Source organism: Muscardinus avellanarius, assembly GCF_963383645.1.
Source record: "Muscardinus avellanarius genome assembly, chromosome: 18".
Taxonomy (NCBI): domain Eukaryota; kingdom Metazoa; phylum Chordata; class Mammalia; order Rodentia; family Gliridae; genus Muscardinus; species Muscardinus avellanarius.
Window position 1 is genome coordinate 4,005,570 of NC_137804.1, and position 144,179 is coordinate 4,149,748.

The window sequence follows — 144,179 nt, forward strand, 5'->3', positions numbered from 1 at the left end:
AAAAAAAAAAAAAAAGGCGAGTAGACCAAGTTTTGTTCAAGTTTTGTATACCGGCCTCTATATATTCTTACCCTATACTGCCATAGTCACTCCCATCTCCAGACAGGGGATTCCCTTTGCTGGGCAAATCTCCCTAGAGGGCCAGCCCATCACAGGGAGTAGCAGAAACTTTTCCTTTCAAACTTTGTTGCTAAAATGGGTGATGTAGAACCTTCTTAAGAACCCCATTTCTATCAGAAGAAATATTTTCAAGCATTGCACTTTAAACTATTAATTTATAAGAAAAACCATCTGGAAGTCTGACGAGGGCTCATGAATAGAGTATGAGCTACCAGTGTGACTTGGCTCCATAAATGAATTTAAAATGTAGGAAGAGTTCCGGGAAGATGGCGACGGAGGATAGCGGCACTTACAAGTCCCGCTAACAATCCAACTCTACTACCTCAAAACCAGCGCCTTTCAGAGCCAGAAAACACCACAGCAAAGAAATAAAAACGGTAAATACAAGGGACAGAGAAAAAGGGCTGGAAAAACAAGACACCGGAAAAAAACCAGCCCGAAGTGCCGCGCCCGCGCGGCGCGGAGCGGCCGGAGCAGCCGGAGCGGCCAGAGCCGCAGCGCGGATTGGGGGGAGCCGCGGAGCGGAGTGGCCTGAGCAGCCGGAGCAGCCAGAGCCGCGGCGCGGAACAGCCGGAGCGGCCAGAGTGGCCAGACCCGCGGTACAGAGCAGCTGGAGTCGCGGTTCCGAGCAGCTGAGCAGAGCGGCCAGAACAGCCGAGCGGAGCGGCCAGAACAGCCGGAGCAGTCAGAGCTGCAGTGCGGATTGGCTGGAGCGGCGGCGCGGAGTGGCCGGAGCCGCGGAGTGGAGCGGCCGGAGCAGCCGGAGCAGAGTGGCCAGAACAGCTGAGCGGAGCGGCCAGAGCAGCCGGAGCGGAGCGGCCAGAACAGCCGGAGCAGCCAGAGCCGCGTCGCGGAACGGCCGGAGCGGCCGGAGTGGCCAGACCCACGGTGCAGAGCAGCCAGAGCCGCGGTGCAGAGCGGCTGGAGCAGCCGGAGCGGCCAGAACCGTGGTGCGGAGCAGCCAGAGCCGCGGCGCAGAGCGGCCGGAGCGGCGCGGCCTACATCTCCCCTAGCAACACCAGGCTCCAGAGAGGAGGGAGACTCAAAACAGAGCTCAAATCCAGAGAGGAGGTACTCTGGCCTCGCGGCCTAGGATGCAGAAGCAGCGTCTCACTGCTGGCGGCAGCGGCGAGTTCACCGGACGGCCCTAGACCAACCCACTCAACCAGCCACCAGGCGCCTGAGAGGAGGGGTGGACAGCGAACCGAGGTGAGCAGGTGCTGATCAGCTGAGCGGCAGTCAGCAGTTTTGTTGGTGCAGGGAACATCTAAAGCTCCCAAGGGCTGGTTGCAGCACAACTGGCAAGGACTCAGAGCAGAGTTCAAAACCAGAGAAGAAATACGCCGCATCACAGCCGAGGGCGTGGCAGTGGTGCCATATTGCCAGTGGCGGCAGCAGCGAATCCACCGAGTTCACTACAGCTCCATCAGCGCACTCAACAACCGTGAGTCAAATTGCGCCCCCTAGGGGAGAAATCCCAGTACTGCACTCCCAGGGACTTCCGCAGATAGTCTCCCTGGGTCGGAGATTTTAGCAGTGCAGCCCAGTGGGGGAGTGGCAGTGGCAGAGATATCATACCATAGTCACAACTCCCCACTGGAGAACGCCCAACTTGGCACCCCCCACAGTCTAAGCAGCCTTGATTGACTCCCTGGGTCTGAGACTTTGTGATACAACACAGTAAAGGAGTAGTGGTGACTGAGATACCATAGACTAGAGATCCAGAGCATCTTAAGTGAACTCGTAGTGACTCAGGGAAGAACCCAGAGAAGGCACAAACTTCCAAAATCATGGGAAAGAGAAATAACAATGGAGCAGTGAATGCCAACAACACCACAACATCAGAATCTGATAACACAGAAACCCAAAGATCTCTAGAAGATCAAATTAGGAAAATAACTTTAGAAATAATAGAGGACTTTCGAAAAGAATTTAGAGAGAGTCAAAAAGAGATAAAGGATGCAATTAATGAAGTAAAGGCCTCAATTCAAAGTATAAACAACAGATTAGACCACATGGAGAATAGAATCTCGCTTCTTGAAGATGATCATTCTAAAAATGAACGCATAGTTTCTAATTTAGAAAAAAAAACCCGACAGCAGGAATCTGACATTGAAGAAATATGGGCCCATTTCAAGAGAGCTAACCTAAGAATAATTGGAATAGAGGAGGGAAAAGAAGGTGAAACCAAAGGGATCAACAATCTCTTCAAGGAAGTAATAGCAGAAAATTTTCCAAACATAGAGCAAGAGGTCGATACACAGGTCCAGGAAACTTATAGAACTCCCTTTAGACAGGATCAGAGAAGAGGATCCCCACGCCACATAATTGTCAAAATGACTAATGTGGAAGCCAAGGAGAGAATCTTAAAGGCAACAAAAACAAAAGGCCATGTGACATACAGAGGCAAACCAATTAGAATCACTCCAGACTTCCCAAACCAAGTTATGAAAGCCAGAAGGGCTTGGAGTAACATATTCCAAACTCTGAAAGAAAACAACTTCCAGCCAAAAATTTCCTACCCAGCAAAACTATCGATCAAATTAGATGGGGAAATAAGAAGCTTCCATGACAAACAGCAACTGAAGGAATTTATGTCTTCAAAACCAGCGCTAGAGAAAATACTCAAGGAGATTAACTGCAAAGAGGAAATGGGTAATTCACGCCAGAACCAAAGAAACAAGAATTCCCATCCAGCAGACAACTAAGCAAAGAAGAATAAACAGTATCTCAAACAGAAATAGGATCTTAACATGTTGGGAATTAAAAATTATCTCTCTATAATCACACTGAATGTAAACGGCCTCAACTCCCCAATAAAAAGACATAAAGTGGCAAAATGGATTAAAAGCCAGAATCCATCCATCTGCTGCTTACAAGAAACACACCTCACAAGTAAAGATAGGAACAAACTCAAGGTAAAGGGCTGGAGCAAGGTAATCCATGCTAATGGTACTCGAAGACAAGCAGGAGTAGCAACTATGATATCAGACAAGTTAGACTTCAAACCCAAACTTATTAGAAGAGACAAAGAAGGTCACATTTTACTGGTAAAAGGAATAGTCCAGCAAGAGGAAATAACAATAATCAACATATATGCCCCAAACATAGGGGCAGCTACTTTCATAAATCAAACTCTTTGTGACATGAAGCCACACATAAATCCCAACACAATAATACTGGGAGACTTCAACACACCTCTCACAATACTAGACCGATCTTCCAGACAAAGGGTCAGTAAAGATGTCTCAGAACTAAAGAACACCATTAACCAAATGGACCTTTTGGACACATATAGAATATTTCACCCAACTACAGCAGAGTTTACATTTTTCTCAGCTGCTCATGGAACCTTCTCCAAAATAGATCACATCCTGGGACACAAAATGAGCACTAGCAAATTTAAAAAATGTTACATACTTCCCTGTGTCATTTCAGACCATAATGGAATGAAACTAGAAATCAACTATAAGAAGACCCAGAGAAACAACATAAACATGTGGAGAATGAACACCACACTTCTGAATGAAGAATGGGTCATAGAAGATGTAAGAGGTGAAATCAAGAAATTTCTAGAAACAAATGAAAATAAAGAAACAACATATCAAAACCTCTGGGACACTTTGAAGGCAGTATTAAGAGGAAAATTTATAGCACTGAGTGCTCACATAAGAAAAACAGAAAATCTTCAAATAAATAGCCTTATGACACACCTCAAAGCCCTTGAAAAGCAGGAACAATTGAACCCCAAAGCCAGCAGAAGACGGGAAATTATTAAAATTAGAGCAGAAATTAACGAAATAGAGAATAAAAAAACAATACAGAAAATCAACAAAACCAAAAGCTGGTTTCTTGAAAAAATTAACAAGATTGATAAACCACTAGCCAACCTAACTAAAAAAAAGAGAGAATCAACCCAAATTATGAAGATAAGGGATGAAAAAGGAGACATTACTACTGACAGCGTAGAAATCCAGAGGATTATCAGAAACTACTTTGAAAAACTATACTCCAACAAAATGGAAAATCTGGAGGAAATCGACAACTTCCTAGATAAATACAACCTTCCTAAACTGAGTCAAGAAGATATAGAACACTTAAACCAACCAATAACAATCAAAGAGATTGAAATAGCAATAAAGAGCTTACCATCAAAGAAAAGCCCAGGACCAGATGGTTTCCCAAGTGAATTCTATAAAACCTTTATAGGAGAACTAATCCCAATACTACTCAAACTATTTCGGGAAATAGAAAAAACCGGGACTCTCCCAAATACATTCTATGAAGCCAACATCACACTAATACCCAAACCGAATAAAGACAGTTCAAGGAAGGAAAACTACAGGCCTATATCTCTGATGAACTTGGATGCAAAACTATTAAACAAAATACTAGCAACACGCATTCAAAACCACATCAAGAAAATCATTCACCATGACCAGGTAGGGTTCATCCCAGGGATGCAAGGCTGGTTCAATATACGAAAATCAATCCATGTAATTCATCATATAAACAGAATCAAAGACAAAAACCACATGATCATCTCAATAGATGCTGAAAAAGCATTTGATAAAATTCAACATCCATTTATGATAAAAACACTGCAGAGAATTGGAATAGAAGGAACATATCTCAACATTATTAAGGCAATCTACAATAAGCCCACTGCCAACATCATATTAAATGGGGAAAAACTTCAAGAATTTCCCCTAAAAACTGGAACGAGACAAGGATGTCCACTATCACCACTTCTCTTCAATATAGTACTAGAGACTCTAGCCAGAGCAATAAGGCAAGAAAAGGAAATCAAAGGAGTACAAATAGGAAAAGAAGAACTTAAGCTTTCACTATTTGCAGATGACATGATACTATATTTAGAAAACCCAACAAACTCAACCAAAAGGCTTATAGAACTGATCAACAAATTCAGCAAGGTATCTGGATACAAAATCAATCTTAAAAAATCAGAAGCTTTCCTGTACACCAACCATAAATCCACTGAAAAAGAAATTCAGAAAACACTTCCACTCAGGATCTCCCACAAAAAAATAAAATACCTAGGAATAAACTTGACCAAGGAAGTAAAAGATCTCTACAAAGAAAATTATAAAACACTGAAAAAAGAAATCGAAGAAGATCTTAGAAGATGGAAAGACCTTCCATGTTCATGGATTGGCAGAATTAATATCATTAAAATGGCCATCCTCCCAAAAGTGATCTACAGATTTAATGCAATGCCCATTAAACTACCAAGATCATTCCTCATAGACATAGAAAAATCAGTCCTTAAATTTATCTGGAATAACAAAAAGCCCAGAATAGCCAAGGTAGTTCTCAGCAACAAAAACCACGCAGGAGGAATCACAATACCTGACTTTAAACTATACTACAAAGCCATTGTAATAAAAACAGCATGGTACTGGCAAAAGAACAGATATATAGACCAATGGAGCAGAATAGAAGACCCAGAAACAAGTCCACACACTTTCAGCCAATTGATTTTTGACAAAGGGGCCAAAAACATACACTGGAAAAAAGATAGCCTCTTCAACAAATGGTGTTGGCAAAACTGGTTAACCATATGCAGAAAATTGGATGTTAATCCCACTTTTTCACCCTGTACAAAAGTCAACTCACGATGGATCAAAGACTTGGAAATTAAACCAGAGACCTTGAAGCTCCTTGAAGAGGGCATAGGTCCAACACTACAACACATAGGCACAGACAAACATTTCCTCAACAAGACCCCAAAGGCACAACAAATTAAAAGGAGAATCAATACATGGGATTGCATGAAACTGAAGAGCTTCTGTTCAGCAAAGGAAACTATCAAGAACCTCAATCGAGAGCCAACAGAATGGGAGAAGATTTTTGCCACCTACACCACTGATAGAGGACTAATATCTAGAATATACAGAGAACTCAAGAAACTCAACACTAAGAAAACAAAGCATCCAATAACAAAATGGGCAAATGAACTAAATAGACACTTCACAAAAGAAGAAATTCAAATGGCCAATAAATGCATGAAAAAATGCTCAACATCACTGGCAATCAGAGAGATGCAAATCAAAACTACCCTGAGATTTCACCTAACTCCAACTAGAATGGCCATCATTCAAAACACAAACAACAACAGATGCTGGCGAGGATGTGGAGAAGTGGGAACTCTAAGACATTGTTGGTGGGATTGCAAATTAGTGCAACCACTTTGGAAAACAGTATGGAGAATCCTCAGAAGAATGGGAACAAATCTTCCATTTGATCCAGCAATACCACTGTTGGGTATCTACCCAAAAGAAAAGAAACCAAACTACCAAACTAATGCATGTGTATCTATGTTCATAGCTGCACAATTCACCATAGCCAAACTATGGAACCAGCCAAGATGTCCATCAACAGATGAATGGATTACAAAACTGTGGGATATGTACACAATGGAATTTTACTCAGCCATCAAAAAAAACTCAATTACATCATTTTCAGGGAAATGGATGGAACTGGAGGACATTATGCTAAGTGAGATTAGTCAGGCACAAAAAATAAGAAATCAGATGCTTTCCCTAATATGTGAGAGTTAGGGAGAAATGGGTCATAGGAGGAACTCTTGGAAGAGGATCAGTAACTTTTAACTCTGTTTACATTGTCTTTGGATATACAATATTTTTTTTATTTTTTAGGGAGTTTATTTACTCTTTTGTTGCCTGTGCCATTGAAATCATATCCAAGAAATCACTTCCAATTTCAATGTTGTAAGGTTTTATGACCCAGATTTTCTTCTAAAAGCTTATAGTATTAAGATTTATATTTAGGTCTTTTATCTATTTTGAGTTAATATTTGTATATGTGTTAGGTAAGGGTCCAATTTTATTCTTTTTCATTTATTATTATTTTTCAACAATATTTAGTTAAAAGACTAGTATTTCCTCCACCAAAAGTTCATGGAAACCTTGTCAAAAATAACTTGACAATGTATGGAAGAATTTATCTCTAGGCTTTTATTTAGCTCCAATGGTTTATATATCTGCCTTTAGAACAGTACTACACTGTTTCAATTATTGTAGCTTTATATGGTTTGAAATCAGAAAATATACATCTTCTAGCTTTGTTCTCCTTTGAGACTGTTTTGGGTATCTAGAGTCCATATTCCATATCAGGATAGATTTTTTCTGAAAAATAAATAAATAAATGTATGATAGTTTCACCTAAAAAAAAAAAAAAAGAAAAAAATATTCTCTGGTAAGAAAGAAAGCAAAAAGAAATATTGAAATGTTATCTTTAAGTCATCAAAAGTTTGGTACCAGACAAATGAAACTGTTATGTGAGATTATCAATGTTAATATTGTATAAATTGCTATAATACTAGATGTCAACCAGTAAGCCAAGCGCGGGAAGGAGGGATGGGGAGGGAATGGGGTGGGGATCGTGGTAGGGGCTAACTGGGCGAGATGTGCATGTATGTCTACAAAAGTATTTTCTTTATACCACTATGATGTATGAATACATTGCACCAATAAAAATAAATTTAAAAAAAAAAAATAAAATGTAGGAAGAGCTTCGAGTGTGGGGAGGGAGTAAAAGGATGTGTGCTTACACTGGCACAGCAGACACCATTTTTAGATTTATCCTGTATGCTCATTCAAGTGTCCTGAGTTGGGGGATTGGTGGAGATTAAGGAGCCTAAATTAGTACCCCCAGGATATGTCTCAGTACCATTGCTGTCTGACCCGCACACTTGAGTCTATATTTATAGAAACATATTACCCAAGGAAGGGGAAAATAGAATAGTCCTCCCGTGCCCCAGGTACCTGGTTTTAGAGGAGGCAGATTACCAGAGTTCACTGGAAGAAGGGAGAGAACATGATATAAAAGGCTGGAAACTCTGTCAAAAAGTTAGAGAGCCTCGTGCATTGACACAGCTGGACATGTTAAGTTTGGGGGGGGGAGAGAGAGAGGAGAGGAGAGGAGAGGAGAGGAGAGGAGAGGAGAGGAGAGGAGAGGGGAGGGGAGGGGAGGGGAGGGGAGGGGAGGGGAGGAGAGGAGAGGAGAGGAGAGGAGAGGAGAGGAGAGGAGAGGAGAGGAGAGGAGAGGGGAGGAGAGGAGAGGAGAGGAGAGGAGAGGAGAGGAGAGAACATAGTATCTCTTCAACGCAGGCTTCTCCATTGTGCAGAGAACTTTGAAAACATTTGTGATGTCTAGATAGAAAAACTGAAAGTGAGGGAGTCACGGATACTGCCAGGAAGACCCTGCACTCCACCTTCAGTCTCAAATGCACTGCCGTTTTTGTCTGCGGGGCAGTGCAAGGTGAATCGCTGAGACCCGGAGCTATATGCTTGGGTTAAACTCTGAAGGGGTGGATAGACCTGGAGAGCATTATGTTAGGTGAGATTCGCCGGTTACAGAAAGCGAAGGGTCATCTGTTTGCTCTCATATGCAGAAGCTAGGGGGAGTAATCAAGATACCACAGGGACTTCAGATAATGAAGGAGAAACCCCCGTGGAGTAATGCAGGAGGTCCAAGGAAGGGTGGTGATAGAGGGATTCATTAAGAAAATAATTCCATTGATATTATGCGCATATGTGAAGTTATTGATACCAATCTCAATATGTCTGGGGAACGGGAGGGAGCCAGGGGGAAGTTCATCAAACACCGTGTGCACGTATGTCCCTGTCACTCTGAATTGCACTATGATGTGAGGTTACAATGCACCAATAAAAGTACATATATAGCCGGGCGTGGTGGCGCATGCTTATAATCCCGCGCTTGGGAGGCGGAGACAGGAGGATCGCGCAGGTTCGAAGCCAGCCGCGCTGGCTTAAGAGACCTTGTTTCCAAATAAAAAGTATAAAATAGGTCTGGGAGTATAGCCCAGAGGTAGAAGGGTTTCCAGGAACCCCAATACCACACACACACACACACACACACACACACACACACAAGATTTTAAAAAGTATATATATAGGTCCCTCTGGGAAGATGGTGATGGAGGAAAGCGGCACATACCAGTCCTGCTGACACTTAATCTCCATTTCCTTGAAAATGGCGTTCTTACAAAAGCCAGAAAACACCACAACTTAAAAAAAAAACAAAGGTGACAGGAAAAAAAATGGCTAGAAGACCGATCAGAGAGCAGGAAAGAAACCCGCCTTGTGGCCACGGGCACCACAGCGGTGCCATCTTACCTCACTGCACCCGACTCCAGAGATGAACAGGAAAAACAACCAAGGACCTGAAGTGAGCGGCTGCAGATCATCGGAGTTGTCGGCCATCAGTTCCTCCTGTGGAAACACCGGCTACAACTTCCAGCAGTAGCGGCCAAGTTCACCATGCCCTCCAGAGATCCAGAGCGGGACTCAACAATACCAGAAAAGAAACCCGCCTGCCTCGCAGCCGTGGGCACCACGTCAGCGCCATCTTTGTTAACTGCACCTGATTCCAGAGACAAACGGGAAAACAACCAAGGACTTGTAGTAAGCAGCTGAAGATTATTGGAATTGTAAGTCATCAGTTCCTCCTGCGCAAATACCAGCTACAACTTTGCAGCCATGGCGGCCGACCTCACCACGCCCTCCAGAGATCCAGAGCCTAAAAATAGGAACAAGACAAGGATGTCCATTATTACCATTTCTTTTCAATATAGTACTTCAGACTCTAGCCAGAGTAAGAAGGCAAGAAAGAAAATTAAAAGAGTACAAATAGAAAAAGAAGAACTCAAACTTTCACTATTGGCAGATGATATGATACTTAGAGAACTCACCAAAAAGCTTGTAGAACTGGTCAACAAATTCAGCAAAGTGTCTGGATACAAAATCAATCTTAAAAAATTGGAAGCTGTTCTGTATACTAACCATAAATCCACTGAAAAAGAAATCCAGAAAACACCTCCACTCAGGATATCCCACAAAAAATAAAATACTTAGGAATAAATTTAACCAAGGAGATAAAAGACCTCTACAGAGAAAATTATAAAACATTGAAAAAAGAAATTGAAGAAAACCTTAGAAGATGGAAAGATCTTTCATGTTTATGGATAGGCAGAATAAATATAATCAGAATGGCCATAGTTCCAAAAGTGATCTACAGATTAAACACAATACCCATTACATTACCAAAGTCATTCCTCACAGACATAGAAAAACCAGTCCTTAAATTCATCAGTAACAATAAAAGAACCCATAATAGCCAAGAGCTGGCAACAAAAACCATGCAGGAGGAATCACAAGACCTGATTTTAAAGTATACTACAAAACCATACCAATAAAAAATAATATGGTACTGGCACAAAACAGATACATAGACCAATGGAGCAGAATAGAAGACTCAGAAACAAATCTGTACACTTACAGCCAACTGATTTTTGACAAAGGGGCTAAAAACATACACTGGAAAAAAGATAGTCTGTTCAACAAATGGTGTTGGCAAAACTGGTTAACCATATGCAGAAAAATGGAAATAAACCCCACTTTCTCACCCTGCACAAGAGTCAATTCAAGATGGATCAAAGACTTGGAAGTTAGACCAAAGACCTTGAGGGTCCTTGAAGAGGGTACAGGTCCAACACTGCAACACATAGGCACAGGTAAAAACTTTCTCAACAAGACCCCAAAGGCACAAGAAACTAAAAGGCAGATCAATACATGGGATTGCATTAAACTGAAGAGCTTCTGTTCAGCAAAGGAAACTATCAAGAACCTCAACCAAGAGCCAACAGAATGGGAGAAGATTTTTGCCACCGACTCCTCCCATAGAGGACTAATATCTAGAATATACAGAGAACTCAAGAAACTCAGTACAAAGAAAACAAATAACCCAATCAAAAAATGGGAAAGGGAACCGAATAGACACTTCATGAAAGAAGAAATTCAAATGGGTAATAAATGCATGAAAAATGCTCAACACCATTAGCAATCAGAGAGATGCAAATCAAAACTACCCTGAGATGTCACTTAACTCCAACTAGAATGGCAACCAGTCAAAACACAACAACAAATGCTGGTGAGGATGTGGAAGAGTGGGGACTCTACTACATTGTTGATGGGATTACAAATTAGTGCAACCACTTTGGAAAAGTGCGTGGAGGATCCTCAGAAGAATGGGAATGAACTTACCATATGATCCAGCAATACCACTTCTGGGTATCTCCCCAAAAGAATTGAAACCAAACTGTCAAACTAATGCTTATGTATCTATGTTCATAGCTGCACAATTCACCGTAGCCAAACTATGGGACCAGCCAAGATATCCATCAATGGATGAATGGATTACAAAACTATGGGATATGTACACAATGGAATTTTACTCAGTCATAAAGAAAAACACAATTATGTCATTTGCAGGGAAATGGATGGAACGGGAGGACATTATGCTAAGTGAAGATTCCATTAGGTACAGCTGGTAAACCTGGCCCATACTAAATGCTCAAATAAACGTTAGCTCATATTTTCTTGCTTTGATTACTCTCCCTTGCTTTGTTTTCTTTTCTTCCACTCCATGTATATTAGGGAAGAAGTTTGCCCACTGGGTGACCCTGGAGGCTGTTGGGTCTTGCCACGCAACAAGCTCTCTGAGCCCAAGAAGATCTGTACAGGATTTTGACTTGCCAAGAGCACTGTGTGCTAGTAGCAGAGATTCAAGACTGTTCCAAAGCACAGCGGATTCCTGGGCCTAGTTGTTTCTAAGGCAAGCTCTCGTCCTTATAAAAGGGAGAGTAGCAGGGTGGTGGGATTCTTCCTAGATGGCAGCCACAGCAGGCCCTGGCCCCTGTGTGCATCTTGGTGGGGAGAGGGTGAACATGTGGGGTTGTGTATTTCATCTTGTTGACAGTGAATCTCTCCAGTGAAAGCTGGTCCATGCTTGGTGCCATGGGGTCGACTCTCCCCTCCCTCCCCGCATCCTTCTCTGAACCGTCTCATTCCACCCGGTGAGTCCGGAGCCTCTTAGAGCCGAGCATGCATCCCGTGATTTCACCTGCCCCCTGGGGTTCAGGTGTCGCCCACCTGCCGAGGATTCCTGTCTACACCTTATCCTCATTTCCCGGTGATCGTCACCGAGACCTGTCCTCTTAAACTATCAAAAGTTCTTAAAGTTGAACTAACTCAGGGGGAGGGGGGTTCTGTCTCCTTGGCCAGAAAAACAAACAAGAAGAAAACAAAACCTCACTCATCCATTTGGTGCCCTGACAAAAGTCCCAGGGTTCTCTCTAGACCCCCCATGGCCCGCCAGTTGGTTCAAGCAGCTCAGAGGTGCACTGCACTGCCCTGGCTCCTTCCTGGCCCGGTGGCCCTTCCCCACCAGGACCCACATGTGTGATGGTCTCTTCCTTTTTACCCTGCACATCCTGCCCAGTTATTTTTCCTCTCCTACCCAAATACCTTCAATATCTCCCCAATGCCTTCATAGAACTCTTCACTCCGGCCTTCAAGGATCTCCACAAATGGTCCATTTCTTTCTTGTTTCTTTTCTTTCTTTTTGTGGTACTGGGGGTAGAACCCAGGGGCTTCCTACTTCCGGGCTATACTCCCAGACCTATTTTATATTTTATTTGGAACAGGGTCTCACTAAGTTGCTGAGAGCCTCACTAAGTAGCTGAGGTTGGCTTCGAACCTGTGTGATCCTCTTGTCTCAGCCTCCCAAGCGCGGGGATTACAAGCGTGCACCACCACGCCTAGCCAAATGGTTCATTTCTAAGAACTGGCTAGTGTAGCTGTTGCGCTCTCTGTATTCTTTGGCCGGGCAGTTGAGTAACTCAAAGTGCCTTACTCTTTCTCAGTTCCGTGGCACGGCCCAGCTCTTGTCTCCATTTCCAACACCCTCCTAAACCTCCTCCACCTGTCAGGTCCTGCACATTTACCAAGCTCATCCAGGATGTCTGGACATCTAGCTCATGAGGGCTTCCTCCACTCACACCCCCAGAGCAGAGGGTCCCTGCTTCATGGCTGGTTCCTGGCACTTGATTGTATTGTATTCTTATCCTTTTTCTGACTCTTCCTAATAAGCACATCTATTTTGAGGTTCAAGGCCATAGGTTAGCAGCCATCACACAGGTGTGTTACCTTGGTCCTTGGGAACGTGTCTGCTGATTGAATTGAGCAGGGGATTGACCCACAGCAGAAGACTTAGAAGACCAGGGGGCTGGCCTATGTGCTCACAGAGCTGTGTACCATGGACATTCAGCACAGAAACAGGAACGGAGCTCAGACCAGTAATATCTCTGCCTCTTGGTGATGTTCTGGAGGCTCTTCTCGCGAGCAGCGTCTCTGGGGAAGATGAGCCTCTGGCACCCACGCAAGGTCTGGACACAGCATCTTCCTGCCTTGACTCTCCTCCCTCCGCCCTGGGCTCTGAGCGCTGGCCAGGCTCATACACAGGGCTTTGGTCATTTGCTGCCATCTAGTGAAGGAAGGGGAGTTCAACCTCTTGCTAAAGCTGAGCAGATCTGTGCTGTCCCTGGGTGGTGGCTCCGGGCACCCAGTCCTCCAGGCCCGGTGGATCCTTGTGGGGCTGGACTGGTGTATGTGAGGATGGATGAAGCTTTGGCAGACAGAAGATCACATCTGAACCCCTAAAGGGTAGTCCGAAATAGGCAAGATCACAGTCTTCCTCCTCTTCCTCCTCCTCCTCCTCCTCCTCTTCCTCCTCCTCCTCTCCCTCCTCCTCCTCCTCCTCCTCCTCTCTCTTCTCTCTTCTCTACCTCCTCCTATTGCTTCTCGTCCTCCTCCTCCTGTTTCTCCATGTCACCTCTGATCTTGCTTCTCCTCCTTCCCCTTTCCTCTGCCTCCTCCTCCTCCTCCCCCTGTTTCTCCTCTGCCTCCTCCCCCTCCTTCTCCTCCAGCAAAGAGGCACCCTACTGGGATGATTACTGGCCTTCTCTTTCAGAACACTTGGTAGGGATCTAAGAAATGCCCAGAGCTCGCAATCCCAGGCATCCTGTAGGACAGCTGTGGGTTATTCCCAGTGCCTCAAGGGGAATATGGCCATGAATTTACACTGGTGATTCCCACAAGGCCTTCCCAGTCCTGCTTGGGAGCCCGTGGTCCTGGAGCCACTTGCTCCTCCCTCCTCAGCAGGGCACAGAGGTCCCACCCTACCAGGTGGGTGGCTGTGTGCAAGCCCCTCAACCCCTGAGCCATGGCTGCCTTTAATTTCAATGGGGTCTACCTTAGTCATTTGGCTGTTATAAGGCACAAGTGAAATTACTCACAGGTAGTGCCCGCTGCATAGCAACTACTGGATAAACATTAGTAGTAATACTATTTTTTTTTCAATGCTCCAAGGCACTTGGCTCCCTACAAAGAGCTCAGGCCCTGGATATAAACACGTTGAGTCATGGTTAGATCATATAGGCATTGAAAACAATCATCTCTCAGCCCGCCACCAGATCCAGGGCCACCCTTCTGTCTGTTGGACAGTGGGGGCCAGGTCAGAAGCTCAGACCTCAGACTGCAGGCTGCTGACAGACACATTAGCTCACCCGCCTGCCTGAGTACAGGATTCCATGGCTATTTCTGTGTGTTTTCCCTCTACACCTAGAATGTTTCAACTTAGGTTGAGGGATGTGACCTCTGTGCATCTCCAGCATGTATAGGGAAGTCCTGGGTTAGTCCTGGGGCTGAGCCCTTCTGTTAGTCCTGGGTTTTTATCTGAGCTTTTATGCAGACATTCTGCCAGAACTGACTGGAGGCCTCACTGAATGGCTAAGATGGCTGGATAGCCAATATGGCTCCCTCGTCCTACGGCCCAGGGGTGGCTAAGAGGTACTCTCTCTTTCCCCATCCAAGAGGCCCACTGTAGATATTCTAACCAGAGTCAAGTGAGACTTCCTTACTGGTTCCAGCAAATGGTGTGCTGGAGTCAGCTCAGGCCCTCTCTCAAGAACACATTACATCTGTCCCCACTCCTTACCCTGTAACTTCATGTGGGTGGCTTAAAATCAGCCATGACGAGAGTATTCACATCACTGAAATCAGTGAATGCTGAAATCCATGGTTCCCCCTGTCCCCAATGAGCCGACTGCCAAACACTTATCAGGAAGATTGCTGGCATCAGCCTTTAATTCCAAGCAAAGAACTACATAAGCCACTACTCATGCAACCGCCAAACATAAAGGAAACATTAGTGTACCATCTCCATGAAATGCGAATGGCAAAGTCTCATTTGTTTATTTATATGTTAAATATATATAACAGAGATTGTAGCTTACGAAAGACAGAGTGGCAACTAACAAATCAAGATCATGCCTTTAGTTTGAGATATACCCCAAATATTTAATGTTGGCAAAAATATCTGCAATGAGCTACTTGTTTATTGGCAGATTTTGAATTTCCACTTAGCACACAAAAGATATTTATGTGATAAACTACATCCCTGAAATGGGAAAAACACTAAACAGAAGTCTTAGGTAATGTACCTAGAAACATATGGGAATGCAATTACAAATTTTTAACAAGATTTTTGTCTCTTCTTTTGATTTGACAGGATTTGAACTGTATTTCAGTTCCAACATTAGTGAGAATATCCTCTGCCACCCTTTCTAGTGTCTCCTTCTTCATTGAAGTAGTACCAGTAGTTCATAGTCAGACACCCTTATCTTACACCTCTACAAGAATCATTTAAAATGAGTACTGCTAGGCATGGTGGTACACGCCAGTAATCCCAGTACTTGGGAGGCTGAGACATGAGGATTGCAGGTTTGAAGCCAGCCTCAGCAACTTAGCAAGGCTCTCAGCAACTTAGCAAGACCCTGTTTTCAAATAAAAAATAAACCAAAGATGGGGTTGGGGTAGAGCTCAGAGGTAGAATGCCTGAGTTCAATCCCCAGCACCACAAAAATAAATTAATTAATTAACTAAAATGAACACTAAATTCTCATTTCTTTTAACCAGGAAAAAAAACAGAATGGCTAGTCCAGTGAATCCACTCGTAGAACACTGAGCTAACGACCTCTGCAGCTGAGGCTGGAGGCAAGGCTGTGCGGCTGTGAGGTAGGGGTGCAGGTGAGAGGCTCAGTCATAGTGAGCCTTGCTTTTGAGCCCCTCGGGGCCAGACACATCTCCGTTGCAGAGCATCGGGAGTGGAGAGGGAGGCCTGTCTTCCAAGGCGTGCTTGGTCATTTTCGTCATGTACCTTCGGAAGGCTTTTTGAATGACAGCGGCTCCTCGCTCCTCTTCCTTTCTCTTGGTGGTGGTGACTATGGGCTCGTACAGCTTCCGGAGGGGATTGGCTTCCATGAACCTCTCCTCCATCATGGTTTTCATGGTGTCCAGGCCACTGGAGTCTCCGAGTACCCTTGTGGTGAAGGCGAAGAGAATGTCCATGCAGTGTAGACGGTCTCCGCTCACCATGGGTAAGTCCATGACTAGGAACTGGAATTTATTTGGTTTGGCCACACGCAAAGGCTCGGGCAGGGCATCGGCAAAGTCAGACAGGACAGAATATTCAATAAACTGTGTGGCTTCGGGGTCAAACTTCTCCCAGACTTCGTAGAATATTTCAAAGTCATCTTCTCCCAGGGGGTCCTCGCTTTCCTCAGTGGCTGTATTAAAGTTCTCCAGAATCACCGCGATGTACATGTTGACCACGATGAGGAAGGAGATGATGATGTAACTGACGAAGTAGGCCACGGCTATGGCGGGGAGGTGACGGTTCTCCGAGGAGCCGGGGGAGTCTCGCGTCTGCAGCATGGGGCTGAGGAGGCCGTCCCAGCCCGCCGACGTGGTGATCTGGAAGAGACAGAGCATGCTGCCGGGGAAAGTCTCGAAGTTGAAGATGTCATCGATGCCGGCGGTTTTCTCCACTTTGGAAAAATAGTTCATGCCTAAAATGGCATAAATAAACATGACGAGAAAGAGCAGGAGACCGATGTTGAACAGAGAGGGGAGAGACATCATCAGAGCGAAGAGAAGGGTCCGGATGCCGCGTGCTGCCCGGACCAGTCTCAGGATTCGGCCGATCCGAGCCAAGCGGACGATTCTGAAGAGTGTTGGAGGAAAAGGTATGTGACTCTGTTTTTCCAAAGCAGAAACCATCGTACCTGAAAGGAGAAGAAGGGCCGGCTAATTTCCAGCAGGCACGCTGGTTGTAAACTCTGTCTTCTGTCTCAGAATCCTAGTGGTGCCGACTTTTATGCTTGGTCATGTATACACAAAACTAAGAAATTTCTTTTCTCTCTGTGCCTTAACTTGGGGTATAATTTCCAAGGGTCGTATCATTCTAGGTGTGGCTTATGATGGGAAAGGTTTAAAAAATTTGTGAGTGTGTGGCACTAGGGTTTGAACCCAGAGGCATTCTACCGCCTAGCTACACTCCCAGCCCCCTTTAATTTTTATTATTTTGAAACTGGGTCAAAGTTGTTGAGGCTGGCCTCGAACCTGCACTTCTCCTGTCTCAGCCTCCCATGTACTGGGATTACAGATGTGTGCCGCCACACGTGGCTTATACAAAATATTGAAGACAACTAAGCAAAGAAATGCAGTTTATAAAAGCAGGTTCTATAAATTATCTGATTATTTGAAGGGATATCATCTATATGGGATCTCTATAACCCCTCATAGAGCAAAAACTACAATGGCTTTCCTTATGAATATATAAAATGCAAACCAGATAAACTACACTTTGAGTCTTTATTAGAGTATAGGGAGAAATTGCTGCTACTATAAGTCAACGTGAGCCTCAGCTGCCGGTAGATATTGTGGAATCCCTGAGAGGCTCGAAGTGGGATAAAAGGGATGGGTTGTTATCCGTCCTCACCTTGCTACACCTTCTGCTGAAGGGCTGCAGGTGAGCGAGGCCAGAGGGGTGGGGACACTGGAATGCCTCACCTTAGGCCCTCTCACAAGGAGCTCTCCCCAAGCCCCCCGGAGGTCTAGCCTCAAAAAGCCTAAGGCTTTTAAAGTCAGGGGATGCTGTCTGCATCGTCATGGATACCCCACAAGTGGTATTTCAAGCTTTATGCAACATCTGAATATTTGGCCTAAAATGTCACCCTGTCCTCTCGCAGCCTGCTCTCCAGGCAAGCGATACAGGATTCAAAACGCTCACATTTTGGCCCAAATATCAGAGAATGGCTGGAACATGCTTGCCTTGTGTAGACATGGCCTCGGTCCTGTTCTGAGGGTCCTCTAAGGTCATTAGGGGTCACGGGCAGCAGGAACGCTCTGCCATCACCTAATGACTAGAGGACCAGTGGATGACACGCCGTGCTGACCGTCCCCATCGTGCCAGGGAAGTCTGATTCCTGTGTCAATTGGAAGTCGACCTTGGCAAGATGTGGAATTCACCCAGCGCAAGTCAGCGCCGCCGCCATCCTCGAAGGCCTATCTCCTCCATAGGGGCCTTTGCTGATCCAGCCCAGGGTAACCTGTCCTTCCTCTGAGCGCAGCTCTTCTGTGGAGCACGTGGTGCAGTGCTCCATTAACGACCCTATCTTTTCCTGATGCCTCAAGGTAAGTAGGTTTCAGCACCTCGACCGGATCGTGAACACCTACAGATGGACTCCAACTTGGGTGTCAGGTGCACCGGCAAAGGCCCAAAAAATTCTTCCCGCACAGGTGAGGAGTATTGGCTCAAGTGTGCATCCGCCCATCCACTCGCACAAAATGCTGGACAGCAAGTGGAACTGCCACTGTCGAGCAGCTGACCAAAGCTGTGACAGATGTCAGAGATATTTCCAGAAATTGTGCAATGCCCAGAACTGCCTAGAACAGCTGTGGAGCCTCTTTGTCTACCGCAGGAAAGATCCCTGAGCTTCCAGAGGGGCCGCCCGCACTCAGCCGACCACCGTTTGCTTTTTGTACTGCCGTCTTCACTGTAACTAGGACTTGTGGTTGCAACTGATGAATAAGATTGAAGTTCTGTCTAACTATAAACAGGGGAAAGCATCTCTTGCTAAGCTTTCTCTGTGTAAACCTCACAGCTTAGAAACCGGAACCGAGCGTGAGCCACGGCACTGTTCGTGTCTCTGACACATCTGCATCGCTGCGGTAGCAAGAGGAACTAAAATATTTTGATCCCACATATCCACCGAATGCTTCATTTCTGAGACTGCACAAAAATATCCACTTGTAAAATCACTTGTCCTTGTCTTCATTGCTTTGTGAACTAGGAGAAGGGCTCCCGGACAGTTTTGCATAATTATCAGAAGTCAGATGAATGGTTTCATTAAAAAATCAGGCTTCAAAACACCCAGAGTCAACTAATGGTTTCGCTGTGAAGAATGTAATTTCAGTGTTGTCTGTGTATGTTTTGTTTTTTATTTTATTTTTTAAATAAATTAATTCTTTTGTGTGTGGTACTAGGGATTGAACCAAGGGGCTTTCTACCTGAGTTACACTCCAGCCCTATTTTTTTTATTCTTTATTTTGAAACAGGGTCTCACTGAGTTGCAAAGGGCCTCACTAAGTAGCTGAGGCTGTCCACAAACTGCGATCCTCCTGTCTCAGCCTCCCGAATGCTGGGATTACAAGCGTGCGCCACCACACCCGGCTTCTGTGTGTTTTATAAAAAGATATCATGGCAGGTGCTGGGGATATAGCTCGGCAATATAGAGCATGCTTAGCATGCATGAGGCCCTGGGTTTGGTCACCAGCACCACACACACACAGACACAGACACACACACAGAGGCATATATGATAATAACCTTTTTTCTTCCTTATTTTTCTTCCATATACTTTATAGTCTCTGCCTATGGCTAAGAAAAATACACTTTAGTGAGGCTGGTTGAATGGGGTCAGAGGTGGGTGAGACAAGTACAGTTCATAGAGTGCTTGAAGCAAACATGAGATTCCCAATAAAAAGAAAGCACCATTTGTCTGTCCTGGGCACTCCTGGAAGCCCAGCCCAGAGAGGCCACGGTCCACACAGGACGCGAGGGAAGGCCCAGCAGTGGGCCTGACAGTGGTGACTGGCATCGATGTGGATTTTGCACAGAGGCAAAATACGGGAATCAAACGCCAAATCCCGAAAACTACGAAGCGCTCACTTGGGCTTCCCGGTGCACAGGGAACATCGTGTGTTGACTCATGATCCAGATGAATCAAGTACAAAAACCTTCCAGTCATCTTAAATTTGCTTACAGCCACTGAATAGGTCTATTTCTGTTGCGTAGACAATCAAAGGAATGAGAATTACTGTGTCTCCTAGCAGCTTCCCAGGACAAAACGGCATTAGCACACCTGTCTCTTTTTTAATTTTTCCCCCCAGATACTATATGATGCCCTCGTTTGCTGCTCTGTGGATAACTCGGAGGTACCTCCAGATGATAATATTTACAGGCCTACTCCTGGCTCTGGGTTGAAAGCCCTTTGGACGGCTGGTTTTACTTACTAACGACAGAAAGTACCACGACCACACAATCAAATAAATTCCAGCCATTGGTGAAGTAGTATTGCCTCAAAGCAAAGATTTTGATGAGACACTCTACTGTAAAGATGACCACAAAGGCTATGTTGAGGCTGTCCAGGATAAAGGTCACGTCCTCGTGCTGTCCGTAGGACTCGGCCATCATGCTGACCATGTTTAGGATGATGAGACCCATGATGAGGATGTCAAAGGCCTGGTGTGTGACCAGGTCAAACACGAGGCCTTGACATTTGTTCTGGGGAGAGAAAAAAAATGAGAGGAAGAAGAGATTATTAATGATTTTGAGCTGTAAGAACGAAATCACACCCATTAGAAAGGCACATTAACACAACAGATTTTTTTTTCTCTTGCATTTAAGGGAGCTCCTTGGTGGGGTGGGGGGGGAACAGACCTTTTACAAAGAAGGGCAAGAGATTTCTTAGAGATCCCCACTGTTGACATATTTTCATTTAAATTTAATTAGATAATGGGCTTTATTTATTTATTTGGTGGCACTGGGGGTATAACCCAGGGGCTTTTCTACCTCCGGGCTATACTCCCAGACCTATTTTATACTTTATTTGGAAACAGGGTCTCACTGAGTTGCTGAGAGCCTCACTAAGTAGCTGAGGCTGGCTTCGAACCTGTGCGATCCTCCTGTCTCCGCCTCCCAAGCGTGGGGATTACAAGCGTGCGCCACCACACCCGGCTGACTTTATATATTTAGGCACATAGTTTTAATTCCACTTTAAAACAAAAACTATGAACAAGAAATTCTTAGGGGTACCATAACTTTGATATGATGGATGGTGTTGTCTTGCTGAAATAAAACAGCTCTTGTTGTATTTAAAGATACAAAAATGAACCTCGACCTCTCTTTCACTTGCGCTCAATCATAGTAGCGTACGAGAATACTTGCTTACATAAGTATCCTGGACAGACCGTAACGAACATCTCCAAGGCTCAGTTTAGCCCTTAACTCAGATAACCAAAACTCTGTGTTCTAGTGATTCTTGAAGGCCAGTTTTTTAACTCTTGTTAAAGCAGGCGAGACACATGGGCTTCGAATGCAGTGGTTACTAAGAGTGGAAACGATGGGGCTGGTGGTCTCATATGGTCGCGGGTGGTACCTGTGCACACTGCCTTCTGTAGAGATGGCGGGGCTGTCCACATGCGCGTACAAGCCGACTGCCCGGCCCAGCTTCTGACTCAACTTTGTCCACTCAACTCCCGTTTCATCGCACACAAAGCAAAACGACTCGAGTATTTTACTCTTTTCTTTACTATAACTGTGGTGGAGCACAACTTTGTTCTCTACAGACAGAGTAGAAAACTGTTCTTAAACGCAAACCCCGACCTGAATTGGACGGCGTCCTTGACTCTGCGTTGGCTGTCTTACCATATGTGCATACATCAGATTACTTTATATCGCCCTCTAATTAAAGAACACATACACTATTTTATTTAAAGAACTCATAGACGCTTACAAATACATCTTTAGTCCTCCCAGGTGTGTTATGGTAACCCAGGAAAAAGGTGATGTTGATTTGTGGTGGAAACACTAGGTATCGCACATGGGTGTTTTGTTTTGTGGTACTGGGGATTGAACCCAGGGGCATTCTATCTATGGGATCCACCCCCACCCCTATATTTATTTATTTATTTATTTATTTATTTATTTATTTATTTATTTATTTATTTTGGTGGTACTGGGGTTCCTGGAAACCCTTCTACCTCTGGGCTATGCTCCCAGGCCTATTTTTATACTTTTTTATTTGGAAACAGGGTCTTTTTTTTTTGGGGGGGGGAGGTCTGGGGATGGAACCCAGAGGCATTTGACCTCCGAGCTACACCCCCCTGCCCAATTTTTTATTCTTTATTTTGAAACCGGGTCTCACTGAGTTGCGAAGGGCCTCACTAAGTAGCTGAGGCTGTCCGCGAACCACGATCCTCCGGTCTCAGCCTCCCAAATGCTGGGATTACAAGCGTGCGCCACCATGCCAAGCTTTGGAAACAGGGTCTCTTAAGCCAGTGTGTCTGGCTTTGAACCTGCACAATCCTCCTGTCTTTGCCTCCCAAGCGCAGGGATTACAAGTGTGGGCCACCACAGCCGGCTTATTTTTTTACTTTGAAACAGTGTCTCACTAAGTTGTTGAGGCTGGCCTTGAACCTGTGATCCTCCTGTGGCCTCCCCTGCACTGGGATTAAAGGCATGCGCCACTGCACCCAGCCTGTCTTTTCTGTTGGCCCAGGTTCAAATAAAACATTCAAACTGAAATTAGCACCAGAAAGTGAGATTGACGTTCCAAAAGCTAGATTCAATTTGGAGAAATTGAAATCTCACATACGTGGCAGATTCAACCTCTCCAAATCATAATTTTATCATTAACCTGGTGGCCAAAAAATTCCCTCACCATATACAGGATAAATTCTAAATACTTGGCCCTAGCATTCAGACAGCTTTTGTGTAACACAAATATTTAATTCTAGTGGGGTGGACTCCGCATGGGCCCCCAAACATATTCTTTCATTCAACAAACAATTAATGAGAACACACTTTATGCCAGGCTCTATAGAGAGTGCTGGGAATCACAGTGAATTAAACATACCTTTCATCATTTGAGGTTTTGTGTTGTAATAAAAATCCTCAAATCTTCTCTGAGCTTCAGATTGCAAGCCTGTCTTCCAGCCTGCTTTCTTTATTTTCCAGCCCCCACTGGCCCTCCCTACCAGGAAAGCTTTCAGACTCTCTGGCCAGAAGTACCAACCATGCCTGCTATGCTACAGGTGGCGGATCCCATCTGCAATGCTGGACCAGGAATGTGTTGGACTGGGGGTGCTTTCGGATTTCGGAGTACTTGCATATACTTAATGAGGTGTTTTGGGGGTGAGACTCCAGCCTGAACACGAAATCCATTTATGTTTCATATTTGCCTTCTATAGAGCCCGAAGGTCAATTTACATGCCAATTTTTAGTGCACCCACATCTCAACAGAGACCTTTCACATGAGCTCAGAGGTAGAATTTTCTACTTGTGGTAATTCAGAAAGTTTTGGATTTGGGAGCATTTTAGATTTAGGGTCTTTGGATTAGGGATGCTCAACTCCTATTTACAGTCCAATGCTTTTTTCTTTTCTTTCTTTCTTTCTTTCTTTCTTTTTTTTTTTTTTTTTTTTTTTTGGCAGTACCAGGGATTGAATCCTGTCCTTTCCTTAACTTTTTTTTTTTTTAATTTTGAAACAGGGTCACACTAAATTGCTTGATAATCTGGCTAAGTTGCTGAGGCTGGCCTTGAAACTGCAATCCTCATATCTCAGCCTCCCAAGTACTAGAAATACAAGCAGGCACTACCACGCCTGACTTCCAGTGCTCTTAAATGTGCATAGAGCATCCCAGCTCCTCAGTTAGACTGCAAGCACAGACAGCACTTGGGTGCTGTTCCCTATAGGCCCACAGGAGAAACCCAGCCAGCTGCCTGTTTTGGTGATATTTTGGTCATGAGCTCAGAAATTTTTTTATATATTTAAATGTTTGTTTGGGGGTCAAAAAAAGAATAAAATTTTGTGACACATCACATTATTTCTAGTTTGTTGTTGTTGTTGTTGTTGTTGTTGTTGTTGTTGTTACTGTTGTTGTTCCAGGGACATTCTACCCCCATGCTACATCCCCAGTCCGATTTTACTTTTTATTTTGAAACAGAGTCTCATTGAGTTGCAAGGCTGGCCCTGAACCTGTGATCCTCCCGGCTCAGCCTCCCAAGTACTGGGGTTTCAGGCATGGGCCACCACGCCCAGCTTATTTGTTCTTTATTGTGTACAGCTGTTTCTCGCTATGATGGCAGAGTGTAGCAGTGGATGAGACTATGCGGCCATGAAGGTCTCAAATGTCTACTGTCTGGCCCTGTACAGAAAACAGTTGCCAATGCCACTGAGCAAAGCTTATTCTAAATACTCGTAGGGTGGAAGAGAGCATGTGTGACGTCAGCCTCACACCAGCAATCTCACACACACTGAGAAGGGGTATATAAAAACAGTTGAAACAAGTTAAGGTTCAGTTCCAACAAGTTGCTATGCTTGTGTCCATTCAACAATTATGTGTTCATTCAACAATTAAAGCTGTTGCCCCGGCTCTTTCTAATGAATACAAACGCGGATTTTCATTTTCGAATGTATCTGGGTTTTTGTGGAGTTCTTAAAGTGTGAACATTTCAAAAATGTACAAGCTGACTTTGCAGAAATCCAGGTTCCTCACAATCTGTTATCTAATCTAGCACTTGCATGGTGTTCAGAGCCATGCGAGGTCTTCTTACCAGTGGCCTTGGAATGGGCTTCTGAGGTTTTTTGGTTCCTAATTTTTTCATTGCATTATAGTATTTCTTCTGTTCTTCAGTCATAAAAATGTCTTGACCACCTAAGTATATGAAAAAAAAGGAGCGTTAATTACTCTTAGGTTTTTTAAATCAAGTTCTGAATCTTTAGAAACTTTAAAATTTTTACATTTCTCTCAATATTCCTAAAATTCCAATAAGCAGCAGCAGAAGTAGGATGCTAAAAAAAAAGCTAAAAGGAAACAAATTTTTTTGTGTGTGTGTGGTGTTGGGGTTCCTGGAAGCCCTTCTACCTCCAGGCTACATTCCCAGACCTATTTTATACTTTTTTATTTGGAAACAGGGTCTCTTAAGCCAGCGCAGCTGGCTTCAAACCTGCTCAATCTTCCTGTCTCATCCTCCCAAGCGCAGGGATTACAAGTGTGCGCCACCACGCCCGGCAGGAAACAGATTTTTTTAAAGAACAAGTAGCCAATGTAGGCATTGAAAATTTGTAAAAATCCCTCCACACTGTTTTTTAAATTCATAAATTCATAGTGTTCTTATCTTTTTTTTTTTTTTTTGCGGGTCTGGGGATGGAACCCAGGGACATTCTACCTCCGAGCTACACCCCCTGCCCTATTTTTTATTCTTTATTTTGAAACAGGGTCTCGCTGAGTTGGGAAGGGCCTCACTCCATAGTTGAGGATGACTGAAACACGAAGCGTGCGCCACTACGCTGGCTGTACATCAAATATTTTTTAAACATAAAATAACATTTTTCTAGAGTGGGTCACCTCTCCTAAACCACTGGTAGGCACATTAGTTTTTACACAAATGTTGTAGAAAGGTAGAAATTGTTGGAGATACTTAGTAAATATTTAAAAATTGTTATGCTTAAATATTTATATCTGTTATATTGGCTTCATTTCCAGAAATTTATCTTAAAACAGATTTTCAGACACACCAGTAAAGGAGAAATGAGGTTATTTTTTATCAATTATATATCATTTTTTATAATATAAGAATTAGAAATTGTCTATAAACACCTTGCAGAATCTTTATAAAAATGTGTTTCTACTCTTGCTCCAAAATACAACAATAATAGAAATTAGCAACAAAAAGATAAAAATTTCACAAAGTGGTGATTAAAATGCTCCTGAATAATGAATACATATAACATTACTAAATTTACTAATAAATTAAAGGAAATCTGCCCAGAACCATCTTTAGGAAAAAAAATCACAGAGCTTTAAAGCTATTTTCTCACAAACACATATACACACACGTGAGCTAGGATTTTCACTTCTGAGAATTTGGGGTTTAAAATATCTAGAAATAATGGATAATATAGAACAGAATTCTTACTAAATGTATAGTTGAATTAGTACAGAAGGAAGAAAATCTCCAGGTTCTGAAAACTGAGGGATGAAACACTGAGAGAGGTGAGTTAGCCCGAAGCCATGGCTGGCCTAAGGGCATTGGCTAACTAATCTCTAGACCCGAATCTTAAGTTTTAATAACTGCAAGGGAGTCCTGGACAAAAGGCAGTGTGCTCACGTGAGTGGACAGAGGCCCATGGGACCCCACAAGGACCCGGGACTCTCCAAGGGCTGCCAGTGAAGAAAACAGTGCCCATCTCGGCCATGAAAGACACCAGGAGCCTCCTTGTGGCTAGGAGCAGGAGCCCAGTCTGCCTGCGCCCTGGGGACCAGACCCGCCTTGCACCAGTGCGCACCAAAAATACACAGACCTGGGGAAGATGGCGACGGAGCAAAATGGGGTTTACGAGCCCCGCTAACAACCAATCTCTATTACCACAAAATCAGCGCCTTTCATAGCCAGAAAACACCATCAGCAGAGAAACAAAAAATGTAATTACAAGGGACAGAGAAAAAGAGGGCTGGAAAAACAAGGCACCAGAAAGAAACAAGACCACAGTGCTGCTGCCGGAGCCATGGCACGGAGCGGCAGGTGCCATCTTCCCTTGCAGCACCAGGCTCCAGAGAGGAGGGGGACACAGAACGGAGCTCAGAGCCACAGAGGAGATACACCGGCCTCACGCTGGAGGATGCGGCAGCAGTGCCTTACTGCCGGTGGCAGTGGCGAGTTCACCGGATGGCACTAGACCAACGCACTCAACAGCTCACCAGGCTCCAGAGAGGAGTGGTGGGCAGTGAGCCAAGGTGAGCCTCTGCGGAACAGCCGGGCAGAATTCAGCAGATTTTTTGGCGCAGGGATCATCTAAAGCTCCCAGTGGCTGGGCTCAGCACATTCTGCAGGGACTCAGAGCGGAGCTCAAAACCAGCGAAGAAATACACCAGCCTCACGGCTGAGGGCGTGGCAGCAGCACCATATCGCCACCGTCAGCAGCAGCAGCGAATTCACTGAGTCCACTATAGCTCCATCAGTGCACTCAACAACAGTGAGTCAAATTGCGGCCCCTAGAGGAGAAATCCCAGTACTGCATTCCCAGGGACTTGACCCAGTGGGGGAGTGGCAGTGGCAGAGATATCATACCATAGGAGAATGCCCAACCTGCCCTCCCCCCCATGATCTAAAGCAGCCTCGATTGACTCCCTGGGTCTGAGACTCTGCAATACAACCCAGTAAAGGAGTAGTGTGGACTGAGATACCATAGACTCGAGATCCAGAGCACCTTAAGTGAAGTCATAGTGACCCAGGGAAGAACCCAGAGAAGGCACAAACTTCCGAAATCATGGGAAAGAGGAATAACAATGGAGCAATGAATGCCCACAACCCCACAACATCAAAACCTGATAAAACAGAAATTCAGAGATTTCTAGAAGATCAAATCAGGAAAATAACTGTAGAAATAATAGAGCTGTTTCGAAAAGAATTCAGAGAGAGCCAAAAAGAGATAAAGGATGCAATTAATGAAGTAAAGTCCTCAATTCAAAGTACAAACAACCGATTAGACCACATGGAGAATAGAATCTCGCTCTTAGAAGATGATCACTCCAAAAATGAACGCATAGTTTCTAATTTAGAAAAAAAAAATCCGACAGCAGGAATCTGACATTGAAGAAATATGGGCCCATTTTAAGAGAGCTAACCTAAGAATAATTGGAATAGAGGAGGGAAAAGAAGGTGAAACCAAAGGGATCAACAATCTCTTCAAGGAAGTAATAGCAGAAAATTTTCCACAGGTCCAGGAAACTTATAGAACTCCTTTAGACAGGATTGGAGAAGAGGATCCCCACGCCACATAATTGTCAAAATGGCCAATGTGGAAGCCAAGCAGAGAATCTTAAAGGCAACAAAAACAAAGGGCCAAGTGACATTCAGAGGCAAACCAATTAGAATCACTCCAGACTTCCCAAACCAAGTCATGAGAGCCAGAAGGGCTTGGAGTAACATTCCAAACTCTGAAAGAAAACAACTTCCAGCCAAAAATTTCCTACCCAGAAAAACTTTCTATCAAATTAGATGGAGAAATAAGAAGCTTCCATGACAAACAGAAACTGAAGGAATTTATGTCTTCAAAACCAGCACTAGAGAAAATACTCAAAGAGATTAACTACAAAGAAGAAATAGGTAACACACACCATAACCAGAGAAACAAGATTTTCCATCCAACAGACAACTAAAATTGGTTATCTGTGGAGATTCATTATTTATGTTAGTCTTTTACCTATCTCTAAATGGTATTGTTTGCCTTTATTGTTGTTAATTTTTAGGATTTCTAGTTGGAATATTAATATACCTTCAGATATAGCATTTGGAAATATTTTATCCCATTCTATTAGTAACTTTTAACTCTGTTTACATTGTCTTATTAATATTACATTGTCTTATTAATTCTGTTTACATTGTCTTATTAATATACCTTCAGATATAGCATTTGGAAATATTTTATCCCATTCTATACTTTTAACTCTGTTTACATTGTCTTTGGATATACAATATATTTTTTATTTTTTTTTATTTTTTAGGGAATTTGTATACTCTTCTGTTGCCTGTGCCATTGAAATCATATCCAAGAAATCACTGCCAATTTCAATGTTGTGAGGTTTTATGACCCAGATTTTCTTCTAAAAGTTTATAGTATTAAGTTTTATATTTATACTTATTTTATCTCTTTTGAGTTAATATTTGTTAAGTAAGGGTCCAATTTTATTCTTTTTCATGTAATTATTATTTTTCAACAATATTTAGTTAAAAGATTATTATTTCCTCCACCAAATGTTTGTGGAAACCTTGTCAAAAATAACTTGACAATATAGGGAAGAATTTAGCTCTAGGCTTTTATTTAACTCCAATGGTTTATATATCTGCCTTTAGAACAGTACTACACTGTTTCAATTATTGTAGCTTTATATGGTTTGAAATCAGAAAATATACATCTTCTAGCTTTGTCCTTCTTCGAGATTGTTTTGGGTATCTAGAGTCCATATTCCATATCAGGATAGATTTTTTCTGAAAAATAAATAAATAAATGTATGATAGCTTCACCTAAAAAAAAAAGAAAAGAAAAAAATATTCTCTGGTAAGAAAGAAAGCAAAAAGAAATATTGAAATGTTATCTTTTAGTCATCAAAAGCTTGGTATCAGACAAATGAAACTGTTTTGTGAGATTATCATCGTTAATATTGGATAAATTGCTATAAAATTAGATGTCAACCACTAAGCCAAGCATGGGAAGGAGGGATGGGGAGGGAACAGGGTGGGGAACGGGTGGGGGCTGACTGGGCGATGTGTGCATGTATGTCTACAAAAGTATTTTCTTTATACCATTATGATGTATGAATACATTGCACCAATAAAAAAAAAATAAAAAAAAATACACAGACCTGCGACTTGGCCTAGAAGGTGACTGGGTTGTTTGGGGATACTGAACAGAAATCAGTCTCTGAGTAATAAACCATATTTGTCCTAACAGTATGATTGTTATTCTGAGACAGGAGCAAGTGTGTATTGTGGGATTTAAAAAAAAGTGAGTAATTGTGGGAAATTTTGATTTGTTAGCATCTCCTATGCTCTTGAGAACCAGGTTTCTCAGTGTAAAAAAGGAGAAACATATGCACCAGAGGAGGGGTTATGTGAATTATCAGTATGTGTATATTTCCTTGCAAAAGCTCTACCAGCTGTAGACTTAGAATCAACGGCAATGTGCACTCTGGATCGTGGTTGCCTTGGAACACCATTTCCCACACACTCACACAAAAGAAACAACCCGGCCCTCCTTAGAGAAACGGCTGATTCCAGGTTGGGGCACAAAGAATAATTCCTAGCCAGGGGTGTACACACTTATAATCCCGGTACTTGAGAGGCCGAGACAGGAGGTTCATAGGTTTGAGGACAGTCTCAGCAAGTAGTAAGACTCTCATCAATCTAGCAAGACCTGGTTTCAAAATAAAATTAAAATAGGGTACTAGGACTGGGGGTGTATCTCAGAGGTAGAATGCCCCTGGATTCAATCCCTGGTGCGTGTCTGTCTGACTCTCTGTCTCTCTGTTTCTGTCTGTCTGTCTGTCTGTCTGTCTCTCTCTCTCTCTCTCTCTCTCACACACACACACACACACACACACACAACCTAAGCAAGGGATATCTTGTCACTTCAGAGAACAAAAACACCATCAAATGGAAGGACCTTATTAGAATCCTAATTTGAAAACAAAGCAAAACTATAGAGATAAAGAAATGATTAATAAAGAAGTTTTTTTAAAAAAATTAAACACAAGCTGACTATCTGATGAATTTAGAGAATTTGTGTAATATTTATTAGGAACAATAATGGAATTGTGGTTTTGCTACTGCATGATGTATGCATGTGTAGAAATATCACAGTGAATTCTACTAATTTGTACAATTAATATGTGTGAATAATTTTGATAAAAAGACATGTTAAAAGAGAAAGATGTTCTAGGATATTTATAAATGAAATAATCTGATGTCTGTGACTTGCTCCATGAAACAAATCCAATCACAGGGTTGAGAAGGGCACAGAGGGCACAAGGAAATTCTTAACTCAGTAACTGTAGTACTGGGTGGTGAGTATTTTAGGGTTTCTTTCAGAACATTCTTGTGCATGTTTAAAATTTTCCATAATAAAGCAAAGCAAAACAAAGAATTCTTAGGACTGACCAAAACAATGATTTCTCACGTGAACTTAAATCTAAACTCTCAAGGACGGACATTCAAATTGCAGATGTTGATTGCAATCAAGACGCTTGTGACCGAGGCGGCTCCACTGCCCGCTCCCTCCAAGTAGCAGAAGCAATATCGCTGTGTCGTGAGAGCACGCGCCTTTCCCAGCAGATGCAGAGAAGCTGGTCGGTACCAGGGTATGTTTTGCATGAATTACAAGCATCCAACAGAAAAAGTAAAAAGAGCCTTAAAACAATTAGGAAAACCCAAAGTGAATATTTCGCTCCCTTGTTTGGGGATTGAGAAATGCCTTCAGTTCAAAACTCTTGAGAATAGAAGCCTGGTAAACAATGCCTGCTGAGTGAGACGGGGCAGGGAAACCATGACCTACCACAACTCAGGTGCCGCAAGTCCCTCTCGGCCTGACTCCCAAGGAACTTGTCCAGGCAGAGCCGGTAGGCTCCCTTTCTGGTTCCAAGCAGATTATAAAAGCTACTCTGCACAATGGTCTACATCCGAATTGCGTTCCATCAGAGCCCTTTGCACAACAGGTGAAAATTACCCAATTGGGGCAATCCGCATACTTATCTTTTTCTGCTGTTGGTTGAAGTTGTCGATGATGACGCCAATAAAGAGATTCAGCGTGAAGAAGGAGCCAAAGATGATAAAGACCACAAAGTAAAGATACATGTACGAATTTGCCTCAAAGTATGGCTGTTCGTCTTTCTGTGGGGATTTTTTTTAACGAGAAGAAAAAGAAATAATAATTACCAAATTGTGAACAATTCAAATGAAGCCATCTTAACTGCTTCACCCAGAAAACCGAAGCGTGTCTCGGTGGCCACTCGAGCACTGGCGTCCTCTGACGGCCACTGGCCCTGGGGCCTCCTTCCTTTCCCCCCGCTTCACTGGAGTGTTGCACGCGTGGGGAGCTGGCTTGGACTTCTCTTCTGAGCAATGGAGGCCATTAAGGGATTGTTAGAGAGACTGTGCTTGTCTTTCTAAAGCTCCTGAGTGTCTCTATGGATATGGAATCGGAGGGGACAAGGCAGGAGGTGAGGTCATCGGGGAGAGCACATCCACCTCGGGCGGAGACGACCAAGCTTCCAACCATTGCTGGACGTCTCGTTCTGCTCGCTCACCAAGCCATGGTTATGTTCATTCATTCTTGAATTCCTAGTGCCCAGAGCGCCTCCTGATACATAAATCCCCAATACACATGGACCGAGTGTATGAATGAACCGTGGATGAATGAAGGAAGGTAGGAAGGAACGTGATCCGGTGCCAGAACAGACGTAAATTGACTATGACTAAGTTCTGCAGTTCACGGTCTGAACAAAAGCACCTGAGGCCCTTTTCACCTAAGTCTTCACATTGTCTTTTAAAAATATGTTTTTTATTTTTCACTGACACAGTAATTGTTCACATTTATGTATGTCCACATACAGTGGGACACACATACATATACACTATATACACACACATGTACACACACGTGTGTAATGTTATGAGAGCAGGGTAACTGGCATATCCATAACCTCAGACATTTATCATTTACTTGTGTTTCAAATATTAAAAATCCTCTTTTCTACCTGTTTTGAAATATTCAATTATTGTTGCCAACCACAGTTATCCTACCCCACTGTGGATTATTAGAAGTTATTCCTCCTACCCAACTGCACCCCTGGGCCCATAGCCATCCTCTCTCCACCACCTCTTATGCCCCTCTAAGGATCTTGGTGACCACTATTCTCTATTTCTAGGAGACCAGCTTTTTAGCTTTCACATAAAAAAGAGAATATGCCCGACTTGTCTTTCTGTGCCTGGCTCATTTCACTTATTGTCCTCCAGTTCCATCCACATTGCCATGGCAGGATTTCATTCATTTTTATGGCTGAGTAATACTCCATTGTTTAGACACGCCATTCTTTATCCATTGGTGGACACCTTGGTTGAATCTGTGTCTTGGCTATTGTGAATAGCACCATAGTAATGTGATCACGCAAGTGCAGGTGCCTCTTTGACAGACTGACTTTAATTCCTTTGAATAGAGGGATTTCTGAGCTGCGTGTAAGTGCTATTTCAACTTCCTTTTGAGAAAACGCCATCCCATTTCCATTAATGGCTTTACTAGCTCACATCCCACTATCTGTGTGTGAGAGTTCCCCTTTCTTCATGTCCCTACCAGCTTTTGTTATTTTTTGTCTTGACAACTGCTATTCCAGCTGGAGAAAGATGATATCTCAAAGTAATTTTGATGTGTATTTCTCTGCTGATTAGTGATGTTGAATATTTCCTCATATACTTGTTGGCCATCTATCCTCTTTCAAGAAATGTCTGAGTAATTTGCCCATTTTTTTTTTTTGGTGGTACTGGGGTTCCTGGAAGCCCTTTTACCTCCGGGCTACACTCCCAGACCTATTTTATACTTTTTTATTTTTGGAAACAGGGTCTCTTATACGCCAGCGCAGCTGGCTTCGAACCTGCGCGATCCTCCTGTCTCCACCTCCCAAGCGCGGGGATGACAAGCGTGGCCACCACGCCCGGCTGCCCATTTTCAATTTGGATTCTTTCTTCATTTGTTGTGGAGATCAGTCTTTTCTCAGATGAGCAGTTTGTACACACTGTCATGGGCTTCACGCACTTCAGGGTGGATGGTGAAAGTATTTCCACTTTTCCTCCTGATCGCATTGAAAGACAAAGCTGTGAGGATTGATGGCCTTGTCATCGATGGGATGAACTTGTGATATTTGTTATTGAACAACCACCAGGTAGACTATATAATGGAGATAATTACTTTTTTGGGGGGTCTGGGGATGGAACCTGGGGACATTCGACCTCCGATCTATACCTCCCAGCCCTATTTTTTATTCTTTATTTTGAAACAGGGTCTCACAAAGTTGCAGAGGGCCTCACTAAGTAGCTGAGGCTGTCCGCGAACCGCGATCCTCCGGTCTCAGCCTCCCAAATGCTGGGATTACAATGGTGCGCCACCACGTCTGGCTGGAGATAATTATTTTTAAAAAATTGTACAGAACTTGCCTAGTGGGTGCAAGTTCCTAGGCTTGAACTTCAGCACTGAAAAAATACATAAATAACAAAAAGAATACTTTTCTCTCTTGCCTCAAAGACCTGACCTTAGTCCCAACTGGTCTGAGGCTTCCATTTATTTTAACAAAGAACAGGCGTTGGTACATAAGTAACATACTGGGATAAAAGAACTCGGGTGCAGCCCTGACATTTACAGTAAGACTGTGCAGGGGTAGTAGGCTTGCAAGCTGGGCCAATATTGCTTAGAGATGTAATGTCTTTCCTCCTTCATGCTCCTTTCTGGTGTATTGAAGTCTTGGAGGAGAAGAATTTTATGCCAGGGTGGTTAAGATAAGAAGAGGAAAGGACAAAATCTTGCCTCATTTGTCTGCAGGGGATTATGAGGAAGAGAAAAAGACAGAGATGACCAGAACCTCAAGAAGAATGTCCTCACCTTCTCTCCTTGAACCACAGAGTGAATTTGGGATTTCATAAATTGAAGAACCGATTGATGAATGGCAAAGAGGACAGTCTTACTTTACATTCTGCATTTTTCTGGGAGGAAAGTACTTCTTGGAAGGCCTGGGGCACGCTGGGCAGGCAGGCTGGCCCGAGGGGTGGGGGGTGCATGGCCAGACAGAGATCTCTTGAATCTTCCAGCTCCCATGTGTTGGACAGGAGTCGATGGCCATGGGCCTACCACAGTGGACGAGTAGCAAGGGATGTGAGTTTCGTCCTGGACCAGGGACCATGCATGGGGTATGGCCAGGAGTCTGTGCTTGAGGCCAGGAGGGCTTGAAAGAGAATGGCCCATGGTTTTCCCAGTAGGGGAGATCAGGAGGATGCCCTGTGACCACCTAGACAAGGGCCATGCAACTAGAGGCCACCACACGACAGCTAGCGCACCCAAGAGCAGCAGCAGGAAGGGCGCCCTTCCACACGCCTCACCCACCTATCACTGGAGCTCACGGAAGCCACACCCCTCTTCTGCCATCCATCTGAAAAAGCGTCCCTCCCCTCCCTCCCCAGCTCCACCTGGAGGCGGGTGAAGGCCCAAGGCTGAAGCCCATGCACTTGAAAAGAGAAAAGGAGCGAGTACATTACGTACATTACTACGGCTTTTTTTTTTTTTTTAATATTTGGAAACAGGGTCTCCTAAGCCAGCGTGCGCGGCTGGCTTCGAACCTGCGCGATCCTCCTGTCTCTGCCTCCCAAGCGCGGGGATCACAAGCGTGCGCCACCACGCCGGCATTACTACGGCTTTTTAAAATTCCTTTGTTACATACTATAATCACAAAAGTATACAGTGTATATAATTATACAATCAAACTATATATTAATGTTACAATATAAACTATAATGATTACAAATAGTTATGCACCTGCTATTAGCTTTGCCTTTCCAGAAACAGGATTTTATTAACATACTCAGAATAAGCAAGTTCAGATCCATTGCTATGCATTATCCACGTATAAACTCAAAATGCCTGTCTACAAATTTATGCTGAGTACGAAAATGACCACAAAGACTAATTCTCATTCCCTGGTGCTGTTGTGACACTGTGGATACCACCTCTACTGCTATGACCAGCTCACACATATTAACTTACCAGGTGTCAGGTATCTGCAGACTCCCAAACAGAAGGAGACACGCACATGTGTCATGACAAGAATTAAATATCTTTCCATTGATTTTATTCTTATTTTAACCATCTGTTCACTCTATAGCTTTGAGAAACTCTCTTTCTTTCTACCCCTCAACTTTCCCAACTGGCAGATAGGAAATAGATTAGAGGAGTCCACAATTACTTTTCCTTTAACTAGAACCCAACAGTTGGCAATTGCCAGAATCCCCTCTAGTCTCTGGGGAGTCTGGGTGGAAGGGTCTCTCGTGCTCAGATTTAGTCCAGTCTTAAATTTTTCCCACAATCTATGTCTAGTCTTTGACATTTGACTTCTTCCTGACTATACATTTGGAGAGGAGAAGAAAGGAGGGGAGGGAGGAAAGAGGAGGGGAGAGGAGGGGAGGGAGGAAAGGGGAGGGGAGAGGAGGGGATGGGGGAGGGGAGGGGAGGGAAGGGGAGGAGAGGAGAAGGGAGGGGAGGGGAGGGGAGAAGAGGAGGGGAGATGAGTTTCAAGGCACCTTGCTTTCTGCTTCATCGCCTACATGGATGGTTTTTCCTCATTCACCCTGGAGAAAGAAGATGAACTTCAGAGAATACTGTGGTGTCAGATGCTCACTGAAGAAAGTGTTAGAGCCCTTTTATTATCAGGCGGTGGGATTTCATCCCAAAGAAAATAAGGCAGAGAACCCTGGTTACAGGACCTACAATGTCAGAAACTTTGGGCTATTCACCATATCTCTGATTTGACCTACCATTCTAGAACATAGTGGAACACAGACTCACCCCTCTGGAATCGACAGCTGCATTCATAATGTCCAGCCAGCCCTTATATGTGGCCTGAAAAAGAAGCAGAGAAACACAGACACCCATGAAGACTTGCCATCAACAGACACATGCCTCATGCAAAAGCCCAGCAGACTGAGTGTATATGAGCTGGTCCCCATCCTGTCCAGACTGAGTGTATATGAGATGGTCCCCATCCTGTCCAGACTGAGTGTATATGAGATGGTGCCCATCCTGTCCAGACTGAGTGTATATGAGATGGTGCCCATCCTGCCCAGACTGAGTGTATATGAGATGGTGCCCATCCTGTCCAGACTAAGTGTATATGAGATGGTGCCCATCCTGCCCAGACTGAGTGTATATGAGATGGTCCCCATCCTGCCCAGACTGAGTGTATATGAGATGGTCACCATCCTGCCCACCTGAGTGTATATGAGATGGTCCCCATCCTGCCCAGACTGAGTGTATATGAGCTGGTCCCCATCCTGCCCAAACTGAGTGTATATGAGATGGTCCCCATCCTGCCCAGCTGAGTGTATATGAGATGGTCCCCATCCTGCCCACCTGAGTGTATATGAGATGGTGCCCATCCTGTCCAGACTGAGTGTATATGAGCTGGTCCCCATCCTGCCCAGACTGAGTGTATATGAGATGGTGCCCATCCTGTCCAGACTGAGTGTATATGAGCTGGTCCCCATCCTGCCCACCTGAGTGTATATGAGATGGTCCCCATCCTGCCCAGACTGAGTGTATATGAGCTGGTCCCCATCCTGCCCAAACTGAGTGTATATGAGCTGGTCCCCATCCTGCCCAAACTGAGTGTATATGAGATGGTCCCCATCCTGCCCAGCTGAGTGTATATGAGATGGTCCCCATCCTGCCCAGCTGAGTGCATTTGAGTTGGTCCCCATCCTGCCCAGCTGAGTGTATATGAGATGGTCCCCATTCTGTCCAGACTGAGTGTATATGAGCTGGTCCCATCCTGTCCAGACTGAGTGTATATGAGATGGTGGCCAGCCTGTCCAGACTGAGTGTATATGAGCTGGTCCCCATCCTGCCCAGACTGAGTGTATATGAGATGGTGCCCATCCTGTCCAGACTGAGTGTATATGAGCTGGTCCCCATCCTGTCCAGACTGAGTGTATATGAGCTGGTCCCCATCCTGTCCAGACTGAGTGTATATGAGCTGGTCCCCATCCTGTCCAGACTGAGTGTATATGAGATGGTCCCCATCCTGCCCAGCTGAGTGTATATGAGATGGTCCCCATCCTGCCCAGCTGAGTGCATTTGAGTTGGTCCCCATCCTGCCCAGCTGAGTGTATATGAGATGGTGCCCATCCTGTCCAGACTGAGTGTATATGAGCTGGTCCCCATCCTGTCCAGACTGAGTGTATATGAGATGGTCCCCATCCTGCAAAGCTGAGTGTATATGAGATGGTCCCCATCCTGTCCAGACTGAGTGTATATGAGCTGGTCCCCATCCTGCCCAGACTGAGTGTATATGAGATGGTGCCCATCCTGTCCAGACTGAGTGTATTTGAGATGGTCCCCATCCTGCCCAGACTGAGTGTATATGAGATGGTGCCCATCCTGTCCAGACTGAGTGTATATGAGCTGGTCCCCATCCTGTCCAGACTGAGTGTATATGAGCTGGTCCCCATCCTGCCCAGACTGAGTGTATATGAGATGGTCCCCATCCTGTCCAGACTGAGTGTATATGAGATGGTGCCCATCCTGCCCAGACTGAGTGTATATGAGCTGGTCCCCATCCTGTCCAGACTGAGTGTATATGAGATGGTCCCCATCCTGCAAAGCTGAGTGTATATGAGATGGTCCCCATCCTGTCCAGACTGAGTGTATATGAGATGGTCCCCATCCTGCCCAGACTGAGTGTATATGAGATGGTCCCCATCCTGCCCAAACTGAGTGTATATGAGATGGTCCCCATCCTGACCAGCTGAGTGTATATGAGATGGTCCCCATCCTGCCCAGCTGAGTGCATTTGAGTTGGTCCCCATCCTGCCCAGATGAGTGTATATGAGATGGTCCCCATTCTGTCCAGACTGAGTGTATATGAGCTGGTCCCATCCTGTCCAGACTGAGTGTATATGAGATGGTGACCATCCTGTCCAGACTGAGTGTATATGAGCTGGTCCCCATCCTGCCCAGACTGAGTGTATATGAGATGGTGCCCATCTTGTCCAGACTGAGTGTATATGAGCTGGTCCCCATCCTGTCCAGACTGAGTGTATATGAGCTGGTCCCCATCCTGTCCAGACTGAGTGTATATGAGCTGATCCCCATCCTGTCCAGACTGAGTGTATATGAGATGGTCCCCATCCTGCCCAGCTGAGTGTATATGAGATGGTCCCCATCCTGCCCAGCTGAGTGCATTTGAGTTGGTCCCCATCCTGCCCAGCTGAGTGTATATGAGATGGTGCCCATCCTGCAAAGCTGAGTGTATATGAGATGGTCCCCATCCTGTCCAGACTGAGTGTATATGAGCTGGTCCCCATCCTGCCCAGACTGAGTGTATATGAGATGGTGCCCATCCTGTCCAGACTGAGTGTATTTGAGATGGTCCCCATCCTGCCCAGACTGAGTGTATATGAGATGGTGCCCATCCTGTCCAGACTGAGTGTATATGAGCTGGTCCCCATCCTGTCCAGACTGAGTGTATATGAGATGGTCCCCATCCTGCAAAGCTGAGTGTATATGAGATGGTCCCCATCCTGTCCAGACTGAGTGTATATGAGCTGGTCCCCATCCTGCCCAGACTGAGTGTATATGAGATGGTGCCCATCCTGTCCAGACTGAGTGTATTTGAGATGGTCCCCATCCTGCCCAGACTGAGTGTATATGAGATGGTACCCATCCTGTCCAGACTGAGTGTATATGAGCTGGTCCCCATCCTGTCCAGACTGAGTGTATATGAGCTGGTCCCCATCCTGCCCAGACTGAGTGTATATGAGATGGTCCCCATCCTGTCCAGACTGAGTGTATATGAGATGGTGCCCATCCTGCCCAGACTGAGTGTATATGAGCTGGTCCCCATCCTGTCCAGACTGAGTGTATATGAGATGGTCCCATCCTGCCCAGACAAGGTGTATACCCAGAAGAAGAGCCAAGGGAACTTAAGGATGGATGTTGGATTTTTTTTTCTTCTCTTTTTATCATTTGCACAAGTGAAATTAAAAAGGAATAGGAGGAGGAGGAGGAGGAGGAGGAGGAGGAAGATTCAATCTTAAAGGTTGCCAAAGTATCTCTGGCTCAACTCCTACTGTAAGGGACCTGCTTAAGGCTCTTTCTGACGTCCCCATTGTTCATACTACCTGTCTAAGACCTGGCTGCTGTGTTTTGAACAAAGAACTGTTAAAAATTTATAATAACAGACTTCCGGGAAGATGGCGACCGAGAAAAGCGGGGCTTAAGAGCCCCGCTAACAACCAATCTCCATTACCACAAAATCAGCACCTTTCATAGCCAGAAAACACCATCACCAGAGAAACAAAAAAATCACCAGGCTCCAGAGAGAAAGCGGACTGAGAACAGAGCTCAGAACCACAGAGGAGATACACCGGCCTCACGCCCGAGGACGCGGCAGCAGTGCCATACTGCTGGCGGCAGCAGCGAGTTCACCGGACGGCTATAGCAAGCCGAGGTGAGCCGCTGTGAAACAGCCAGGCGGGATTTTTCAGCGCAGGGAGCATCTAAAGCTCCCAGTGGCTGAGCTCAGCACACGCTGCAGGGATTCAGAGTGGAAGTCAAAACCAAGAAGAAATACGCCAGCCTCACGGCCGAGGGCGTAGCGGTGGCGCAATATTGCCACCGGCGGCAGCAGCAGTGAATTCACCGAGTCCAGTACAGCTACATCTGCGTACTCAAGAACAGTGAGTCAAACTGCGGGCCACAGAGGAGAAATCCCAGTACTGTACTCCCTGGGACTTGACCCAGTGGGGGAGTGGCGGTGGCAGATATATCACACCATAGGAGAACGTGCAACCTGGTACCCCCCCACAGTCTAAAGCAGCCTCTATCGACTGACTCTCTGGGTCGGAGACTTTGTGATACAACCCAGTAAAGGAGTAGTGGGGTCTGAGATACTACTGACTCGAGATCCAGAACACCTTAAGTGAAGTCATAGTGACCCAAGGGAAGAACCCAGAGAAGGCACAAACTTCCGAAATCATGGGAAAGAGGAATAATACTGGAGCAATGAATGCCCACAACCCCACAACATCAGAACCCAATAAAACAGAAAATCAGAGATTTCTAGAAGATCAAATCAGGAAAATAACTGTAGAAATAATAGAGGTGCTTTGAAAAGAACTCAGAGAGAGCCAAAAAGAGATAAAGGATGCAATTAATGAAGTAAAGGCCTCAATTCAAAGCACAAACCACCGATTAGACCACATGGAGAACAGAATCTTGCTCTTAGAAGATGATCATTCCAAAAATGAACGCATAGTTTCTAATCTAGAAAAAAATATCTGACAGCAGGGATCTGATATTGAAGAAATATGGGCCCATTTTAAGAGAGCTAACCTAAGAATAATTGGAATAGAGGAGAGAAAAGAAGGTGAAACCAAAGGGATCAACAATCTCTTCAAGGAAGTAATAGCAGAAAATTTTCCAAACATAGAGCAAGAGGTTGATACACAGGTCCAGGAAACATAGAACTCCCTTTAGACAGGATCAGAGAAAAGGTTCCCCACACCACATAATTGTCAAAATGACCAATGTGGAAGCCAAGCAGAGAATCTTAAAGGCAACAAAAACAAAGGGCCAAGTGACATTCAGAGGCAAATCAATTAGAATCACTCCAGACTTCCCAAACCAAGTCATGAGAGCCAGAAGGGCTTGGAGTAACATATTCCAAACTCTGAAAGAAAACAACTTCCAGCCAAAAATTTCCTACCCAGCAAAACTTTCTATCAAATTAGATGGAGAAATAAGAAGCTTCCATGACAAACAGGAACTGAAGGAATTTATGTCTTCAAAACCAGCACTAGAGAAAATACTCAAAGAGATTAACTACAAAGAAGAAATAGGTAACACACACCAGAAACAGAGAAACAAGATTTTCCATCCAACAGACAACTAAAATTGGTTATCTGTGGAGATTCATTATTTATGTTAGTCTTTTACCTATCTCTAAATGGTATTGTTTGCCTTTATTGTTGTTAATTTTTAGGATTTCTAGTTGGAATATTAATATACCTTCAGATATAGCATTTGGAAATATTTTATCCCATTCTATTAGTAACTTTTAACTCTGTTTACATTGTCTTTGGATATACGATTTTTTTTATTTTTTAGGGAGTTTGTATACTCTTCTGTTGCCTGTGCCATTGAAATCATATCCAAGAAATCACTGCCAATCTCAATGTTGTGAGGTTTTATGACCCAGATTTTCTCCTAAAAGTTTACAGTCTTAAGATTTATATTTAGGTCTTTTATCTATTTTGAGTTAATATTTGTATATGGGATTAGGTAAGGGTCCAATTTTATTCTTTTCCATGTAATTATTATTTTTCAACAATATTTAGTTAAAAGATTATTATTTCCACCACCAAATGTTTATGGAAACCTTGGCAAAAATAACTTGACAATATAGGGAAGAATTTAGCTCTAGGCTTTTATTTAACTCCAATGGTCTATATATCTGCCTTTAGAATAGTACTACACTGTTTCAATTATTGTCGCTTTATATGGTTTGAAATCAGAAAATATATATCTTCTAGCTTTGTTCTTTTTCAAGATCGTTTTGGGTATCTAGAGTCCATATTCCATATTAGGATAGATTTTTTCTGAAAAATAAATAAATAAATGTATGATAGTTTCACCTAAAAAAATAGAAAAGAAAATTCTCTGGTAAGAAAGAAAGCAAAAAGAAATATTGAAATGTTATCTTTAAGTCATCAAAAGCTTGGTATCAGACAAATGAAACTGGTATGTGAGATTATCGTTTTTAACTTTGGATAAATTGCTATAATACTAGATGTCAACCACTAAGCCAAGCATGGGAGGGAGGGATGGGGAGAGAATGGGGTGGGGGTTGGGGGGGGATGACTGGGTGATGTGTGCATGTATGTCTACAAAAGTTTGTATCCCACTATGATGTATAGATACAGTGCACCAATAAAAAAAATTTATAATAACAGAAAAGGCTATACTCCGAAGAGCAATTTTCCCTCTCCTCCCCTCCCCTCCCCCACCCCCTTTCCTTCTCCTCCTTCTTCTCTCCTCTCTCCTCTCTCTCTCTCTCTCTCTCTCTCTCTCTCTCTCTCTCTCTTCTCTTTTTCTTCTCTCTCTTGAGATAAAGTCCCATTAAGTCTCACAGGTTACCCTCAAACTTGAGGTCCTCCTGCCTCAGCCTCCCGAGTAGTTGGAATCACAGGCATGAGCCACTACACCCTATTGATTATGTTCATGGAGCCACTGCATCTTCACTGGCTGAGTTTTCTCAGAGAGCAGAACCCAGGATCACACTCACCACCTGCAGCAGAGCCAGGTAAGCCTTGCCCACGTCGTCGAAGTTGACGTTGGGGGTGACCCAGTAGAGACTGCTTCCTTCACACTGGTTTCGGTTTGCGATTTGGGTATAATTCATATAATCATTGATGTCATTCCCACTAATGCATCTTCCAAACTTTCCAGAAAAGAAGTTGACTCCCAGGATACAAAATATGAGCCAGAAAATGAGGCAGACGAGCAACACGTTCAGAATGGCTGGAATGGCGCCTATGAGTGCATTGACCACCACCTTAAGAAAATAAGAGAGAAATCACAAAGAACAGGCAGAACCTGCCTCTTCCCGGGAGGGGCCTGCCCTGCAGGGCTGGCTCCTCCGAGCTGTCTCCAGAGCCCGCGCCCCGCCCCATGAGAGCTCTGCTCACAGAGCTGTTAGCACCAAGGAGAGCTCAGGTGTCTTGCAAGGATGGTGCTGGACTTAGGGATCACTGTCCCAGGATTCTGAAGGGCACTGGAGCCCAGCTCAGCTCAGCCATGACGGAAGTGCCCCTGGGATGGAGACTCCCTTGGGCTTGCTCCACCCGTCAAGGTCTGAGCCCTGGGCTGGGTGGGGAGAGTCTCGGGACAGGCTTGGCGCGTAAGGAAAGCCCAGAGTGGCAGGGGCCTCTTCCCTCGTAGCTGAATTCCCACCCAGCCACCTGCAGCACGGACCTTCATTCCTTCAAATTGAGACAGCGCTCGGAGGGGCCTCAGTGCCCGCAGGGTCCGGAAAGACTTCCACTTCATTAAGTCGAAGAGGCTGACCACGGAGACCTGGGGGGAGGAGAACCTGACTGCTGGGAGGCAGGGTGCTGTGACAAGTCAGACCCTGCCGGAGGACGAGAGAGGCAGACAGAGAGCCCTCCTGCTGCGTGCAGACAAGCTACAGTTGGCAAAATTGGGAGGACGCACTTACAGGACATTTAATGGCAAACAAACAAACAAAAAGCAGGGAAAACTATAATGAATTACAGGGAACCAGAGACGTAAGAGTGCTGTATATATGATTATTTTTAATATATAATATTTTTATTTGATATATATCAAATTTTATTTGATATATATCAAATAAAAATATATCAAATAAAAATAATTTGTTACTATTTCTCCCTACTCAAATAGCTCCTCTTGTGGAAATAAAATGTATCTTTTCCTCTCCAATTCTTCTCCCTAATGGGCTAAGACTGGGAGCTGGGAAGCTCTGTTGAGTCCCCGAGATGAAAACCCAGTGAGATGCTGAAGTCGATGAAGACTCTGCCTTGAAGATCCTGTCGCTCTCATTAGTCAGGGAGCGTCTTCAGAGGTTTGTCTTGGAAAAGGAGCTGCCTGAAAGTGAGTTACAGTGTCAACATTTGCCATTATCCATGGGGAAGCAAGCCCCGTAAATCCTGCCAATTACACTGTGGTAGTCACACTGTTGGCAAATTAGGAGAAATTAAGCAAGAGAATATGTCAGAAGAGCAAGACTTTAAAATTTGTCATCAACTTCAATTTTTTTTTTAAATGGGCTTTTTGTTTGTAATATCATTGCTTGTTGGGAGAGTACTGAAGTGGTTTACCCACAAGTCTTCTACCTCGCCCCAAGCCAGAGAGAAAAGGATGGTAAAATGAAATTTTTCTTTACTAAACTGCTGTCCTTACTGGTGGCAAGAGGCACTCCTTCAGGGACATTATTTATCTTTTCACCCAGAACCTTACCCCTATCTCTGTTCCTTCAAATTTGGAGGTACCGATGAGATGTTTACATAAAAGTCCCAGTCTTTCCCATTGTACTACACTCTTCAAGTGGGACGGCCTCTGCTGGGTTCATCTTATTCTAACTTGCATTTATCATTCTATACTGTTTTTGAAATTCATTGTGTTCTCTCTCTCTCTCTCTCTCTCTCTCTCTCTCTCTCTCTCTCTCTCTCTCTCTCTCTCTCTCCTACACTCCCAGCCCTATTTTTCATTCTTTATTTTGAAACAGGGTCTCACTGAGTTATGGAGGGTCTCACTAAGTAACTGAGGCTGTTCTCCAACTGTGATCCTCCTGTCTCAGCCTCCTGAATGAAGGGAAATGTTCTGCTTAAGGTTACCTAGAAAGACAGCAGACAAGTTCTCTATAGGCCTCCATCTCAGGAGTGTAAGTTTTGTATCCAGTAAATGGCAGGATCCTATAATGTGTGTGTGTCTGGGGATGGAACCCAGGGGCATTCTACCTCCGAGCTACACCCCCTGCCCTATTTTTTATTCTTTATTTTGAAATGGGGTCTGAGTTGCAGAGGGCCTCGCTAAGTAGCTGAGGCTGTCCGCAAACTGCGATGCTCTGGTCTCAGCCTCCCGAATGCTGGGATGACAAGCGTGCGCCACCACGCCCGGCTAGACTTCCTGGTTTGAATCTCACCTCCGCCTTTTTAGCTGGACAATTTTGAACATGTTTCTTCACCTTTCGATGACTTACTTTCTTCCTCTGAATATAAAGGGAATAATAGTACCTCTCACAAAGAGTGGCTGTGGTGACTAAAGGAGCAAACATGCACAGAGCTCGTGGAGAGTATCTGGTACCCAGCAAGTGCTCATTAATGTGGTCCACTCTTTCCATCGGTACCTTCTGCAGCACAGTGATGAAAGTGCAAACATCAGCTTCACCACTGATCTGTTTCATGACCCAAGACAAGCCGCTGATCCCCGGACTTCAGTTTCCCCTCTGTAAGGTAGTAGGTATCACATAAGGCTGCTTAACTCAGAACGAGTGCTGGGCACCTTTGGTAAGAGAATGTATATGAGCCCTCCTCTTAAGATGCCTGCCAGTCAAGACTGGGACCAGCCTTGTCTGCTGTCTGCTGTAGTCTTAGAAAAAAAATAGAAATCTGGGAGAAGAGAACCTAGAGGATGCTTAATGTTGTTTTAGGTGGACATCAGAGAGAAGCAAAGAGGTGCCAACCTGGAAAAGACAGAGGTTGAACATACGGAGGACAGAGCAGGGCAGGTGGGGCTGGACTGATAACAACGCCTCACAAGTCCTGGGATGGGACGAGGCGGGGATAACGACAAATGCTTTGAGCGGTGCCCACAGGCGACACACGGGACTTACAATCACAATGATGAAATCGAGACCGCACCAGGCGCTGGTGAAATACTTGTTAAATCCAAAGGCCACCCACTTCAGACCCATCTCCAGGATGAAAATGTACGTGAACATAACGTCGGTGTAATTGAGTAAGGCGTGGACATGGGGCCGATGCACAAGGTTAACATCCTCAAACACCTGAAACAGTAAAGCGAGCCATGGGCCAGGTGGAACATCTCAAAAGGACTCCTGATGGCTTTTGCTTTCCTCCCTCGGGCGACCAGTATGTCTCTTGGTGGTGAGGCTTTGCTCAAAGGTGTTAAGGCTGAACTTTTCCAGTGGAATCAGTTCTTTGAGTAAGTGAAATGGAAACTAGAAAGTCTTCTTTTTCTACGTGTATTGTCCCTGTGGTCCTATCCGGTCTCTCACCACTGAGCCCAGGATATAGAGGCTTCTTCCTAGTGGATCACCATACCATATCTGGGAATTCTTAAACCTTTCAATTCCTGCCAATTATATCTTACTACTCTGCCAGGAGTGCCCAGCGGTGTAGACTCTCTCTTTCCTCCTCCTCAACATCTCAGTGGCTTTCGTCAGTGTCTCTCTGTTGCCCGGAATGTCGAGTCCAAATGGATTCTGGATCCTGGTATCCCACATTCTGGATCCTGGCAACTCCGAAGCCCATCTCTCCCACGACAAGCAGCCTTATTCAGATACCCCAGTGTTCTGGTCAATACTGTCATGTTGTATGCACACCAGGATACGCTAAACTAGAGACGCTCTGAGCTGGGTTTCCCAGGATAAATTTCTTTGACTATTAAACATTCATTAAGTGTGATTATGAAAATGAGGCATGCTGGTTTTCAGAGAGAAACCTCTGCTATATTCAAACATATTTCCTTCACCTGGAGAGAGAGGGAGAGAGGGAAGGAGGGAGACACACACACACACACACACACACACACACACACAGAGAGAGAGAGAGAGAGAGAGAGAGAGAGAGAGAGAGAGAAAGAGAGAAAGAGAGAGAGATTCTGCAGGTTCTATATAATTAGAATATGATTTGTCCCTTTGGCCTTTACTTAGTAAGGATGAAAGAAAGGAGACAAGGGGGCTTCTGGACTGCCCAGGACACTTAGGAAACAGCCCTGCTGCTAGGCACTAACTAAGGTAAGCCCCATAGGGAAAAAAGAATGCAAAACAGGAAAAATATACCAAGTAGGTTTTTGACTGGAGAAACCCCCATCTCCTCCTTAACCTGCTGGCTTTTCCTCAGCCTTAGCTGGCATTTTCTACAGGAAACTGAGATTTCTACAGGAAATCTGAGCTTAGCTGGCATTTTCTACAGAAAATTGTCTTGCGCCGGCAAGGCTGGGGTAGGCGCCAATCTGCCTGCCCGCCTCATCCCCTGCATGAGCACATCCCCTAGAGCCTGGGCTAAAATCGCCCATCCATCTTTCTCACTAGACTCCAGGCTAGTTCCTGGAGGTCAGGCACTTGTCTTCTTGTCTCACGAGGACAGAGAGATCTGAATAGTGTCAGAGGCTCGTTTTCTGTCTCATTTTCTCAGCTCAGCAACAAGCTGTCAAGGCAAGCCTGGGTTGGCTCAATGGACGAGCTGGCTGATACCAGCAACCGCACTTTGGAGGCCTAAGTGTTACACCTGGGCCATTTCCTGATCCAGGGGGGTCTCATTATCATGTAGTTGCCCAGACCCAGGCCTCTCAAATTCTGAGACACCCCAGGTCACCTCGGGAAGTTGTTATTGCTGCTGCAGCGGTTTGAGGAAGGCCCAAGCTGTATTTCCAGCAAGTCTCCAGATGGTGCTGATGCTGCAGGTCCAGAGACCACATGTGGGGGCCAGGAGTATCTTTTTTTTTATTCACATTTCTCTGCAGAGATGCAAAGTAAATTGTACCGGCCCCTCTCCCAGACCCCTCTGCATGTGTGTGCGTGAGTGCGTTTGTGCCCAGCCTACCTGGTACATGTCTCACCAAAGGCAGGCGAGAACTGGGATGGGCCTGTGCCCTCCGCCACATCTCTGTCTCCCTGACACCACAAGGCACATCTCTACGGCCTCTGACAGCTCCACTTGCACTCCCACTGGCTTGCCCAAGTACCATTTGCAGAATAAAAGCAAAGAAACCCAACCTGGACATCAGAGTAGATAGCCACTGGGAACGTAATTGCCGGAAAGCCACACAGTCCTTCCTGGACCAGGGATTAGCAGGGAAAATCAACCAAGGGAGTTCCCTGGGATGGTTCTAGAGAAGTTTGCTGTGTTGTCTGATAAATGACTTACATTGCAATAAGCAGGAAAAGGGGATGCATGTTGGTGGGCTCCGGTGTATGCTCATCTCTACTTGCTTACAAATCATGTGGGTGTGAAGCACTGGCCAGAAGGCACGGGATGCGGGAACCAGATATTTCCTTGTCCTTTTTATTTGCTAGGTTCTTCTGGTAAAATGATCTGTCACTCTAAATCAAGAAGGGGGACCCAGGGCCTAGACCAAGAGGGGGGAACCAGGGCCTAGATCAAGAGGGGTACCCAGGGCCTAGATCAAGAGGGGGGACCCAGGGCCTAGATCAAGAAGGGGGACCCAGGGCCTAGATCAAGAGGGGAGACCCAGAGCCTAGATCAAGAGGAGGGACCCAGGGCCTAAATCAGGAGGGGAGACCCAGGGCCTAGATCAAGAGGGGGGACCCAGAGCCTAGATCAAGAGGGGGGACCCAGGGCCTAGATCAAGAGGGGGGACCCAGGGCCTAGATCAAGAGGGGGGACCCAGGGCCTAAATCAGGAGGGGAGACCCAGGGCCTAGATCAAGAGGGGGGACCCAGAGCCTAGATCAAGAGGAGGGACCCAGGGCCTAGATCAAGAGGGGAGACCCAGGGCCTAGATTAAGAGGGGGGACCCAAGGCCTACACCAAGAGGGGAGACCCAGGGCCTAGATCAAGAGGGGGGACCCAGGGCCTAAGTCAAGAAGGGGGACCCAGGACTTGGATCAAGAAAGGGAATCTAGGAATCTGTGCAATTAGCAACAAATAGTAAGATAATTTAGTTCCATAACATAGCCCTTTTAAGGGGAGACACAAAATAGAAGGAGGAGGATGGTAGAAAAGGAAGCTAGAGATAGATAATAGATATAGATAGATAGATAGATAGATAGATAAATAATAGATAGATAGATAGATAGATAAGAAAGAAGATGCTACTCCCCAGGGGAAGCTAGAGGCGGGGCAGGAAGAACCAAAAGGCGTGAAGATCACAGGTAGAAAGGAACTTCTGCCTGCGGCTCTGGAGGCAAATGAATTCAGAGGCATTTCCAACCACACCTAGGTCTGGAAGGATCGCAAACATAAAGCGGTATCTCCTCGTCTCTCCTTTCAAGGGGTCGTGAGAAATTTCAAGTATCAGAACAGCTGATGATATCCTAACCTGGTCCCTGCAGCCCTCTCACCCAATATACTGCCCTTTTGAAGGCAGCACTATGGTCTCCAGAAAAGAGAGGGTAGGAACATTACCATCTGGAGCAGAAAATATGGAGGTTACAGTGAAAGTATCTAGAAATCCTCCAAGAATGTGGGTAGATGGGGTAAGCCTGTGCTGGAGAGCTAGACTCCGGATTGACAGTGTAAATTTGATCACTCTTCCCCACAGGGGAACGAATCTCCAGGATTTGCCAAGTGGAGCTTAACTCTGAAGTTGTACAGAGACCCGATACAGGAGCCAGCCATGAAAATCGCACTGCTGCCTGGTCGCCCCACACTCACAGACCCCAGGAGCCCCGTCACCATGCAGCTGCCCCAGCTGCCCAATGCCCAATGCCCCCACAAGTCCACGATAATTTACCAGTGCCCCACTGCTCAGCAGAATCACAAAGATAATAAAGCTCTCAAACCAGCTGTGCTTCACTATTTGGTAGCAGGTTTTCCGCAGGTTCCGCCAGGTGACCCAGGAGGACTTTCTCCTGTCCATGCTGCGGCACGGAATGCAGCACCTCAGGCCTGCAATGGATCCGCGAGAGCATACCCGTTAGTGTCTTCAGCAAATTACAACAGCCCTGACTCTTCACTCCTTCCTGTACCAACGTCCCTGGCCCCGTGACCTGCAGCTCCTCTCAATAAAGAGGCAGAAGCTCTTTCCAACACCCTGAAGCTGGACTCAGCTACGTGACTTGCTTTGGCCCATAAGATGAAATGAAATTCACTGTGTGCCAGCCCTGAACCTGGGCGGTAAAAAGCCACGTAGGTGTCCACTCACCCTCTTGCACCTTTCCCATAGGAAGGCGCGTTCAGGCTGGCCCACGGGCTCTGGGAGAAGAATGACACCCATGCATAGCAGAGTTCACTTGCCCAGTTGGGCCCTGGCTAGATGGGCTGACTCTCAGTCAATGCTACTCAAGATGAATGAAGCCATCTGGCATCAGCAGAGACGCCCAGCCAAGATCAACTAAGTCGTACGGGAGCATGTTGAATATTGCACACCACTGAAATTTTGCGGTTGTTTCTTATGAAGCAATGTTTGGGGGGTAATCATGGATAGACTGGGTCCAGAGAACTTCAGGGGATGAGGTAAGGGCAGTCCAAGGCTTGATGATCCCCCAAGCCACACCCGAAGGAATCTGGCACATTCTGGAGATGTCTACAAAAGCTGCTCATGTGCTCCCAGCACGCATGCCTTTAGTGGGGCTCTTTCCCCCCATTTCCCCTCATCTTCCCTCCTCTTCTCCAAATTTGTATGCTCCTCGCCTCCTGGTAAGTACCACATTGCTATCTTTCTGAGCCACAGGAGGTCTCCTCCCTCTGCCTCCTTTCTCCCTCCATTTGTCAGAACACCAACAGGATCATCTTCCTAAAATTGTCCTCTTCCAACCTTCCCCACCCTCCTTCCTGGTAGGCACCCACCTTCCCTCTTCAGTCTCCACTGCTGATATCCTGTGTGTACCTCAAGGACCAGCCCAAATGCAAACTGGGAAAACTGTAGTCAATTGGAAACCCCTAGCCTGACCTCTTTCAGCTTTAGGGCTCTCTGTCAAGCAACCTATAATATGAATATGCAACCCCTTCTTGATGTTTTTTTTTTTCTGGGCCCAGATTAGTTCCAAACTTCTAGGGATGTCTTTAAATTTTAGATTTATTTATTTATTTCTCATCATGAATTTATTGACTGATGAACATCTGTTCCACCCATTATCCGGAATGTCCTCTGTTCTCACAGTAGACATATGGTGACAATTAAGTCATTGTGTTTTGTTTTCAGGGACTTCCTGGCAGAGACAGACACAAATAAATTTCCCACAGTCAATACAAGAAGTGGTGAAGGAACACAGGAAGGAGCCACTCTACCTAGTCAAGGAATCAGGAAAGCTGCCTTTATCGATTGCTTCGACAGGCCAGACATGCTTCTAAGTGAATTGGAGCTACTCAGTTAATACAACGACTCTGTGAGGTGGGTACAGGATTATCATCTTCAGGATATGAATGAGGTGTAGACAGTCCAACTCAATTGAACAATTCACATCCTAGTAAGAAGATGGGCCAGAATTTGAGCTCTGGCTGTCTGGATCCTGAGCTGAAGGTAATAACTCCAAGAGCCAAGCTCTTCTCTTGGTTTATGACCACAAATGTGTTCTGACAACGGATACACTGGGAGCTATTCGGTGTGACAAGCATGTTGGCCTGGTGGCTTCTTCTAGAGCATTTACCCTGCTCATTGGGCGAGCTTCCCTACATGAAGAATATCCTGAAATCCCCTCCACCCGGACCCCAAATCTAAGTGCCCTCTTTTTGCTTTGTCCCTAATAGACAAGTAGAAAGAAGACATCTGCCAGAACCCCAGAACTACAAATAACAGGTATCCCACTCACAGTCTTTTTGAACCGCATGCAAGAATACAGCCGCTTACTTTTGGGCAAGCATCTCTCTGGCTGCTTTTTTGGGGGAAGCACCCCCTGTAAGTGTCCAATGGCATCCTGCAGGTCAATCGTGCTGCATTCCGACAGCACGCTGGCGGTGTCGGACTTCTGCCACAGAACAAAGGGAAGGGGGTCATTTACCAAGACTTTGTCTCACAACACTAGTACCTAAATTCTCATTGCCTGATTCGTTAGGGTGCAAGTAACCAGGCTTCTAGGTATGAGGGGCATCAAGAAAGCAGCCTTCCTGGAAGGTCCTTTTCTAAGGACCAGTCCGACTTTAGGAGAGCGTCCTTGACTGCTCTCAAGGTGTATGAAGACACGGAGCCTCTCTAACAAATCATAACCCTGACAGAGATCTTCAGGGCCAAGATCAGGACTAACCCCACTTACAGATCTAATTCCCAATTAGGGATCCCAGTCTGCAAATTTCAGCTATCTCATTTCATGGAATAATAGGCCTAGACCAGTGGTTCTCATTGAGTTTGTAATGTAGGAAATATTTGGACAATGTCCGGAGACATTTTTTTTAAGAATTCAATTAAATGTTTATTGAAAAAAGGCAGAATAAATGAACTGCATTTATTCTATGTTTTAAACTAAAGATACAGCAAACAGAATGTTGTCACAAAGGGTCAAAGGCTGGTCCAGCCCTTCTTCAGGGAGTCAGTAGTCTCCGTCGCTCTGAGACTACAATGTACCAACAAAAGCATATATGAAAAAAGGGGCAAAACTTGAACGAGGGATGAACAGAAGTAATGGGCAGGCTGCGGGAGAGTTGGACAAAGTGTGTTGCTTATGTTCATGGCTTATTTCCCCACATAATGCATTCTACATCTATCTTTCCCTCTCTTCTGAAGGAGATATTAGATCTTAATATTTCTCATGAACATTTTTTTTGTGTGGTACTGGGAGTAGGACCCAGGGACTTTTCTACCTTCGGGCTACACCCTCAGATGTATTTTATATTTTATTTGGAAACAGGGTCTCACTAAGTTGCCGAGAGCCTCACTAAGTAGCTGAGGCTGGCTTCGAACCTGTGTGATCCTCCTGTCTCAGCCTCCCAAGCACTGGGATTGCAAGCGTGTGCCACCACACCTGGCTTCTCATGAACATTTTAAGTCACACTTTCATGGCCAGCCCTTCACTGACAGGGATGGATGCATTCACACACTATTAGGGGGAGGGGATCTAATGTTAACAAACTGGTTTCCTCAGAATATGGTACATTTATTTCTCAGTTTTATTTCTGCACCTACATTAGTGATCCTCTAGAGGTGGGGAGAAAAGAGAACATATTCTCCAAAAAGGGAAAATCACATCCCAATTAAAATTCAGGTTCTGCCCCTGGTCACAGTCCTTCTCCAACCCCAAATGTACCACAACTGTCAACCAAGTTGTCAACCAACAGGCACAGGAAGCTGAAGAAATCATCTGGGAACCACTGTTCTAGAGACATCTCCAATTATCACAACAGGGGTTGGGAGGAGGAATGCTACTGGCGTCTAGTGGGCAAGAATGCTGCTTAAACATCTTACGATTCACAGAAAAGCCCACCACAGCCAAGAATTGTCCTGCTCCAAATATCACAGTAGCAAAGTTAAGAAACTGTGGTCTACACTTCTGTATAAGCCTCAGTTCTGCCAATATTCTCTAAGTTGTCTAATTAATTGTGATATTTTCCCATGATGGTTATTCCAGGGAAAGGGAGCAGACGAGTTACATGTTTGTTGTGACAATACCTTTCTGGGATTCCGCATGGTCAGATGAGGGTCTTCCTCAGAAAACACATCAATGTTCACCTTCTGATCCCTGGGGCTGGCGGGCTTCTCAGCCTCCTGCTGGAGATCACGGTCCTGACCCAGAGAAACCAAGAGAAGAATTAGTAGCCTTCCTGGACGTTACTTTTTCTTTTTTTCTTTTGTGGTACTGGGAATTGAACCCAGGGATCTTCTGCCTCTGAGCTACACCCTCAAATCTATTTTTTTAAAGTATTTTTAAATTTGAAACAAGTCTCACTGAGTTGCAGTGGGCCTCACTAAGTTGCTGAGGCTAGCTGTCAACCTGAGATCCTCCTATCTCAGTCTCCCAAGTACTGAGAACTCTTTTACTTAAAACACACAGACACACCGACACACACACACACACACACACACACACACACACACACACTTGCTCCTGACAAAGCTCAACATGAAATAATTCTGAGAAAATGACTAGAAGAAAACAGATATTGAAACTCACTTCAAAGTTATATAATCAAAACAGTATGGTTCTGTTACAAAACTTGCCAAGTTTCAGTGTTCCTTTGGATTTTGCATTTCCCTGATGGCGATGTGCCATTTATGAGTCAGGAAACTGACCCTGCTCAGACCTGAGTGGACTGGCCCCTTGATCTTGGGTTCTCAGGCCTCAGACTGTGGGAAGTCGATTTCTGATGTTCAGAAGCCTGTCATGCGGTCTGTGACACTTGGTTATGGAGTTTGCACAGACGAAGTCACTCCCCTAAGACTCTCAGCTCTACTCCTCACCCATGAGACGGTCCATGTAGAGGCAGAGTGTGTTCCCATCCCTGTCTCTTCCCTCACTTTCCAACGAATCCCAACTCTTGAAGCACGTCCTCCCGGTCCCACCCCCTTCCTCCCTCCTCCTCCTCTTCACACGTGTCTTTGAGATTGGAATTGGTAATTTTATATATGTCAGCAGCATTATTTCAACTGTGACAGCCTCATTCTCCACCCATCACTCCTCTGGAGTCTCTGCTTTTCTATCTGCGGTTACAACTTGTGTTTCTCAATTTCTGTCTAATTTCCACATATGAGAGAAAACGTATAACTATTCATTTTTTGAGACTGGCTAATCTCGTTTAGCACAATATGCTCAAATTACATCCATTTTCCTGCAGATGACATAATTTTAGTCTTCTTTATGGCTGAATAAAATTCCACTGTGTATAAATACCGCAGTTTTGTGAAACATTCATCTGTCAATGGACACCTATGCTAGTTCAATAATTTGGCTATTGTGAACTGTGCTGCTATAACCATGGATACGCATCTATCACTAGAATATTCTGACTTAATTCATTTGAAAAGATGCCCGGGAATGGTATCGCTGGGTCACGTGATGGTTCTACTTCCAGTCTTCTAAGGAACCTCATCACCCATCTCCCAGTGGCTGGGCTAGTATGCAGGCCCACCAGCAGTTATAAGAGGTTCTATTTCCCCACACCTTTCCCAGCACTGACTATTGTTTGTGAACACTACATTTCCTACAGGGTTCAACCAAAGGTACTTTCTCCCTCCGTCGCCCCAGCCCGTTCTGATCTTGCAACCCACTGAACGCTTCTGACACCTCACACTCGGCCACAGGTGCAGGACTGTTGAAACCTGCCCTGAGATGCACACGTGGGTGTTAAAGGGTGCACCACATGTATGCCCTTCTCACCCCACAGAGCGCTCTGTAGGACCTCTAAGTCAACGTATGAACCTCCATACCTGTCTTTCAGCCTCAGGCTGTGTGATGGGCAGAGCATCATTTTCACCAGGACACTCAGCATCATCCTCTTCCTCTGCCAGTGGTGCCAACCAAGCCTGACTGTGCCCCAAATCCAAGGGCTTCTGTGCAGAGTTGAGTACACCACGCTCCTCCTGGGGCCCGGACCTCCCTTTCGCCTCTGTGACCAGGGGGATCATGTCTTTGCTCTCTGCAGCGGAGTCTGCTGTCACCTCTTTTTCCTTGGGTCCTTTTTTCTTCCTGTTCCGCTTGCAACAGAAATGCCGAAGAGTGCACATCACAAAAGAAAAGGCCTGGTGGAACCGATCCAAGGCCAGCTGGACTTTGGTTTTCCTGACCTCTCCTTCTGGGTTTCCGTTTCTCTCCTCGTTGCTGAAGGAGTTGAGCAGCAAGGCAATGAAGAGGTTGAGCACCTGGGTGGCGTGGGGAAGGAGGGAGTGGAAGATTAGCCAAAGAAAACGCTCAGTGGGCTTCCAGAACAACAGGCCCCCAAGACTCAAGACAGAGTCAAAGGAGAGCCCGAGGTCTTACCATCCCCCAAGAAAGCCCATTTGTACAACCAACGAGAGAAGACTGAGGGAGGAACAGGGACAGTAAGACAAAAGAAAATTTGAGAGGAAAGGATGCAAATGGCCAAATCCAGTCTATCTAACAAGTATGTGCAGACCCTGGCCAGGGAAAAGCAGCAGGAGATAATCCTGGGTGAAGCAGGGTGCACAAGTAGCTTGGGGGTCAGCCCATGCACGGATTTTTGCTGGAATTGCCCAGAGACATGGATCTGATACCCAAGACCCCCGTGGGGTCCTCTACTCTTTGCGTAATTTGAGACACGGGGTACTTTATGCGGTCTCTTAGACCCTGCTGTCCTAGCCTCAGTGGGCACTGGGGCTGAGATGAAGGGGTTTGGACCAAATCCACCACTCTTCCTCAGAAGCGAGTGTCTCCACATTGGAACCAGCCCATAGCATCCCAGCTGGGCTTTTGCTTCCACTTCTGCGCCCTCCAATCCATCATCTTTACCTCCTCAAACTCCTTTGAGGAGTTTGACTCTAAACAGCTTGGAGAGAGAGCCTTTGGAGAGGAGTACCCTGTGGGTGTGAACGAAGCCAGTCGTAGCCCCTCGGCTTCGCCAGAATGTCCATCCCTGGATGGAGAGCTCAAGCTCTCCTCTGTTTGGCCAAGTCCTCCTGGCCTCTTGAGTGGTCTGCTCAAGGACAACATCTTCTTCAAATCCTTTCAGCACTCCTCTTGCATTCCCACCAGTGGTGGCCTGGTCCTCTGAACTTCTGTGCCATTACTATCTATGGGCATCATTTATGAGGTGCTGGGGATAAAGAGAAGCTGTGTAGATAGCTAATTATACTTGGATGGCAGCCCCAACGTGATTCTGAGGACTTGGTGCTCAAAGATTCTTGTATGTTTTCTGGCCCTCCACATCTTCACTGATGTGCACCTAATTGGCCTCCCCAGAAGTACCTAGGCTTCCAGCTGCCAGCAACAGACTCAAGCCAGCTTGTGCAATAAGAACATGCACACAACGAGAAGTTGGAGAAGACAGGGGGACCAGTTGTGACATGCAGCAGGTCTGCTCCGTCTCTGCGATCTGCCCTCCAACTGCTGGCTTGGTTTTAAACTGGTTCTCCTCCTACTTGCACAATGCCTATGACTCCTCCAGGGGCCAAAGTCATAAAAAGGCCCAGAGGAAGCCGGGTGTGATGGTGTTCACCCGTAAGTAATACTTGGGAGGGTGAGACGGGAAGATCGCAGGTTCGCAGCCAGACTCAGCAACGTAGGGGACCCTCAGGAACTTAGTGAGAACTTGTTTCAAAATAAAAAATAAAATAGGGCTGGGAGTATAGCTCAGAGGTAGAATGCCCTGGGTTCCCATCCCTAGCACCGTGTGGCCCAGAGGAAAGAAAGGGACCGTTTTACTCATGTGTATTTTTAATAACAAGATGTCTTTTCCATGTTTCCCCATCTCTTTATATCTTATTGAACAAATAAAGTCACACACCTTCCCCAAAGCCAATTACCAGTGAAGATAGTATAATTTATTTTTTATATTTATTTATTTTGCAGTACTGGGGATTGAACCCAGGGGCATTCTACCTCTGAGCTATACCCCTCCCCAGCCCTATTTTCTTATTCTTTATTTGGAAACAGGGTCTCACTGAGTTGCAGAGGGCCTCACTAAGTAGCTGAGGCTGGCTGCGAACCGAGATCCTCTTCTCTTAGCCTCCCAAGTACTAGGATTACAAGTGTGTGCCTCCACGCCCAGCTCAAGATAATATAACTGACAGAGTGATCCGGACATGGGGCACTGGCCAACACGAGCACTTTTTTCATGGACAGTTTTATGTTTATTATGTTTTCCTCAAACCAAATTCAAAAGGAGATTTTTTTCAGATTTACCTGGAATTATATTTAGATTAACAACTTTCCCTGGCAAAGTGTTTCAAAAGAAGCTACTACGTTTGACAAACATCCGGGTTTTTTTTTTCCTTTTTCTTTTTTTTCTTTTAGAAAAATAACTAAGCCGGGCGTGGTGGCGCATGCTTGTAATCCCAGCATTCGGGAGGCTGAGACCTGGAGGGTCGTGGTTCGCGGACAGCCTCAGCTACTTAGTGAGGCCCTCTGCAACTCAGCGAGACCCGGTTTCAAAATAAAGAATAAAAAATAGGGCAGGGGGTATAGCTCGGAGGTAGAATGCCCCTGGGTTCCATCCCCAGACCCGCAAAAAAAAAAAGAAAAATAACTAAAAAACTCACCACAAGTTTTCCTATCACCATGATCGACACGAAGACGATGATACACAGCGGCCCGTTGACTTCCTGCATACACACCCACATGTTTTCAATCCACTCCCCACAGAGGATGCGGAACACCACCAGGAAAGAGTGGTAGAAATCCCCCATGTGCCAGCGCCGGGAGCAGGACTCTCCGGTGTTACACAGGTTTGCACTCTTCTGGCAACAGAATTTGGAGCCAAAGAGCTGCATGCCGACGACAGAGAAAATGAAGATGACAATGGCCAGGACCACGGTCAGGTGTCCAAGAGCTCCAACAGAGTGGCCGATGATCTTAATCAGAGTATTTAAAGTTGGCCAGGATTTGGCTAATTTGAAGACTCTGAGCTGTCAAAGAGATAACAAACAAAAACGGAAAAAAAGCCTATGAAGGACAAACTCCATCCACCGGCTCCCTAGCAAACACACGACTTATTTCTGGATCACAGCACTTAGGACTTGAGAAACCGTTTTTCAAAGTTCATATCCATCCACAAAAAATGGGTCGCCAACTTCCTGTCCTGATAGAATATGCATCTATATCTGCTTTTCTTATTTAAAACTGGAGTCGGGCGTGGTGGCGCGTGCTTGTAATCCCCGCGCTTGGGAGGCTGAGACAAGGAGGATCGCGCAGGTTCGAAGCCAGCCTCAGCTACTTAGTGAGGCTCTCAGCAACTTAGTGAGATCCTGTTTCCAAATAAATTATAAAACAGAGCTGGGAGTATAGCCCGGAGGTAGAAAGCCCCTGAGTTCCATCCCCAATACCACAAAAAAAAAAAAAAATTTAACTGGAAATATTGAGTTCTAATTTTCTTTAATGACAGAAATTTGGGGTTTGTGATGGTGAATGTGCATATACATTTATTATATAAAATGAGCATTTTGGAATTTCATACAATATACCAGACATTGATAGCTCAGGCAATGGGTCCATTCACTACCCTGCTGCTTATCTTGTGTACCGCAAGAGGTAAGAATGGATTTTTCTTTTACATCTTAAATGGTGAAAAAGAATCAAAAGAAGGATATTTCATGACACATAAAGGTTTTTTGTTTGTTTTGGGCGGTACTGGGGTTCCTAGAAGCCCTTCTACCTCCGGGCTACACTCCCAGACCTATTTTATATATTTTTTAAAATTTGGAAACAGGGTCTCTTAAGCCAGCGAGGCTGGCTCTGAACCAGCGCGATCCTCCTGCCTCTGCCTCCCAAGCGCGGGATTACGAGCGTGCGCCAACACGCCTGGCGAGACACATAAAGTTAAATGTCAATGTCCACGAAAAAGTTATATGAAACGTAGCCATGTGCTTTGGTGTTTGAACGTCTGTGGCTATTGTTTCTTGTGGTATGCTAGCAAAATGTAATGATAGCGATGACCATATGGCCTGCACAGGTGAAAATATTTACTAGCTGGTCCTTTACAGAAAGAGTTTGCTACCTCCTGCAGGATTTAACACAGGCCACAGATTTGAATCCCAATCTTAAAATTATGAATGTTTGAAGAGATAAATACATTAGCCCCAATTTGAACATTACACAAAGTATTCATGTATCATGGTACCCCTAAATATGCACAAGTTTTATTTTATTTTATTTTTAAACTTTTTTTGCGGTATTAGGCATTGAACCCAGAGGCATTCTGCCTCCAAGTTACACCCCAGCCCTATTTTTTATTCTTTATTTTGAAGCCGGGTCTCACTGAGTTGCAAAGAGCCTCACTAAGTAGCTGAGACTGGTCGAGAACCACGATCCTCCAGTCTCAGCCTCCCAAATTCTGAGATTACAAGCGTGCGCCACCACGCCTGGCTATGCACAAATTTTAATATGTCAATTAAAAATAAATTTAAGCCAATCCCAGGCTGCTTTTGTTACTCTATCTCTACAGTAGAATTTGAAATCAAGTCTTGTGATGTGTAGGGAAATACAAGAGACGCATGCATGCATGAATGCATGGCTTTGAATTGCACTATGATGTATAATCATAAAAAAGTGTTTTGAAGGCCGGGCGTGGTGGCACACGCTTGTAATCCCCGCGCTTGGGAGGCAGAGACAGGAGGATCGCGCAGGTTCGAAGCCAGCCGCGCGCGCTGGCTTAGGAGACCCTGTTTCCAAATAAAAATGTAAAAATAGGTTTGGGAGCGTAGCCCGGAGGTAGAGGGCTTCCAGGAACCCCAGTACCACCAAAAAAAAAGTGTTTTGAAAATAAAGCAATAATCCAGGCATGGTGGAGCGTGCCATTATTTGGGAAGCTGAGACAGGAGGATCGCAGGCATGAGACCAGCCTTTGCAACTTAGCAAGACCCTGTTTCAAAATAAAAATAGAGACTGGGTATGGTGGTGCACACTTGTAATCACAGGACTCTGGAGGCTGAGACGGCAGGATTGCAGGTTCATAGACAGCCTCAGCTACTTAGTGAGGCCCTCTGCAACTTAGTGAGACCCTGTCTCCAAATAAAGAATAAAAAGTAGGGCTGGAGGTATAGCTCAGAGGTAAAATTCCCCCAGGTTCCATCCTCAGTTCTGGAAAAAACAAAAAACAGAAAAAAGTTGGATGTGTACTTCAGAGGTACAATGTCCCAGAGCTCAATCGCCAGTAACAAAATAAATAAACAAATAAAGGAGTTGAAAAATTAATTTTAAATAATAGGTAAGTAAGAAAGGAAAAAACTTTGTGGCTACTGGGCTAGAATAAAAGCCTTCCATCTGTGAGAAGTATGTGAGTTTGGAGGCCCAGGGCTTATTGCTATGGTCTGGATATTTATTTCAAGACTCATGTTGAAATTTTATTCTATTGCCCCTGTAGTAATAATGAGAGGTAGGACCTTTGAGAGGTTATTAGGTCATGAAGTCTCTGCCCTTGTGAATGGATTACTGTCATTGGTATGGGTGGGGTATGGCTGCCAAGGGAGTGCTTGATCAAAGATGGTGTCTGGCCCTTTTTCTCTCTATCGTGTGTGCTCTCTCGCCATGCAATGCCTTTTACCAATTTCTGACACTGCAAGAAGGCCCTCACCAGATGCATCCTCTCAATCTTGGACTTCCCAGCCTTTAGAACCATGAGCCACGTCAACTCTTAACTGTTTATAACGGACCCAGTCTGTGGTATCCTGTTATAGCAGCAGAACACTAAGACAGACATATAAGTCATCTCCACTGCGGATTCCCAGTTCCCCTTTTAGTTGTGATTTCTCAGTAGTCCCCCACCCTCTCTATTTTGCACTATGGTGGATAGAACCCAGGAGCATTGTGTCTCTTAACTACAACCCCAGCCCTGTATTTTGGTCTTTTTATTTTTTAAACAGGGTCTCACTGAGTTGCAAAGGGCCTCACTAAGTAGCTGAGGCTGTCCACGAACCGCCATCCTCCAGTCTCAGCCTCCCGAATGCTGGGATTACAAGCGTGCACCACCACGCCTGGCTTCTCAGTAGTTCTTAACTTCTTCCTCTCCTGAGCTCCACCACACTCTAGTGTGATTCATGGTCATTTCCCGACTTAACTCAAGCCAGCCCTGGGCCGAAATGCCTTGAAGATAATGACTTCCTGACCACTGGGCCTTTGCTCATGTCAGCTCCTACTAGGTATTCCGTGAAGGTTTGCAGAGTGACTCCGGACTGGTGGGCAGAGGGTAAAGACCACAGGACAGCCGCCATGACAGGGAACTTGTGAGACAAGGGCTGGAACATCCGGTGGCCCTCTCCTGGGCTCTGCAGTCTTCAGCCCATTGCGGATGCCTGCCTCAGAGCTCTGCGGGGGTTGTGCGCAAACCAAAGAGCAGAGTCCTGACACTGAGAGGGATAATTCTGCACACAGTTGCGGAGAGGGTGGCCCTGACGGGGAAAGGTGTAGAGTTTCATTGAGAGGAGACTCTGGGATGCTCAAGGTTATTAAACACCTGGAAGGGATGGGAAGGGTGCAGGTAGGAGGAATTTTAGTTTAGTCCACTGAACTTGCCGGAGACTTCAGTTTGGGCAGCTAAGCAACGCAGTGAGATAAGAAAGCGCCTTACCACTCTGAAGGAACGCAGGAACGTCCAACTCGACCTGCCGTAGAGGCTGTTCATCACCTCCGCGAAACTCACAAGCGCGACGATGCTGTCAAAGATGTTCCAACCTTGGCGGAAGTAGTGGTAGGGATCAAGTGCGACGATTTTCAGACACATTTCTGCTATAAAAATGCCGGTGAAAACCTACGGAGGAACAAAGAATGAGAACAGGCTCTCTCTCCAGTGGAGAAACTTTTTTTTTGTGTGTGTGGCACTGGGATTCCTGGAAGCCCTTCTACCTCTGGGCTACACTCCCAGACCTATTTTTTAAATATATTTTTAAAATTGGAAACAGGGTCTCTTAAGCCAGCATGGCTGGCTGGCTTCGAACCTGCGCAATCCTCCTGTCTCCGCCTCCCAAGCGTGGGGATTACAAGCGTGCGCCACCACACCCGGCCAAATTAAAGGTTTTTATATATATATATTTCTATTTGGAAACAGGGTCTCTTAAGCCAGCAAGGCTGGCTTCAAACCCGCGCGATCCTCCTGTCTCCACCTTCCAAGCACGGGGATTACAAGCGTGCGCCACCATGCCCGGCTAGTGGATAAAAATTTTAAAGAATATCTTTCCAAAAGAATTGAAGTCAAATACTATAGTGATGCATGCAGATCCATGTTTATGGCAACACAATTCACAACGGCTGAATTATGGAACCAGCCCAGGGGTCTGTCAGAAGACGAATGGATAAAGAGGATGTGGTATATACACACAATGGAATTTTGCTCTGCTGTAAGAAAGAACATTCCTGGTCTTAGACTACAGTCCCACAGTACCCTTCCTGCACCTCATGGTAGAGATACTGAACTGAGGTTGATGGCCACTGGTCTCTGGTTCCACACCCTCCTAAACTTGATATATAGATGCAGCTTTGTGAACCAATTTCCGATTCAGTAGACATAATGCACTCTCATCAATGTAAACAAAATTAATTAAAAATGAGACTCCACAACTTAGTGAGACACTGTTTCAAAATAAAGAATAAAAAATCAGGCCGGGGGTGTAGCTTGGAGGTAAAATGCCCCTGGGTTCCATCCCCAGCACCACAAAAACATTTCCAGCCAGGCACGTGGTGCACACCTGGAATTCCAGTTCTTGCGATACTGAAGGAGGAGAATTGCAGGTTCACAGCAAGCCTCGGTATCAAAATAAATAAAATAGGGCTGGGTGTATAGTTCAGAGGTAAAATACCTCTGGGTTCAATCCCCAGTAACACACACACACACACACACACACACACAGAGAGAGAGAGAGAGAGAGAGAGAGAGAGAGAGAGAGAGGAAGCACAAGCAAGAAAATTATTTTTATCCAAAGGAAAATAAAAACAACAAACAAAAATGCATGCATATACACATATTTATATTTCTGGAAAATATTATGCATGCTCAGAATGGTCACCTTAGTTGATGGGACAGAGGATATTGAGAGCCTTCTATTTCCCTTGTTTATATTTTTCTTATTTAAAAAAATCAAAAAGCATGTGTTGCTTTCTCAATTAGAAAAATAAAATGCCATGAGAAAAAGACTAGCTATTCTGGTGAGAGTTTTAGCCCATTAGCTCATTAGCCACTTAGGCCAAACCAGCCAATACCTCAATATTTGTTGTTTCTGATTGGGGAGAATAATATTCCCTTGAGGAAAACGATCGCCTTCCAGAGAAACCAGGAATTAAAGTAGACCACCCTTGAAAAGTCTGGCCCCCGGACTCCCCATCCCATCTTAGCTTTTCCAGTTTAACTGTGACTAGATCCACCCAGGAGAAGCACATTGAAATCAGGTCAAGTCTGGAAGTCCATCCCATCCCACCCTGAATTCTCCAACTGAGGGCTAGCTCATTCTCCCAGCAGAGTGACCCACAGCTCCCAGGCCCTGACTCGCCTTCCCAGGGGACACCTACTAGCGAGCCACGTTGTTTTATGACAGATGGTGTTTCGCATCCCTGGGAACCATGGTACTCATTACCATGGGTCTCTAGATCTGGTTAACGTTTTCTTAATTACCACAAACGGCTGACCTTGTAAGGTGTCCCCTTGCTCGTGGCTGACCACCGGATACTAGAGAGATACCTTGGCAGAGGGCCCGTGGAAAATGAGAGAGATAGATGAGTGGAAATAAAATCTGGACATTCATCTCGCTCTATTCCACTTACGGGGATCAAAGACCTAGTTTACGTTGGGTCACTCGCAAAACGCTTAGACTTTGAAAGAGTTTGAATTCAAAATTGGAAGTATGCTTTCTATTTCACAAAAGCCTAAATTTACCAAATTTCCCGTTTTCAGTATATTTTTAAAATCATCTTTCATGTTGTTGTGCTCAATGGCTAAGAAGACAGTGTTGACTATGATGCAGATGGTTACGGCCAGCTCCGTAAAAGGGTCGGTCATCACGGCTCTCAGGACCTTCTTAACGCGGAGCCAGCAGGGGCTGCAATCCCACACGAGGTATTTGGAGGCCAGGTTTGTCCCCCACGGAAGGCAAGGCTCTTGTGCTTTTTCTTGTTCTGGAGAAGGAGGAAAAGAAAGAATGAGGAATTAGCTCTGAAGCATCTGACTGCTCTCGGCCCAGGTATGTTTCTCCTTCCCTCTCCCTAGGGTCTCTTGTGATACATGATCAGACAGAGCGCAGGTTTGTGTGGCCAGAAAGGCTTCTCCGGCCAATCACAGTGCAGATGAGGTGACTCCCCACCTACAACTTGCAAGTGGGCTAGTCAAACAGCTCGGGCCTCCACCTGCATTGAACACTGGGCAACTGGGCGGTGCTGCTGTTAGAGCTATCAGTGGAGAACTGAGTGCTGATTGGCTGTGAACCCATGAGAGAGAGTGGGGGGGGGGCTGAATCTTCTCAAGACAGATCATGGTGACGGCTGTAACAGAGGCATGGGGACTTACCAGATTTAGGGGATGGAGAGATAGCAGGAGGTGAGGGCGCCTGTGCACATTCACACCATGAGAGGTGCTGGATTCTGGTATCAGGCATCGGCACCCCCGGTTCCCCGGCACCACTTCAGGGACCATGCAGGCCACGCCACGCCAGGTGATGCAAAGGGCTCATAGGACAAGTGACCATCTGAACCCTGTTTGCAGAGACTGGACGCTGACCATCCAATCGGGGCCCCATGACCCACTGGTTCTGGTTTGTCTACTGGGTCTTCTATGGCCCACACCAGATTCCTGACTCTAGCTTCCATGACAACTGCCACTTCCTGGAAAAGTCCTAAATCTTCTCTTCTGTGGCTGACTGTATTTGGCCCTCAGGCCTTCTGCGACTCCCTGGCCTGCTCGTGAGGCTGTCTGTGCTGTTGGTCTGAGCCTCATCGTGCATCTCACCGGATCTCACCAGTACCCAAGGGCCCAGCTCAGAGCGGCCCCAGCTCAGGGAGGCCCACTTCTTCCAAGCCTCTAGGCTCACATGCTCCAAGGAGGTGCAGGAGGCCGCTGTGTGCAGGGTGGTACGGTCGGTTGGCCCCCAAGAAGCCTGCTGTGGAGCTGGAGGACTGAGAGAGGAGGTCTCGAGGAATGCTGCTGGGGTTGGGCTTTTCCTGAGTGGGAGAGGAACTTACCATGCATGGTGATGGTGAGGATGCTGACGGCGCTCAGGGCCCTCTGCCTCTGGAAGGGGTCTCTGTGCTCATCAAAGGGGTCCACTGACAGGTTCTGGGACAGTCGTTTGGTTTGCTCTAGGAGGGGTGGCTGCAAAAGACGGCGCAGTGGACCTTCAGGCAGAGGCTGACTCTCCACACTGCAGATGGCCTTCCCCACAGCCCCACACAATGAAGACACTCAATTAAACACAGGTGCACCCACTCCGTCTCCACCGCACACCAAAGGTTCGGTTTTCTTAGTTCCCAATTGGCAGCTCAGAGAAATACCGTTTGGCCACTTAAGAGTTCCTGGGCATGCACATTCCCAGAGTTCCACCTACAGAAATTTTACTCTGGGCTTTATTTATTGTCAGCAAAGAGCAAACAGGACTTGACAGAAGCTGGCGAGCAGTGGTGTGTGGTGTGAAGGCGACAAAAGGGTCTAATTTGGAAAGAATGTTTGCAAAAGGCAGAAGTAGGGGATAAATTGACTGGCTTGGATGGGGGCCATGTAGTAAAGTACCTTGAATGGCTGCCTGAATTGATTTTTTTTTTTAAAACGGTAACAAAAAGAACAGTCGGGCTGGCAACGTAGCTCAATGGCAGAGCGTGTGCCTAGCAAATTGGGTCCAATCCACAGCAACAAAAACAACAGAAAATCAAAAATGGTCAAACCAAAGATCACAAAATCAGTGTGCTAAGTCTTAAGCACTTTCTCAAGCTGTGCCCAAGGGCTTGCTGATTACCCCCTTACTTAAAATAAAGTGACTAGGGATTAAGGGCCATAAGCCTTCGGCATCAAGGAAGCTCCAGATACACGTGGCTTATTTGCTGAAGGTCCTGACCAACCAGAGCCTCAGGAAGAACTAACCCTTTCTACCCTTTCTGTGGTCTTTTCCACAGCTATTTCCAGTTCTGGTTAAAGGGAAAAAATAGTTCATATTTGGTGGCTAGGTCTCTATTGTTTTATGAAACCAAATAAAAATATCAGAAGAAATATTTACAGTCTTTTCTTCCTCCTGTGGTCTGACAGCAGCAACTCCAGATCAGGAGTCCTGCTGTAGAGACTGGTCCCAGGGTGGAAAGAGTCCCTCTGGCAGATACTTCTGCAAAGGTCCCTGGACTGCCTTTCCCATCCATTATTTGTCAAGCACATGCACACCTCCCTCTGTCTCAGGAAAGTGGCCCTTGCCATCCCTCCCTGGCCGGTGTCTTCAACATTTTCCTCTCTTCAGACTTTCCTCTTTCTAATTAACACATGTCTTAACATCTCCCACCTCAATGATAAGAGTGACCTTTTCTGCTCTGGATAGCCATCACAGTCTCATCTCTGTTTACCACCAGGTCCATTCAATATCCCTGCTGGGGTGTCCCACGGACACCCCAAGATTGGTATACCCAAAACTGAACTTGCCTTCTTTCACACTCCCAAAGCACGTTCTTTTCCTGTCTCAGCAAATGGTCCTCTGTTGAGTCATCTACCCCAGCCCTAAGCCAGGCAGCGTGGCCACACTCCTCAGCCCAGCTGCCAAATCTCATCTTCTGGAGATCGTGCAGTCTACTCTCCTCTCTTCATCCTCGCTGCCCTTCACCTCGCTTAAGTGCGGGCCATCCCTCACTTGGGTTACTGTGGCAACCTCTGCATGGGATGCCTTGCATCATCCAATCTCTCTTCAGTGCATCTAGAATTTCAATATTTGACATCTGGACGGCTCGCTCTCTCGTGGATAGCCTTGAGATGCTTCTTAGCCTTTACCCTCAGTGGACCCACTGGCTTGGTTTTCCAGACCTCTGGTGATCGCTCCCATCTTACCACTACACCTCTTGCTACCACTCCCAAATCCTGACACACATGCACACACGCATGCACGCACACACTTGTGGGTCCCGTTCTGCACGCCTTTGTTTCTGGCCTTTGCACACACTGCTCCCTCCACCAGCGATGCTCCAGTGCCCCTTGTGGCTATCCTGGGAACCTGCTGCTCTTTCTCCTGCCCCAGGTCCCCACCACATCCAGGCTGGTTATCTCAAACCGATACTGCTGTTCCCTACCATAACCTTGGTCCTCACTTGAGGGCTTTCTCTGGTGACCTGGTACAGCAAGTCAGAAGTACAGGAAAAGAATTGACTCCTGTCCCCAGCAGCCATGGACCAATCTGACGTGTGTGTGTGTGTGTGTGTGTGTGTGTGTGTGTGTGTGTGTTCTCTGATGCCTCACTCCAGGGGGATTTAATTCCAGCTACCTTCAGAGGTAACTGGCTCCATCCCACAGCTTCCCAGGCCACCTTCCCTCCTGAGTCACGTCCCCTTCCCTCTCAGTGCTTCCTGGGAGGACTTCCCAATAATCGACCTGCGCTCTAGTGCCTCTGGGCTTGTGTCAGCGGGGGCCCATGCTAGCAGTCCTCCTCTGGTCTCCCACCTTGGACAGTAGCTTCCCGCTTGTCAGTGTGACTTCTCATTAGCTGTAAACTCTGCAGAGTAGGAACCATGCATTTCCAGTGACAAGCAAATAGTAAACACTATAAGCAGTTTAAATGAATGTTTATGAATAAATGGTAATTAAATAGACACATGGGTTTATGAAAGTATGTTGAATGGGTAAATGAGGAAGTGAACGAATGAATCCTCTCAAGTAGATGGTCAATGGACCTCTCTCCCAGAATCCTCTCACGTAGATGGTCAGCTGACTTCTCCCCCAAAATCCTCTCACGTAGATGGTCGATGGACCTCTCTCCACCAACGGCATTACGGCATCTGTAATCCCTTGGCAAAACTTACACTTTTAGGGGACTCTTCATCGGAATCCGACCCTGGAACCTGGTTTCTCCTGGGCTTTCCCAGAAAGGACTTCCTTTTCTTTTTACCAAAGAACTTTCTCTTCTTTGGGGAAAAAGATGACGCTTGAAGGGAAGTAAGTGAACTCCTGTCAATTCCCATGGCAACCAGAGCCTTAGAAAGTGAACAAAAGCAATTAATGAACAGGCGGCTCCTCCCCGCACACACGCTGCCGCTGACCTCGGCCTCCGTGCGCACGCCCTCCTCTCGCAGGCAGCCCCACTGAGACTGCCCGTCACCGTGCGGGAACAGGCTGGCCCTGTCACTATCTACCTGGGGCACGCGGCCCACTTTTGCACAGAGGTTGCCGTTGTCAGAGGCAGGGTCAGCTCTCCTTTCCCTTGGCCCCGTGTCCGGCAGGTGCGTGAAATTCAATAAATGTCATACCTGATGACGCGAGTCTTAAAGACTGCAGATGGACTTCCCTCTGACAGTCTCTAGGAGGATGACAAAGAGTCTAACATAGGGTCCCCGTACTGAAAAGCCTAGACTTGAACTGGAGAATGGAAAGATAGCTGGGAAACAGACAGGCCTAGAGGATTTTTCAAGGGAGACTCAGTTGTGCCTGTTGGTCTAGATAGCCCTCTCACCCCCAAGCAAAGGCCCTGAACTAAAACCTCTCCCCATTTCCATGAAAGCGCCCAGAGGAGAGCCTGGGTTTACATACATCTCTCCACGCAGCAATGTGGGACCTGCTCTAGAAGGCAGACACTTTGGGAGACCCAAAGCATCCAAGAACAAGGGCTCCCTGCTCTCGAGAGTCCAGTGCCGGGACAACCAGAGGGCTCAGCACGGCCGGCCAGCCTGCAAGGGCTTAAACTCAGGAAAGCACAGGTGGGGAAGCGCTGAGGTCGTGGTCCCGAGGCGGCACTGAGCCTCAAGCCCCATTGCCTCTGGGGTCCCTCTGAGCCCTAAGCGGACCCCACTGTCTAACCCCCCCATGTCCCAACCTCCTTCTCTTCCTTTAACAGCTGCTGGGCTTCCTGAAACATCTTCTCCTTGGCCTCTGTCTCCGCAGCTACGTTCCGGTTCTGCTCCTCGTAGGCCATGGTGACCACCGCCAGGGTTAAGTTAATCAGGTAGAAAGAGCCCAGGAAGATGATCACCACGAAGAAGAAGGCGGCGTAGGGCCCGGAGGTGTGCAGGGTCTGCAAGGGGCAGGGCGCACGCTGGCATCAGATGCCTCTTCTACAGGGGGCCACTGTCACCCCAAGCAAGACCGTCATGGTCACAATTGGTCTTTCCCCAGCACTAGGTGGCCGGGCCTCTTGAAGTCTTGCCTGCAGCCTCTCCAGCCACCCAGGGACTCCGACGCCCCATCTCATGGTGATCTGGATATCATCCGTACATCCTGCGGAGTCTCAGTGACTTTACTATCTGTGACTTCTCCGCAAATTTTTTACTTTCATATTTTTTCAGAGCATCTAACTTTTTGTTTTGCATTTTGTATTTTTAAAGTGGAAAGGGGCCAGATGTGATGGCGCACACTTGTAATCCCAGCACTTGGGAGGCTGAGACAGGAAGATAGTGGATACTCAGACAGCCCCAGCTACTTAGTGAGGCCCTCTGCAACTTAGTGAGACCTTGTTTCAAAATAAAGAATAGAAACTAGGGCTAGGGGTGTATCTTGGAGGTAGAATGCCCCTGGGTTCCATCCCCAGTACCGCTGGGATTTATACACATCTTCTATAATACAACATTGGGAGCCTACCCTAAACACCGTCATCCATTGGAACAATGTGGCTATGGTATTATTTATAAATGAATAAATAAAAGATAAGAGATAGCCCAGTGGTATCACTTGATGTGGCTGGGAGTCAGGAGGGGGCAATACTTATAGGAAGAGAAATTTTATACAATCTTTTTCCGAATATCATAACTTTTTTTTGTACTGAGGATGGAACCCAAAGGCATTTTACCTTCAAGGTACACTCTGCCTTTTTTTGTTTTGTTTTGTGTTTGGTACTAAGGTCTTGCTAAGTTGCTGAGGCTGGCCTCAGAGCCTGGGATCCCCCTATTTCAACCTCCAAAGTACTGGGATTACAGGCATGTACCACCACACCTGCATCACATTTCTAATTTTCTTAAAGTTTCAAACAGAAGTTCTAAAGCAGAATTTAATAGTATAACTGGTAAAGATGATAACGGAAGCGAGGGATGGATGGTAAGTTTTAAATAAATGATGGATTGGAGATGAGGGGAGAGGGGCAGAGGGAGGGAGGGAGGAGGGTGAGAGTACAAACAGGTCACCTGTCGGTAAAGCTTCTCCCAGGAGTCTTGGGTCATAAGCCGGAACATGGCGAGAAAAGACCAGCCGAAGTTGTCAAAATTGGTGTAGTTATAGTCAGGATTAATTTTGGTGCTTTTGCATGTAGAATTATTGGGACAGGGTCTAGATGTTGGAAACAAAGGAACAGAGAAAGAATTACATTCCCCACAGCCCAGCTCCCCGCCCTCCCAGGACACTTCCTTCAGAGAGCGCCTGGCGCAGTGGCAGCCAGCGACCATCCTGCGGGAGACCTGGGGAGCTCTGCACGGGGGCGCCAGCCTCTTACCTGCTGCCGAGCCAGTTGCCACACATAATGGCTTCTTTGGAATTGTTTTCTTTTTCAAAGCAACTTTCTGAGAGAAGAAAGAGCCAGACATTCAGATTTTTAAAAAGAAAAAGAAAGGAAGAAAAAAAGAGTGGCAAACGCCCAGATACTTCTTGAGAGGAGCAAGTAAGCCTCTTAGATCTGAGTGAGTTTCCCAGGGAAGCTGAATCCTAAGCCTTCCCAAAGGAGCAAGGGGCGAGGACGGAGAGGAGGGGGAAGCGGAGGGGGACGCGGAGGCTTCATAACACTGAGTTTAAGATACATAGGTAGATGATATATAGACCAATAGATATAGACGATAGAAAGATGGTAAATGGATGATAGATGGTAGACAGATAGTAGATAGACCAATAGATATAGATAGATGATTGATATATGATATATGGCTGATAGAGAGTAGATAGATGACAGTAGATAGATCAATAGGTATAGATAGATGACAGATATATGATAGATGGCTGATAGTAAATAGATGATAGATCAATAGATACAGATGATTGATAGATGGTAGACAGATGATAGATGGATGCGAGATGATAGATAGATAGATAGATAGATAGATAGATAGATAACACTGACTGGATCAGAGACCAGCAGGGTGGGGTAGGGCCGAGCACAATCTCAGTCTACAATGTATATTCATGTCCAGAGGTGCAGCGTTAGCCGGGCGTGGTGGCGCACACTTGAAATCCCAGCATTTGGAAGGTGGGGACCAGAGCATCGTGGTTGACAGACAGCCTCAGCTACTCAGCGAGGCCCTTTGCAACTCAGTGGGACCCTGTTTCGAACATAAAAAAGGGTAAAAAATAGGGCTGGGGTGTAGTTCAGAGGTACAATGCCCCTGGGTTCCATTCCTAGTACCACAAAAAAAAGAGGTGCAGTGTTTTTTTTGGGTTTTTTTGGTGGTACTGGAGTTCCTGGAAGCCCTTCTACCTCCGGGCTACACTCCCAGACCTATTTTAACATTTTTATTTGGAAACAGGGTCTCCTAAGCCAGCGCGCGCGGCTGGCTTTGAACCTGCGCGATCCTCCTGTCTCTGCCTCCCAAGCGCGGGGATTACAAGCGTGCGCCACCACGCCCAGCGAGGTGCAGTGTTAAGCAACCTGTACACGTTTGTACTTGGGAGGCTAAGACAGGACGATCACAGGTTCACAGCCAGCCTCTGCAACTTAGTGAGACCCTGTTTCAAAATAAAAATTAGAAAGGCTGGGTGTATCTCAGAGGTAGAATGTCCCTGGGTTCAATCCCCAGTACCACACCAAAATTAAAAAAAAAAAAAAAGGTGTTGGGTTGAGCTCAGTGTAGAGGTGGTGGGCACAGAGAGAACGTTTTCTTTTGAGAAAATACTTGGAGGGGGGAGGCTTGGAAGATGCTGGCTGCCGCTGGCCTCGTCTGGGCGTTCTGTAGAGAACAGGAGCAGTACCTCCCCTGGTGGGCACAGCTTCCTATCTCCTTCTCCAGAGAACCCCAAAGATCACGAGGTTCTCTAAGAAATGTACCTCCTCGTGTGTGAACCCAGATGCACGGAGTCCTCCCGGGATGGACAGAATCCTCCCTTGCCCTGAAGAGCGAGGAACGCAGGTGGCACGAGCAGGGATAAGACACCCTTAACCATGCAGAAACCAAGCGGGGAGAGGCGCGTAATTACCGTCGGTTTCAAAGTTCTTGGTACAGTTCATCCTGATACATTTCTGGCTCAGATTTCCCATGAAGAGCTGCTGCCCTACCAGGGCGAAGATGCTGAGACAAAAGAGCGTGAGGATCATCACGTCCACGAGCTTCTTCACGGAGCGCAGTAAGGCTCCCACGATGACCTTGAGGCCTGAGGAGGAGGGCAGCCATGGGAGGAGCCCCACCACCCCAGGCCTGGGTGATGGCAGCCTTCGAGGTCTGGGGAGATGGTCAAACTGACGCCGGGACTAGGAACCAGCCTGTTCTAGGAGTGTGGGGCCTGAGTGGAGTTCCTGCTCCGACCCTGTGCCGTAGAAGCTGTGACTCGTGGAGGCAGCCAGCCCCTCCACCCCGTGCCTGCACCCCTGCCCTGGGCCAGCCTCGGGGCTGCTCCGAGGGGCAAGCCAGGACACCCGGAGCAGACGCCTGTCACACAGGCACAGGCAGAACTGGACCGGTGTGAAGGCGCCTCCGTGGGACGGGGTCACAGGCAGCTTTAAGGCCCAAGGCAGACCCCCAGCAGAAATCCAGACAGACCTGTACTTAACATTCGGTAATCGCTGTCTACTAGCAAGGCGTACAGGTGCCATGAGACATGGCTAAGTTGGGAGAGAGGAGGCCAAAAGAGTTTTATATCCAGATCCAAATAGTATGTTCCAGGAAGAAAAACTCACATTACCAGTTATAACAGGGTATTTTCCTGTTTGTTTAATTGTTTAGGAAATATTTACTAAGCACCTACTATGTCCCTGGAACAGCGTGAGACTCACAAAACTACAAAATCAGGATGTGATCTCCTTGGGTGCTAGGACACGTTTAAAATGGAGAGGCAAGAAGAGAAGAGGAACTCCAGGGGCCTAGGGGACGAGGGTGGGAGAGGCAGAAGCAGTGATGTTATGTATCTGAGAATGCATTCAGTGCTGGTCTCAACCCTGTATGAGGAAGGGGGAGGGGAGGGAGCTGGGAGAAAGCCCGCCAGGCGCTGTGTCCACGCCTGTCCCTGTCCCTCTGAACTACATTATATGAGACTATAATGCGACAATAAAAGTATTGTGTACGTGTGTGGTACTGAGGATGGAACCGGGGCTTTCTACCTCCGGGCTACACTCCCAGACCTATTTTATACTTTATTTGGAAACAGGGTCTCACTAAGTTGCTGGGGGCCTTACTCAGAAGCTGAGGCTGGCTTTGAACCTGTGTGATCCTCCCGTCTCAGCTTCCCAAGCGCTGAGATTACAAGCATGTACCACCACGCCCGGCTCCAATAAAAATATTTAATGAAACGGCTCTCCAAGCGGGGGGACATGGTGGATGTCCCCAGTGGACTCGTGGAATGACTTTGACGAAAGTGTATGGAACACGAATGGTACAGCCAAAGGTGGCGGAGTCTCCCCAGAACACCAACCCGAGGCCACACCTGCAGCGATGCGCTTCCCCTCCCGTGTGGCGTGATGTCCAGTGTGATGGGGTCCTGCATCCACACTGGACCTTGCTTCGTCTCCATTACAGCCAGACAAGAGGTAACTACCGCAGCCTCAACGGAGTCAGATTTTAACTTATAGCAAGAGGCTCCAGCTTTCTCCAAAGCGCCATGTTTAGATAAAAGATAGTAGTGATTCCTGAATACGTTTTACTAGTCCCGTAAGAGCCCAGGGCTTCCCGGGCCAGACTGGAGGCCAGGCACACCTGCTTGAGAGGGAGCACCGAGGCTCCTTCCCCCACGAGAAAATAGATGCTCAACTCCTGCAGAAGGCTCCCTATCGATCCACCTGGAAACCCAACCCTACTCTCCAAGAGCAAGAGGAGGAGGAGGAGGAAGAGGAGGAGGAGGAGGAGACTGGACAGGGTGCCCTCTGGCTGCCACGTTGGGACCTGTCACCGTGCAGCTGCTCTCCCAGAGTTGCATAAAGTAGTAGCCACGGCCTCTGTTTCTAGAGGACCCACGTGGCCTGGGTTTGGGGGTCAGGGGTACTGCAGCAGAGTGTGGGTCTGTGCAGTCACAACCACGTGGTCCCCTTGGTGCTCACAGCTTGCCGATGTCAGTGAGGGGGAGGACTGGAAGGGAAAGGAAGGAGGAGGGAGAAAGGCTCCAGGGAGGAAGGGCTGATTCATTTACTTAGTCATGCATGCATGCATTCTTGGTACTGGTTTTGAAGCCAGGGGCATTCTACCTCTGAGCTACGCCCCAGCCCTTTTTATTTATGTGTTTATTTTTATTCTGAAACAGGGTCTCACTAAGATGCTGAGGTTGGCCTCGAACCTGCACTCCTCCTGTCTCAGCCTCCCAAGTACAGGGATTACAGGTATGTGCCACCACGATGGGCGGGAAAGGATTTTTAGGAAAGCGTTTGATTGTGTGTGTGTTTGTTTTGCAAAGAGAGGACAAGGTGGTACCCTAATAACCTCAGATTTGCACATGTTCCTTTTCCCCTGATCCCCAGGGCCAGCCCTCCTCCCCTGGGCTTCCCGCCCCTGGGCTGGCTCCCTCTATCTCCTTTCCGGCTCCTCCTCTTCCCCCTTTATTTTTTTTATTTATTTATTTTTTTGGTGGTACTGGGGTTCCTGGAAGCCCTTCTACCTCTGGGCTACACTCCCAGACCTATTTTATATTTTTGAAACAGGGTCTCTTATGCCAGCGCGGCTGGCTTCGAACCTGCGCGATCCTCCTGTCTCCGCCTCCCAAGAGCGGGGATTACAAGCGTGCGCCACCACGCCCGGCCCTCTTCCCCCTTTATTGTCTCAGTGTCTTGAGACTCATCCCTGGTCTCCATCTGAGCTCACTCTCTATTATAGTTAGGTAGATAAGGTCCCCTAAAGAGCTCCTTTACTAATGTTTGAAGCTGATGTGACTGTGTCCTGAGGGCTGTCACCCCAGCAGTGGGTAAATCCGGTGTAACAGATTGACCTGGGTGGGACCCAGGCCACAGGGTGTGGCTGGAGCTGGTCCCTGGGGTGCAGCCTTGGGATTACATAAATGGGTCCTCCTTCCCCTGCTCCCTTGCTTCAGCCTCCATGACCAGAGGAGCGCAGCCCATGCGCTCTCCCTCTCTTCCTCCTGACGCCATGCCCTGAGATTCGCGTTCCCGGCCTCACATGCAATTAACTCCAAGCCATAAGAAAATACATCTTCTTTCCTCCAGGTTACACGGTCACTCTTTAGACTGTGGCTGTGAGAACGCAGACTGGAACAGCCCCTCAGTAATCTCAGCGGGTTTTATCACTTCAAATTCCATCTATGGGCCAGGAGTCCCACAGTGGGCTCTGCAGCTCAGACTGCTCCCTGGAATTCCAGGCTCATGTCTAACTGCCTCCCTGGCACTCCCAATCGGAAGTGTCATGGCCATCTCCAACACAACACATCCAAAGCCAGCTCCTAACCTGATCAGCGACCAGCGCACGGCCTTCGGGACCCAGTTAGTGGCAACTGTGTGTGTCTTGCCACTCAGAGCAAAACTTTAGTGTCGCCGCCTCTACACACAATAGGCCTATTGAGAACTCCTGTTGTATCTACATTCTAATGGGGGGAGTTGGGGTTTGTTTTGTTTTTTGTTTTGGTACTGGAGATTGTATCTCTGAGCTACAAACCCAGCCCTTTTTATTTTATTTTTGAAACAGGGTCTCACTAAGGTGCTGAGGGTCCCACTAAGTCTCTGAGGCTGGCCACAAACCTGCGATCCTCCTGTCTCAGCCTCCCCAGTACTTGAATTATATGCATGCACCACTTTGCCTGGTTATAATTTGTGTTTTTTTTTATTATAGTTATTGCTTTATGTCTGTCTCCTGACCCCCTGACACTAGAACATAAAGTTCTGAGGGCAGGTCTTTATTTCCTCACTGACAGGTCCTGAGTATCTAGGATAGTGCCGGACATATTAGGTGCTTAATAAATATGGGTTGACCAACCAAACAAATACATAGAGCGGGTTTGTTGAGTTCTGGCTGACCTCATGACATTTTTTAAATTCTAAGGAGAGAAGAGCATTCTCTCCAACGAAGAGCCAGTGCTGGACACCAGCACGACTTACCTGAAACTACTGAAATTGCTTTCAAAGCGCGGAACACTCTGAAGGTCCGCAGGGACAGCAGATTGATTTTTTGACCTGGAATGTAAAATACAATCCTGCAAGAAAAAGCACAGGAAGAAGCCGGGTTTGTGCGGCCCTGCGGCTGCACTGCACACAGGCACAAAGACTGGAGTAAATGTAGCCCGGGCCTGTGCCCACCAAGGGCACAGCCCCACCTTCCTAGCCGCACCATCATCTCAGGACCCGGCAAGACCAGCGCTCGTGGCTGTGGGCCCAATGCACAGGAGCTGTTCTCAGCTGATCCTTTTTTAGGTACTGGGAATTGAACCCAGGGGCATCCTCCCTCCAAGATCCCTCCTCAGCCCATTTTTTATTATTATTTTGTTCTTGAAAAGTGGTCTAAGTTGCGGAAGATCTTGCTAGGTTGTTGAGGCTTGTCTCAAACCTGCCATCCTCCTGCTTCAGTTGCCTAAGTCTGGGATTACAGGCATATGTCACCACGGCCAGCTTTAGCGAATCTTTATACACAGACACAGGGACTTCTTGAAATTGTCCGTGCACTTGTGGCTATGTTCACGGATAACAGAAATTCCCACAAACATTTGTGGCCTGGCTTCCAAATCCCAGGCCCCAGCACACTTTGCTACAGACTCCCAGACACTACAGGGCTAAACTTGGACGTGACCCAGGCAGCTTGGCTTCAGAGCCCGCACTCTTAATCACTGAGTTAGACACCATCTTCTAGTGACCATGGGCACACCAATAATAACTTCAAACGTAAAACTCTGAAACTAATCACACCTACCTATAAGGGCTTTGGGGAATCTTAAACAGATAAATATATGAAAAGGGCTAACCCTAACTCCTGGCCAGATACACAATGCTGTGTGTGTGTGTCTGTGTGTGTGTGTGTGTCTGTGTCTGTGTGTGTCTGTGTGTGTGTCTGTGTCTGTGTGTGTGTCTGTGTCTGTGTGTGTCTGTGTGTCTGTCTGTGTGTGTGTCTGTGTGTGTCTGTGTCTGTGTGTGTATGATGCTGGGGACTGACACCAGTGGCATTCTACCTCCAAGCTACATCTTCAGCCCTGTTTTATTTTTTATTTGGAAATAAGGTGTTGCTAAATTGCTAAAGGCCTAAGTTTCTGAGGCTGGCTTCAAAACTGTGATCCTTCTGTCTCAGCCTCCCAAGTACCAGGATTACAGGCTGCACCATCACGCCTGGCTCGAGCCATTCCCTTTTTTAATTTTTATTTTCCTGACTTTGTCTCGTCATTCAGTGCCAAATCAATGTCCTCTCCTTTGGGAAGAACTTCAACCCACACTTCATGCCCCATATGACAAACATTAACTCAGAAAGAACCGAGGGCCTAAACAGAAACGCACAGAGGATAAAAGTTCTAGAAGTAAACATGGAGAAGACAAATATATATGTATGTATATATGTATGTATGTATGTATGTATGTATGTATGTATTGTGCTGGGGATTGAACCCAGGACCATTCTACAAGCGTGTCCTCTTTTTAATTTTTTTTAAATTTTGAAACAGGATCTCAAAGTTGCAAAGGGTCTTACTAAGTTACCGAGGCTGACCTCAAACCTAGATCTTCCTGTTTCAGTCTCCCAAATACTGGACTTACAGCCATGCACCACCCCACCCAGCTCAGAGATTGTTGTAGAGCCCTTAGCCTCCCTGCATGCTCTGATGGCCCTTACAAGCCTGGCCCCTCTCCTGGTGCTTCTCACACCACGACGTGACGGTCGTTAATTGTTTCTTTCCCTCTAGACTGTGAGTTTCGTGAGATTCAGAACTGTGTTCTTCTTCACTTCATTCTTATACCGAAACGATCGATCGATTGATGGTGGTCCTGGGGACTGAACCCAGGGGCATCCCACCTCCAAGCTGTACTCCAGCCCTATTTTATTTTTCACTTGGAAAGGGTCCCCCTATGTTGCTGAGGGCCTCCCTAAATTTCCAAGGCTGGCTTCAAACCCGCGATCCTCCCGTCTCAGCCTCCCGAGTGCTGGGATTGCAGGTGTGTGCCACCACACTCAAAATCACTGCATATCCTGTACAGAGCCCAGCCCGTAAGAAGCCAGTGCTGGTGCACGACCGGCTGAAGGAAGGGAGCTGGAAAGTTGGCCTCGACTTGAGTTTGTGTCGGAGACCTCTGGCCGCCTGCTGCACGGCGCTGTCCAGGGCTCACCCCCACTGCACTCAACGCTGGGCACTAACAGACCACCTCTGCCGCTCACGAGAACTCACAGCGCCCCGGTAGAGGCAAAGGGACTTCATCCCCACCCCAATCTCTCCAGTAAAAGCCTGTAACATCTCACGCGGTTCCGATGACAATGGAGTCCAGCCAGTTCCAAGGATCCCGAAGGAAAGAAAACTCATCCAGGATGAAGCCTCTTGCCAATATTTTTATCATAGCTTCCAAAATATAAATCGCGGTGAAGACGTGTCTATGAAACAAACCAAACAAGAAGAATCCCAGTAAGTGACAGGAAGCCCATGGGGTCTATCTGCCCTACGTGACCTTGATATTTTTTTTTCCATTTTGGGGTGACGGTTCACATTCTGGTCCTCAACAAGCCAGAGTTCAGAAAGGCAAGACCCTCAAGCAAGTTCTGGTATTCAGAATTTATGAGAAACAGGCCTGGGGATATGGTTGTGAAGCTACTTGACAAAGTCTGCTTGAAGGCCGGGCGTGGTGGCGCACGCTTGTAATCCCCGCGCTTGGGAGGCGGAGACAGGAGGATCGCGCAGGTTCGAAGCCAGCCCGCGCGCGCTGGCTTAGGAGACCCTGTTTCCAAAATGAAAATATAAAAAAATAGGTCTGGGAGTGTAGCCCGGAGGTAGAAGGGCTTCCAGGAACCCCAGTACCACCAAAAAAAAAAAAAAAACAAAGTCTGCTTGATGGCCATATTCTGTGTGTGTGTGTGTGTGTGTGTGTGTGTGTGTGTGTGTGTGTCTGTCTGTTATCAGGGATTGAACTCCCAGAGGCATTCTACTTCTTAGCCACACCCTTAGATCCCTTACCATTTTTTATTTTTTGTTTTGAAACAGGTTTGCTAGGTTGCTGAGAGTCGTGCTAAATTACTGAGGTTGTCCTCAAACCTACAATCCTCCTATCTCAGCCTCCCAAGTACTGGGATTACAGGCACGTATCAGGCACGTATGCCCAGCTTGTTGGCCATATTCTTGAAGATGATTTCAGCCCAAATGGCCCCTCGGACTAGAGGTTATAGTTTGTCCCAACCAGGCTAGAGATGTGGCTCTGCTACAGAGAAGGGGACAATGAGGAGAGTAAGTAGCCAGGCGAAAACTGGGTCTTCCAACATCCTATACTCATGAGCTGGGAGGTTTCATATTGTTGAGATGTTGTGCTACCCAAAGTTATCTACAGATTCAATGCAGTCCTTGTCAAAACTCCACTAGCTTTTTTTTTTTTGCAAACTATATAATTCTATTCTAAAATTCATATGGAATTTCAAGAGACCAGAATAGCCCAAGTGATCTTGAAAAAGCAAAATAAAGTTGGAAGTCTCACATATCTGTATATTAAGACTTATTACAAATCTAGAGCATTACACCTATAATCCTAGTACTTGGGAAGTTGAGACAGGAGGATTGCAGGTTCGTGGCGAGGCTCGGCAATTTAGTGAGACCTGCAGAAATTTAGTGAGACCATATTTCAAAGTAAAAAAAAAAAAAATTAAAAAGGAGTTGTAGCTAAGAGGTAGAGAGCCCCTATGTTCGATCTCTCAGTACAAGGAAAGGAGGAGGAAAAGAAGAAAGGAAAGCTAAAAATCCAGTAAAGGATTAAGATGAAACACTAAAACATACCCAATTAACACAGAAGGATGCAGAAATGGGGGATTAATAAAATAGCAAAGGAACAAAAAGATAAGTTAAAGAGAAACCCAATTTTAAAAATGGCCCCAAATCCAAGTATAACCATAACTATATTAAATGTTAATGAACTAAATATTTAATCAAAAGACACAGACTGAATTGATAAACCACAAAAACAAAAATGAAAACACACCCATATGCTTTTTACAAGAGATATGCCATGATTCAACACAAGGGTTGAAAGCGAAAGGGTGGGAAAAGATATACCACAAACAAAGAAGAAAGTTGGAGCAGCTGTATTGATAACAGGTGAGGAAAACATTAAAATGTACTGCTGGAAACAACGACACCGTTTCATCAAGATAAAAGAATGAGTACACCAAGAAGATGTGATAATATTAAATTATGTGTGCTTCCAGACACACAACACAAAGTTTAGCAAAAGGAGAGGAAAAATTAAAAATATATACAATCACAAAGGGAGACCTCAAGTCTCTTCCTGTAATTCATGGTAGAAAAATCTGTAAAGGTGTAAAAGATCTCAGTGACACAGTCAACCACTTCAACCGACCATTTATGGAATAACTATAGCATCCTTTTCAAGAGCTCCTGAAACATTTCCCAAGACTGACAATAAAACAGGTTTCTCTTGGTTTCAAAAGATTGAAATCTTACAGAGGCTATAATCTGACCACAGCTGAATTAAATTGAAAATCAATAACTATAAAACAAAGAAAATAGTTTAAAGAATTAAGAGAGAACATGCAGGATAGGGAAGGAAAAATTCCTGCAAACTATTCCTCTGACAAGAGATTAATATCCAGAATATAAGAGGAACTAAAAAACAACTCAGCGGGGAAATATATCATAATCTGATTAAAAATAAGCTCATGATCTGTGTAGACACTTCTCAAAAGAAGACATGCAGAGGACCAACAAGTATATGAAGCAATGTTCGTCATCATACTCGATCGGGGAAATGCAAATCAAAACCACAGTGAGGGTCATCTCACCTGACTCAGAGTGGAAATCACCAAAAAGACAAAAAATAACAAACACCAGCAGGGCTGCGGAGAAAGGGGAACTCTGTACATACGTGGGCAGAAATGTGAACTTTTACAGCATTATGGGGATTCCTCAAAGAACTAAAAATAAAAAAATAAGAAATCAGATGCTTTCCCTAATATGTGAGAGTTAGGGAGAAAAGAGGAGCAAACAAGACAACCTAAAGGAGGAGAAACGAGGGGGGAAGAGGAAAATCTCTAAAGCTCACAATGCACTTAAACATATCGAAGTCAATCACTAAGCCAAGCAAGGGAGGGAGGGACGGAGAGGGAATGGGGTGGGATTTGGGTAGGGGTTAAATCAGCGATGAGTACATGTTTGTACACACAAGTTTTTTACCCCAATAAGTTGTATGAATATAATGCACCAATAAAAAATTAAAAAATAAATAAATAAATAAAGAAAGAAAGAAAGAAAGAAAGAAAGAAAGAAAGAGGTCTGGGAGTGGAGCTCAGAAGTAGTATGCCCTTGGATTCATTCCCCAGTACCCAAAACAGAGTGAGACTATGGAAAGGTTTCTCCCACCATGATAAACAATAAAGTCTAAACTGCATTAAAAAAAAAAACTAAAAATAGAACTATCACATGACTCAGCAATTCCACAGGCGGGTAGACATCCAATAAAGGAGATATTACATGAATAGACCAAAAAGATACGGGCACTCTTGGGTTTATTGTAGCACTATTCACAGTAGCTAAACCATGGACTCCACCTGAATGTCCATTGCTGGATGAGTGGATACAAAATGTGAAAACATATATGTATATGGAATGGAATGTTATATGTATACACACATATAATATATGTATAACTACTTAAATAATATATGTCAATGCGATGGATACCATTTAGCCATAAAAAAGAATAAAATCTTCTCATTTGCAGCAACCTGGCTGGAACTGGAGGAAATTCTGTTAAGTAAAATAAGCTAAATACAGAAAGACAAACTCATTTGTAAAAACTACATAGTTCATTTCATAGACTGCTGTGAAGCAGAGGTCACCAGAGACTGGGAAGGGCAAGTGGAAAGGGGAGCTGGAAGAAGTTAAATACGGAGCACTAAAACATTATTAGAGAGGAGAAATTAGGCCGGGCGTGGTGGCGCACGCTTGTGATCCCCGCGCTTGGGAGGCTGAGACAGGAGGATCGCGCAGGTTCAAAGCCAGCCTCAGCTACTTAGTGAGGCTCTCAGCAACTTAGTGAGACCCTGTTTCCAAATAAAATATAAAGTAGGTTTGGGAGTAGAGCCCGGAGGTAGAAAGCCCCTGGGTTCCACCCTCAATACCACCAAAAAAAAAAAAAAGAGAGAGAGAGAGAGAGAGGAGAAATTAGTTCTGGTTTTCCATAACATGAAAGGGTACCTCTGGGTAAGGACAATCTATGAAATACTTCAAAATAACTAGAAAAGAAGAGCACAAGATTCCCCATCCATAAAAATGATTTATATATGAAAAGATGGAGATGCTTTTTGTACATGTATTGGATTATCATAAAATACCCTAAATATATAAATATTATGTCTCACTAAAATAATGACAATTTTATTATTGGGACATCTAGAAAAGCATGAAATACTTAGAAATTTTTTAAAAAAAACTTTTCAAAGTCCTTTAAAAGCACTTGTAAAAAAAATATGTAACCCTCCCAAAATAAATCTGAGTCTGCTAGCATTTACACTGGGGAAATGAGATGGTTGGGAGCTTACTCTTTCTCTAAATGTGAATATAGTTGTACATAATTGTATACAGTTATATATAATTCTTTAAGGTATATTTGTTTTGTTTTTTGTTTTTGTTTGGGGTTTATTTGTGTGTGTGTGTGTGTGTGTGTGTGTGTGTGTGTGTTACTGGGTATTGAACCCAGGGACATTCTCCCTCTGAGCCATACTCTCAGCCTCTTTTATTTTGAAACAGGGTCTCATTAGGTTGCTGAGGCTGTCCTCAAACCCGCCATCCTCCTGCCTCAGCCTCCCAAGTCCTGGGATTACAGGCATGAGCCACCACGCCTTGCCCCGGGCGTGTGTGAAGCGCTGGGGAGGTACTCACTCGGTGGTGTCTGTCTCTGTGCGGTTGCTGTCCTTCACTCGAGCCGTAGCCATGAACACACAGTTGATGACCACGGTGCAGATGATGAACATGCTGAACACGGTGGGCCGCGCCCGTTAAGGCGGATCACTGACCTGGCCTGGCGAGCAGCTCTCCCGAGGTACCTCCGGGTTGCCTCTCCTGCAGACGCCTCTGCCATCTCCTCTAGAGAACTGCTCCCTGCTGGGTGGTGCCCTGCCCAGGTCGGTCGAGCTGCACACTCCTGTCCCTGTGCCTGGCTGGCCCAGATTTACAGCAATCTACCCGTTGCCTCCAAGTTGGGTGTCCCCCGCCCCCGCGACCCTCGGGCACCAGGCGTCAGTGGACTTGGCTAAAACGCCGGCCGAGCCTAGCCCTTCCCTGGGCCCTGCCTCGCCTCTCCTTCTTCTGCACAGAGCTCTCTGCTAAATCACTTAAATGAGAGTCCCGCCTCAGCTGGGCGCGGTGGTGCACACCATCATACCTGTACTTGGGAGGCCGAGACAGGAGGATCGCGGGTTGGAAGCCAGCCTCAGCAACTTCGTAGGACTCTGAGCAACCGAGTGAGAGCGTGTTTCAAACTTAAAGTAAAATAAAACAAAAAGGGTTGGGGGTATAGCTCGGAAGTAGAACGCTCTTGGGTTCAATCCCAGTACCAAAAAAAAAAAAAAAAATTAAAAAAGGAAGGAAGGAAAGGCCCATCTCAGGTCCTGTTTCTAGGGAAACCAACCTAACTAATTATTCATCACCATTCTCCTTGACATTTTATTATGTTTACGCGTCCACATCTCTTCTCACCTTCTTGGTCTAAAATGTCCTCGCACCTCCGCTACCGCCCACACCTGCCAAGAATGCGTAATAACTCCTGCCTGTCTTCATCCTTTAAAACCGAGGCCATGAACACACCAAGTTCAGGCTGGAAAGTCACGTGTTTGTGAAATGGGCTGATGCTGGGCCACAGGAGGGGGACAGAGGAGGCATAACGGTTTGGATTTCTAATGCCCGCCTGGCTCTCATGGAAACAAGGTAGCAATGATGGAAGCAGGGCTTCCACTGACTGCAATGGATCTATCCTGGTGGAAACCTAGGCTGGAGGAGGTGGTCCTGAGGATGCAGCCTTGGGGATTACATATGGTTCCTCCTCTCCTTGCTTCCTCTCTTGCTCCCGCCCCATGGCATGAGAGCGAAGCTGTACACTCTCCACTCTGCTTCCTGCTGCCATATCCTGAGGTCCACAGTCCCCAGCCTCACGTGCACTAAACCCAAAATCTCCAAGGAAACCATGAGCGAAGATCTTCCTTCCTCTAAGCCACGTGGTCAGCTCTTGGGGTTATAGCAGTGAGATGGGCAGCTGAGTGGTGATGAGACAGAGATCGTGTGTCCCCTGCAAGAGGCAATGGTTCCTCACTAAGGCACATCTTCGGGGGACACAGGTCTAGACCTGCCAGAGGTTCTGTTTTACTGGGAATCTGGACTTGGCATGTTGGAAAATGTTTCCCAAATGTTTTAAACATGGTGTAGCTCCAACACAAAACATTGGTCGGCTCGAGGTGGTGCACAGCTGAGTTTGGGTATCCACATAGGGGATCCTTTTTTTTTTTTTTTTTTTTTTTTTTTTGGTGGTACTGGGGATGGAATCCTTCTACCTCCGGGCTACACTCCCAGACCTATTTTATATTTTTATTTGGAAACAGTGTCTCTTAAGCCAGCGCCACTGGCTTCGAACCTGCGCGATCCTCCTGTCTCCGCCTCCACGCCCGGCTAGGGGATCCTTCTTTAAGGAGCCATCTTTGGTGCCCTCAAGGCACAATTGTCTCTCCCTGCAGCTGCTTCCACATGCAGGAACTCACTCTAGAACCTGCCTGCTTCCTGTGCTCCCTCCTTTTGGAACCTGCTCCCAGAGCCCGGGCACAGCACCTGCCACTCAGAGGGTGGACAGGACGAGTACCTGCTTTCACTCAATAAACACACGAACACCCCAAAGCTTGAGCACCTTTCCTGAGGCCTGGACTTATAAAAGGATATGAATGGACCAAGATCCTGATGGCGAGACTTCTGAGTGGATTGAAGGGCCCCAGAATGAACAGGGCACGCTTGGCGCTGAAGCGGTAGATTGTTCTCTTCTTGTTCAACACCATGAATGTCTGCAAAAACACAGAACAGAACAGGAATGAGACGTGTTGGCTTACAGGGGTTCAAGGCAACTGTTGGTTGAGCCCTGGCTTGTCTTATTTTTTTGTGTGTGGTACTAGAAATTGAACCCAGGGTCATGTTTCCCTCCAGGCCATACCCCACCCACTTTGTTTTGTTGTGTTTTTGAGAGAGTGTCATGCTAGGTTCCTGAGTGTCTTGCTACATTTGCTGAGGTCGGTCTTGACCCTGTGATCCTCCTGTCTCGGCCTCCCAGGTACTGGGATTACGAGTGTGCACCACCATGCCCGGCCCTGGCTTGGCTTTTAATGGGAACTGCAGCTTCTGGTTGTAGAACTGTCATTCTGATGTCCAAAGTACTTTCTGGGAATCTGGAGGCCAATAGATCCCCTCTACACACACACACACACACACACACACACACACACACACACACATACACACACACACACACACACACACACAGAGCTTGGTTCTCAAAATAAGTGTTAGGATATCTATTATGGACTATTGGGGTAGTCCACAGTGGGATCCTCTGGAGGAACCAGAAAATAAGAAAACGGCCCTGAGAATATGTAAAGGAGGTGTAGGGAGTAACAACCGGGGCAAACAAAACCCTTCATATGGAACTTCATGGCATGCGTCTGAGGCCTAATGCTTTAAATGTTTTAGCTAATTGCATCTAACTACACTTGCCAGGATTTAACTATTCGAATGACAGTCACCAGCTCCTCCTGCGGGCTTGGAGACACATCTCCACCCCTTTCCTCTGCAGCTCAGCATGGGAGCTGCTCCAGGAGGAAGTTGCCTGCACCTATCGGAAGACATCCCTGAGTGCGAGTCCCAGCTTCCCCGCCCGTCTGTCTTCTCTGCTTTCCTTTTAACCTTTAGCTGCTGCTCATCCTCTCCTTCCCAATACACATATTAGAGAGAGAAAACGAAGATCAAAAGGGTTCTCAGGACTAAGAAGGCAAAGACAGGGGGGTTAGCGAGGAGAGGCGGGCCTGCCCTGCACACCCAAGGCTGGTGTGTGGAGAACCCGTAGCTTGCGTTGGGCTGCACAGCTGGACGACCCGCCTCTCCACGCATACCTTGTGGTTTCTGTAGAAAGGGTCCAAGTCCTCCAGCGGCTTCGAGATCAGCTCACGGGGAATGTTTCCGTAGAGCTTGGGCAGCTTCCGGGAGGCCTTCAGGTCCAGCTGAGGCCGCAGCTGGGGTTCGCCGGCTGTCTTGTCTTTGGACTTCTTTTTCTCCTTTTGGGCAGCGATCCGCTTCTCGATGGCAGCCAGAGAGTCGGAAGTGAAGAGGCGAAAGTTCCGCTCATCTGGGAAGATCACCGGATAACACCTGTCGTCCATCTTCACCCTGGAAGTGGAGACCAGAAGCCACAGACCCTCGGATAGCTCCGGGAGGCAGGCGGAGTGCAGCCTTCCCTGGGTCTGGCTCTTACGACATCCTGAATCCACAAGAGTTGAGGCTCGCAGGAGGGACGGGTGTGGCGTGCGGCAGGTCAGAGTGAGCACACAGGGGTGCGGCAGAGACCAACACAGGACCAGGGCACCCATCCTTCCTGGAAGGCCTGGGCAAGCGGGAAGCTGAGCACGCGAACAGAAGAAGCCTAGTCTCTCAGATTAAAACCCAGAGAAGGCTTTAATCAGGAAAAAGTGTGTGGAAAGGCCTAGAGTTTTGAGTAAGGACCATGGGCTTCTATGGAAGGTAATTTATGCTCAGTTAAGCCAGACCCAGCAGAGGGCTGTTGATATAATCAGGTGAATATTAAATTAAATATAAATCATGTGAGTATTAAAGAAGAGACCGGCGTCACCCAGCCTGCCATTTTGACCCTGGGGGATATTTTGCCTGAGTTCTTGAGGGGAAAAAAACCTTAACGACAATAACAACAATAATAATATAAAATCGAACTGATGACTCCTGAAACATCACATGTTAAAATTTGTTGCAGATGCTAAAGAAACTGAAAACTCACAGTGTAACCCTGAAACCTACAAAACTTGACCCAGAGAAAAAAGGACTCTATAAAAATTATCAACTCGAATAAATTTGGCAAAGTAAGTCTACACGCAGTATAATTTTCTCAAGAACAAAAACAACCTCACGGGAGCGTCGGCTATTCTTTAATAAAATTATGCATAGAAAACTTGTACTATGGAAATAAACATTATATTTACTTATAAAATGATAAGCTGATGGGAAATTAACATGGCTATGCTATACTTGGCAAAATTTGGAATGAGTCAAATCTTTATTTTGAAATTTATACAGCAAAAACTTAATTCTGACAATTTTTTTCTGGGCAGGAAATAGATTGTATTGCTAAAAAAAATTGGTTGAAGAATTAAATCGACTAAATCCAATTGTTTCCCATGTTCTGCCAACAATAAAGTATTAGGGTAAATTTTTCAAACATTAAATGACATTTTACAAAAAACAATTATTTAAGTAATGCTTCCAGACAATGCAAAGTTGATCCATAAGAGCGCAGTGCATGGACTCCTGGCATAGTGTATTGGACTCGGCCATGCAGGGAACGCACGCGGAGGCCTCGGACAGCTGTTCTCAGTCGAATCAAAGTCAGAAGCCAGGTGCAGTGGAGGGCGCTTGTAATCCCAGTACTTGACAGACTGAGACAGGAGGATCACAGGTTTAAGGCTAGCCTTAGCTACTTAGTGAGGCCCTCAGCAACTTAGTGAGATTGTTTCAAAATAAAGTAAAAAGGGCTGGAGGTGTCACTCAGAGGTGGCGTTCAATCCCCAGTACCAATCTTGGATTCAATGTTCAGGACCAAAAAGAAAGAAAAAGAGGAGGAGGAGGGGGAGGGGGAGGAGGAGGAGGAGGAGGAGGAGGAGGAGGAGGAGAATTAGATGTCAGAGAACTCTGAGAAAAATCCTGAAAATGCACAACAAAGTACAATTTTTTAAAAAAAAACTATTTTTCAATCTGTAAAAAAAAGATAATTATAAATTTCATCTAAAAACCAAAGTTCTCTAAAATCCATGGTTTAAATATCAAGTCAACTAAATGATTTGACCAACTGAGAAAAGGTAAGAATAGAAAAGAGAGAGCCAGGTGTGGTTGCACACACTTGTAATCCAGCATTCAGGAGGCTGAGACGAGGATTGTAGTTCGTAGCCAGCCTCAGCTACTTCTTAGTGAGGCCCTTTGCAACTCAGTGAGACCCAGTTTCAAAATAAATAATAAAAAATAAGGCTGGGGTGTAGTTTGGAGGTAGAATTCCCCTGGGTTCCATCCCCAGTAACACACACACACACACACACACACACACACACACACACACAAATTAATAATAATAATAATAATAATAATAATAATAGAAAAGAGGGAGTCCATTCAACCCGGGCACTTGAAAGTTTTTTCTTCATGGAGCAAGTTAGTGATATCAGAGTCCATCCTCTTTCCTGTAGGCCCAAATATCATATCAAGTTTGGGAGAATATCAGCTACAAAATTGTTAAATAATTAGGCTGTCTCTTAACTTTTTAAAATTATCCTATAGAAAAATCAGAATTCATTATAAGTACACACTAGAATGCAAAAATGGTGTAATGTTATTTTGTTGCTATGTGGGGTTGGAGAGGAGAGAAAGTCAAGATTACCAATTTCTTCATCTTAAAAACTTGAAAAGCCAAGACATTCTCTGGCAGATGAATAGATCAAGCAATAGAAACATGTCTGCCCCTTAAAGTTATATAGGCAAGTTGGGCGTGGTGGCGCACGCTTGTAATCCCAGCATTTGGGAGGCTGAGACAGGAGGATCATAGTTCAAAGACAGCCTCAGCTACTTAGTGAGGCCCTTTGCAACTTAGTGAGATCCTGTTTCAAAATAAAGAATAAAAAATAGGGCTGGAGGTATAGCTCAGAGGTTGAATGCCCCTGGGTTCCATCCCCAGTACCACAAAAAAAAATTATGTAGGTAATCAGGTGCAAACCCATGGTTAAAATATAAATCACAAAAACTGGGAGAATCATGATTCTAGGGTCAAATATATTATACATTCACCACATTTACACAAAGGGAAGTCAGAGGGGCTATTGGAAGTAAGCTACATCCCTCATCTCATATCTGGACCATTCTGAACATCTACTTAAGCTTCATTAATCAAGAAATGACACTCTACATGAATTTAGGGTTCGAATGGCATTGACCAGAAGAATTAAGAACTGAAATGGTTAAAGTGGGACTGAGAATAGAGAAGGGAGAGACATTTTTATTTTTCATACGCTACCCTTCCTCCCAACATTTCCCCCTCTGAACTGGTTGAACTGAGGCAGGGCACTGTTCTTGTTTGCTGTGGCGCTGGGGGCTGCACCCAGGAGCACTCTACCTCTGAGCGATTCCCCCAGCCCTTCCGCTCTTTGTTTCTCTAAACAGAGTCTCGCTAAGTTGCTGAGGGGTCACTATGTTGCTGATACTGGCCTGGAACCTGCAATTCTCCCATCTCAGCCTTCCAAGTACTAAGATTATATAGGCTTGCCCCACCACACCCGGCTAGGGGTATGTGTTCTTTTTATTGGATTGTAAAAGGATGGCGAAAGTTCTTCAGGGACTCAACATCTACTGATTCAAAATAAAGAACCAAGTGACAGGGACCCTGGTGGGTTCTTTATCCCCTTGAATCATAGAGGAAGCAACGTCATCTCATTTTGCAGTTCTAAGCCAGGAGGCCAGCATGTGTGAACTATGACTCAACATGGGGAAATCCTGGAGACCAGGAGGACCGCGAGGAAGCTCTGCGGGAACTTCATGCAAGGACGGGCCCCATCCGAAGGCTCTGTCCTGCTCCTCTGAGGTCCAGCCCTGCCCAGCAGGCTCCAAGACCTACAGTCCCACTTCCCCAGAATAGCCAGAGAACAGACTCTCGCCTAGGAAAGGGAGCCAGGGCCTTGGTTCCCTGAGCAGACACTCTGCACGCTCTCAAGGGGCTCACTCCCATCAGGTCCCCTTGCTGCTCCAGCTTTAAGCTTTCTTTCTTTAATTTTTTTTTTTTTTTTTTTTTTTTTTTTTTTTGGTGGTACCAGGGATGAAACCCAGGAGCATTCTACCTCCAAGCTATACCCCAGCCCTATTTTTTTATCTTTATTTCTGAAACAGGGTCTCACTGAGTTGCAGAGGGCCTCACTAAGTAGTAGCTGAGGCTGGCCACAAACGGCAATCCTCCTGTCTCAGCCTCCCAAATGCTGGGATTACAAGGGTGCGCCACCACCAGCTCAATCTCTATGCTTTCTAAAAGTATTTCTACCTGAACTCTCCCATCATTCCTCGTTCCTGTGCTGAGAGCTGGGGGTACAGGGTGATGGAGGACGCTATCACAACCCAGAGACTCTAGGGTCCTGCAGGGACCCAGGCAAGCTGGGCTGGGGGTGAGGCCGGGTGCCAGGGCGCCTGGGGAGGGCCGGGTTGTAAAGCGCTGCAAGCCGTTTGGCTGGGGGGAGAGGAAGGCATCCTCGGCCACGGGCAACACTGGAGGAGGCTCGAGGCTAGCGCAGGGCTCCCGGCTCTTATGTAGGAATTGCCTAAAAGTCTCGGAGCCTCATCATGCCGGGCATCTTCGGTTGCCCCCAGATATCTACATTTCATGTTTGTTTTTGTTTTGGTGGTGGTGGTATGTGTCATCCTGGGGATTAAACCCAGGAGCATTCTATCTCTGAACTACACCCTTCAGCCTTTTTTAGTTTTTGCTTTTCAAAACAGAGTGTCACTAGGTTGCTGAGAATCTGCCAACACTGCTGAGGCTGGCCTTCAGCCTGCGATCCTCCAGTCTTAGCCTCCACGGTAGTCCAGCTCACTCTCCATCCTCTCTGCCTTGCTCAGTGCCCATGAACTGGGACCCCGTGAGTACGTCACCCAGGTCCCTTGCACTGTGGCTTCTGGGCGGGCTCAGCCAGAGGCTGGCACTAACAGGAGCCCCAGAGAATGGCAGGAGCGAGGTCAGGAAGTTCCTCCTCATCTCTCCACCCCACCCCAGCCACAGCTCCTGAGACGCGGCCATCCACAAGACTCTCTCCCCAGTCCTGCAGCACCTCCCTCCCCTGGCTCCTTCTCTTGTGGGGTGTCATGGCACCCCACCCTCACTAGATTCAGACCTGCACCGTCCGCCATTTCTCTTACTGAGATTTGCCCTTAGCTTTTTACAGAGTCCCCTTGGTAAAATACCCTCAGGATGCCCACTTTGCATGTATCATCTGTTTCCTGCCAGGCCCCTGGCTAGCCGAGCCATCCATTAAATACAATTTAGAAAACACAGGAAAAAAAAAGTGGTCACCCACAAGCCGCAGCCACCGGACGCACGCAAGTTCTAACAGCAGGACATTTCTTGTCAGTCCTTTGTGGACGCGCATTGTACATCGCTGGCACTGCCACACATGTAGTCAGCTCTACACGATGGCCTCTTCACTGAAGCCTACATCACAGATGTTTTCAGGTTAGAGCTACCATTCAAGGGTGTCTATCCTGTTCCAGGTACGTTTTGGGGTGTGTTAAAATACATCATCTTGTTAACCCTCAAAACAATCCCACGAGATAGAGCGTATCCTTGGGGTCCTGTGAAAAAAGCATTCGTTTGGAATTTGGGCGCATTAGTCATGGCCTCCCTTGAAGGGCGGGGTTCAACCTTGTATGAGCCTTCCCTGAGGCCCGCATTGCTCTGGTTGGCTGTCCAGGCAACTGGGTGACTTCACGCTCCAGCAGGGAGTCACTGGAGAAGTCACAACGGTCCCATACTGCTCGCCTGGAACATTTCAGCTCGAATCCGGCCATCCACGCCGAAGGCCCACCTTGGCACACCGAGGCCAATGAGCCATGAGCCGAATGCTGCGTCCGACCCTTCCAATGGATCATTTCTCATAATTTTCCAAGAAATATACAAGGGGTGGGGGCATCATCACATCATCCGGGACAGACATAAGAAGGCATTAGGGCTCAGCGACCTTGAGAGAGACATGTCTGATCATTTCAGCAAGTCCCAGAGACCCTCACACCCAGTCATTCGCAGGCCTCCACCTCTCAGCCACCACACAGTTCTATCTACATGCCTTGTTCTTCATACTTAAAAAGAAGACATCCCACAGAGCCGAGAGGAAGGAACCAGGAAGACAAGACGCACAGGCTCCAGCAGGGCCGGGCCGGGTCTACAGGGCCTTCAGGGTGTTGGCGGGCCTCCCAAGACCCGGTCCCCCTCCCCTCCCCTTCACGGTAAGTCCACAGCTGCCCGCTGGCCATGCCAGGGCACCCCATCCGCCCAAGACAGACCGGCTAATGGCAAAGGGACCCTGGGGAGCGCCTCCCCTTCCACTTGGGGTGGTGGCCCAAACAAGCTCTCAGCTCGTTAGCGACACGCAAACAGTGTTCATTAATGTGGGTTACAGAAAAGCTTGTAAGAAAATCAGAGGGCAAAGCACGGACGTTCACACCACTGATCAAAGCCAGGTGCACCTTCTGCCCCTTCAATAAAGAAGCCCTGGGCACCAATTTCCGATTCACTGTCTGCAGGGAATTCAGAAAACACCTGGAGGATTGGCACCGCAGCCACAGATGGAGACAACAGTCAAGGACACGTTTTCTAGAAAATTCCAAGCGCTGACACCAAGTCGCACGTTGCAGGCACCTACCAGGGCATCCAGCCGGCCCCTGTCCCTGAGCTCCTAGGCCCTCGCAGGAGAACCCCTGACAGGCCCATCACCCGGTCTCTGCCACTGACTTGACTAGGAATTGCTTGCAAAAGGCCTGTTTTCTGCACTGATGGAAACCAACCAAGTTCCACAGTGGCAGACCCCTGCCTTGAAGGAAGAACACAGCCGGCCCCGCCTAGAGGACCTACCTGCCTTTTTGATGAGGCGGCTGCAGACAGCAGCCCCGGTGATCCCTCGCGGTCCCGGTGATCCCTCGCGGCCCCGGTGATCCCTCGCCCAGCTCTCCAGGAGAGCTGAGCGCCCCAGAGCCCGGCTCCTGTTCCGGGGCGGGCGGGCTAGCGTTCTTCTGGGAGGGGCGGCTCGCAGCTTGGGTGGAGAGCGTGGAGGAAGGCAAACGGGAAGCCAGCCAAAGTGACTTTAAAGAATCGTGTAGGAAACCCTGAAACCAGAGAAGTGACTGAGAGGGTTTTTACATTTCTACTTTGGCAGCATCTGCCTTTAATCAGTGCTTAATCTAACTCTGCAGAAAGCATCATTAATAAAAAAGCAGGTTGTTTCTTTGGCTTCGGCTTCACACGAGTGGGTGGGGGAATCCAGAAAACCTTCTCAGAAGTGCGGCTCTGTTTCTGCACTCAGATCGCCCTGCAGGCCGCCCAACCCTGGGGGATCTGGGGCTCGCCTTGCAGGACCACTGAGGCCCACGCACCGGCACCACCCATCCAGCATCTGCTCCTGTCTTCTCTCTGGTGCCGTCGCTTGCTTACGTGGAAGCCATAGCAGTGCCCCGAAGACCCCTTGGCCACCAAAGCCACTTCACACCAAACCCCACATTCTTCCGTGGAAGCTGCTGATTTTTTTTTTTTTTTTCGGTACCGAAGATGGAACCCAGAGACATTGCACCTCAGAGCTACACTCTCAGTCCTTTTTTTTTAGTCTTATTTTATTTTTTGAAACAGGGTCTCACTGAGTTGCGAAGGGTCTCACTAAGTGAACCACGATCCTCTGGTCTCCCGCCTCCCAAATGCTGGGATTACAATTGTGTGCCACCATGCCTGGCGAAGTCGATGATTTTTAGCTCTTGGAAAAAATATTAAAGCTGCCGGGAAGTGTCACACCATGCAGGACTGGTGGCCTTTGCCTTCTTCATGAGTCCGGCTGACATACAGGGTGCAGGACCGGTGTCGCCAGGAGGCAGGGGTAGAAGTAAGTGCTGGGGGAGCGTGGGGTAGAAGTCAAGGGCCCAGTTTCAGCTCCACCACCTATGAGCCGTGAGACACCGGCCAGATCACTTAATTTCTCTAAGCCTTTGTTTTCTTTTTTTTATATTTTCTTCTCTTTTAAAATATACTTTTATTGGTGCATTGTAACCATACCTCATTTTCAGGGTTCGTGTGGTGGAAACAGCACCCAGCTCCTTCCCCTCCAGGTCCCACCCCGCTCCCTCCCTTACCCCATTCATAAAATTGAAATTGATGTTGCCAGCTTCCCAGTGCACCTAGGATTTTCTTCATGAAAGATGGGATAATTCTTTCAAACAGTCTTATTCTTAAGGAGCAAATGGGATAATAGATTAAAGAAAAAAAAAAACCTTGGCAAACACTACATAGAAGTGCCTGTTGAATTTTTAAATAATTTTGTGTTTGTTTGGTACTCAGAGTTGAGCCCAGGGCTTTCTACCTCTGAGCTACACCCCCAGCCCTGCTTGCTTTTTTTTTTTTTTTTAAACAGTGTCACGCTAAGTTGCTGAGGGCCCTGCTAAATTTTGTTGAGGCTGGTTTCCAACCAGCAATCCTTCTGTCTCAGCCTCCCAAGTACTGGGATTACAGGCATGTACCACCACACCCAGCTTTGCTTGTTGATTTTTAAGAGGAAAAATGCCTGGTTGATTTTCTTGCTTTAATAACCCAAGGTCTCCATCCTACTGAGAGGAACTGAAACCATAAACATGGGATTAGCCCATGGCCTGGCCTGATCTATATGGCCTGGTTTTTTAAGGCAGGGATCAGATTTCTAAATCCTTGTTGGATCTCAAGAGAACTCTCTGAATAAGAGAAGATTTAAAAAAAAAAAAAGATGACAAAAGTACTTAAGAGTTAATAAACATCTTTACATAAATAAAAACACGCATGCATCTGAAAAGGTAGGAGCCTCTAAATCCATTATCTTAAAAGGCTCTGGGGTTTTTAATATCAACTCTTTGCAAATATTATTTTTCTAAGCTATTACGTTACATTCTGGCTCCCTGAAGTTTCAGAGAATCTTTCTAGCTCCCTCTCCATGGTAAATGCAGATGATTCCAAGTGTAAGGACTCAAGTGACAAGGGGTGACACAGCAGCTCAGGTCACCTGAGCAGTCGGGGTCGGTACTTAAGACGCTCCCAGACTCCCTTGGTTCCGAGGGAGATGTGGATGCTTATTTGACAGATCAAGCGGGGCACCTGTGCTGAGTCTACAAGGCAAGAGGATGCTAACAGCAGGTGTGTTGAGGATGCCACGTTCCCCAGAGACACACAGCACTTTGCCTCCCTGGGTGCTGGCAGCAGTGAGACCCTGCATGTGTCAGCCCTGCTGTCTCATACGCTGCCAGCTTCAGCATCAGGACCAGGTGAAACACACTGGCTTTAGCAGCAACCGGGCCTCCCATCCTTTCATTTGGCAAAGGTGACATTGAGTCTCCACTTTTGCAGGGCACAATATTATATCCTGAAAAAATATAAAACCCTGCTCCCTTGAGGAGCGTGCAGTCTGCGTATTAGAAAGAAGGGGCCCCGGAGCGTGCCTGTAATCCCAGTACTTGGGAGGCTGGGACAGGAGGAGCACGGGTTAAAGGACAGCCTCGGGAATGCAGAGAGATTGTCAGCAACCAGGCGCGATCCGGCTATTTCTCAAAGGTAGAAAGCCCCTGAGTTCAACCCTCAGGATCAAAAAAAAGGAAGGAAGGAATGGAGGGAGGGAGGAAGGGAGGAAGGAAGGGAAAACCAGGGACCATCAAGGAGCCAGGGCAAGCAGAGGCCTTGCTGCATGGAACCTAGGACAACTCATTCTGGGAAGGCTTCCAGGAAGAGGTGGGATTTGAGCTGACACATACAGGATGAATAAGAACAACCCAGGGCAGAGAAGAGCATCCCAGGATATGCATGAGGAAGGACAGGCGACCTGGAAGTGCGGGGCATTTGTAGACAATCTCAAGCGGTTCCATAGGTTGGTGCTGGCGTGGGGAAGGGCACTGAGGAAGCGGAGGCTGAGCTGCAGGGATGCTCCCGGGGGTCACGGACACCACCTGAGTCACAGGCGGGGCTCTCGCACCACCTTAAGCTTCTGTTTACTTCGTGCATAAGCACGGAGTCTCCTGTTTCCCCACATGCACCCCTGCTGGAGCCTCATTAACAGTAAGCCATCCATGCAAACAAGCAGATGTTAGTGGGCACGTTGAGGAGAGACACGTGCTATGGCTGAAGAGATGGGCGGCCAAAGTGAGCGGGGCTTTCAGGGGAAGCTCTGAGCAAGCGAGCCCAGGAGAGCCAGCTGTGAGTAGCTCTGGGCGCAGTGCTAAAGAAGTGCAGAATTTATTTCCTAGGAAGTGCTTGCTGCAGGGTTCTAAAGGACGCCTAGAATCGATCTTTCTAGAAGACATGATCGTGGAGGATGCAAGGCTCCATGGTTTTGTTGCTGCTCTGCCTTCAAGCTTAAAACAGTGCAGACCACTTCACGGGCACTTGGTGACTGTGGATGAATAAACGAGCTGCTGACATCCACAGTCCCTCCCGAGCGCCAGCCCCGGCTCCTCCGTCAGTAGCCCTGGTTCTGGGAAGGAGGCCCTGCCAGGCTCTCACTTGCAGGGCCTTGCATCTCAGTTCTATCTTTCATCTGCCTAGCACAAACCCTTCTCGCCTCTCACCTGGGCCGCCATGACAGCCTTCTGGATGGACAGCCTGCTCCAGGCCCTGCCCGGTGCCACACAGGGACCTCCCCTGCCCCAGCCGCTCCCGCCCTGCCCTTGCCCTGTGCCCAGCCACAGTGCTCTCTTCCTGCCTCTCCTGTCCCTTCCCTCTCTCAGTCCCTGTGACTGCCATGAGGACTTTCTGGGCCAGGCGCCTTTCCGAGGCTCCCTTTCTGTGATTAACCACAATTCCACCTGCACCGCACTTTGTATATTTCTACATTTAATTCTGCACCCTTTCAAAATTATTTGCGATCCTACTTTTGAATTTGGGTTGAGCTCCCCCAAGAGCATTGGAAAAACCCTTCCGCACAGTGTACATGGGAGGTGGTTTCAGGAACAGGAGTGACGGAGCACGGAAAGGCCGCCTGAGAAGGAGACGCCTTTGATAAAGGTGTGCACTGGGTGACTCCCGGCAGGGCCAGCTGGGGACCAGCCTCTCTGGGACCCTCTGAGCAGCCATGTGGAATGTCCTTGAATACTAGGCGTCCAGGGCACTTATCCCCTGGCTTGTGCCCCCCTGGCCGGGGTACCGAGATACCCGGCTTCCAAGGTTGAACAGAGCTGACCTGTGTGGGCCACAGGATATCGCAAGAGTGCCTGTGTATAGATGACGTCTGAGGCCTGGCCACAGACACCACGGCCCATTCGCTCTTGTCCAGTTGGACTGCCCGCTCTGGGGGAAGGGAGCTAGCCACCAGGCTGTGAGGACATGCAATGAGCCCCCTACAGATGCCATGTCTGGAGGAACCAAGGCCTCTGGCCAACAGCCAGCACCAGTTCACCCTCCATGTTAGAAGGTCACGTTGAAAGCAGAGTTTCCCTTCTACTCCCACATGCCTGGGCTACGCTCACAGGCTAAGAGGGCTTCTGTGACTTTGGAGAAAGCCTTGAGAACAGCAACAACAAAGAAAGGCAAGAGAGGCAGACAGAGCCTCAGGTGGGATGCCATAACCATGGAAAGGAGCTGCTTGCCACAGCTTTGGCCGAAATCGGAGAAGGGGTGTAGGAACAGAGAAGGGCTTCACCAAATGCCGCTGCTGCCCTGTTCTCAGAAACTTCAAGGGTGGTTCCCATATGATCTTTTCGCCCCTACAAGGCTGGCTGAAGGGCTGCGCATACATGTAGGTGCTTAGCCAAGGTCTCGGCCCCAGACCCCAGCTCTCTCGCAGTGCAGCTCTGATGATCACTCCATCCTCTGGCTCCTCTTGGACCTGTACTAAGCATTGAGTCCGCGCTGCTCCCACTGCTGAGATACATCACTGAGGATTCTTTTGGTTGCAAGTAACAGAATCCGAGCCCCAGCTAGTTAACATGAGCGTAAAAGAGGCTGTTTGGGCAAGGTGCAGGTGTCATACAGAATCCAGGGGCAAAGACGCAGCTGGCTCCCACGGGATGGCACCGGGATGGAGGACCTTCAGGAGGCTCAGCCTCTCCTGGCCTCTCGTTCCTGCTGCTGTTCTAAGGCCTCTCTGTCCTCCTTCTGACAATCCACTGCTTTTCTCTGCTCCTGGGAGACTTAACAGATGAATGGCATTCTAACTACCATATTACATGTTGCCTGACCTTTCTAGTTTTATTGGCGCATTGTAATTATCCATCGTAATGAGGTCAGAGTGATAGAAACATACACACACACGGCTCTCGGTGTGTTCCCTCCAGATCCCGCCCATACATGTGGGGTCGCCATATATATAATTGTACTTCACATGTACATAACATTATTTGAACCGTTTCCTTCATCAAGACTCCCTTTTCCTCTCCCCACCTCCCTCCCCAATACCCTTCCTTTACCCTACTCATGTCTCTCTTGATTTATCTGAAGTCCCTTTGGTTCCCCAATTTCTCTCTGAGCTTCCACATAGGACCCAGCCATACCACTCCTGGCCATCTTTCCAAAGGAACTAAAGTCAGGATATTACAGCGATCTGTGCATGTCCGTGTTTACAACAACACAATTTACAACGGCCAAATGATGGAACCAGCCTAGGTATCCATCGGCAGGAGACTGGGTTATGAAACTGGGGTATATACTCACAATGGAATTTTACTCAGCTATAAGGAAGAACAAAATTCTGTCATTTGCAGGGAAATGGATGGAACTGGAGGACATTATGCTTAGTGAGATTAGTCCGTCTCAGAAGGCCAAGGGTCATATGTTGCCTGACTTCTTTCGCTCCCAGATACCAAGTTCCTGGGGAAGGGAGTGGGTGGCCCTACCTGACTTCGGGGCCTGGCTCTGAACCAGTGAGCAGAGATGATGACGATGGGGTTCAGGTAACTGCTGCTGCCTACCTGTGGAGGGATCGGGAAGGAGCAATTCCTGAAGGGACCCCAAAGGGGAACAGAAGATCATCGCATCTGGATGATTGAATGAGGCACTACACATAAACTTCCCTCTCTGCACCCGGAAATGCAAAACAAAGGTACAACTTCATAGTTATTTGGGAACCAGTACGGCATAGAGGGGAAACACACACATGCATATGGCTTAGAATCAAAACCCCGGCCGGAATCCCATCTTCTTCTGCAACCTAACAGCTGCATGGTCTCAAAATTTCTGAGCTGGTTTTCTTCATCCTGAAAATGCCACTGATAACATCTAATGCCCAAAACATTCATGACCTTTAAATGAGGGGGGTATAGCCCTTTGTAGACTGTCAAATACACATCAAAATAAATGCCTGTGGTGGTGGTAAGAGCAAGTGCTTACACATGTGGTCTCCACTGGCTACATTCCCCACCCCGCACACAGAAGTGAATACACACACTCCACGTTCTCTATCCCAGCCCCGCCACTGCGCCCCAGCGCAGAGTGGCTGTCAGGGGTTGCTGACTTATCTGGTTGGAGGGAGAGGGGAAGGATCCAGGCAGGCAGACAGGCATGCCGCCAGCCAAGGCTGGGCTAGGAGGCCAAGTCTATATGGAGGCCCAGTGAGGGGACTGGCTGGAACTCAAAAAGGATGTAATTAACTTAGGAATCACAATAAACTTGTTGCCACGCTTAATAGGTTTAAAATATTTTCTCAATGTACCCTGGCTTCATCTGGGAGGAAGGGGTGGGAGGAGCCGAAGGGAAGCCTTAAAGGGACAGTGCCTCCAAGTAGCAAAAGGAGAAACACAGGTCTAAGCTTGCTATAGAAGCTTGTGTGTTGGCTCCGTCACTCCCCACAAAACACGCAGCAAGGGAGTTGAGCCTGAGCTTCGGGAAGATGCGTGCCTGGGTGGTCTGGGAGCTGGGGCAGGGGCTGCGGGACAGGCCCCCTGCAGAGTGGATGCAGGCTGGCTTCATACCCAACTTGTTCATCTGTTTTTTCTCTATTTTATCTTTCCCTGATTATGTAGAAAGTGAATATTGGCATTCCCTGAGCAAATTTAAAGGCATCTAGAAATGAATTCGATGATTCACGATGCGCACAGAGGAGAGAACATGTTTAATAACCGAGGCTCAAGTGTCCTGGGAGGGACCGCAGCCTTCCTCCTGGGGGGGGGGGGCGCTCAGCCTGGGGTTACCTGCTGAACGCCAAAGCCTGATCCTGGCGAGACTCCATCTCTCCACTGAAATTAATTGCACACATGCTCCTACAGATGCCGCCCCCCGTAAGGCGACCCACCCAAACCTCCAGGTGGGCTTGACCTGGCAGCCAGCTGCCTCCACCACCACAGAAAGAATGTATCCTTTTCTCAGAGCTCAGATGTCACCTGCTGTCACCTGGGCTCCTGCTGCCCCCTCTTCTGGCCTCTTAAAGAGCCTCTTCTCACCAAAGCATTATCTGGCAAAAAATAAAAAAAAAAAAGGGCAGGAAAGAAACACACCCAGAGACTCCAACTTTGTGGGAGCTGCTGCCTAATTTCCTTTGTAAGTTTGGGGCTCCCAAAAAGCACCGTAAAAGCCATGAGGTTAAGAAAGAGAAGCTCACAGGACGAGAGAAGCCGAAAAGGAGATAAAACAGCAAGCAGGAAGGGAAAGGGGCTCTGGTGACTGGCGCTGGCTCACAGTCCTGCCCACCACACCTGCCTGCTCACCCAAACCACAGCTGCTCCGCCCAGGCCTGCGGGGGCTGGCCCTCTATTACTCTCTCCCCAAATTCCATAGTTAGTGATGCCCGTGCACCACTATTAACTATTAGAGCCCGTGGAGCTCTAATGGCAGCAGTTCTCACCTCTAGATAGAGAGCCCACACTCTGTCATGGGCACTGACAAGCGTTACCCCCTCCTCCCCGCCCGGGCCATGTTGGATGGGCCCCACCCCCAGCTGCACTGAAGGCTGGTCCAAGGCAAACACCCTCCTCTCCCCTGTGTCACCCAGACTGCACTCACAAATTAGCATCAGGTTCCCTAGTCAATGAGACAAAAGATGCCCTGCGGGGTGGGAAGGGGCTCAGCTGCTTCCAGAAAGATGCTTGGGCCTCAAAGCTTGAGGAAAGCCAGAGGGAGGAAGCGAGGCGGAGGGAGAGAAAGGGAGAGAAAGCGGGAGAGGGAGGGGAGGCGGTCGGTAAAAGCTTATGGAGAACACAGAGGAGCCGAGCATCAGAACAAGAACTCATTTAAAAGGGCAAAGGAAACACTAGATGGCTGTTAATGGAGAACTGAAGATGATAAATTATTACTTAAGTCACTTGGTTTCTCTCTTTGTTATGCACGGTTAATTGGAGGGAAGAAAATGCTGGGGAGAGGAGCGTGGGCTCTGCGCCTGCCTCTGCACGGATGGGAGGTGAGAGCCCTGCGTGCTCCCTGCAGACTCAGGCCGGGGCTTCCCAGGAGCCACCTGCAGCGGCCAGGTCCCCTTTGCCAGTGCTCTGGTCCCCAGGAGGCTTGAGCAGGCAGAGTGCCTAAAGGATCAGAGAGGTGGGCTGAATGGCTGGAGGTCACTTGAATGATGATGGCCCAGGCTCTGGACACCACCCAGGCCCCTGCCAGGCCCGCCTCTGATCTCTCTCACTCTAATGAAAGGCAAGGGAACAAAACAGCAGATTTCATCTCTCTTCAAAAATCTGACTTGTTAACAGGGTCTGGTGGCACATGCTTATAATCCCAGTACTTGGGAGGCTAAGACAGGAGGATCACAGGTTCACAGACAGCCTCAGCTACTTGGTGAGACCCTCTGCAACTTAGTTAGACCCTGTTTCAGAATAAAGAATAAAAAATAGGGCTGGGGGTGTGGCTTGGAGGTAGAATGCCTAGTACTGCAAAAACAAAAAAAAATTGACTTGTGACCCTGGGTTTTTCCATATTCATGTAAGTGTACTGAGTTCCTACTTAGCTAAGAAACATTTAGTAGGGACAGGAGTCAAAAGAGACATACAGAAGTAAAGACAGCTTCTGCCTTCACTCACTTAAGGAGACAGATACAATCACATTGAACCCATTATAGGCTGCGCAAGGAAGAAAAATCTTTTTTAACGCTTAATTTAAAACAAAGATTCTGCTAGAGTCTGGGATTTTATTAATAATCCTGTGGCCAAAGGCAAAAGAGGCAGGTAAAGTAAGCCTGACAGCACCATCAGCAAAAGGAGAAATTTAGAAACGTACAGAGCTGCACTATTAAAAAAAAAAAAAAAAAAGATCTCACACACACAACGTTAGCACGACAATTAATTACAAAGTCTGCGGAGTTACCTCTGCATTATCTAGGAGACAGTATTAAAATGTTGAAATTCACATGTCCACAAAGCAGTTTAACAAATACCAACAATAGATGAGTTTATGATTCTAGAGGTAGAAGAAGGTTTTAAGATAAACCATCAGAGTCAGCTTGAGACTGTGCCACTTTTGTTAAGTACACATTTAAATTTGGATTTCATCTTATATTTAAAGACTATTCTCAACTTTCAGTCTTATAATTGCTGTACTCTTGAGAACAAAGCTTTAGACTACATAAATGTAATCTCAGGAGAAAAACTTTTTTCACAAATCTGCTAATTAGAGGCTCATAGTCTCCCTTGCAATAAGAAATCAGCAACAGACTTCCGGGAAGATGGCGACCGAGAAAAGCAGCATTTACGAGTCCTGCTAAAACTCAAGCTCTATTGCCACAAAATCAGCACTTTTCATAGCCAGAAAACACTAGCAATGGAGAAATAAAAAATGTAAACACAATGGACAGAGAAAAAAAAGACCAGAAGAACAACCAGAGACCAGAAAAGAAATCCAGCCCACAGTGTGGTGGCGGAGCCGTGCCGGCACCATCTTCCCTCACAGCACCAGGCTCCAGAGAGGAAAGGTAAACAAGGAGCTGAAGTGAGCAGCTGCAGATCATTCGGGTATAATTCAGCAGTTCTTTTAGCGCAAAGAATGTCTAAAATTCCCAGTGGCCAAGCTCATCACGCCTTCCAGGGACTCAGAATGGAGCTCAAAACCAGAAAAGAAATACACCAGCCTCACGGCCGAGGGTGTAGCAGCGGCACCATATTGCCAGCAATGACAGCGAGTTCACTGCGCCTGGTGACAGCTCCTGATCAGCACGCACAATAACCATGAGTGAAATTGTGGCCCCTAAAGGAGAAATCCCTGTACTGCACTCCCAGTTACTTGTGCAGCTTTGATAATCTCCCTGGGTCTGAGATTTTGTAGTTCAACCCAGGGAAGGAGTAGCAGTGACAGAGATACCACACCCTAGTCGCAGCTCCCCGTGGGAAAATGCCCCACTCAGCACCCCCACGGTCTCGCACAGCCTCGATTAACTCCCTGGGTCTGAGACTTTGAGATACAACCCACTAAAGGAGGAGTGGCGGCTGAGATTACCACAAACCCGAGATCCAGAGCACCCTAAGTGAAGTCATAGTGACCCAGGGAAGGCACAAACTTCTGAAATCATGGGAAAGAGGAACAACAATAGAGCAATGAATGCCCACAACCCCACAACATCAGAACCTGATAACACAGAAATTCAGAGATCTCCAGAAGATCAAATCAGGAATATAATTGTAGAAATAATACAGGACCTTCGAAAAGAATTTAGAGAGTCTAAAAGAAATAAAGGATGCAATCATTGAGGTAAAGGCCTCAATTCAAAGTATAAACAATCAATTGGACCACATGGAGAATAGAATCTCACTCCTAGAAGATGATCACTCCAAAAATGAACGCATAATTTATAACTTAGAAAAAAATCAGACAGCAGGAATCTGACATTGAAGAAATATGGGCCTATTTTAAGAGAGCTAACCTAAGAATCATCAGAATAGAGGAGGGAGAAGAAGGTGAAACAAAGGGATCAATAATCTCTTCAAAGAAATAATAGCAGAAAATTTTCCAAACATAGAGCAAGAGATCGATACACAGGTCCAGGAAATTTATAGAACTCCCTTTAGACAGGTTCCCCACACCACATAATTGTCAACATGACCAATGTGGAAGCCAAGCAGAGAATCTTAAAGGCAACAAAAACAAAAGGCCAAGTGACATTCAGAGGCAAACCAATTAGAATCACTCCAGACCTCCCAAACCAAGCCATGAAAGCCAGAAGGGCTTGGAGTAACATGTTCCAAACTCTGAAGGAAAATAACTTCTAGCCAAAAATTTCCTACCCAGCAAAACTATCTATCAATTTAGATGGAAAAATAACAAACTTCCATGACAAACAGAAACTGAAGAAATTTATGTCTTCAAAACCAGCGCTAGAGAAAATACTCAAAGAGATTAACTACAAAGAAGAAATAGGTAATACGCACCAGAACCAGAGAAACAAGATTTTCCATCCAGCAGACAACTAAGATTGGTTATCTTTGGAAATTCATTATTTATGTTAGTCTTTTACCTATTTCTAAATTGTATTGTTTGCTTTTATTTTTGCTAACTTTTAGGATTTCTATTTGGAATATTAATATACCTTCAGATATAGCATTTGGAAATATTTTATCCCATCCTATCAGTAACTTTTAACTCTGTTTACATTGTCTTTGGATGTACAATTTTTTAAATTTTTTATGAAGTTTGTTTATTCTTTTGTTGCCTGTGCCTTTGAAATCATACCCAAGAAATCACTGCCAATTTCAATGTTGTGAAGTTTTATGACCCAGGTTTTCTTCTAAAAGTTTATAGACTTAAGATTTACATTTAGGTCTTTTATCTATTTTGAGTTAATATCTGTATATGGTGTTAGGTAAGGGTCCGATTTTATTCTTTTTCATGTAATTATTATTTTTCAACAATATTTAGTAAAAGGATTATTATTTCCTTCACCAAATGTTCTTTGAAACCTTGTCAGAAATAACTTGACCATATACTGAAGAATTTATTTCTAGGCTTTTTATTTTACTCCACTGGTTTATGTATCTGCCTTTATAGCAGTACTACACCGTTTCAATTATTGTAGCTTTATAGGTTTGAAATCAGAAAATGTACATCTTCTAGCTTTGTTCTTTTTCAAGATTGTCTTGGGTATTTAGAGTTCATATTTTATGTTAGGATAGATTTTTCTGAAGAATAAATAAATAAATGTATGATAGTTTCAACTTAAAAATATCCTCTGGTAAGAAAGAAAGCAAAAAGAAATATTGAAATGTTATCTCTAAGTGATCAAAAGCTTAATATCAGACAAATGAATCTGTTATGTGAGATTATCATTGTTAATTTTGGATAAATTGCTATAATATTAGATGTCAACCACTAAGCCAAGCATGGGAAGGAGGGATGGGGAGGGAATGGGGTGGTGATTGGGTAGGGGCTAACTGGGCGACGTGTGCATGTATGTCTACACAAGTTTTTTATCCCATTATGATGTATGAATGCAGTGTACCAATAAAAAAAATTTAAAAAAGAAATCAGCACCAATACCATATGTATCTGATATTGGTATATATTTTATATACATATATATGTATATAAAACAAAAATGCAAGAAAATAAATACGAGATGATGGTTTTTATATTAAGAAACTAAAAAAGAGCCTAGAATAATATTTCTGTCAGCATAGAGAGTTAGATACCTTGAAAACTTCTTGCCATCAAAAAACTAAAATAAAGCTGGGCATGGTGTTGCGGTTTGTAATCCCAGCATTCAGGAGGCTGAGACAGGAGGATTGTGGTTCGTGGACAGCCACAGCTACTTAGTGAGGCCCTCTGCAACTCAGTGAGGCCCTGTTTCAGAGTAAAGAATAAAAAATAGGGCTGGGGGTATAGATCGGAGGTAGAATGCCCCGGGGTTCCATCACCAGACCTGCAAAAAAAAAAAAAAAAAAGAAAAAAAGAAAGAAAGAAAGAAAGAAAGAGAAAAGGAAAAAGAAAAAAAAACTAAAATAATAGATAAAATGTTAAAAGATGAAAATTTAAACATTTAAAAAGCTCTGGTGATTTTAGAACTCTGCAGTTGCATAGAAACAGAAATTCTTGGATGGAACAGAGTGTTGAAATCACTTTTCACCTGACAGAGCTCTGCCAATCGCTGCAGACTTTATTCTTCCCTTGGTATGACTGCACGGGGTTGGGGCAGGGCCGAAAGACTGGGGCCCATCTAAAGCAGAGTATCTAGGAAGAGCCCAGTATTATGCTGGAACACCAAAGGGCTATAACCAAAAGATACTTAAGGTAGAGAAGCAATAAAATCTGCCTCTAGAAGCCAACACAAATCATTTCTGGAGAAATTCCACTCTGATCCAGGCCTCAAGCAAGTCCCATACATAATTTTAATAGAAACCAGCAGCTTTATTTTTTATTTTTTTTAATTTAATTTATTTTATTTTTTTGTGGTTCTGGGGTTCCTGGAAGCCCTTCTAACTTAGGGCTACACTCCCAGACCTATTTTTATATTATTTTTTATTTGGAAACAGGGTCTCTTAAGCCAGAGTGGCTGGCTTCGAACCTGTTGCGATCCTCCTGTTTCCACCTCCCAAGCGCGGGGATTACAAGCGTGTGCCACCACACCCGGCTAGAAACCAGCAGCTTTTGATCAAACTCCATAAAGCACAAAAGGAAATAAGTCACCGTGAGTAAAAGCTGGTCCAAGCAAGAGAAAACACAAAAGATTTTAAGCACTAGAATTATCCTACCAAAAAAAATTTCAAACTAAGAGAAAAATGTGAAAATATGGGGTACAAGAGACTGTAAAGAGTGATCGAAGCAATTTTAAAAAGGAAAAATACATGAAATTTTAGAAATGAAAATATTTAGTAACTGCTCTTAGACATGTCATACACAAGTTGGCAGCAGGTTAGACACATAGGAAGAGAAAAATAGTAGTCTGAATATAAATATAAGAAAATTAAATTAAAGTACAGCACAGAAATTTAAGATAATGCAAAATATCTAAAAAGGGCTAATAGACACGGAGGATAAATTAAGAAGACCTCAATAGATAAGTCTAATTGAACTTCTAAAAGGAAATAATAGACTAAGGAAAATACAATATTCAACGCATATTATAAAATGGTGGAAATCAAATCTAAGAAGTTCAATAAATCCAAAACAGGATGAAATTTTTAAAGGAGTTAATAACTGCATGCAGAAGAGTTACATTTCAAAACATCAAAGGCAACTAGATTCTAACAGCCTCTACAGAGAAAATACAGATCATGTTCCCATGAGTGACAGTTTAATTGACGGCTGACACCTCAACAGCAATACAGCAACCCAGAAAACAATAGAATAAAATGTCTAATGCACTGAGAGGGAAAAAATCAAACTGTCAACCTAAGATTCGACGCTGATAAAACTATCTTCCCAGAACAACAGCAAAATATAGACAATTTCTGACAGAAACTAAGACAAGTTTAATCACCAACAGATCTTCACTAAAGGGAACCTAAAATAAATACTTCAAGTAGAAGAAAAATTTCCCTAGAAGTTTTTCCAGACATATGAAGGGATAGTGAATAAATATGGTAATAGATGATATGGCTTAAACAAACTCTGGTTCTCACGTTAGTAATACTAACAACAGTAAAGTCTAGAGGGTGAGGAGAGAGGCTAAAAATAAAATACTGTATAACAAAAGCATGTAAGGTCAGAGGGGCTAATAAGAATTAAAATATTGTTCAGATACTTGTATTGTCTAATTCTGCCAGAGGATTAAAATGTATTAAAATGTTGATTGACTTTAGAACAGTGTAAGCACATCATAATAACTTGCTAAAGAAATAGACATAGAGTCGGTGACTTTTTCCAAACCAATTGAGAGGAAAATTGAAATAAGAAGAAAAAGAAAAGAAGAATGGAGATTGTTAAATATTATGCAAACTGAAATAACCCAATCACAAAAAGACAAATTTTGTATGCTTCTACTTGTATGAGGTAGCTAGAGAAGTCCAATTCTTTTCTTCTCTTTTTTTTTTTTTTCCAGTACTGAGGATAAAACCCAGGAGCATTCTATTTTTTATTCTTTATTTTGAAACAGGGTCTCACTGAGTTGCATAGGGCCTCACTAAGTAGCTGAGGCTGGCTTTGAGCTGCAATTCTCTGTCTCAGCCTCCCAAATGCTGGGATTACAAGCCTGCACCACCACGTCCAGCGAGAAGTCAAATTCTTAGAGATGGAAAATAGAACGGTGGTGATGAGAGGGAGGGAGGAGAGAATAGGGAGTTGTTTCATGAGTACAGAGTTTCCATTTTGGAAGATGAAAAAGTCCCAGAGACTGGACTCACAACCATGTGTATGTACTTTACCCTCTTAAACTGTCCACTTAAAAAATAGTTAAACCAGGCGTGGTGGCGCACACTTGTAATCCCAGCATTTAGGAGGCTGAGACTGGAGGATCGTGGTTCACGGACAGCCTCAGCTACTTAGTGAGGCCCTCTGCAACTCAGTGAGACCTGGTTTCAAAATAAAGAATAAAAAATAGGGAAGGGGGTGTAGCTCAGCGGTCAAATGTCCCTGGGTTCCATCCCCAGACACACACACAAAAATAAATAAAATAAAAAATAAAATAAAAATAGTTAAGATGGTAAATTTCATGTTAGATGTATTTTTCCACGATTCAGAAATCTTTTCAAACCCAGAAAATTCAGCATAAGATAACACAAAAATAAGAAAGCAGAAATGTAACTGAATATATCCGTAATCACTATGAATAGACTGAACTCTCTTGTTACAAGCAACATTATCATATTGAATTTAAAATAATAACCCAGGGCTGGGAGTGTAGCTCAGTGGCCCAGCACCTGCCTCGCATGAATGAGGCCCTGGATCTGATCTCCAGCCCGCACGTGTGGGGCGCACCCCTGCGTGGGGATTTTTGTTTTCTCCTGTTTTGATCCCAACTCAGCCCTGCAGGCGAAACTGCACCATGTGGCCTTCCCCTAAAGCCGATGCTCGTTACAACCTCATGGGTTTTCTCCTCTGAAGACCCCGTCTGCGCCCTGCTAGCACCGTGACTTCCGGTTGAATGTGTGCATTTTCTCTGCATGGAAGGCAGTTTGGCCATTCTTTGATGGCATGGCTCAAGCTTGCTTCCTCTACGGACTTCCCGGACCTCGCCGCCATTCTATACGATCACTTCTCAGCATGAATATTCCTTCCAGTGGCCCGACCACCCTCGGCTTCTCCCCACCAGTCCCGCCATCTTGAATGCTTCCAGTAAATTATTTTCCCCTTAGAAGAACAAGGGGGTGCTTTCTATGTTGAACACAGTGATGCTTTCTACGGACGTACCTCCCGACCACAATTGGAACCTTCCACTGTATTTCATTACACATCACAAACGCCCATTTTCCAGGCAAGGAACCTCATATTCAGTGCTGAGGTCCCAGAGGCCCACCGCTGGAGGGACCAGGATTTCAATCTAGATGTGCTTCCCAGCATCCACACTCCTCCACTACAGGTGTCTCTGCACGGTGGTCGCAAGTTGTGTCAGCTCTGCTAGCGTCCATCTAAGTACTAACTTATTATTTGTATTGGTATAAAGTCAACTTTTAATCCCAAACATATTCTTTTTGTAAAACAACAACAACAACAACAACAACAACAACAACAAAACTCTGTTGCTACTGTTCTGTAAAAACGAATAATATAGCCAGATGTGGTGGTGCACATCTGTAACCCCAGTGAGGCAGGAGCCCAGCTACGTCTTTGAAGGCGACTCTTGGCCAAAAACGTAGGGACAAAATAGAAGAAAACAGCTTTCTTCACAGGCTCCCTCTGAGGCGAACGAGCAGGGATGAGGTAGGTAACTGCTAGAGAAAAGAGAAACAACGCACAAAATAACTGCTGTTCTGCTTCTACATCCCGCTTACACTAGGTTAAAAAAAAAATCCACTCATCTCTCCCTTCTAAAAATTAAGTTAACAGTTGTATAAAAGAACTTGCATGTTCTGGGCTCCAGGCTCAGATCCAGGGCTTCGCCTTGCTGGGCCTTGACCAGAGAGTGAAGGTGCCTACTGGATCTCACTCCAGCCCCTGTCTCTTGTTTTCCATGGACCAAGCCTCCTGCAACACCAGTACTTGGGAGGCTGAGACAGGAGGATCACAAAATTGAGTCTTGCCTCAGCAACTTTGAGACCTTGTTTCAAAATAAAAAATAAAAAGGGACAGGTGTGTGGCTTAACCTTTTGTCTCCACCTGATGACGAGGCTTGGGAGACCCCGCAAGCTTTCTCTGTTGAGGCCAGGCCTGCGTCCTCTGACCACCAAGGCATGGCCAGGGGAGGTGCTCACAGGGTTTGAGGGCCAGAGCTTTCTGCACCTCCTGAGTCCTCCGCCACTGCCAAGTCCATGGTGCACTCTCCTAAGGCCTGTGCCGCCCCATCCGCATGAGATCTTGACAGACAGGGGCTTCCACGTGGGAAAATTGACAACCAATAAAGTTTCAAACAGACTTCCATGAACCTTTTCAATCTCAGCCTCCACAGGACACCAGGAATCTGGGCACTTCTCTGTCAAGCCTGCGTGTTGCTTCCTCCAGAGTCTCGCCTGACTTTATTTCCCCGTCTCTGCTTCCAATCTCTGACTCCACCTCTCAGCCCTCGCCTACTCTAATCGGTCTCCTGTAGTCAAAGCTCCAAATGTGGGCAGGCTGCCTCCTAGCTGAAAAAAAGAAAAAGCAATAGGCCTCCTACTTCCCTGCAAAAGCACGTCTCAGCTTCCCTAGCCGACGTGTAAGGCCTCCTCGGTGTGCCCCAGCCCACCCACTCAGCCTCTTTGTTCAAGGAGAGACAAGCAGCTCCCTGTTCCATGGGCACCCTGAGAGGCATCCGGCCTGCAGCTCCTTCAGGTTCATGGCTCACCCACACCAATGCCGGCCCCAGGGACCAGGCAGGAGCATCTGGGGGACTCACTGTGTGGGTCCCCACACTTGAGAAGTGCTCAGGGGGGCAGCCATCATTTGTTGCTCAGTGCACAGAGGTGAGGGGGGAGGGCATGTTCTAAAGGACAACTCTGAATGAAAGCATTGCTTTCTTTGAGAAAGGGGAAAAAAAAAAAAAAGAATTACCAACTCACCTTGAAAAAAAGAGACTCTCTTACTTGACACAGATCCCGGAAAAAACGTGCAAGGCTGCACTCAAGACAGAAAAATGGAAGAGATAAGGGGAAATCACTTCCCGAGGCAAAGTGGTTTTAAAAACATCTCTCCAGGAAGGAAGTTAATGGGTGAGCGATCCGACAAAAGACCCTGTACCACGGCAGGTAACTGGAGTCAGAAATCATAGTCATTAGTGGGAGTTAGAAGTCGCAGCTAGTACGGCTGTCACCGCAGGAGCCTGGAGAAGCCCTGAAGCCTCCGTGAGTCTGTAATACAGACTGTAAATTGAACACCACTGGAAAGGTGGAAGCAATAGAAGGAAGGTGTTGTCAACTGTACCCAGGCTCCATGTGCACCTGAGCTCAGGAGAGAGCTTGGGCAGCTGAGCTGATGGTGGATGATTGCTCCTGGCAGGGAGGCGCTCATAGATGGACCAGGTTAAACCCCAAGTCGTGTTCCCAGCTTTGTTGACTCAGAAACATTCCACTTATGTAACAAAATCATCAAACTGCTACCAGGGCAACCTCTTCCTGGTCTTAGGGTATCAAGGAAGCCAAATTAACAACCAAAGGTTCCACTGCTGCAGGGAGAAGCTGAGCCAAAGAGATAGTCATGGACACATTTTTTTAATGCAAAACTTAGCAAAGCCCATAAGGTTTCTGATGCAGTAAAGAAATGATGCATCTAAAAACCAGAGTGCTGTATTCCAGAACTCCCTTGACTGAGGCTAACCTGAAACTTGTTTTCTCTGACTGACCTTCATCTATCCTGAAGATTTCCACCTTCTCCCTGCATCTGTCCCTGGTATTTCCCAGTTTCCAAGGTTACAGCTTATTTTACTTGGTCCTGGGTTTCTTCCTAATCTTCCTAATTCAGAAGAGCCCTAATTTGATCAACCCCGTGTTTACAAGCCTTCTCTGAGTTGGGCTTCTCATACATCATGGAAATTCTTATTATCTAGAAATGTCACTTCCTGACCTGATAAATTCAAACAGTGCAACTGTCCCCTTTTGTACCTTAATTACATTTCTAAGAAGCCATCCAGAAAGCTGGAAAATAGCTTAAATTTGGCTCCTTGTATGGGATACAGCTCTATCTGCTGGGAAAGCTGAAAAAGTAGCAGCATCAAAAACCAGGGCAGGTTGGTGTTTCCCCGGCTCACCTGTGCTCCTTAGCAATCTAGGGCCAAGGTTGTTTGTCGAGTTTTGTTTTTTGTTTGGGGTTTTTGTTTGTTCTTTTTTTTTTTTCTTTTTTCTTTTTGTACTCTTCTTCCATCGAAACGGCAGCAGGTCATCGATTTATGGCAAATACTTGAGGGAAAGCGCCTCAGCAGCCATCCCCAGGCCAAGCACGAAGCCAGCCATAGGGCGACCATAAAATTTCCTTTCAAAAACCACAGAGGACGGGAAGTGGCCTCATGCCCCTTCCCTGGCTCAGAGAGTAGAAGGACCCTGACGGGGAATGACAGGGGAGACCGCACTGCCTGAGAACCTTGGAAACCAGTGTACGATGGAGGACCAGTTGAGGCCAACACTGGGCCCCGTTGGGAGCTGTGAGGGCCAAAGAGCCAAATGCTAAGGACAGGGCAGGCCACAGCCTCCGCCGCCTGCGCGGCAGGACTGCCCACACCTGGACCGCTACCAGGCACAGAATTCCTGGAGCTTTTAACAGTGTACAGGGAGTGTGTTTGCACAGAGCAAGAAGAAATTAGCTTCATTCCCAACAAAGTACAAGAGTCTTCCTGCCCCTCTAAGACACCATCTTTTTTTTTTTTCTTAATGGTTTAATGGGCCCTAGATAAACAGAAGATGAGCCCCTGCCTGAAAGGGAGAAGGCCGAGTTCATATAATCCAGGCCTGCGGAGCTAAGAAGGCAGGGTGGGGCGGCTGTAAAACCGCTCTATTCATGTGATTCTAAAGATGAACAAACTCTGCGAAATGCTCCACGGGGACAAGCTGAAGGAAGGCTTCATTGACTGGAGGAAGAAAATTTCTCCAAAGGTAGAGCATCTGCATACAAAACACACAAAAGATATAGTGGCCAGGCAGTATGTGGTTTAAGCTAAAGTGTGCTATGCTGGACATGACAGCAGTAATGGCTTATGAGTGGGGCAGGGGCAGGAAAGGAGACCAGGGAGAAGAGCGCTGGCCAGGTTCAGGAGCCAGCGCTGTCACCGCCAGCTGTGACCCTGGGGGACCAGCGCCAGGCCTGGGTTTCCTCATCTGCAAAATGCTGGAATCGTAGCAAGCAGAGATTACTGAGCCCTTCCTCCATAGGCCAGCTGGATAGCCCAAGGACTTGATATGAGATTCCCCATTTACTCATCACGACAATCTCGGGAGGCAGAGGGAAAATTCTGCTGTCTCTTGACAAATCAGAAAGTCCAACGATGCCGGGCGTGGTGGCGCACGCTTGTCATCCCCACGCTTGGGAGGCGGAGACAGGAGGATCGTGCAGGTTCGAAGCCAGCCATGCGCGCTGGCTTAAGAGACCCTGTTTCCAAAGAAAAATATAAAAAAAAATAGGTGTCCGGGAGTGTAGCCCAGAGGTAGAAGGGTTTCCAGGAACCCCAGCACCACCAAAAAATAAAAAAGAAAGAAAAAGGAAAAAAAAAGTCCAATGTTGTTGGACAGGAGTCCACTGTGGCAGTAATGAGCCAGAGCTGGCTACTGCAGGCTGGTCCAGATGAGGCCATTTGCCACGGAGCTCACGGCTCTGAACGTGCCGCTCCTTCTGCTGCGGTACCTGAGTGGTTCTTACCGCTTGCCAGTGTGTGGCCCCTGCTTGACATGGTCTCCCTGATTCCTCCCCCAGCCTGGAGCTGAGGCTCTTTGCTCTGTGCCACCCGTCCCAAAGCAGTCAAGCCATCCCTCCACCTTTAACCCTCAGGCAAAGTGCACATGACCTCGGGCTTCCCCAGCCAAGGACTCCCGAGGAAGCTGGGGCGTTGGGGCCGGGGAGGGTGCTTACTGTGCCCTGTGAAATAAAGTTTCAGGGGACTCCGGGACCTCTGTGGCCTCCCCTCCCCTGTGTTGGGAACTCGAACCACACTTGAAATGACAAAGGAAGCAATAGGGGGAACGAAGGAGAGTCTGAAGCCCCCAGGACAAATGAAGGCTCTTCTCTCCTCGAAGCAAATGAGCTGTGACCCTGAGGCACATCATTTCACCTCTCTGCGCCTGTTTCCTCATCGAGAAGTCATAATAGCCCCATCTCACAGGGAGGCTGTGGGCGGCAGCATAAGAATCCCTCTGGGTTCTACTGATGGGTGAGTTTCTGGTCCTTCTCCTTTGGCCATTATGGCGGTCCTGTGGACCCATGAAAGATCTCTCTCTTTTTTTTTTTTTAGAAAACAAAACGCACAAAAACTTTGACTGCTTAAGCCAGCATGGGTTGGGTTTCGCCCACCAGGAAGTTAGAAACAGAAGTTACTTAGAGATAAACTTAGACATTATAAATCCTCAGTTCTGTGGGCTTTCTCGCGCCTTCTATTTCTAAATGGGCCTCTGGTGCAGATAATGATCAGCTCATTGATTTGTTCCCGGGAGAACAAGGTAAAGTGAAGTCCTGCTGACCACGTTTCTAATTCTTTTCAGTCCCATGGCTTTGGGAAGGTTTCTACACCAGCCACCTTCCCCAGCTCTCCCCCCTGCCCCTCTCTCCCATCCCCAGGACATGGGGGGATCCTGGGGCAGCCTTACTCCATGACTGGCTGGCCCTTTTCACCAAGAGCTCCCTCAGAATGCCTTCCCCACATTGGGTCACTCGGTCTTTAACCGGGAGCCTCCGAAGGCGCAGATGCCCTGTTAATCTGGAGATGAGCCTGCTCAGAACTGCCTGTGTCTGTGTCTTCCAGGCTCTTCAATGTTGCTTCCAATCAAATGAACTCTCTCTCCCTTCCCATAATTGTTTTTTTAAGTTTTCATGGGAAAGAGTTGATTTCTGTTGTTTGCAACCCAAGAACTCCAATATGGAACCTCGGTGGTGAGGGAAAAAGAGTTGATGATGAACAGGAGATGTTTATACTGGAGTGTCAAAGAAGGGCTTTCCAAGGAGGGGAAATCATTGAGCTTTCTCTGATGTACGGGGACAGGTGTGCAGAAAGTGGAGGGAGGCACATCCCGAGCAGGTGCTGGCAAATGCAAAGACCTTGACTAGGAAACACTCAAGGAGCGGCAAAGCCAGCGTGGCTGGAGGTGATGAGTGGACACGAGAGTGGGAAACAGACGGGTTAGAAAGTGAGACCAGTGTCTCTAGGCTAAGCAGCAATTCGGGCTTCACGATGCAGTGTGAGCTGCTGGAGGGCTGGACAGAGGAGTAGCATATTCTGATTTGTTAAAAAAAAATCTTCCTGGTTGTCTACCTCAAGAAATAGTTGAGAGGGACAGGGTTAGAAACGGAAAGACAAGCGAGGACATTATTGGGAGAGTCCAGACAAGAGGAGACTGTGGCTTGCCGATGCGTCATGGCATAGGAGGTGGGAGCAGATGGATTTACGACACGGTGTTAAGGAAAAGCCACCTTAAGGAATCTGCTAGGTGTGGAATATGGATATGAGCCTTGGGCTTGGGGCTAGATAATAGAGTGAATGGATTTGCCGTTTGCTGGGATGGTGAAAACCACGGGAGAGAGACTTGTCAGGAAACAGCCCATGTGAGTGATCTATTGCTGTGTAAGAAATAACCTCAAGACAGTGTTTTATTTTTATACCCTTTTCTTGGTGCACTGTAATGTATATGTTATAGTGAGGGGCAAAACACATACATGGCCACATGAACACAGCACTTGGTGGGATCCCTCGCATCCCACACCACTCCTCACTCTCCCCATACGTGTTAGTGAGACTGGGAAGGCTACCCTCCAACCAAGATTGCGATATGCAGGAAATTTATCTTTCAAACTTGACAGAGACATTTTTAAATTTTATTTATTTATTTATTTATTTATTCATTTATTGTGGGTCTGGGGATGAAACCCAGGGGCATTCGACCTCCAAGCTACACCCCCTGCCCTATTTTTTATTCTTTATTTCAAAACCGGGTCTCACTGAGTTGCAGAGGGCCTCACTAAGTAGCCGAGGCTGTCCACGAACCGCGATCCTCTGGTCTCAGCCTCCTGAATGCTGGGATGACAAACGTGCGCCACCACGCCTGGCTGACAGAGACATTTTTTTAAAATCTTCCGAGATAAGCAAAAACTAAAATAATTCATGACTACTAAGCCAGCACTGGAAAAAACACTTAAAGAAATAACATACAAAGAAGAAACCATAGGAAATAAGCCCCAGAGCCAGAGACGGGATAAATGCCACGAGAAGAGCAACTAAGTAAAGGAGGCTAAAACTGAGTCAGCAAAAGATACACTTCAAAACGGCGGGAGTAACAGTCACCCTCCATCATAGCACCGGATGGAAATGGTCTCAAAATGCTGTTTGAAAATAACAAACATTTATCGTCGTGCAGTCTCTGGGGCCAGAAAGTCCAGACTGGCTTGGCTGGGTGCTTCTGTCTCATGGTCCCGCGTGAGCTTCTAATCACGTGGGCTGGCTGGTCTGGGTTGGGGCTGGAGGGTCTGCTTCGCGGCTGGCTCACTCCTGTGTCCCGGCTGTGCTGGCGGAGTCCGGGACACTGCAAATTCTCACAACCCGGTCTTTCCATGGCTGAGTGTCCTGGGCAAGTGACACAGGACACTCGACATGGCATCTGCCTTATTCCATTACAAGCAGGGTAAAAAACAAAAAAGCAAGGCCAAGACCACAATGTCTTTTTTTTTTGGGGGGGGGTACTGGAGTTCCTGGAAACCCTTCTACCTCCGGGCTACACTCCCAGACCTATTTTATATTCTTTTATTTGAAAACAGGGTCTCTTAAGCCAGTGCGGCTGGCTTTGAACCTGCGCGTTCCTCCTGTCTCCGCCTCCCAAGCGCGGGGATTACAAGCGTGCGCCACCACGTCCGGTGACCATAATGTCTTTTATGCCCCAGCCTCAGAAGCCACCCTCCCTTATGGCCACATCTTTTCCGTGACACCGGTCAGCTCTACTCCACACAGAAGGGGACTACACAGGGACAAGAACACCAAGCAGGGAGATTCACAACAGGCCCTCCTGGCGGCCACCCCACAGGCCAGCGGGTGCGGGGGAAGCGCGGACCGAGCCTCTGGGTATGTCAGAGGGACCAGGCTAGTAAAAGGAGCTGGAGAAGAGAGGGCTGAGAGCAACACGGTCAGATTCTGAGAGGTTCAAAGGGGTCGAGGGCAGCCACTCTAGATGCATGGCATTGAGACTCTGGGGGCCTGGGTGACCCCATTAAAGGAGGAACACATGGAGGCGCTCTCCAGAGTTTCAGAATGGTGATGTGCTGGGGTAACCAGCAGAAGGATGCAGGAAACCCAAACTCGAGACGCAAAAGGAAACCAACCAGTGTCAAAATGCAAGTGTGTGTGTGTGTGTGTGTGTGTGTGTGTGTGTGTGTGTCCACTTGCGCGCATGCGCTTAGGCGAGGGAGGGGGGAGACTGAACAGGGGCAGGGTTGGGGAATTGGGAAAAGGAGGAGCAGGAAGACTGCATGGCTCCGAGCCAGGGACCAAGTGTGTTGAGAGGAACCCGCAGGGAGGCCCTGCAGTACCCACCAAAGCCTCAGAAGTCTGAGTGGGAATCTTGCAGCCCTGTGATGCCCGCAGCCTGTCCACGCAGAGGTCAGCCCGCGGCGCAAGGTGTGTGCTGAATCTCTTGAAGCGTGGATCAACAGAGTCACGGGGCATTCTCCAGACCGCATCCCCCCTGGGCAGAGTCAGGGTGGAAGGCAGCACACACACACGCACACGCACGCACACACACACGCACACGCATACACACATACACCTTCCTCTGCACAGACATAGCAGGGCCAATAGGAAGGTGACACAAGGCTCCACCACACACACACACACACACACACACACACACACACACACCCCTACATATTGCCCAACACACACTTTAAATGTGAAACTACCCAAAACACAGTGACTAATGCATGGTAAAAGAGAGGCTGGCTGCCTGTGGGAAGGGGAGAGGAGAAAATGAGTAGGATGTGCTCCCCCTCCTCCCCATCCTCCCCGTCCTGTCCTCACCATGCCTCTCTTCCCCTCCTGCCTCCCCTGCCCCTTCTTTCTCCCTCCCTCCCTGCGGGCCTCCGGTCATGTCTTTCTGGGAGTCACTGTCACCTGCAGGGCTAAGGCACGGCATGCCTGGGGCCCACCCCTAGCTTACAGCTCCTTCCACAGTGACGGGCTCACTCCCAGTGCCCGGACCTTCCCGGCGTGGCCCGAGGAATGTGGACCAAGAACTGAGGGAAGTGGCGATCTCCCCGTGCTGTGCCGAGACCCCAGAGCTGCCTTTGAGGAGCAGGCTCGTGTGTGGGAGCCCCCCATCTGGCCTCATCCCTGAGATGGCCGACCTGTGAGAACTTTCAAACCCCAAGCACTGATTCCTTGGGTCTTTTGTGAGAAATGCAAAGACAAGGCTGGGTGAGGCCACGGAGCCCAGGTCGGCTCTCTCGGGTAGCTGAAATGCCCCCGGCCCCAGGCCCAGCCTGGAGGGGGAGTTCTCTAAGTAAGGACCAGGCTCCTGCCCATCCGGCTCCGCCAGTGCCAGAACATTCCCCCAGCCATCCCGAGCTCCAGCTCACATTCTCAGAGCTGACGTTGCCATCGCATGAGGGACCTGAGCACAGACTTTGCAATGGAGCCTCGGAATCAGGTGCGCAGGCAGCATCAGCCAGCCAGCCTGCGGACGGCTGTGCAATGGTGCCGGTGAGAAGGGGAATTCCAGGTCCCTTGCTCATAACTAATTAAAAACTTCAAACCCGTGACAACCCGGCATTAAGGGGCGTGGTGGTGCACACTTGTAATTCCAGTACTTAGGAGGCGGAGACAGGAAGATCGCAATTTCGTGGCCAGCCTCAGCTACTTAGTGAGGCCCTACGCAACTTACCCTGTTTCAAAAATAAAAAATAAGCCGGGCGTGGTGGCGCACGCTTGTAATCCCCGCGCTTGGGAGGCAGAGACAGGAGGATCGCGCAGGTTCGAAGCCAGCCGCGCGCGCTGGCTTAGGAGACCCTGTTCCCAAATAAAAATGTAAAATTAGGTCTGGGAGTGCAGCCCGGAGGTAGAAGGGCTTCCAGGAACCCCAGTACCACCAAAAAATAAAAAATAAAATAAATAAATAAATAGGGCTGGGGGTGCGGCTCGGAGGTAGAATGCCCCTGGGTTCAATCCCCAGTACCACAAATAAATAAATAAATTAGTAAGTAAGTAAGTAAGTAAATAAATAAATAAATAAATACAGCAAGCAAGCAAGTAATTAGGTCCTTCTCAGTTTGCACACACAGCAGGCCCTGCCTGCCCATTAGTCCCCCGAGCCCACAGCCTGGACACCTGCTGTTGACATTTTTCCAACCAGTCTCCCAATGGGCCCCGTTCAGCCCCAAGCTGAGCAGTGCAGGGCTCTGTAGGAAAATTCTCTCCTTCCTCTGCTAATGGTCTCTCTCAGAACCTAGGCACCTCCATCTTCCCACCTTCCTGGCCAGGTACGCAGCTTCGGGCCTCCAGCAGAGTCTCTGGGCTACGGCATGCCTCCTTCCTACTGTGCCTGGTTTTCTCCTGAGATGCTTTTCCTCCTCACTGGCAGAAGTGGCATCCTGCAGCTCACACCTGCCTCCTGGAGTGCCTTCCACCTCTCCTGGTCTCAAGGGGTGCTCAAACACCTCTAACCTTTGTCTAGCCCTTACTCCACCCATCACTGTTTCTTATCTTTTCTTTTTTGGTACTGGGGATTTAACCCTGGAGCGTTCTACCCCCAGCCAACATCATCATCATTTTAAAACAGGGTCTTGCTAAATTGATAAGGCTGGCCTTGGAGCTGGAATCCTCCTGTCTCAGCCTCCCAAGTACTGGGACCACAGGCACGTGCTCCACACCGGCTCCCTCCACTGTCTGACAGCCTCTCCTCCTCAGGCCTCTGCCATCCCAAGTCTGCTCAACAAAAGAGTTTCCTTCCGCACCTTGGGATATTCCAGTCACCCATAACAATACGCCCAGGGGTTTAGAAGACAGCTATGTTTTAAAGATGTTTAATAAGTGACAAAAGATACTAAAAGTTTGTTTGTACTTATTTAAAAATTTTTTTTTGCGGCACCAAAAATTGAACAAAGGAGCATGCTGCCTCTGAGCTACACCCCAAGCCCTAATTTATTTCATTTTATGTTTATTTATTTATTTATTTATTTTGGTGGTACTGGGGTTCCTGGAAGCCCTTCTACCTCCAGGCTACACTCCTAGACCTATTTTTATACCTTTTTATTTGGAAACAGGGTCTCTTAAGCCAGCGCGGCTGGCTTTGAACCTGTGCGATCCTCCTGTCTCCGCCTCCCAAGCGTGGGGATGACAAGCGTGTGCCACCATGCCCGGCTCCCCCTAATTTATTTAATTTTGAAAGAGGGTCTCACTAAATTGCTGAGAGCCTGGCTAAGTTGCTAAGGCTGGCCATGAACCTGTGATCCTCCTGTCTGAGTCTCCCAAGCACTGCGATTACAAGTGTGCGCCACCACGCCCTGCTTTCAAAGTTTGTTTTTATTACAACTCTGATTTCATATGTAAGAAAATGGGAATTTTAATGGGTTCAATGACTCGTCCAGGGTCACAAGCTAACTGCGATAAAACCAAGGCAGAATTCCAGCACCCGCTAACTCCTTCTCCAGCTCCTAAGGTAAGGAGGTTGTAGAATAATTAAGAACTAAGGACATAAAGGGTAAGCCACTATTGTGGCTGTGTGTGTGTGTGTGTGTGTTTGTGTGTGTGTGTGTGTGTTACTAGGAATTGACACCCAGTGGCAGTCTATCTCTGAGCTACGCCTCCAGCCTTATGTTTTTTATTTGAAAAGAGCATCTCACTAAATTCCTGAGACTGGCCTCAGGCCTGGGATCCTCCTGTCTCAGCCTCCCAAGTATGGGGATTACAGGCATGCCCAGCTCCCGATGGCTTTTAAAAGACAATGGCTACATATTCGTTGGCATTGTTGAGTGGCGGGGGTCAGTGTCCCTTCTGCTGGACTCATGAGAACGGGTGGACATGACAGAAAGTTCTGCCTAAGGGTGCTCACTCTGGGGAAAAGCCAGGCTCTCTGACGCAGCGAACACCCTGAGCCTGTGCTAGCAAGGCCACACGTCGGTGCTAGTGGAGGCCCCAGCTGCCCCAGCTGACGGCCATGTGATGCGCACTCTTGGGTGGCCAGCCAGTTGGGCTCTAGAAGATTCCAGCCACTGCCGAGAAGTTTTCCCAGCTGAGTCCCCAGACATCACGGAGCAGAGACGCACAGCGGCTGCCCTGCCTGAACTCCCAACCCACAGAATCTGGGTATAATAACATGGCTCCTCAAAGACAAACGTGGGTGATTCATTATGCAGCTGTCGTGACTAGGACGGACGGGTCCAGCCTGTGCATTTGGCCACTGGGGCCAAAGCCATCGGTTTCACACGGTTTCTTGTAAAAGCTCTCCGGGATTCCTTTAAGAGGTGGTAAAACTGTGCTGCTTTCAGAGAGGGGCGACCCCTCTCTCGCTCCGGCCAGGCCTGCTTTCTGAAAGGGAATAGGCCAGAGCTCCAGTCCCCTCTTTCACCTCTCAGAACCTCACTTCTTCCATCTAACAGGGGAGTTAGGGAGTACCCTCCACTTCGTGGAACTTGAAGAGATTCCAGGGAAGCGAAGGTGTGAGCCTTCCCCGAGAACACCACAGCTCATCCTAAGGGTGGTCATGAAGGCCCTCCCCTCTGTTCCCCGCACCCCTGCCCTTGCTTGGCACCTGGCAGATACACCCTGACTCTGAAACTCACTCTCCCAGCCCAAGCCATTAGCTCTCCAGACTCTCACCCGGCTGCCTCCTTCCTCCCCAGTTTTCACCTTTCCAATAAGAGCATCGCCTCTTGATTACAGGAGAATGCTCCGCCCTAATTGATTTCCAGGCATTAAAGTTTTACTGAGATGATCTCAGAGGCTCCCTGGGGGGGGCAGGGAAGTGCCTAACATTGCCGCCTTCTGGGACCCTGGTGCTTGCAGAGAGTTTCCAAAACTCTTGGCAATGCCCCTGCTGGGGAGCCATGGAAGCGGCTCAAAGCAAAGGGCGCACTCGGCCTTCCTCCTGCAGTCAGCTTTGCGGGGAGCAGCCAGGGGGCCTGGACCTCCACTTCAACTCGTGACCTCTGCACCAGGGTCAGAGCAGGACTGAGGCCTAGGTGCAGAGGCGCAGAGGCAGAAGATGGAGGTGCAGGTGCAGGGGACAGGGTGCAGGTGTAGAGGGGCAGAGGCTTGACTCCTAACCCCAAGCAGTCCGGGAAAAGCCTCTGTGGAACACAGAGGAGGGTGGAAGAGAGGTCTGCAAGGCCTTGGACTCCTTCCTCCCAGGGAAACAGCCAAGCCAGAGCCAGTCCTGGGGCCGCAGGGGTGTGCAGGGAAGATGAGCCTCTGGTCCATCCCTCCATCTCAGGGGAGCTGGGACACTCTTGCACCAGCCTAGGACGCCAGGCTTCCTCGATCCTGTTCCTCCCTTCTCCTCCAGCTTCCCCAACATTCCACTCAATAGCTTGTCTTTATAGAGATCACAGAAAGTGTTGAAGATTTATTGACACCAAGATGTTTTGCGATCTTTTTTTTAAAACAATTAATTTTTTTTTTTTGCCGTAATAGGGATGGAACCCAGGGCCACTCTACCTCTGAGCTACACCCTTAGCCATATATATATATATATATATATATATATATATATATATATATACATATACATATATATATATATATTTTTGTGTGTGTGTGTGGTACTGGGGTTCCTGGAAGCCCTTCTACCTCTGGGCTACACTCCCAGACCTATTTTATACTTGGAAACAGGGTCTCATAAGCCAGCGTGGGTGGCTTCAAACCTGGGTGGCTTCGAACCTGCGCGATCCTCCTGTCTCCGCCTCCCAAGCGCGGGGATTACAAGCGTGCGCCACCATGCCTGGCATCAGCCCTATTTTTTATTCTTTATTTTGAAACAGGGTCTCACTGAGTTTCAGAGGGCCTAAGTAGCTGAGGCTGTCCACAAACCGTGATCCTCCGGTCTCAGCCTCCCAAATGCTGGAATTACAAGCTTGCGCCAACACGCCCGGCTGCAATCTTTTTTTTTTTTTTTTTTTTTTTTCAGTGCTGGGGATGGAACCCAGGGCCTCCTATGTGCGGGTAAGTGCTATAACACTGAGCTACACTGTAGCCAAGATGTTTGGGGAATTTTTTTTTTAAGTGGTTGAAGTTTTACAAAAACAGGCCCCCTAGCACAGCCATATTGGCTTCTCAGGTCCCTCTGCACAGCTTCCAGGGTGTGTCTGAGAGAGAGTAGCAGTCAGCCTCCCAGGGTCAGCATGAGGTCAAGGTCGCAAACAGCCTCCCAGGAGAGGGAGATTCCAGGGTCACAGGTGTCAATATTCCAGAAAGGAAGGAGAATAGGGTACTCAGGTGCCACCTTCTAGGACAGTGAGATGCCCCAACTCCACGGGATGGCCGGTAGAGGAGAGGCCCTCCCCAACCTCCCAGCTGGCTCCCCGCCCAGGTCAGGAATAGACAGCGGGGAGAAGGTGTCTCCTCATGCCCCTAGAGAAGAAGCAGGCTCCCCCAGAAAGCCAGGTCAAGAATAGGGCGATCGGCTTTCTGCAGCGTCTTCAGCCCAGGGAAAAAGGACAGAGGCAGGAGGATTCCCGCAGAGTCCCCAAGCCCCATCAGCCAGGGTCCATCACAAGCAGGCCATTCATGCACAGAGGGGCGGCTGAGCTCCTGGCAGCCGTGACAGTCCTCCTGTCTCAGCCTCCCGAGTACTGGGCTTAGAGACAGGAGGATTGTAGGTTTGAGACCAGACTCAGAAAGCTAGTAAGACCCTTAGCAACTTCATAAAACCATGTTTCAAACATAAACAACTTTTCAGGTGAAAATGCAGGCCGACTTTGAACTCTGAAAGGCCATTTCCATACCAAAGCCTCAGCTTGTCCATCAGAATCTGCCCAATAACTGTCATGGCCGCCCCTCTGTCCATGGATGGCCTGCTTGCGATGGGCCCTGGCTCTAGGCAGTGGCTGATGGGGCTTGGGCACTCTCTGAAGGAATCCTCCTGCCTCTGCCCTTTTAACCTGGGTTGGAAACACTGCAGAAATCACTGAGAGATTTGAGAGAGAGAAACCTCTACAGTTAAGGAGACATGCCAGGGTTTCTGCTTATCACTTTTCCCAGCCCGTGCACAGCGGTAGGAGTTGCTGTTCACGCCCTGCCTGGTGTCCCTTCTCATCCCACCATCTGGGGATGATCCCTACCCTGACCCGCCTGTCTGCTCTGCTGCCTGATGGTTTTCTTCTACAGAAAGGGACCTTGAAGTGGGGGCTGTGAGCAATTCCTCTACAAATTGGTGGGATGCCAGCTCCTCTTCTTTTAGTAGGAGGACTTTGAGGTATCTTGACACAGTCTCTCTGAAGGTCTCCAGAAAGGTCAAGTACAGGTTCTCCACACCGGCAGCTCTTCATTAGTACACCCTGTGGGCTCTTCTCCATTCCCCACCTCCTCCTCTATCCTCTATTATTCTTCCTGGGAACATCCCCCAGATAAACAATCTGTACCTAACCCTTGTTTCAGAGTCTAAGATGGATCAAACCAGATACAAGATGAGACTAAAAACTAACTCAGTGAAATACATTTTTTCACAATGTTAATTTCCTAGTTCTAACTTAAAAATATTCTTGACTGGGCATGGTGATGGTACTATAATCCAAGTACTTAGGAGGCTGAGACAAGAGGATTGCAGGTTCAAGTCAGGGTCAACAATTTATCAAGACCCTCGGCAACTTATCAAAATTTTATTTAAGAAAAGGGGGGAGCTGGGTTGTAGCTTGGAGGTAGAATGCCCCTGGGCTCACTCCCCAGTACAAAAAAGAGTAAAGAAAAGAAAAAGTATTCCCATACTTTGCCCTAGCCAGACAAGGAATCCACTCGGCTCCTAGGTCCCTGCATAGATACGCCTGTAACAGGATGTTAAGATACAATATCAGGTGCTGCGTTTGCAGTGAGGTGCTGGGCTTGGATAGATGTTCAGAATATGTTCAGTTCATATATCGAGGACGTATGTAAAACTGGTTTTGACCTCGGCTGCTTTACCGTTTACTGTTAAAGCTGGAGAGGAGGAGCTGAAAGGAGAGAGCCATGGATGTGCTCTCACTCCTCCCTACTTCGGCCCCATGTGCATAGACAAGCTTGTCGATAGCTTTGGACCCGCACCTCACACCAAGCAAGAGGGCATCAAGGAACTCCCCTGAGGGACTTGACCCAGGTCCCGTGGAGCCTGTGGTGTCTACGGAGCAGGGAGGTGTTTGCCAAGCCAAAGAATGGGGAATATTTCTAGGGTCCAAGCAGGAAACAGAAGAGACAACTGCAATGAACTCGGTCTGTGAGGTCCTCCTGGAGGCAGGTGGAGGCTGGAGGCCCCGCTAGGAACACAGGCAGGAGCTGGGCAGAGATGCAAGTGCCCAGCAGAGATGCCTCTCATCTGCAGTGGAGAGAAAGGTGGGATGCTCTGAATACCCTACAAAAGCACTCCATGAGAAGTAACTTCAAAGAGTCTAGTGTGTTGGCCCATGCCTGTAATTCCAGTTCTTGGGAGGCCGAGACAGTAGGATTGCAGATTTGAGGCCAGCCTCAGCTACTTAGTGAGGCCCTCTGCAACTCAGTGAGACCCTGTTTCAAAGTAAAGAATAAAAAATTGGGCAGGGGGTGTAGCTAGGAGGTCAAATGCCTCTGGGCTCCATCCCCAAACCCACAAAATAATAATAATAATAATAATAATAATAATAATAATAATAAATGATGGAGAGAGTGTGGGGGAAAGAGGAACTCTATTGCACTGCTGGTGGGACTGCCGCTACAGCCGCGATGGAGAGCAGGATGAAGCTCTCTCAGAAGACTGGGAAAGGAACTACCACGTGACCTAGCAGTGGCGCTCCTGGGCATCTTCCCAAAGGAAATAAAATCATATTATGATACTTGCATATTCATGTTCAGAGCAGCACAATTTACAATAACCAAATTATGGAGCCAGCCTTGGCATCTGTCAAGAGATGAACAGATCACAAAGCTTTGGCGTACAGACACGGTGGGATTCTACTTAGCCATAAAGAAGAACAAAATCTTACCTTTTGCAGGAAAATGGATGGAATTCAAGAATATCCTACTAAGAAAGTACAGCCAGTCTCAAAAGAAACCAAGTATATGTACGTTTTCTCTTTTTTGTGGTACTGGAGATGGAACCCAGGAGCATTCTGCCTCCGAGCTACACCCGTAGCCCCCATTTTTAGTCTTTTTTTTATCTTTGAAACAGGGTCTCACTGAGTTGCAAAGGGCATCACTCAGTAGCTGAGGCTGTCTGTGCACCGCGATCCTCCTGTCTCAGCCTCCCGAATGCTGGGATTACATGCATGCGCCACCACGCCCGGCTGTTTTCTCCTATATGTGGAAGCTAGAGAGATATTTGGAAATAAAGCCAACATCAGATAGATGAGCAGAGACTCTGGGGGAGTGATGGGGGGGGCAGGGATGGAGTCATAAAGAGTGTAATAGTAGAAATAATGCTATGAATTTATATAAAACTCCCAATTGCAATAGCAAAGACATGCATGGGTGGAGGGGACACCCAGTGGGGAGAGCACCAAAATCTAGGTGCATGCATCTATCTGATACTCTATAACCCGATATGATGTAATTTACAATGCAAGAGATTAAAAAAAGATTGAGAACCCAATGTGTACAATAAACACATTAAATACCTATCAGGGACAGGGAAGGACAGATTTCCATAAACCCCTCAAATAAGCAGGGATTCCTCGCGTTAGCAGCCCTCCCCGCTAAAGGGGGATTCTCTGCCTATTAAATGTCTGCCATGTTTAATTCACTGAAGGAGCTGGGTTGTGAGTAAAGCCAGCTTTATAATCTCCACTAATCGAACACACAACATATCTAAGATACTTCCATGCCTCATAGGTCCTAAAAGCTCTTAAAGACTAGAATTAAGTACTTCCTTAGAAAAAGCCTCTTTGAGAATAATAGGTCCGGCAAAAAGATCACTTAGAGAGAGTCCACTTAAACGGAAAGCGACATTTGACAAGTATTGGGAGAGAGGTGGAGTGTGGAGGGGACTTCATCTGAAAAAGAACTAAAATTATGGCCGTGTATGTTATTTTATATTTATATTTTGATTATAATTACAACCGTGGACTAATTCTTTGGACGAAAAAATAAAGCAAGACTTGTTTCTGACGGACTTTATTCTAAAGGAAAAAAAAAAAAAAACATTGTCAGGTAGCAAAGTCTAGCGTTCCTCAGTCCCCGTTTGACCTTCGCGGTGAGATTTTAAAGAAGACAAATTTTGCTACATAGTCTTTAAAATCAGCGAGATTTTAAAGAAGGCAAATTTCTCAGGCAGGTCCTCTGCCCAGGGACCTCTGCTAAAAACCTTGAGTTTCCAATCATCCCCCTTTGAAGCGGCCGTTCTCTCGTTATCTTTGCTAATTTTTCCTTCTGAATTCAGTTGTAACCAGACCAACTCTGGCAGACCCTCAATCCTCGGCGGCTTTCTAATGATTACCTCGCTCCTGTACCATCGCTCCGATTATCTTGGTGAAACCCCACGTGTTATAAATGGGCAGTTTCGCCTCGCCTTGTTTGGCATAGCAATGGCAATGGGCAGCAGCAGGTGCCGGGGACTCCCAGGGGTGAAGGTGGGAACCTGCTTTGGGAGGATCTGTTTGATCATGAACACTTTACCTAAGGATGATCTTTGCTTCCCAAATGTAATTATGGGGATTGCCATAGTAAAGAATGTGATAACGAAGTTCCCTTGCATTTGAAAACAGGAGTTAGGATTGCAGGTTCTGATACAAAGGACCCCATGGGGACCAGTAAATGATAAGTTCAGCCCTGAGCGAGGTGATCAGCCTGCACATGGGTGATGCTGGCTGAGAGTGACCACTGTCCCTTTAAGCCCTGGTTCCCAGACACTGCAGGCTTAAGCCCTAAGGCTGTGGTCAGCCCCCAAAGCTTGAATCTCAAAAAGACAAAGCCACACAAATATCTGCTTTGTAGCTACTGCCACCTACTGAAATTGAGCTAAGTTTCCAGTTTCACTGTCACCGCTGTAACTCACTCTAGGGAGGGATGTGCTGCAGGCAGTCTGTGAGTTGGACAGGTTAGCTTAGCCCTGAATAAATCAGGGAGCCTTTGTATGAGCAGACAAGGCTTCAGAAGCCCCGCCTCCTCTCTGGGGTCTGTTGACAGGTCCTGGATTTGTGTCTGTCTGGTCTGGTTTGGACAGAGTGGCGTCCGTCCCTATGAGTCCTCAGGACGCGCTCAGCGATCTTGGGATAGGACTCCCAAGTTTTGCACACTACTCTTCAGCTTCTCCTCCCCTTGGCAAACTGTCCTTCAAAATCAAGTCAAATGTCCTATCCAGAAGAATTTCCTCCACTCTTCCAAAATTACTCTCACTTTCTTTCTAAAAGATAATACTTTTAGCCAGGTATGGTGGTGCAGGTCTATAATCCCAGTACTTGGGAGGCTGAGACAGAAGCATCACAGGTTTGAGGACAGTTCCAGCAAGTAGTGAGACTCTCATCAACCTAGTGAGACCCTGCTTCAAAGTTAAAAAAAAAAATAGGGCTGCGGGTGTAATTCAGAGGTAAAATGCCCTTGGGTTCAATCTCTAGTACCCCCCACCACTTACACACACACACACACACACACACACACACACACACACACACACACACCATACACTTTTATTGGTACACTCTAACCATGTATCATATTGAGGTTTATAGAGATAGAAACCTGTATATATGGCACCCTGGCACTTCCCCCATCCTTCCCCGCTCCCTCCACCTCCCCATTCATAACACTGGAATCAGTATCAATAGCTTCATGAATGTACATAAAATTGTTTGAGCTGCCGGGCATGGTGGCGCACACTTGTAATCCCAGCATTCGGAAGGCTGACACTGGAGAATCACAGTTCGTGGACAGCCTCAGGTACTTAGCTAGGCCCTGTTTCATAAATTTAAAAAAAGACTGAAAAATAGGACTGGGGTGTAGCTTGTAGGTAGAATGCCCCTGAGTTCCATCCCCAGTAACACACACACACACACACACACACACACACACACACACACACACGTTTGAACTGTTTCTCCATCAATTCTCCCTCCTCCCTCCCAACCCCCTTCTATTCTATTTGTCTCTCTCCTCATTTATTTGAAGTCTGTTTCCCAGTTTCTCCCAAGCTTCCATGTATAACTGTAATATTCTGACTTTAATTCCTTTGGAAAGACCCCCAGGTGAGGTATAGCTGGTCATGCAGGAGTTCCACGCCCAGTCTTGGAGAGGGGGCAGCTGCTAAGCAGGGTTAGTGTGGTTTGAAGAAAAAACACTTTTTTTTCATCCTATTTATAGGAAGAACTGAAAGTAGAGTCCAGAGTGGTTTGTGGTCCCAGCTCTGCTTCCTATACCCCCAACCAGGTCACTTGGTCTCAATTTTCTGTTAGATATAAGGCTGAACTTGATAGTAGATAATATTATAATTAAGTCTAAAAATCATTGTATGGTCTACCAATAATATTCTAAATAGCAAAGGCAGGTTTAGACTAATCTAGTCAAGGAAATCCTTTTACCCTTAAAATAGGAATTATAACTTTTGGGAAAGAAAATTAGCACTTAACTTGGATTCTGAGGTTCACGAATTAAAGAATATGGGATTCTGTTGATTGAATAAATTGGGTGCTACACTGATTTCTTCATGTGCAGACACTACAGTGCTTTTGAGTTCCTGGCCAACAGCTTCCCCGCTTCATAAATTCCACTTTGGTGTTGTTTTCTCTTACTGAGCTCTGTGTAGGTAGAAGTGCTTAAGTAATAAGCAAGGATGCTTGTCTCTTACTTTTTCTTGGGTTCATCGCTATAGTTTCTTCTGCAATTATGTTGCTTTACTGAGGATGGCTAAAAATGTACCTGCACCTAGAGCTTGTAAAGGCAAGATAAATGCTTGATTAGCTGCAATTAAGGGTTCCTGAAAATAAATGCCAGGTGAGTTTGTACTATTCATCAAAGAGCATTAACAGAGGTGAGAGGGGGGCAGACTATTTTTCCCAAAGGCAACCAAATGAAGAAAAGTCATCAATAATGCCACCACTTAGAGATAACTGCCTTGAGGAGAGTGCATCATTAATACGGTCTTCCAATCCATTTTCGTGGCAGACGTAACAAGTGAAGGGTCCAGAGACAGAGTTCAAAGGACCAGCACTCACAGACTTTCGCATATAAAATTCACATCACCACAGCTGGAGCCATCAACAGCCTCATCCCCTGCTGGAGACGATGCTGGCACAAAGAAGAAGGCATTTCCTGACTTCTCCCTTTCTTCATGCTGCAGTCTCATATGAGTGCCTCCTGTTGGCAAAACCGGAAGCCAGCTGGCATCAGAACCTGGAAAAAGGCTCCAGAGGGCAAGTCCCAGACCACTGGAGCAAAGAAGGGAAAAGGCGGGCCATCACAGGGTTGGCACAGTCCATCCCTTGGCTATTAGGCATTCGTTCTTATCCTTCCACCCATATTCAACTCTCATAAAGGAGCCAGTGCTTCTATTCAACAGACAATGTGAAAATTCAACAGACAATGTGAAAATCTGACCTCGCCTTCTCCCCAACCAGGAAGGGCACAAAATCCACTTTCATTTTATTCAAAGCATGTCTAGAATTTCTTTTCCTTCCCCTCCAAAAGTGTTATTTTTTTTTACACTACAGAACCCAGGGGCATTCTACCTCTGAGCTACACCCCCAGCCCTATTTTTTAGTCTTTATTTGAAATAGAGTCTCACTGAGTTGCAGAGGGCCTAAGTAGCTGAGGCTATCTGCAAACCATGATCCTCCTGTCTCAGCCTTCAAAATGCTAGGATTACAAGCGTGCACCACCAAAGATGATATTATTTTTAAAAAAATTTTATTGGTGCAATATGATTATGCATCACAGGGAAATTCAGAGCGATACATTCACATATGCACACAACTCTTGGACTGGATCCTGCCCAGCCCCATCACACTAACCCGCTCCCATCTCCGCATACATGCTTGTAAGGTTGTAACATCTTCATCGAGACATAACATCATTTGGTCTCTTTCCTTCCTCATGCTTCCTTTTCTCTCCCCTCCTCTTTCCCCAGATCCCTTTCCATTATTCTACTGGTCTCCTTCCTATTATCAAGAAAAGTCTAGCATCTCTAAGAGACATGCAACCCCATCAGGTCTGATTTTGTCTCCTCATACCTGGTTGTCACTGAATTAAAGTTGAACACCAACCAAAAAACTCAGTTCAAAGCCTCAGGGAAGGGGGAAAGGCTTGGAATCACAGGTTACAATCTTATATTATAGCGGCTTCAGTCCTCCACCTTGGATCTGATCACCAAGCTACAGATAAAACTAATCACATCCTTCTTCCACCACGTAGTCCACGTTACGCTTGCCTCTAAGTGGAACCTTGGCCGACTGTGATTATTTATTTACCCAGAAGGGTGTCCCAAGCCTTCATTCTGAATGTGGGCCCTTAATCATCCTGACATTTTTGTGTTGCCAGTATGCCCTGCTCTCATACTGACTGTTCTGTTGAACTTTCAAGTTCTAAAGGACAGCCCAGCGAATCCCTGATTCCACCCATAGTCTTCTCTGTTCCTATTGAGTCGAAATGCCCCCAACTTAATGGATCCACTGTTGTGTCTCCTGATGGATGTATTCTCATCTTGGATATTAAGACTTCTAGACTAGAGCAGCCAAGGTTACAGAGACAAGAGGCACAGCTCTTGCAAATGAATTCTTCCTTGTAAGAAGGAGCCCTTCCTACTTCAACCCCTTGACTTCCAACCTGTGAGTTCTTGCCATGAGAAAAAATCCAACATGTATTAATTGCTGGTTCAAACCATACCCTGTATGCTGGGCATGGTGGCACACGCTTGTAATCCCAGCCCTTGGGAGGCTGAGACAGGAGGATCCCATACGTTTGAAGCCAGCCTCAGCTATTTAGTGAGGCTCTCAGCAATTTAGTGAGACCCTGTTTCCAAATAAAATATAAAAAATAGGTCTGGGAGTATAGCCCAGAGGTAGAAAGCCTTTGGGTTCCACTCCCAGTACCACCAAAAAAAAAAAAAAAATACCCTGTAAGATAGCACCCCAGCTTGGTAAGGTTGTATCTCCTCATTGGTGCCATATCAGAACGCAGTCTGCAGCAGATTGGATGGCAGGAAACACACTAACATCACTTGAATTCCTTGCTGTGCTCCTTTATGACCAAATGAGGTCTTTGGTTGGATGCTGTGTTGTGCAGGATGCCCTGATAGTGGGAAGAATGGTGTGAATGTCCATGGGTCATGGCATTGGCTGAGGCAAGGTAGGCAGAGAGAAATATTCCCTATTCAGAAAAAACACTGCGGCAGACTGGCTCAGCCGGGCACAATAAATCTGGCACTGAGTCCGCTCGAGACCGGGTTTCTCAGAAAGATGGGCAAAGGCTTCGGTTGCAGTTCTGCAGCCACTTATCTGCAGCGATTTTTTCCCTTTTTATGAAATAAACTCCTTTAAATTCCTATTCATGGCGCTAAAAGTGGAGATTCCTCTCCGGGAAAGAATCTGACATGGACAAATGCCTCTAGTGCAATTGACACTTTATTACAAGAACCCAGAAAATTTATATCCTTCACCAGTGAGATTAATAGTAAAAAAAAAAAAAAGAAGTGTAATCACCACAAAACAATAGTGAAGGCCATGTAAACAAAGTAAAAAGACACTAACTAGTCCAGCATTCAAGAGATTAGCTCCGGATCCTGTGACCAAATCCAGCCCCCTGTCCTCGAGCCCTCTGCCCTTGCAGACAGGCGGCTGCAAAGGGCAAATTCCAGAAGGTACAGGCACTCCCAAGGCTTGGAGAATATGGCCTCTCATAGAATCTCCTTTAACTCTTTTCGGAACTTTCCATTCCTAGGGCTTAGTCCATATGGCTGGCATGAGGAGATATGGCGATCCAGGGGGGTGTGATGGAGGTCTCCTAGGTTTCATCCACATTGCCATCCAAAGTCTGAAAGCTTAAACAAGCTCACAACACAGTTGAGCAGATAAACATCAAAAAGTAACATGAAGTTTTTAGATTTAGTTGTCAGATGTACTTCTCTAGCTGCTGAGCACTTTTCCTCAAATGATAGGCTTATTAGAAGCCTATTCCTCTTTTAATAATCCATTTTCCTATCACAAACCCTCTGCAACTTCCTTTTCTTTTCTGATTACCCTGATTCTCTCTTTCCCATTTGGGACAATCTTAGGATAAGCTCTTCTTCATACAAAAACGCTTTTTTATTCTCACCATATTTCCTTTCTTTCACACTTACACATTTATTATATCTGTCCTTTGTTCTGACATATCCATTTCTTAGCCACGTGGCACCTCCCTGTCTCGGGCAGCACACATACTTGGTGTAAAGGTCAAGAATCTTCCTGGCCTTCGGCTCTATTGTATTGGGCAGTATTGGCTGCTCATCAACTAGGCTGCTTTGATGTCACACACAAAGTTTATCTTCTCTGTATCTAGGCCGGATCACAAGGAGAGGGGTAAACAGAGGTACCGGTTGCTTCCCTTACAAGTTTTTAGGGCTAATGGTTTCAGCTGACTCTTAGGGCTTTTACTGTAGGTTAATGATTAGAATGAAGGTCAGAGATAGAGAGGAATTCTACATTTGTAATTGCTGTAACTAGAATGCTTTCACAGCATCTAAATTCTGACTAGATTTTATTACCATTTGAGCAAAGCCGAGGGCGTTTAGAGGCTTGGACAAATTACTAGAAAATTTATTTTCCACAGACTCAGTTTCTCTCACAGTCCTGATCTTTCATCACTGGAGCAATTCGTGTGGAAAGTTAAAAGAATCATTACCAAAAGAATAATAGTTATGAAAGAATATCTAAGAGTGGGGGAGTACTTTGGTCAGAGACAACACTTTCCCTCAGGGCTCTGCTTTCTTTAAGCTTAGACAATTTCTTGCGTGGGAATCACACGCAGATGCCGAGGAAGACTGGCAAAACACAGTGAGGACAAAATGGTTTCACTAACTGATAGAAGTGCTTGAACACAACTGACCTACCACCAGGTGGCTGGCTGGTCTCCCAAGGGTATGATGCCAGAGGAGGGGTTCAGCACTGGCCTTTGCTACTCAACAGTGCAAGCTATTGCAAGCTCAACAGTGGCAGCAGTTAGGTCATCCTAGGTGGGAAAGTCCTTGTTGCTGAGCCCAAGCATGTCCTACATCCCTGATGGCATGAACACTTTATATATTACTCCACTGAGTAAGGAACTAGGTGTCTGAAAAAAAAAGAAACAGCCATAGAGGTGATGTATGCATATAATTCCCAGTACTTGAGAGGCTGAGACAGGAGGACCACAGGTTCCAGGCCAGTCTCAGCAACCTCACAAGACCCTCAGCAACTTAGGGAGATCCTGATTCAAATTTTTAAAATGACATAAAAAAGAGATTGACTTTACCTACAAGATGGTTATATTAGCCAGGTGTGGTGTATGCCTGTAATCCTGTTATTTAGGCGTCTGAGACAGGAGGATCACAGGTTCAAGGACAATCTCAGCAAGTAGTGAGATTCTCATCAACCTAGTGAGACTGTGTTTCAAAATAAAAATAAAATAGGGCTGGGTCATATAGCTCAGAGGTAGAATGCCCCTCTGGGTTCAATCCCCAGTGTCACACACATACACACACAAAAAGAGATGGTCATATTGTCTGACTTATTATTACAAGGCTCTACTAATAAAGATTTCTTCTAGTCAGTATTTATATTGGGAACAACTTTCCTTATACTCTCTGCCTCTCTTAGGCCAGGTTTTCTAGAAATAGAGCTTGAGAAAGAAGTTCATATGCACATGATTTACTTATTTTTGTGGTTGTTTTATTTTTTTAGCAATATGGTTTGAACCCAGGGGCATTCTACCTCTGAGCTACAACCTCAGCCCCACTTTATTTTATTTTATTTTATTTTTGAAACGGGATCTTGCTAAGTTGCTGAGGGACTTTGCTAAGGTGCTGAGGCTGGCTTCAAACCTGTAATCCTCCTGTCTCAGTCTCCCAAGTACTGAGATTACAGGCATGTGCCACTGTGCCAGGATGCATGTGATTTATTTTTAAAGTACTCTCTGAAAAAACTGGTGAAGGGTGAGAGAAGTAGAGTAGAGAAGAGAAAGAATCTCTGCAAGAATGTGGTTTCCAGTGAATTCTAGATTCACTCTGATCCCATAGGAAACTCTAACATACACACTATCGCACAGAACCTGCCCCACCTTGAGGCAAAGGAAAGGCTTCTGTATCCCCACGACAGTCAGTCCTTGGCCACAGGCTGCCAGGCTAAGGGAAGCAGCGTCACTCCCAAGAACTTGCAGATAAAATAGCATCAGTTACTCAAGAGTGATTCTCTAGAGTCTCAATAAGTGATTCCCTAAAGTTTCAACATGAGGCTTTGCCCGAAGCACCCACATTAGCTCAGGGATATGCCCCCAAACAGAAGCATCTAAAGGATCATCTTTCTGGCGGTCTTTACTCTCTGAGTAAATCCAGATTTCCATTTGGTATCAGTTTCCTTCTGCCCAAAGAACATCCTTTTATATTCCCTGAAGTATACACAATATGGTAATGAATTCTTTCAGACTTTTTTTTTTTTTTGGTGGTACTAGGGTTCGTGGAAACCCTTCTACCTCCAGGCTACACTCCCAGACCTACTTTATATTTTATTTGGAAACAGGGTCTCTTAAACCAGTGCGGCTGGCTTCGAACCTGCTTGACCCTCCTGTCTCCGCCTCCCAAGCGTGGGGATTACAAGCGTGCACCACCATGCCTGGCTCTTTCAGACATTTTAAGTCTAAAATATCCTTATTTGATCTTCATTTTTAAAAAGTATTTTTAGAAGTCGGGCGTGATGGTGCACACTTGTAATCCCAGCATTCAGCGATCCTGGAGGATCGCGATCCTTGAGGATCGCGGATCACGGACAGCTTCAGCTACTTAGTGAGGCCCTCTGCAACTCAGTGAGACCTGGTTTCAAAATAAAGAATAAAAAATAGGGCAGGGGGTGTAGCTCGGAGGTCAATTCCCCTGGGTTCCATCCCCAGACCGGCAAAAAAAAAAAAAAAAAGTATTTTTAGTTGGGTGTAGTGGCGCACGCTTGTAATCCCCGCGCTTGGGAGGCTGAGACAGGAAGATCGCACAGGTTCGAAGCCAGCCTCAGCTACTTAGTGAGGCTCTCAGCAACTTAGTGAGACTATGTTTCCAAATAAAGTATAAAATAGGTTTGGGAATATAGCCCGGAGGTAGAAAAGTTCCTGAGTTCTACCCCCCAGTACCACAGAAAAATTATTTTTATTGTGTATAGAATCCTCGCTTGATAGACACTCAGCCAATAAGATAGGAAAGATGATAAAAGGCTACAACCAGCACAGTCAAGAAATTTGGGAATATATCAAAAGACCAAACCTAAGGGTAACTGGCATTGAGAAAGGTATATAGGTATAAACCAAGGGCATAAAAAATCTCTTTACGAGCCAATAGAGAGACTTCCGGGAAGATGGCGACCGAGAAAAGCGGGGCTTAAGAGTCCCGCTAACAACCAATCTCCATTACCACAAAAAGAGCGCCTTTCATAGCCAGAAAACACCATCACCAGAAAAACAAAAAAACCACCAGGCTCCAGAGAGAAAGCGAACTGAGAACAGAGCTCAGGGCCACAGAGGAGACACACGCACCCGAGGACGCGGCAGCAGCGCCATACTGCCGGCGGCAGCGGCGAACTCAGCGGACGGCTACAGCAAGCCGAGGTGAGCCGATGCGGAACAGCCAGGCGGGATCTTTCGGCGCAGACAGCATTTAAAGCTCCCAGTGGCTGAGCTCAGCACACGCTGCAGGGATTCAGCGTGGAAATCAAAACCAGAGAAGAAAAAATACGCCAGCCTCATGGCCGAGGGCGTGGCAGAGGCGCCATATTGCCACCGGCGGCGGCAGCAGCAGTGAATTCACCGAGTCCAGTACAGCTACATCTGCGTACTCAAGAACAGTGAGTCAAATTGCGGGCCACAGAGGAGAAATCCCAGTATTGTGCCTCCTGGGACTTGACCCAGTGAGGGAGTGGTGGTGGCAGAGATATCACACCATAGGAGAGCGTGCAACCTGGCACCCCCCATAGTTTAAAGCAGCCTCTATCGACTCCCTGGGTCGGAGACTCTGTGATACAACCCAGTAAAGGAGTAGTAGGGTCTGAGATAATACAGACTCGAGATCCAGAGCACCTTAAGTGAAGCCATAGTGACCCAAGGGAAGAACCCAGAGAAGGCACAAACCTCCGAAATCATGGGAAAGAGGAATAACACTGAAGTAATGAATGTGCACAACCCCACAACATCAGAACCTGATAAAACAGAAAATCAGAGATTTCTAGAAGATCAAATCAGGAAAATAACTGTAGAAATAATAGAGGTGCTTCGAAAAGAACTCAGAGAGAGCCAAAAAGAGATAAAGGATGCAATTAATGAAGTAAAGGCCTCAATTCAAAGCACAAACAACCGATTAGACCACATGGAGAACAGAATCTCGCTCTTAGAAGATGAGCAATCCAAAAATGAATGCATAGTTTCTAATCTAGAAAAAGATATCCAACAGCAGGAATCTGACATTGAAGAAATATGGGCCCATCTTAAGAGAGCTAACCTAAGAATAATTGGAATAGAGGAGGGAAAAGAAAGTGATACCAAAGGGATCAACAATCTCTTCAAGGAAGTAATAGCAGAAAATTTTCCAAATATAGAGCAAGAGGTTGATACACAGATCCAGGAAACTTATAGAACTCCCTTTAGACAGGATCCGAGAAGAGGATCCCCACGCCATATAATTGTCAAAATGACCAATGTGGAAGCCAAGCAGAGAATCTTAAAGGCAACAAAAACAAAGGGCCAAGTGACATTCAGAGGCAAACCAATTAGAATCACTCCAGACTTCCCAAACCAAGTCATGAGAGCCAGAAGGGCTTGGAGTAACATATTCCAAACTCTGAAAGAAAACAACTTCCAGCCAAAAATTTCCTATCCAGCAAAACTTTCTATCAAATTAGATGGAGAAATAAGAAGCTTCCATGACAAACAGAAACTGAAGGAATTTATGTCTTCAAAACCAGCGCTAGAGAAAATACTCAAAGAGATTAACTACAAAGAAGAAATAGGTAACACTCACCAGAACCAGAGAAACAAGAGTTTCCATCCAACAGACAACTAAGATTGGTTATCTGTGGAGATTCATTATTTATGTTAGTCTTTTACCTATCTCTAAATTGTATTGTTTGCCTTTATTGTTGTTAATTTTTAGGATTTCTAGTTGGAATATTAATATACCTTCAGATATAGCATTTGGAAATATTTTATCCAATTCTATTAGTAACTTTTAACTCTGTTTACATTGTCTTTGGATATACAATATTTTCTTTTATTTTTTAGGGAGTTTGTATATTCTTCTGTTGCCTGTGCCATTGAAATCATATCCAAGAAATCACTGCCAATTTCAATGTTGTGAGGTTTTATGACCCAGATTTTCTCCTAAAAGTTTATAGTCTTAAGATTTATATTTAGGTCTTTTATCTAGTTTGAGTTAATACTTGTATGTGGGATTAGGTAAGGGTCCAATTTTATTCTTTTCCATGTAATTATTATTTTTCAACAATATTTAGTTAAAAGATTATTATTTCCACCACCAAATCTTCGTGGAAACCTTGTCAAAAATAACTTGACAATATAGGGAAGAAGTTAGCTCTAGGCTTGTATTTAACTCCAATGGTCTATATATCTGCCTTTAGAACAGTACTACACTGTTTCAATTATTGTAGCTTTATATGGTTTGAAATCAGAAAATATACATCTTCTAGCTTTGTTTTTGCTTCGAGATTGTTTTGGGTATCTAGAGTCCATATTCCATATCAGGATAGATTTTTTTCTGAAAAATAAATATATGATAGTTTCACCTAAAAAAAAGAAAAAAATATTCTCTGGTAAGAAAGAAAGCAAAAAGAAATATTGAAATGTTATCTTTAAGTCATCAAAAGCTTGGTATCAGACAAATGAAACTGTTATGTGAGATTATCATTTTTAATTTTGGATAAATTGCTATAATACTAGATGTCAACCACTAAGCCAAGCATGGGAGGGAGGGATGGGGAGAGAATGGGATGGGGATCGGGTGGGGGCTGACTGGGCGATGTGTGCATGTATGTCTACAAAAGTTTGTATCCCACTATGATGTATGAATACAGTGCACCAATAAAATAAAATTAAAAAAAAAATCTCTTTACAAAAATAGCATCAGAGAATTTTTCAAATTTGAAAAATGAGATGGACATTCATGTACAGGACACCTTCAAAACTCCAATTACACACAATCAAATAAAAACTACCCGTGCCACATCATGATCAGAATGACTAACAGAGAGATCAAGAAGAGAATTTTAAATGCATCAAGAACAAAAGGCTGGTAAAACTCAGAGGTAAAGCAACAAGGATTAGTCCAGATTTCTCAACCCAAATTCCAAAAGCCAGGAGGGCTTGGATCCAAGCACTGAAAGAAAATAATTTCCAGCCGAGATTGCTATATCCTGCAAAGCTATCTTTCAAAATCAATGGAGACATAAAGATCTTTCCAAGATTAGCAGAAACCAAAATATTTCATTACTACTGAGCCAGCAATAGAGAAAACACTAAAAGAAATTTAAAAAAAGAAAAAAGAAAGAAAGAAAAAATAAACTCCAGAGAAGGAATGAATTCCATTAGAAAAACAAATAAGGAGAATACTGACATAAACAGAAAATATAACTCACAGTGATAGGAAATAAAAATCACCTCTCTGAATAACACTGAATATAAATGTCTAACACACTGTTGGTCACCACCTCCATGTCCCCGTGGCCCCTCTGGGTTTGCTTGCAGCAGCCAATGTGATCACCATTCCCCTCAAGCCCCTGTGTATCTCTCTGCTTCTCTACCTAATAGTGACCTGAGGACAGCCCAGTAGTGTTTGGGATTTAAAGCCTTCAGAGACAATTCTCAACTGCGGAGAGGGAGGAAATGCGGGTAGCATGCCCCAGCTTTGCTGACCCTTGAGAAGTCAAATCTTAGGAGCACTCTACATGTTCCTCAGCGAGGCCTCAGAGGGACTGAGACTGGCAGACAGGAGGAACCCGTTCTATGCATCCTGCTGGGCTGTGCCTCTTCCATTCTCACTGCTCCTGTCCTTCCTCTTATGCTCCCTGGGATTAGCTCCTAAAGAAACCATGTACTGTGCACCAAGACCTCGCCTGCTTTCTGGAGAAACATAAACTAATGCAGATATATATGTATTAGATTACCCTAGTGATTATATTATTTGTATCTTCTAAGTAGTGGATCTCAAATCTCATTTCATATTATAATTGGCTGGAGAAGAGTACATCAGCATTTCTGGGAACTGCAAAATTAGATAGATAGATAGATAGATAGATAGATAGATAGATAGATAGATTTATTAAGGGCAGACTTTGTTCGTAAGGATTATTGCAAGATGTGTGAAGAGGGAACATTGTAATAGAGAGAGAAGGACTAGTGCAAGAGGGAGGCCCCTCTGACCATAACAGCTGCTAAAAGATAAACTAAACTTAGACTCCCTTTTGAATACAACAAAGATAAATGGGGATTTAGGGCCAAGGAGCAGTGGATAAAAAAAAATTACTAAGAAGGAAACATCAGGGATAAGAGAGATTCTAAACTGGCCCAGCAGGATTCTTGCAAAGGCTTCTAGGGTGGTAAGATATTCAGGGTGGGGTCATGAATTCCACTAGAATAGAAATGTAAGAAATAGACTTCTAGCGATGTCTCTCCTTGGGAAGATTAGAATGGGGAACAGTCGCTCTATCTGTCTTGCTTACTCTGGCTTGGGAGTTTTCCTTCCCTTAGTAAAGCTTCCCTTAGCCTATTCTTGCAAAGCTAGTAATAAGCAAAAAGGGCCCTGTCTGGCAGGATGGATCCTCCTTCAGTTGTATTAAATGACCGGATTTGCCAAGGGATCGTTACTTGGTCTCTGGGGCCACTTACCTCCTCAAAGATGGCACCGACTTTTAAAAACTCCATTTTCATTGCTCAGGGGTTAGTGTACCTTCCTGAGAATCAGAAGGCATGTCTTTTCTCTCACAAATTGGAAGGAAGCAGAGCCCCCGGAGGGTGGGTGGGAAAGGAAAATCAGCCTTGGCACTCTGCCGCAGGGCAATTTCTCAGGTAAATATACTTTGGAAAATAAATACTTGCTCTTGGAAAATTTAGTCCCTTAAAACTATTACTGCCTCTGAGTCCCTAAAATAGGTAATGAAAAACAATTTCCATAACACTAGTAGGGGCTGCCGTTTCCCCTACTCATAATTGCAGCTTCAGACCCAAGGTTGAAGCCAGGCTTGAAGAGAGAAGGGGACGGAACAATTCTTCCTCCATGGCTCTGCGCTGTCTGGGACCAGCAGATGATTAAACCTGGCGTTTTGTCTTTAAAGACTTTCTTGGGTTTTTGGGAGCTCCATCGCTCTGAAACTCTTCAGCTGCCACTCTCTTGAAAAGGATGACATATTCTGCTCCAGGGCCCGGTTGTGTCCCTCTTAGCTTTGGGTCAAATGATGCACCCACACAGTCTGATGATTGAGGACCCTTCACCCTCCCGGGTGTCCCTCTTGAGGGGACTTAATACAGTTCCCCTATGTGCTCCATATCCATCTGATCTACAGAAGAACCTCACCGAACCCTTACCCCAAAATAACTGTGGCGGCACAGTCTGCTTGCAGCACTCTCCCGGGCTACCACCAACGTGATAACTGCAGCTAACCCATTTCTCACCCTCTAGAGTTGAGATCATTTACCCAGCTCTCGGGATAGGCTTGATAAAAACCTACCTCATTGCGCTTGGGATCAGAGGACATATCCCCTTGAGGGAGAAGAAATAGGGGTTCACCGCATGGATTCGTTCCAAAGAAATTGTTCATCTTTCATCCTACAATCTGACACTGTTAACATCTCCCTGGAGCCGGCTCTCGGGGGTTTTTCTTTTGTTTATTTGTACGTGGGATTTGCATTACATTCATTTAAGATTGATTGTGTATTAATCATATTTCCATCCCAGGTCAAATGGAGACAATACCATTCAATACCATTTTTAACTTCCTATTTATGGAGGTATCAACTGGATACATATTTACAGATCTACTAATAACTCCTTTAATCCATCCCAGTCACTTGCTTCAGTAGAGTCTCTTTCCCCATGTTTTAAGTCAACTCTAAGTATACCTGTAGGATGGAGTTTTTGAAAAGGAACTGCTAAGTCACTCTCCAAAGAGATTATATTGATTTAGCCTCCCACTCAGAGTGTTCCCACACCATCTGAACATAGTACCTTATTAAACTCTTGTATCTCTTTCAATCTGTAGGTGAAAAATGGTATTCATTTAAATACATATTTTCTAGCTGGGTGTGGTGGTGCACGCTTGTAATCCCAGCATTTGAGGGGCCGAGACAGGAGGACGGCGGTTCTAGGACAACCTTAGCTACTTAAGTGAGGCCTTTTGCAACTCAGTGAGACCCGGTTTCAAAGTAAAGAATAAAAAAAATAGATGCCGGGTGTGGTGGCGCACGCTTGTAATCCCCGCGCTTGGGAGGCTGAGACAGGAGGATCGCGCAGGTTCGAAGCCAGCCTCAGCTGGCTTAAGAGACCCTGTTTCCAAATAAAATGTAAAATAGGTCTGGGAATGTAGCCCAGAGGTAGAAGGCCCCTGGGAAAACAGGGCTGCGGGTGTAGAATGCCCCTGGGTCCCATCCCCAGTACCATACACACACAAAAAAAAAAATACATATTTTCTCTATTATGAGATTAAACATATTTTCATACAATTTAAGCCATTCGTTTTCTTTTTCAGTGAGATGCCTGTTCATGTCCTTTGCTCATTTTTTCCTATTGTGTTTTTGGTATTTTTCATAATAGCATGTAAGCATTCTTTATATT

General features: G+C 46.2%; 1 protein-coding gene across 1 annotated transcript; it reads right to left on the reverse strand.

The window, feature by feature from the left end:
- Nucleotides 1–16,121: 16,121 nt before the first annotated feature.
- SCN11A (sodium voltage-gated channel alpha subunit 11) lies at nucleotides 16,122–87,325 on the reverse strand (the record flags this gene model as incomplete). Its single annotated transcript, XM_080715869.1, has 27 exons — nucleotides 16,122–17,149; nucleotides 20,442–20,712; nucleotides 24,766–24,866; nucleotides 31,458–31,599; nucleotides 36,311–36,364; nucleotides 42,807–43,076; nucleotides 43,496–43,597; nucleotides 45,897–46,070; nucleotides 49,723–49,877; nucleotides 51,778–51,895; nucleotides 53,530–53,643; nucleotides 55,285–55,716; nucleotides 58,072–58,437; nucleotides 62,094–62,273; nucleotides 64,389–64,627; nucleotides 65,687–65,816; nucleotides 68,486–68,656; nucleotides 69,493–69,690; nucleotides 70,793–70,934; nucleotides 71,098–71,164; nucleotides 72,786–72,959; nucleotides 76,834–76,928; nucleotides 79,166–79,294; nucleotides 83,799–83,891; nucleotides 84,659–84,766; nucleotides 85,794–85,960; nucleotides 87,059–87,325. The coding sequence occupies 27 exons, from the start codon at nucleotides 87,323–87,325 to the stop codon at nucleotides 16,122–16,124; spliced, it is 5,487 nt and encodes a 1,828-aa protein (XP_080571995.1).
- Between the last annotated feature and the right edge of the window lie 56,854 nt (nucleotides 87,326–144,179).